This window comes from Neophocaena asiaeorientalis, unplaced genomic scaffold (genome assembly GCF_003031525.2).
Source record: "Neophocaena asiaeorientalis asiaeorientalis breed wild unplaced genomic scaffold, Neophocaena_asiaeorientalis_V1.1 scaffold59, whole genome shotgun sequence".
NCBI lineage: Eukaryota > Metazoa > Chordata > Mammalia > Artiodactyla > Phocoenidae > Neophocaena > Neophocaena asiaeorientalis.
Genome location: NW_020174268.1, coordinates 12,065,250 through 12,209,308, shown reverse-complemented (window position 1 = coordinate 12,209,308; position 144,059 = coordinate 12,065,250). Strand labels below are relative to the sequence as shown.

The 144,059-nt window shown below is 38.3% G+C and overlaps 2 protein-coding genes across 7 annotated transcripts; both read right to left on the bottom strand.

Moving 5' to 3' along the window:
* Positions 1 to 25,993: 25,993 nt before the first annotated feature.
* On the bottom strand, positions 25,994 to 84,362 carry CCDC169 (coiled-coil domain containing 169). 2 transcript variants are annotated; one of them, XM_024755620.1, is made up of 11 exons: positions 84,158 to 84,362; positions 82,926 to 83,005; positions 82,572 to 82,651; positions 81,898 to 81,984; positions 71,346 to 71,386; positions 57,196 to 57,294; positions 56,924 to 56,977; positions 50,900 to 50,928; positions 50,532 to 50,579; positions 47,197 to 47,306; positions 25,994 to 26,052 (listed from the first exon to the last, which is right to left on the bottom strand). In XM_024755620.1, exons 4-10 carry the CDS (start codon positions 81,917 to 81,919, stop codon positions 47,207 to 47,209), a joined length of 393 nt encoding a protein of 130 aa, XP_024611388.1. In that variant the 5' UTR covers positions 81,920 to 81,984; positions 82,572 to 82,651; positions 82,926 to 83,005; positions 84,158 to 84,362; the 3' UTR covers positions 25,994 to 26,052; positions 47,197 to 47,206. The 2 variants fall into 2 exon arrangements, 1 of the variants encoding a protein (XP_024611388.1); XR_003004603.1 differs by lacking the exons at positions 25,994 to 26,052; positions 47,197 to 47,306; positions 50,532 to 50,579; ... (2 more) ...; positions 57,196 to 57,294; positions 71,346 to 71,386 and adding an exon at positions 80,630 to 80,964.
* A 3,031-nt stretch (positions 84,363 to 87,393) lies between these two features.
* SPART (spartin) lies at positions 87,394 to 123,773 on the bottom strand. Of its 5 annotated transcripts, none has more exons than XM_024755572.1 (9): positions 123,620 to 123,773; positions 112,302 to 113,113; positions 108,412 to 108,609; positions 106,040 to 106,195; positions 103,442 to 103,565; positions 98,838 to 99,032; positions 97,648 to 97,806; positions 97,480 to 97,570; positions 87,394 to 89,039 (listed from the first exon to the last, which is right to left on the bottom strand). In XM_024755572.1, exons 2-9 carry the CDS (start codon positions 113,109 to 113,111, stop codon positions 88,769 to 88,771), a joined length of 2,004 nt encoding a protein of 667 aa, XP_024611340.1. In that variant the 5' UTR covers positions 113,112 to 113,113; positions 123,620 to 123,773; the 3' UTR covers positions 87,394 to 88,768. The 5 variants fall into 5 exon arrangements, with proteins under 5 accessions (XP_024611340.1, XP_024611339.1, XP_024611343.1 ...); XM_024755571.1 differs by lacking the exon at positions 123,620 to 123,773 and adding an exon at positions 123,257 to 123,405; XM_024755575.1 differs by lacking the exon at positions 123,620 to 123,773 and adding an exon at positions 123,272 to 123,326.
* Between the last annotated feature and the right edge of the window lie 20,286 nt (positions 123,774 to 144,059).

Sequence of the window (144,059 nt, the reverse complement as noted above, 5' to 3'; positions counted from 1 at the left end):
AAAAAAAAAAGAAAAAAAAAAAGAAAAAAAAAAAAAAAAAAAAAAAAAATCCCTGTCCTTGTGGAGTTGATATTCTAGTGGCAGAAGACAGGCAATAAAAAAGTAGGCAAGAAAAGAATATTAGAAGGAGAGCAGTGCTGTGAAGACAAATACAGCAGAGGGAGTGGATAAGGAGTCCCACGTATTACGTGATGCTGGGAAGGAGCGTGCGGTTTTAATTGGGTGGTTGAGAAAGACTCACTGAGAAGGTGACAACTGAGCAAAGACACAAAGGAGGTAAATCAATTAATAATGGTAAATGCTCAGTACAGGCAGACCTTGTTTTATTGCACTTCGCAGACACTCTGTTTTTTTTACAAATTGAAGGTGTGTGGCAACCCTACCTCAAGTGAGTCTATTGGTGCCGTTTTCCCAACAGCATTTGCTCCCTTTATGTCTCTGTGTCACATGTTGCTAATTCCCACAGTATCTTAAACCTTTTCATTACTAGCATATTTGTTACAGTGATCTGTGGTCAGTGATTTTTTTTTTTTTTGATTTCAGGTTGTAAGGGAATCGCTTTATTATTTCGGTTGTTTCAGGATTTTCAAAGGTATGCTTCAACCTTCCTAGGTGTGATGTGAATCCATGTTCCTTACTAAAAATATGTTTAATATTTTTATACAGGCATATCTCACTTTACTGTGCTTTGCTTTATTGTACTTCCATTGTGTTTTGAAGAGTTGTTTTTTTTTTTTTTTAAAACAAATTGAAGGTTTGTGGCAACCTTGCATTGTCAGATGATGTTAGAATTTTTTTTTTAATCTTTATTGGAGTATAATTGCTTTACAATGGTGTGTTAGTCTCTGCTTTATAACAAAGTGAATCAGCCACACATATACACATGTTCCCATATCTCTTCCCTCTTGCGTCTCCCTCCTTCCCACCCTCCCCATCCCACCACTCCAGGCGGTCACAAAGCACCAGCTGGTGATCAATGATCTTTGATGTTACAACTACCACTTGCTGGAGGCTCAGACGATGGCTAGCATTTTAAAGCAATGACATATTTTAAAATTAAGGCATGTACAGTAATATTTGAGACATATGTATTACATACTTAATAGACTACGATAGTGTGTAAACATAACTTTTATATGCACTGAGAAACCAAAACACGTGTGACCCTATTGCGATATTCGCTTTATTGCAGTGGTCTGGAACAGGACTCATGGTATTTCTGAGGTCTGCCTGCACACTGTTAGCACTGAATTAATATGAATACTTCCCTCCCTTTAGATTCTATTCAGTAATACACATAGTCATCAGTGTGCTCATCATCTATCATTAAGATGAGATTTCTGGTAATGAGAGTCAATTTTCAGCCCACTTTCTGGGGTAACATTATTTAAATGCCAATGGCCAGCCGTGTCTTTCAAGCAGACAGCACCGAAGGACTCAGGGTGTAATCTTCCAGCTACGCTCCATCCCCTGGTTACGGCAGTGCCTGCACAGAAGGCCCAGGGTGAGCAGGACACACACGTGCGCCCATGCACACTACGGCCGCACAGGGCGGTGGGCGGAGCTCACCTCTCACAGCTTCATCCAAGGGAGCCTCGGAGGCAGGAACAGAGTACACGTTCAAGCGCTTATTAGCCAGGAATCTGATCCCTCTCACAGGTGAATAAGTGCTTGTCAACACACTGTTTTCTCTTAAAAAAACAAAACATTCTTTAGGCATTTCTCAAGGAAGATGATATGAACATTGCTGAGTTGAACTGCTCTTCTTACATTCAATTTCTAAAAAGCACAGACAGAGCCTATGCTCTGGATTAAATATAAGAACAAACTGTAGAAGAGGACTCGATGGTTCTTTAGGATACGGAGGAATGGTTTACTTCTCCTTTAGAGTTTTTCTTGGTGTACACATTCTAATCAATTTAAACAAGGAAGCGTTCATCTGGCACGTCACCTGTTATACTAGAAATGTCTTTAAGGACTCCCACCTGAAAATGGGGCTGGACTGCCCTGGTGACAGAGGAATGCTAGAATCTATCGCATCCTGACTGCATTGTCAATCACCACAGGCACTACTCGTAAAGCCCCATTTTAAGAAACAACAAAAGAAGAAAGAGTCAAATGATAAAAGCATCGTGGGCCTGAGAATATTACATATTTTATCACTGTAATTAAATGATACACATCAGCAATGGGAAAAGTTTACTGATTCTTTTTTTTTAATAGACCTTTATTGGAGCATAATCGCTTCACAATACCGTGTTAGTTTCTGTTGCACAACAAAGCGAATCAGCCATGTGCAAACACATGTCCCCATATCCCCTCCCTCTTGAGCCTCCCTCCCACCCTCCCTATCCCACCCCTCTAGGTCATCACAAAGCACCGAGCTGATCTCCCTGTGCTATGCGGCTGCTTCCCACCAGCCAACTATTTTACATTCGGTAGTGCATATAAGTTGATGCTACTCTCACTTGGCCCCAGCTTCACCCTCCCAGCCCACGTCATCAAGTCCATTCTCTATGTCTACCTCTTTATTCCTGCCCTGCAGCTAGGTTCATCAGTACCATTTAGTTCTCATTACGGGTGGGTTCAGTGCCTGTCTCATTTCCAGCATTAGTACCAGAGGAAAATAACAAGGCGACCTCAGATTCACAAGATTCAGATGATCATACCTTGGTGCCATAATCGTGCCTGGGGTGGAGAGCTGGATGGGCATTCGTTGTTTCTTACAAAACCTCCTATTGATCTGAAGTACTTCTGTAATCTAAGAAATGAAGAGAGAAAGAGATTGAGATCTACTTAGATAGCTATAGCTATAGATTTTTTTCATACACACACACACACACACACACACACACATTTCTAACTATAAAAAATAAAAGAAATAAAACTGTAGCATTAAAGCACTGTCTGCGGGAATAAAATTCAAGGGCTTAGAGTTGACTACCTGGCCCAAGATGGCTGGAGGGATTTTCTCCCGGACATACTTCATGTAGTCAACTGTTGCCTCGAGAATCGAAGCTGCATCATTCTTTCTCTCCTTCACATACGGCAACAGGGTACGCAGCTGCTCACAGCAATACTTGATTCGCTCTCTGAGCAGAGAAATGTAATAAATAAGGAATAATTAGCCTGTTTTCTTCCTTGTGCACAAGGACGACCGATCCCTCCTCTGGGTTTGTTTATAAAGGAACCGGCCCCTGCCTTTCTAGTCTCTGTTTTAGAGGAGGGCCATGTCCCCACAAGCCAGAAGTCTCCACAGCCCCTGGAATCACAGCTTTCTGGAGCACGGCTCACACTGCTGCCAAGTACAGTGTCTGTGCTGATGGCAGCCCAGCTCACTCTTCCCCGTGAGTGTGCAGGATGCCCAGACACTGAGGACACCAGAGAACACCCCTGCTGCCTATGGAAACCTACAGGCACGCATCCCTCAGAGGAGAGGATCACACACCATACACATAAATCCTTTTGTGATTCACACTAGAAGCCTGGAAGGCAAAGAAAGAGTCCTCAGGATATTCATGTCACTCTGACCTGGACCACATTTCCAACAATACGCAATTAGCAACTTAGAATACATGGGCTTCACCTGTGTTCTGAGCCAAAGGAAAATCAGAAGCCTGCTTCCTTTACATGAGGTAGGTAGATGGACAGAACAAATAAACCAATATGCAAATCAGAACGTCATCCAGGCTCATATCAGAAAGAAACTAACCTAAGTCTTTCACAGTTCTGAAGGGAAATACATAGGAAATGTAACTCTAAATTGATCTCAGGCTTTGTGACCTTCAGTTATCCGTGTGTTCAGTTAATAAGCATTCTTAAGCACGTTTTGCACTGAATACTGCCTTGACATGTACGGGATCAAAGGGTGGCTCTGCCCATTACTAGCTGGGACCTCTGGCAACTTACTAAACCTCTCTGAACCTTAGAATGACAAAAATAAATGGATTTTTAAAAATCCACTTTGTCATATAGCCAGTGAATAACTCAAATATTTCAGATCAGTGGGTGGTATTTTAATTGGGCTTTGAGGAGCTCTGGGGGTTCTGTGGAGATGTCTCAGGCATCACTCTGTAAAAGGGATGGAAAAGTCAACAATTTGACATGTGTATGATGGGCTCTGAAACTTCATATACCCTTCCACATGGTACTTTCACTTACAAGGATCTCAAACACAGAACAAACTTCCTGTAAAATGACATCCATTAGTCTATCAGTAAAACAGGAAAAACAATTTAAACACACAAAATGAGTGGATGCTTAAGTAAGCTCAGTAGAATATTATCTGGCAGTGGAAATATGTTATAAAGCTTACTGGGGGGGCTCCCCTGGTGGCGCAGTGGTTGGGGGTCTGCCTGCCGATGCAGGGGACACGGGTTCATGCCCCGGTCGGGGAAGATCCCATATGCCGCGGAGCGGCTGGGCCCGTGAGCCATTGCCGCTGAGCCTGCATGTCTGGAGCCTGTGCTCCACAGCGGAGACACCACAACAGTGAGAGGCCCGCGTACAGAAAAAAAAAAGAAAAAAAAAAGCTTACTGGGGAAAAAATAGTATATTTCTATAGGAGACAAGTATAAGATACAGGACAGCATATAACATATGATCATAGCCATTAAGGAAAAAATATGGCAAAAAAAAAGACAAAGCAAAAGCATCAAGTAATCATTATTTCTGGATAGTTGGGCTATAGAAAATATTATTTCTTCCTTTAATTTTCTACGTTTTCCAAATATCTTTGTGGGGCATATATCACTTTTATAATGAAAGATCGTATTAAACATTTTTCCAACATTCATTAGGAAAATGTTCAAACATACAGGAAGATCGACAGAATTAAGATTTCTTAATTCTTAAAAGTTGAAAGAATTAAGAATTTGTACAGGGAACACTTATATACCCACTACCTAGAGTCTATGGTGAACACTTACTGTCTATGCTTTGTCATATATGAATCATCCCACTGGCCATACACATCAACCTATTTCATTGCACTGAAGCATTTCAAAGTAAGTTGTAGACTTCAGTACACTAAACCCCTAAACGTATAGCTACAGTTCGAATTATTTTATTTTCGGGTAAAAGTTACATAAAATAAAATGCACCAATCTTAAGGGTACTATTCTATGAGTTTTGACAAACGTACAAAACTATGTGACACAAACTACCTAATCAACATTCTCATAACCCCAGAAAGTTCCTTATGTTCCTTCTTGGTCAGTCTCATCCCCCATAAGAGGCAACCACATTTCTGATATTTTTCTATCTCACATTACTTTTGTCTCTCCTTAAACTACGTATAAATCAAATCTCACAGCACGCGTCCTTTTATGTAAGGTTTCTTTCACCTGCATAATGTTTTTGAGATTTATCCATGGGGCTGCTTTGTTCCTTTTTATTGAGGAACAGTATTCCGTAGTATAAATACGCCACAGCTTATTTATCCATTCTTTTATTGATCAGCACTTTGGCTGTTTCTTATTTTTATCATTATGAATAAAACTGCAAGATCTTCTGTACATCTTTTTGTGAACGTATGTTTTTATTTCTCTTAGGTAAATGTCTAGGAATTGAATTGAAGGGTTATTTTACAAATTTAGAAGAAACTAGCAGAACTTTCCCCCAAACAGTACCAATTTACCCTCCCACCATCCATGTATGAGAATTCCTGTTGTTCCACATCTTGGATAGCATTTAATACTGTCAGTTTTAATTTTTAAATATTGGCCTTTCAGAGGTATGTGTGGTAGTATCTCATGCTTTAATTTGCATTTCCATGACAACAAAGTACGTTAAGCATTTTTTCTGCTGCTTATTGGGCTTGTGTATTACCTTCCTTTGTGAAGTATCTGTCTGAATACTTTACCTCCATTTTAATTGGACTGTAGGTCTATTATTGAACTTTAAGAGTTCTTTGTATATCCTAATATCAGTATTTTGTCAATATATTTGTTTTGCAAATATTTTCTCCCAGTCTGTAGTTTGCCTATTTATTTTCTTAGTGGTGTCTTATGAAAGAAAAAGCTGTAAATTTTGATGAGCCTAATTCATCTACTCTTTCTGTTATAGTTATTGCTTTCTGTGTCATAAGGAACAGCCGCCTACCCTCAGCTAGCGAAAACATTCTCCTATGCTTTTTTCTAGAACTGTAGTGTTCAGTACAGTAGCCATAAGCCACATGAGTCTATTTAAATATGAATTAAAAATTAAACAAAAATTTGAATTCATTTCCTAAGTCACAATACCCACATTTCAAATAATAATATGACTAGCAGCTACCTTACTGGAAGCAGATATAGGCCATTTCTAACACTGCAGAAAGTTCTACTGAACAGTCCTATTCTAGAAGCTTTATAGTTTTAGCTTTATATGATAGCCCTCTCTATACTTCATGTTGAATTAATTTTTATATGGTATGAGGAAGGGGTCAAGTTTCATTGTTTTTTTCATATGGATATCCTGTTGTTCCAGCACCATTTATAGAAAAGACTTTTGTTTCCCAAGTTGTTTGTCCTGGTGATTTGTTGAAAATCAAGTGACCATAATGTGTGGGCTATTGTGTTTCATTATCTACTGGTCAACCTTCATGTTAGTAAAATGCTGATTAATGTAGCTGTATGCTAAGTCTTGAAGTCAGATAGCTTAAGTGCTCCAACTTTGTTGTACTTTTTCAGGATTACTTTATTCTAAGTCCTTTCATATTCACAGTCCTTTCCACACAGTTTTTGAATTAGACTGTTGATTTTTACCCAAAAAAGTCTATTTGAATTATTGTTTAGATTTAAATAAAGTTATATTTCAATTTAGCGAGAGCTGACATCTTTTTTCTTTTTTTTCAGTAAATTTATTTATTTTTTGGCTGCATTGGGCCTTTGCTGCACACAGGCTTTCTCTAGTTTCGGCAAGCGGGGGCTACTCTTTGTTGCCATGCACGTGCTTCCCATTGTGGTGGCTTCTCTCGTTGTGGAGCATGGGCTCTAGGCGTGCGGGCTCAGTAGTTGTGGCTCGCGGGCTCTACAGCACAGGCTCAGTAGTTGTGGTACACGGGCTTAGTTGCTCCAAGGCATGCAGGATCTCCCCGGACCGGGGATCAAACCTGTCCCATGCATTGGCAGGCAGATTCTTAACCACTGCGCCACCAGGGAATTCCCAAGAACTGACATCTTAACAATATAAGTCTTTTAATTCATAATTATGTATAATGCATGATTTAGTTTTTCTTTAGTTTATCACTGCAATATTTTGAGTGACCACTGTACAGATATTATGTCTTTTATGTATTTTTGTTCCTAAGTATTCTAAGGCTTTTTAACCCTATTTTCCATATAATTATTTCATTTTCCAATTATTCACTGCTAATATAGAAAAATACAATTGATTTTTGTACACTGACCTTATATCCTATGACCTTGCTATATTCATCTTTTGGTTCTAGTAGTTATTTTGTAGGATCTTAGGACTTTATACATAAACAATCATGCCATCTATAAATGAGAGAGTTTTGTTTCTTTCTTTCTAAGAATAGGCAACCTTACTTCGTTCCAGATCTTTTTAAGGAACAAATGGTCAAAATCTCATCGTTAAGTACAATGTTAGCTATAGGTTTTTCATAGATGCCCTTTAACAGATTCAGGAAATTCTCTTCCATATCTATTTTGCTGGAAGCTTGGTTTTTTGTCTTTTAATCTTATGTTGTCAAATAAGTTTTCAGAATCTGTTAATCTATTGTTTTCTCCTTCATTGTGTTTAATGTGGTGAATTATATCGATTGATTTTTGAATGTTACATCAGCCTTGCTTTTCTAGGATAAACCCAGTGTGGTCACAATACATTATATCTTTATCTATTACTTCATTCAATTTGTTAAAATTATGTCAAGTATTTTTATGTCTCTGTTCATGAGAGATACTGGTCTGTAATTTTCTTTTTTTATAATATCTTTATCAGGTTTAGGGTTATGTTGGCATCAGGAAATGGGTTAGGAACTGTTCTCCCTCCATTTTCTGTAAAATCTAAGACTGGTTATTACCTCTTCTTTAGATTTTTAACAGAATTCATCAGTAAAACCATCTGAGTTTGGCGTTTTCTCTTTGGTACTTTTTTTGTTTTCTAGTAAGTTCAATTTCTTTAATATAGAGGGCTATTCAGATCTTCTGCTTCATCTAGTATCAGTTTTGGTAAATTGTGTTTTTCAAAAATTTGCCCATTTCACCTAAGTTGTTGAAGTTATTGGCATAAAATTATTTAAAATATACCCTTTTATATGTTTATTGGATATGTAGAGGTAATTCCTCTTTCATTCATGATATTGGTAAAATGTTTTGTCTCTCTCCTCACCTGCCCGCCTCCCTCCCCTTTCTGTTTACTTTGGATTTACTTCATTTTACTTTTTCTAGCCCCTTAAAATGGACCCTTAGGTCACTGATTTTTAGATCTTTTGCCTTTTCTAATATAAGCATTTAAAGCCCTAGTGTTGGGACTTCCCTGGCAATCCAGTGGTTAATACTTCGACTTCCAAAGCAGGGGGTGCGGGTTTAATCCCTGCTCGGGGAACTAAGACCCCACATGCCTTGCAGCCGAAAAACCAAACATAGGACAGAAGCAATATTGTAACAAAATCAATAAAGACTTTAAAAAAATAAAGGCATAATGTTTGCCGTAAGCTTTGCTTTAACTGAATCTCACAAATTTTGAAATATTCTATTATCATAATCATTCAATTTGCAATATTTTCCGATTTTTCTTGTGATTATTTTCTTTTACCCATGGATTATTTAGGAGTGTGTTCTTAAATTTCCAGATATTTGAGGTTTTTCTTCATATCAAATTCTTATTGGCTTCTAATTTAACTTAATTGTAGTCAAGGAAGATACACCTTGTGAATTCAACTTTTCTAAATGTACGGAAATGTACTATACCCCCCAGCATGGTTTATCTAAGTGAATGTACCATACGCCTTTGAAAAGAATGGGTATTCCGCTGCTGTGCTGGGTATGGTGTTTTACATACATCTACCAGATCAAGCTGGTCAACAGGGCTCACACCTTCTATATCTGACTGATTTTTGGTGTCCAGCTGTTGTATCAATTGCTGAGAGAGGGATGTGAAATCTCCAACAATGCTTGTCAATATGTCCCTTTAATTTTGTGAATTTTTGCTTCAAATACATAAACACTTGCTACTTGTGATTATTACATCATTCTGATAAGTTGAACATTTTAAATACCGAAAGTATGCATTTATCTGACAGACCTGGAATGATTATGTCTGCTGCTAAGGTTTTCACTACAGGTGCAAAAGCAAAGTGTTCTTGTACTTTCTGTCTGATTGTGGCAGTCAAGATGAATGAAAGAGTACAGGAGAAAAACATGGTAATACAGAGAAAAACATAGAGAATTTTTGCAACTCATAAATAACTTTGTAAACAGTGAAGAGCCTGTTTTACTCCCCCCCCAAAAAAAACACCTAAAATTTGAGTTAAAACAACCAACAGTTACAGATATTTTAATCTGATATTGTCATATAATTTTAGACTAAAAGAAGACACAGTTTGTTAATCCCAAACTCCTAAGTTATCTCTCCCCCTCTCCACTATCCCCTTTGGTAACCATAAGTTTGTTTCCTAAGCCTGTGAGTCTATTTCTGATTTGTAAGTAAGTTCATTTGTATCATTATCTTAGAGTCCACATATAAGTAATATCGTATCTGTCTTTAGCTGATTTACTTCACTTAATATGATAATCTCTAGGACCATCCATGTTGCTGCAAATGGCATTATTTCACTTTTTATAGCTGAGTAATATTCCACCATACACACACACACACACACACACACACACACACCACACCTTCTTTATCCATTCACCTGTTGATGGACATTTAGGTTGCTTGCATGTCTTGGCTATTGTATATGGTGCTGCTATGAACACTGGGGTGCATGTATATTTTCAAAGTAGAGTTTTCTCCAGATATATGCCCAGGAATGGGATTGCTGGAACCTCCACACTGTTCTCCATAGTGGCTGCACCAACTTACATTCCCACCAACAGTGTAAGAGGGTTTCTTTTCTCTCCACGCCCTCCCCAGCATTTATTGTTTGTAAACTTTTTAATGATGGCCACTCTGACTGGTGTGAGGTGATACCTCATTGTAGTTTTGATCTGCATTTCTCTAATGATTAGGGATGTTGAGCATCTTTTCATGTGCCCGCTGGCCATCTGTTATGTCTTCTTTGGAGAAATGTCTATTTAGATCTTCTGTCCATTTTTTGATTGGGTTGTTTGTTTTTTTGATATTAAGCTGTATGAGCTGTTTGTATATTTTGGAAACTAACCCCTTGTCGGTAACATCATTTGCAAATATTTTCTCTCAGTCCATAAGTGGTCTATTCATTTTGTGTATGGTTTCCTTTGCTGTGCAAAAGCTTTTAAGTTTAATTAGGTCCCATTTGTTTATTTCTGTTTTTATTTCCATTACTCTAGGAGACGGATCCCAAAAACGAATACTGTGATTTATGCCAAAGAGTGTTCTGCCTATGTTCTCCTCTAGGAGTTTTGTAGTATCCAGTCTTACATTTAGGCCTTTAAACCATTTTGAGTTTATTTTTGTATATGGTGTTAAAGAACCTTTGTGAAGGATGTTAATGTTGGCTCAAAAAAGTAGGATACCCAGCTCAGGGGCCCCATAGGGTCCTGCTGTTTTCTTTTTCCTTTGTGTTTGGAAGCAGTAATAGGCAACAACAGGCAAAAACGTGTTTTGTTTTTGTCATCCAGCACAGAAGCCAGCTTGGTTATGACCCAGTCCAAGTAAGTCAGGGAAAGAACCAGCTAAAAGAGATTCTAAGAGGCTGAATGGCATTTAGAGCCAAAGGTCTTGGTCCAAACTACGTCCTTGGTCTCTCCTCTGTACAAATGTGTCTCAGGCAATCAAGAACTCACAGAGAGAGGTCTCTTGGCCACATATGACTTAAGACCCTCTGAGAACTTCCTATTCTACCTTCCTTAAATTTCTAAGACTTGAAAAGTCTTTCCAGCCCTGGAAAAGTCTTCATTTGTGAGAAACTACAGCAAAACTTACTTTCACTTCAAGTGAGTGACATCCTGAAAATGATTAAACCGCCACCATTTTGGACTCACAGATACACAAACAAAATGAAGGTATCGCACTGCAAAGTATACACCTTACCAAGATAAAGACATATTTATATATTTAAAACATGCGTAATGAAAGGGATTTCATCAAGAATATTAGAATTAGCCAATTTTTATTAATCTGTTCTAATAAAAAACAACAGAGATGGTAGAGTTGTTTAAAAAAGAAATTCCCAAAGGCAAGTATTCAAAACCATCAGCTGGGATCATTATTTCCTCAACATTAGCAAATATCATGTTACCTATGCTGCTTAAAAACAAAAAAGAGCAAAACAAAGCAAAAAAAATAAAACCATAAGTAAAGCAGCTGATTGGGAGGAGGAGGAGAAAAAGGAAGAGAAATAGACTGGAAGCATCTATTTTAAGATTCACAGGCATAATCAGAAGGGTTAAGAAGAGGAAATGGCATAAAGTAATTAGGGACGGATTGTTACTTTCTGGTATCTCCCAAGCAAATCTCTAAGCAGAGGGGTCAGTTCCTGGTTACAGCTTTTCTTTCTGGGAAACAAAGATTTCTAGCCCTTTAAATAATGCAACAGGGGCAGACACCCCCAAAGCATCTTTGTAGTCCTCTAGACTAGTGGTTCTCAGATTTTAGTTTTCATCAACGACTAAAATTAAAAAAGAAAAACAACACAGAACTTTGGGGGACCAATAAAGGATTGCCAACATTCGATTCAGACATGAAAAATAATGAAAGCAAGGTACCATCTCCCAATAACATTTTGTTGTAAACCATTTACTAATATCACCATGATTTCAACATCAAATAAAGTATGGAAAACATAATCTTAGAATATGTTATATAAAATAAAGCTTTAAAAATACTCATTGCACTGTATTTTTCTCATTTCACTGCAGATTAGTGAACTCTATAGGATAGCCTGGCCAGCAGGCCCTAAAGTCTCCTCTTGGCTAAAGCAGCAGACATATGAGTGAAGGCCTTTTGAACCAGACTAGCCCATCTACCAGCCCATCTCATCAAGCCCAAAACCACACCATTTTCCCACTAATCTTCAGCAGACGATGGAGCACATTCGGCAGAAATGATCAACTTCCTCCTCCTTTCTGGCCCCATCAAAAGACTCATCTTTTCCCTCTTGCGTCATATATGTATAAGTGTAGCTGATTCACTTTGTTATACAGCAGAAACTAACACACCATTGTAAAGCAATTATACTCCAATAAAGATGTTAAAAAAAAAAAGAAGAACGTCCAGGCCAGGCACCAGCTGGGAGAACACAAACACTCCAGAAGGGGATGGCTGGGGAAGGCAGAGAACACAGGGCACGAAACAAACAAACAAACAAAAAGACTCATCTTTATCCACACTTAGCTTTAACTCCTTCTCTCCATTTTCAGTGGAAGAGGTGTTCTTCCACCTGGTTCTAGATTCCAAAGCCTTCTGCCTCTTCAGGGATGTAAATCCATTGCCAGTGCCCCTCACTGCCTGAAGGGAACTGAAGTTCTTTGACATTCCTCCCATTGAGAGGTGGGGTCTATATACCCTTCCCTTAGGCCTGGGTAGGCTCTGTGACTGCTCTGACCGAGAGCACATGGTAGAAGTGGCACTGGGCCAGTTTCTGGCCCCACGCCATGTGAGAGCGCAGCTTCCTCTTCCTGCCCCCTGGAACACCCTCTCCAGGAGCCCTGGGCTGCCACGGAAGAAGTCTGACAACCCTGAGACTAGCAGGCTGCGGAGCCCCGGCTGCGTTCAGCCTTCCAGCCATCCCTGCAAAGGCCCCAGACCCTCCTGACTGGACCATCCTCCAGCTGAAGGCTACCAAGGAACCCCAGTTAATGTCACACAGGCAGAAGAATTGCCTAGCTGAGTCCTGCTCAAACTGCTAACCCATAAAACCACATCTCAAGCCAATGAACTTCAGTTTCATTTTTTAAGCAGCCACAGATAACCAAAACATGAGTATCTTTAAGACCTTTGTCTCTCTTGCAGCTGTCTTCTTTTGGAAGATAAATACGAACATACTCAAGTCTGGCCCGGCCTTATCAAAATTTCTCATTTTCCCCTAAATTCCCTTTTACAGACCACACAGCTTCCTCTTCTCCTTCCTTTCATCTGCATTCTCACCTTTCATTCTCCATCTTTCTGCAACGGCACTTCTTCCCTAACCATGCCAAGGGAATTATTTTTGCCAAGGTCAGTGACATTTAGGTTTTGCTAAACACAGTCAACTGTCAGCTCTTCCCTTACTTAATCTCTGTGCCATGCGATACTGCTCAACACACTCCTTTAGGAAACCCTCTCCTCCCCTGTTCTCCTCAGTACCACTCCCTCCCAGTCTTCTTCTTATCTTCCTAGAAACTCTTTTTCCCCTGATCTCTTCTCAGCTGCCTGGACCTTAAATATTGAGGTTTTCCCCAAGGGCCTCTTCCCCACTTGTCTCTTCCCTACATGCTTTTCAAAGTCATTATATCCATCCTGCATCCACCGCTTCAAACAGATGCTGTATCCTGATAGCTCTCAAATCCCTGTTTCTAGCCTGGATCTTCTCTAGAACCTAAGGGCCAATTCCTTACTGGGAAGCTCCATATAAACGCAGCAAGAGCAAAACTCACCTCCCACTCCCAGCCTGCATTCCACGGTACTTCCCAGTCAGTCGATGGCTCCACCATCAACTTGGAAGTTACACCTGACTTCTCCTTCAGCCACATTCACGCTGATTCTACCTATTTCATATACTTAGAACTGGCTTACTTCTCACTATCCCATTTCTAACACCATAGTTCAGGATTTCATCACTTCTTATTACAGACTCCCCTGGCCTCCAGATTCAATTCACTCCCTAACATCCCGCTCAAGCGTTCATTCTAAGGTACAGATCTTATCATATCACACCTTTGCTAAAATCCTTTAGTGCAGGATGAACAGGTCAGGATGAATTCAAATTCCTTAACAGGACATACCCAGCCCTTACCTACTACCTCTCATCTCTTGCCCCTTCCCACTCGCACCCTTATGGCCAACTCTATGAAAATACCTGCAGTTCCACAAACTCACCGTACTTTCTTACACTGCTGGCCTCTGTACCTGCTACTCCTGCCATTTGAAACATCCTTCACTGATTTCTAAACCAAACTAAACCAATTTTTGTTTAAAGCTCAAGAAGCTATCGTCTTCTCAAGAAAGCCTTCCTGCCTCCTCATTCTGTCTTAGGTAACTTTCCTAGTGTCCTACTGTGTGTTCTTTTCTATCATGATATTTATTAAAACATAATTTCCTATTTAAGAGCCTATTTAGGAGTCTGTCTAAGCGCTAGACTAAGACCTCCTTGAAGGCAACAATTTATTTTTTACCTCAGTTCTCGAATCATATTCTGGCATATTAGACACTTACAGCTACTTGCTGAATGACTAAATGAATGAATGAGTGAGTAGCACGTATTGCAGGGACCAGTTCCAGATCTTCCCCAGCTGCCAGATTTACTAGTTTCGTACCGACTTTTGACAATATTATAAAGTTACAAAATTCATGGAAGCAATTTTTTCCTACAAAGGAACAATGCTAAAAAGGGGGCTGTAACAAAATTCACCTTCTCAGCTTTTCCTTGCTTGAGTGAAGAAGAGAAATCTTTTTGTTTTTCTCGAAATTTGACAACGGATCCTTTAATTCAAACCCAATGTCATTTCTTAGAGATTCAGAGCTAGAAACAAGAGAAAATCATACCATATAAAGAGGAAAATTGTCAGGCAATAGTAAACAATAAGCACCAATACACTAATCAAAGAATGCTTCTCTAAGTCCCTAGCTTTATACAAAGGTGCAGTAAATATCAAACCATTTTACCCTATGTATTTGGTACAGAATAGTTTACTTCAAAATTTCAAAAGAGTTTATTGTCAAGGTCATCATAAATTCAATGACTGATCAAGATTCTAAAATATACTGATAGGGCTTCCCTGGTGGCGCAGTGGTTGAGAGTCTGCCTGCCGATGCAGGGGACCCGGGTTCGTGCCCCGGTCCGGGAAGATCCCACATGCCCCGGAGCGGCTGGGCCCGTGAGCCACGGCCGCCGAGCCTGCGCGTCCGGAGCCTGTGCTCCACAATGGGAGAGGCCACAACAGTGAGAGGCCTGCGTACCGCAAAAATAAATAAATAAAAAATAAAATAAAATATACTGATAAAGAATAAGATACAAGCAGGACTAAAATATTCTAACCTCACTGAGTATGAGTATTCCAAATTACATGACTGTATCTAAAGGTACATTACAGGAAAAGCACGAAGGATTAGAGGGCCAAGATACACTACTGCAGCTTGATCAGCAACCGGCAGGTTACCTCCATGTAAAAAATTTGTCATTTAATCGACATTTTCTGGCTCGACCATTTTTCTAGAACTGCTCCAGGCATTTTCATTGATTTGATTTAAAAAAAAATTTCCCTAAAAAACTTACAAACTAATATTATCTCCTTTATCACAAGGGATATAACTTGATTTGAAAATTGACTTTTATTTAGAGTAGTAGGATTCTGAGGAAGAGCAAAGATACAAGATGAGTAGGGCTCAAAAATAAGTTGTAAGTAATACAAGAAAATCACAAGGCCTTCCAAAACCCTTCCCAACCCCACATCCCAGAAAAAGTTTAATACGGTAAATTTCTTTGAGGTTGAAATGCTAAATAAGATAAAGAAAGCTGTTGCTATCTCTGTGCTACTTAAGTAAGTGCATCTTTGGTTTAACCATGCTTATTGGTTGCCAAGTCTCTTCCCTGTTCAAAATAGTTGACGGTCACATTCTACAAATTCTGGAAGTGACTAACTCAAAATTCTCACCATCATCATCCATGTTCTCAACACTTGTGTCCATTCTTTATAGCCCTATGCTCTATTTAAAATCTCCTTGGAAATCAGCTTCAAGTGAAACAAAGAAATTCACTAAAATAGAATTTTTATAAGCATACAGTGTTAGAATTGAAGGGGTTTGAATGACCCCCGGTTCAATGCAGGTTTAAATGCTAGTTCTAATATCTCAAAGAGACAGAGACAAAGAGACCATCTTTAAGGGTTATTTTCAGTAATTGGTGGGGTAGGTTCACGAGTTCAGAAAAGACATTAGGGAGAAGCTTATTGGCAGACGGATAACAGCTTAGGATTCCATTGTTTTAAAAGTCTGAAACATCACTGCTTTTATTTAACCCAGTCTCTACTTTAACGTGCCCAGTGATGGGTCACTTACTACCTTACGATTCAACCTGCTCCCCTGTGGTCATGAAGTGCTTCCTTGTATTTACCTGGATACTCCTGTCATGTGTCCCCACAGTGCCAGCTCAGGATTCTGAAATATAGTACAGGTTGCATCCCTCTTCCACAAAACAGCTACTTTCTTTTGCATCACCCCCAGCACTTGAGCTGCTGTTGCACAATCAGTAAGTCCTCCAGAAATGTTTTTTAATGAAATGTACACAGTAAAAATTGCTACTACGAAAAAGTGAAAAAAACTAACCGAGCAAATAGATCAGTAGAAAAATATCTCAGGTGTTCACTGCAGGACTTCTGCAGGGGCAGTTCAGGTTCTTCAGGCTTCACAGAAATTTCATTCTTAACTGCAAGTTTTAAAAGAGGAACCATTTCAATTATTAAATCACTGGTGGGGATGATGTTAATCACACATATAAACCCTAATCAAAAATAGCTGTCATGTTTCACTCAATACATTTTACAAAGCAGCATTTTTTAAATAAAAAGCAATTTTTATAGATTTCAATCTGTGAAGCACGGAACTACCCAGGTGAGAAAGCAAAATTAAAACACTACATACAAGTTACTCCACAGCATCCTCTTTCAACCAGATTCTACTAACTTTGTGATAGGTGTGCTTACAAATGCATTCAACTGAGTTTGCTTATTATTTACAGGTAAATGTCAGAGACAGAAAATGCGTATGAGTCTTCAGTAAGTAGCTGCATTGTCAAAGCATCTGATGGTTGTGTTGTTTTTTGGTGTGGGGTTTTTTCGGGTTTTTTTGCTTTTTGTTGTTGCTGTTGTTTTTGTTTGTTTGTTTTGCAGCTGCTCATCCTAAGAGCAGAGCTGAGATGACTGGATGAGACATGGTTAGGACCAATAAGAAGGGTGCTAGACAGGTGGTGAGGAGCAGCTGCTCTATTTCCACTGAGAACCAAAATGAGAAGAGGCTGCAAAAGAACTCTGGTACCAGACAGTTACACATTTCATTTCCAGGAAGAACTCTGACACCTGCAGGGGATGGGAGGCCATTGGGATGTTACAAAACAGACTCACTCATCTTGCCTACATACTGAAGAAGGACATTAAAAAAAAAAGGAGGGGTGCACTGATCTTGTATCTTCTGGAGTATGAGCTTATCCATGATAATCCTGAAAGTGTCTTTCAGGTCCATTTTAAGAAAAATACCTCAATTTTACAAGATTTCCTACTAGTAACCTGGGTCTAGAAAAATCATAAGTAGTCATTGACAAACAATGATTCCAGTAGAATTTAATTTCAGAAATTGGAGTCTGTCCTTTTACAAGACAAATTAAAGCAATTTAATTGTCTTAAGTGTTTAGATGCTGGCAATACACATAATACAATACAGGTGAAGAGTTTAGAAATGTGAGGTCTCATTGAAGCACTGACACTAATTATCTGTGTCTAAAAATCTAAAATAGAAAGGATAACCACTCTGTTAACTTAAAGAAGTGAAATAATTTATATGCAAGTGTTTTGCAAAGCACAAAGACTCAAGGTTAATGGCTCTGGCTTTTAGACAATCATACAGCACAAAGCATGAATAATTCCATTCAAATGACTAAGAAGTTAGGCTACCAAAAAAAAAAACCACCCCAAAACCAAAAAAGACCTGTGCTTAACCACAACACTGCATTTGTCCCTTGTGCACATTTTAAACCTTTGAGGACAAGCTTTTTCTTCACAGGTATAGAACGCATGTTTCCCTTTATTTTATTCACACTTGTTTTCTTCATACTATGTTTAACAAGGATTACATGTTCATTCCTTATGGTATATAGCATACAGTTAATCCTTAACAAATAAAAGGCATAAGTGGAAAACCAACATAAAAATGTATAAATACAATTTTTGTAGAATCTTAGTTAGAATTTTTCTAACCCTTGGAAACCTGCTTTTCACTCACCAGTATTTGAGAAATATGTTTTCCAGTATTTTATCACAACACTCATTTTTTCCATTGTCAGTGGTTCAGTTAAAGTAATATCAGCTCCGTGACCTGAAAGACAACCTAAGAATCTTTGTATTAAATATTGACCTCATGATTTCTATTTGGGGAAAAAGCAGATAATATATCCAACAGGCACATACCTTTAAAGTTCTCAGGGACTATAAAAACAAAGAGCAAATGTATGTTTTTTTTCTTGCCAGATCTGAAAGGGAAAAAAAAAGTTTAAAATGAAGCAAAATCATCGTTCAAAAAATTGGGATTCAAACATTTAGCTCATTAGGAACGAACTACACTACAGTGACTTTCTTTATTTCATCAGAATTTAAAATGGTGGCATTAATATGGAAGTTTAGTGACAGTACCATCTCAAATCAGTGAGGGAAAAGATGGACTTTTTTTTTTTTTTTTTTTTTACAGTTCATAAAAGAAGAGATTGTGTTTTTATTTCTTGCAGTTGCACGAAGAGGCTTCTGAAGTGTGTGGCTGGGGTGGACAGTACAATTACAGATTATTTGAAAAATACGAGGGAGGGGAACATTCTCCCGAAACTGACGCTTGCTCTGTTTGAAGCTTTATTTATAATAGATGCTTTAGATTCTCTATTTCCTTTTAATGGGTAAGATAATCCAAAATTTGAGTCTTCAGTCAAACATACCCCTGGCTTCTCTGAGCAGGAGTGCAGTCTGTTAATAAGAACAGTTTTTTTATGGTTCATTTCTATGGCAACCACAAATGCCTGGCTCTCCACAACTGGGGAAGGGGTAAGTGAGAGAATAAGTGACTTTTTAAAAATAAACTTTAATTTTAGAATAATTTTGTATCTACAGGAAAAATATGAACATAGTAGAGTTCCCATGTATCCCAAACACAATTTCCCATACTGCTAACATCTTACATTAGTTTGGAATACTTCCAAATATTCCAAGTTAATGAGCCAATATTGATACATTATTATTAAGTTCATTCTTTATTCTGATTTCCTTAGTTTTTCTTAATGTACTTTATTTTTCTATGCCAGGATCCAATCCAGGATCCTACATTACATTCAGTCATTATATCTCCCTGAGGCTACTCTACATTGTGACACTTTTGCTGACTTTGTTTCTGATGATCTTGACAGTTTTGAGAATACTGCTCAGGTATTAGGTAGAATGTAAGACGGACCACTTTTGTTCTTGGCTTTAAATGATCCAAAATCTTATCCAGATTCTTGATCTAACCACCAGTTTCAAGAAATTTAAGGAAAAGAGGAATTTTTTTTTTAAATGCTATGGGGATGAAATCAGAATGTGTTAAGTTTTCTAAAACAAATGACCAGGGCTTCCCTGGTGGCACAGTGGTTAAGAATCCACCTGCCAATGAAGGGGACATGGGTTCGAGCCCTGGTCTGGGAAGATCCCACATGCCACGGCACAACCAAGCCCGTGCGCCACAACTACTGAGCCTGTGCTCTAGAGCCCGCGAGCCACAACTACTGAGCCCATGTGCCACAACTACTGAAGCCCTCACGCCTAGAGCCCGTGCTCTGCAGCATGAGAAGCCACTGCAATGAGAAGCCCACGCACTGCAACGAAGAGTAGCCCCCGCTCGCCGCAACTAGAGGAAGCCCGTGTGCAGCAACAAAGACCCAATACAGACATAAATAAATAAATAAAGTTATTTAAAATATATATATAACTCAGAATATTTACTAAGTTAATTATGTCAAACAAGTATCAATAGGATATTACTAAAATGGGACAAATCACCCAACTGAGCTCTATTCAGGCTTGTGTTCTATGAATTCTGAAAGAGAATTTGGGCTAAAAGAGAAGAGAGGAAAGAACACAGTTTCTATGAGGAAATGAGAAGCTCAGGCAGAAGTACTGCCGTCAAAATAGGCACAAGTAGGAGGGAGGATGGGATCCGACAGGCAGACTCAAGTGGCAGTAAGGAAGGCCCCTTAGCACACAGTGGGGTGTGGACCGTGGAAGTGCATAGGAGAGAATGACGCCTGTGTGTCACAGTGTCCACGGTGTGAACCTTTCCCATTTATTTTGTAAGGGATGAAAAAGCGTGGGGTATAACAGGGGTATGAATAATGGGATGAGGTGGGAAGGACAAACAGACTCAATAGATAGAAACATATTGGGTAGTTCAGTCCAGCTTTTGAAATAAAAAATACTTTGTGGACTCACAAAAACAACAAGTTATCGTAAGTTAAAATATTCTAGAATTTTTTAAAAAACAGATTCTTTGCTTTTGGAAATAATCCTGTGTCTATTTTTTTTTTAAATTGATATTACTGACAGGGAAATAGGTTAGATTTGGATATATGGATTTTTATACCCCGATGACTTTCAAATGTCAAGCTTCACATCAGACAGAGTTGGAATTCCTGGACTTTTGTCATTAGCACAGAATCGATTACCAACCCAAACACTTCCTCTGTCAGTGAAGCCCTAATTGTGCAGGAACCCCAGCAATCAATAGAGTTCCCAGAATCCAACACTCTGGTCCAGAGCTCAGCTTCTCATCCATATTCTGTACAAATTAATAAGCTAACAGAGTGTGCAGTTTCCAGGATCACCAAAAAAGGTCCTCTTTCCAATGAATGAATGTTCCTTAAAACTAAGCAACACCAAAACACAACAAAAATCTCCTTTCTCCACCCCAACTAACACCACTTCTTTCATATACCAAAACTAAGTTGCAGGTTCTGAGGCCTTAGAAGCACCTTCTCAATTGAGGTCTCCAGAGTTTTAAAAATCTGCAGTTTGCTGGGGGGCAATTTATTTATTCTCCTGTTTCACGGCATACACTGTTTAAATGACATGATGGATCCTGAGACTACGCTCCACATACGAGATTGGATATTGATGTTCTAGTGTCCACTCCTAGCCTATGCCCAGTACTCTCTGGAACTGGAGGCCGCCATAAGCTCAAACTGCAGCAGTGGCCCTTCCCAGCCTTGTCCCCACCCCTAAGTCTGGTAGCTGGGAAAAAAAATCATATAAAGGTGTTTTGAACTGAATTGTACACTCTGATGATCAAAGAACCTCAGGAAAGATCTGGCTGGCCGCTGAAATCTGTCATCTAATAGGAGGACCAAAATGTTCTTATAAGTCCCTATGAAGCCGGGGGAAACCTCTAAAGGCACTTCCTTTATAGGCACAGGGACGTCAAAGGACAAAAGCCAGTGTCATTTTTGGGTTGCATCCTTCTTGAGTACGGTTATCCATTATGCAACCTGTGGGCCCAAAGCAGCCAAATTAACTTGGTGTGGTCTATTTGGGACTTGTAACAAATAATATCCTTTATTAATTACTTAATGAATTAAAACAACCATTTTGAGTAAGAAAATTAAGAGTTTTACTGTAAATATGAAAACACTGAGTTCACTTGCTACTAACAGGGCACCTGTGATAAAATGCAGTGAAGTTCTGAGTTGATTCTGGTCAATAGTGAAGGTTGGTGTGCCCCATCCCCACTATGCTTTTTGTCAGGAGACTTTCTGCTGTGACCCTTCTAAGTCAGGTTCACCACATGACATGATGCTAGAAACAATAAACATCTAGAATGTCCCTCAGTTCCTATTTATAGAATAATGTTTTTAGTAAAACTACTTAGATGTTTTGTTGTTATAGTGTTTATGTCAAGTATTCAGGCAATGCAAACTGGCTGATCAGACTTCCTGAGTAGCACTGCCAAGTCAAGGATGTTCTGGAATTGGGGACACAGCAGGACAACTTGTTAGACCCTTGTGGCTCACAAGATTGGGTTTTCTTGGTGACGTAATAAGTTAGCTGATCAGACAAGCGAATCGACGTGGGAAAAAATAAAATCAGATTCAAACGTGATTTGCCGACTGAGCAGACGGAACCACATTCTGCGTTCCTTTCCTGTCGCTGCACTGCTCTGAGCTCACGAGAATTACAGGGTTTGAGGAACTGCAGACACAGTTCATGGACCAGAAAAATCACAATGGCAAACAGGATCCATGCACTGTGGATGAGTTTGAAACATACTCTAATGTTCTGTACTGGCCTTTGTAAGGTAGTGCCAGGATGCATCTGAATTACCAAGTATCTACGCTTGGAATGTGGTTCAGTTTTGAGAACTGACCTGAAAGAAGGGTCAAATACTCCTGAAATTCTGGAACCAAGCACATGAATCCTGAGACGATCTTAAAATATTTTACCACTGGGTGGTGTCTGAGTTCATCTGGCTCAATAAAAATGTGTTCATGAAATGAAATCAAATCAGGGAGTACTACCAGCAATGTCAACCTATAATTGAGATGTGCCATAATTCTTGAGGATGCCAGGCTATAAGGTACCATTATTTTTACAAATGATTAAAACTGATTAATGATTAGCTCCAAGCTAAAACCACAGTTCTTCTATAAGAATAAATTTAAAAATCTTTTTAAGGAGCCTGCTTGCATTTTATCCTATAAGAAGCTTAGTATGATAGCTGACACACTATACTTCGTTCTTAGTTTCAATAAAAATCCGTATGTCTTACAGATATACATAGATTTGTGATCATGTGCTCTGATACTGAAAATCAACGTGGACCACTTTTATACTACAGTGAGTTCTTCACTCACTGGCAGGGCATAAAAAGGGACCAGACAGGAGTAAGGTAAATACTTGTATATTTTCCTGAACCTATCCAGATTTTGAGATATAACAAAACAACAACAAAGCTCTAAGGGGGAAAAAAATCTAAAATACAGCCTTAAAAAGCTAAGCCAAAACTCTTCATATTGGCTTAGTCATTAAATATTAGCCCAAACTCAAAAGATAGAGTGCTGTAGGAAAGATAAAGGTTTAAATGCCTTATAAATAGGGCAAGATGTTCATGAGACTCATCATCCTAAGAAAAACTATAGCCTCAAAATATAAATATGCTCCGTAAGGGTTTAAATAAGTCATAAGTCATCAACTCATAACAATTCTGAGGGCAAGAAAGGGAATTTCAGAGACATTTCTAGCCTCTAAGTCCAGTATCAGGAAAGGCAAAGCTTCCACAGAGAAAGCTCTGTCCCTTTTTCAGAGAGGAACGCAAAAGCTAGAACTCATGGTCTGCCCTAGAACAGCATGGTCGCCCACCCACACCTAGAGCAAAGTACTGAATACCTGCTATTAGTCAAGACGTATACCAGATATTGGGACTAGCATAATGAGACCAAAAAAGAAAACCAGGTGTATTCCATGAATTATTCTCTTTTTCTTTTCAAAGAAATGCTTTTACAGCAAAACAACAGAATTACCATATGCCTGTCTGTACATTTATTTCCTTCATCTATCTTTTTCTCTCTGCTAACACATCTTAAGCTATGTTATTCAGACAAAGAAAGCAGCTGTGGGGAGAATCCACAGAGGGGAGTGTCAGACAGAGGTTCTCTCCTCTACCCTCCCAACTGCTAACAACTGTGACTAGACATAAAGCTTGTTCTTAAACAGAACTTTAATCTTATCCTGTTCAAAATGTAGCCTCGATCATGAGCGAACACAAAGCCTTTACCACATTTGGGGAGGCACGGCTGGACTCCTGCTGCTGGAATGGAGAGAGGTCAGCCACAGCAGCTTGTCCACTGCTCCTCCAAAATGATACGCTTAGGTTAAAGTAAGTCTGGCATCTATGGCATGTCCGAATTGTAAAAGGGGCTTCAATACAGAAGCCAAACGATTACAGACTTTTAGAAAGAACATGAAGGGAAGAGTGAAGAGTTCTAGTCTGAGTTTTGTGAAAACAAGCCATGTGGTCTCAGGCAAGTCACTTCAGCCTCAGGTTTCTAATCTGCCAAGTAGGAATGATGAAGCCCGGCCTCACCTCCCTCATAAAGGTGTTGTAAATTTTTTTTAAATATTAATACTATACAAATGAGATATTACTATAAGCCTCCAATCAGAGGTACTCTATCAATAGATTTTTTTGAAAAGGTATATTAATAAAATAGGCATATCTTCAGAAGGAAGATCGTTCACAACAACATGTTTTGGAAGTGAAATCCTCTTTGAGGTAATTTGCCTGGTTTGTCTAGAGTTCATATTCCCAGTAGAAGGCCAAAGAAATGCAGAAGACCAACCGTTCTAAGAAACCCCAGGAGCAGTGTCTTTCCGTCTGTCTTTAACAAGTAGCCCAGTGTCTCTGGCTTCTTCCCAGTCCCACCTGTCTGTTCCCCTAACATAATATGCTTGGTCCTTTTTATTCTGGAATCACAATATTTCTCTGAACTTTCTCCTTTGGTCTAGAAAGTCCTCTCCTCTATTTATGAGAAGTCCTTATATATTCCAATAGTATCTACAATTACACTTCATCAAGTATCACAGAAGGGAAACACATTCAATCTCACCTAACCCTGTTTAAAAACATCTTAAGTGGCTCAAAATCCTATGTAAACAGGCATGGAAGAACCAAAATCTTTCACCTCTAGACTCCAGATCTCCAGAGTTGAGTGGGTCAAACAGCAGCATAACTTCTATGGAACTACCGGGTGAAACAAGAATAATGCATGTGGGCTTCCCTGGTGGTGCAGCGGTTAAGAATCCACCTGCCAATGCAGGGGACATGGGTTCGAGCCCTAGTCCGGGAAGATCCCACATGCCACAGAGCAACTAAGCCCGTGTGCCACAACTACTGAGCCTGCGTGCTACAGCCCGTGAGCCACAACTGCTGAGCCCGTGAGCCACAACCACTGAAGCCCATGCGCCTAGAGCCTGTGCTCTGCAACAAGAGAAGCCCCTGCTCACTGCAATTACAGAAAGCCTGTGCATAGCAACAAAGACCCAATGCAGCCAAAAATAAATAAAATTAAATTTAAAGAAAAGAAAAGAATAATGGACATGGTATTGACCTGGACTCAGCAGATCCAGAGAGCTTCATGGCTCTTTCACATTAGGACATCTCTTGAAAGAGACACCTTCAGCCCAGAGCTATCATGACCCAGAGATACAAGTACTCACCTGCTTTAGTGTCTACTATAAGAATTAATGAACTCTGAAACAATATGCCATGTTAATGACATAGTTATTAAAAAGGAATACCTACTGAATTATGGGAAGCATTATATTCCAAATAAATTTCTATGACCAATTAATTCTTATATCCTCACCCACACCTATTACTTTTAAGTTAAAATGTTAATTCTTATAATAGTAGGTCAAACTGGCAGGAAGAACAAAAACATATATAGAGATTCTGCCCTTGAAAATATCCATCATCTTAAAAATTAAAGTAGAATTGTATCATCTTTTAAGAATTTTTATAGAAGCAGGTTTTAATAAAAACTATTCTAGGGACTTCCCTAGCGGTCCAGCGGTTAAGACTTCGCCTTCCAATGCAGAAGGTGCAGGTTCAATCCCTGGTTGGGGAGCTAAGGTCCCCCATGCCTCATGGCCAAAAAACCAAAACATAAAACAGAAACAATATTGTAACAAAGACTTAAAAATGATCCACATCAAAAAAAAATCTTTAAAAATAAAAACTATTCTAAAGATAATAGAGTCAAGATTTTGGAGTTTACCTAATTAATCTGACAGCTTCCAGCTCCTCGGCAGTTGGTAAAGAAGTCAACTTCAGAAAAACCATGTTGAACGTGCAATCATCCACAAGTGCTGCTGCCATCTTCACATCACTAATGATGACGGTGACTTTTGCTAAATCTGAAAAGAATTTCTGTACAATATCAGCCAGGTACTGAACAGTGACATCGCCAATTAATAAGAGGTCTATTTTTGCCTGAAAGAGAAGGAAAAAAGCAGAAGCATCACACAATTAATGTCTGGGCATAGAGAACATGCCGTCATGTATGAGAAGATAAATAAAGGTTACAAATAGCCAATGACTGACTACTCAGCTATACTGAAGGGTCAACTATAAGCATACCTCAAGGGCAGGAACTATTCATTTCATGTCCTTAGAACCTAGGGTAGTGAATGGATCTGAAAGTCATGCTATTTTTTAAAGTTCTGCCTACAAATACTATTCTACTGTGGTTTTCCTACAAGTTTCCATGTGGTTCCCTCCTTGTTATTTTTCAGTTTGGTTCTTAGATATTTTCCCGCAATGTCTCTTCCCACAGAATTTTATCAACGGCTTGTCAGGTTCCATAAGGAACCCTGTTAAAATTCTGATGACAGTTGCATTTATTTTAAAGATTAATTAGGGAATATAATTATGTATTACATCTCCCTATTTAGGAACTATGACTCAGAGAAATCAGATCTTATCTCCTTCAGTTTTATAGTTACTTGCACATAGATTTTGCAAGTGTCTTCACACATTGATTCCTAGATTTTTCAAGATTTCAGAGTCATTGTGAAGGGGATATAGTTCCTCACTATATTTTCTGATTGATTATAGCTGACATAGAGATGTACTGATTTCTGTATAAGGAATTTGTTCAAAGTACTTTTTGGTACTCTCCATTTAGTTCCAGTACTTTTTAGTTGATTCTTCTGAGTTTCCTAGATAGGTAATCATATGGTTTTCAAAAATGACATTTTTGTCCCCGTCTCCAGAATTTATTTATGCCTTTTACTTATTAACCTTAAAGCACTGGCTAGGACATTCAAAACAACGGTAAATTGCAGGAGTGAAGTGGGTATTCTTGCCTTGTTCCTGACTTTAGTGGGAATATTTCAAATGTTTTTACTACTACATGATACTGAAAGTCAATACCCTTTATCAAGTTAAAGAAGTTTCTTTCTATTTGGAAGCTAAGAATTTTAAATCTGAAATGGGTGTTAAAATTTACCAAATGCTTTTTCTGTATCAACATGATCACATTTTTTTTTCTCCTTTCATAGGTTAGGTAGTGAATTACATTCATAGATTTCCTAATGTCAAGCCATCATTGCATTACTGGGATAAACCCATACTTATTGCAAATAGATTCAGTTCATTCATATTATTTTAGATTTTTGCATCTATATTCATAAGTAAAACTGGATAAAATTTTGTTTTATTGTACTGACTTATCTGGTTTGGGTGTCAAGGTTACGCCAGCCTTGAAGCAACAGAAAGCTTCAAAATTATTCTACGGTCTTGAATATTTTATAAAACATATGAATTATTGGCTTCTTGAAGTTTAGGTAAAACTTGTCTGTGAAATCTGAGCCTGAAGTCATTTATAAAGGTAGGTTTTAGACTAACTTTTACAGTTCCTTAATGCTTACTAGTAAAATAAGTGTTCTACCTTTAAGTGTGGCTTATTCATATATTTTTAAAAATCCATTTCATTTCTTTTCAAATGTATTAATTTTTAAATTTATACAACATTTATTACTTGCATTGAGTTCATCTTGCTTGCTTTCCAACTACAGATTAAATTTATTTATTTTATTTATTTATTTTTGGCTACGTTGGGTCTTTGTTGCTGCGTGCAGGCTTTCTCTAGTTGCGGTGAGCGGGGTCTACTCTTTGTTGCCGTTCACGCGCTTCTCATTGTGGTGGCTTCTCTTGTTGCGGAGCACAGGCTCTAGGCACGTGGGCTTCAGTAGTTGTGGCCTGCAGGCTCTAGAGCGCAGGCTCAGTAGTTGTGGCGCACAGGCTTAGTTGCTCCGCGGCATGTGGGATCTTCCTGGACCAGGGCTCGAACCCATGTCCCCTGCATTGGCAGGCAGATTCTTAACCACTGTGCCACCAGGGAAGCCCCAACTAGAGATTAATATATAATTAAATTTTTTTCTATCTTCTTTTTCTGGTAATGCTTTATTAGAGACTGTAGAACTATGTGGTCCAATATGTGGTGATTTAAATTTATATTCATTACAATTAAAGTCTGAAATCAGTTCAGTCTCACCAGCCACATTTCAAGTGCTCAGTATCCACATATGGCAAGTGACTACCATTTCTGCATAATTATAGAAGAGTTTCATCATTGCAGAAAGTTCTATTGAATGATGCTGTCATCCAATTGGCACTTTGTTGTACCCTATAAATTCTGATATATTGTGGTCATGTTCATTCATTGCTAGTTTATATAATTTCAGTTTATATTCCCATATTAACCTAAGAGTTATATTAAACTCCTATATAAAGATGTTAATTTTCAAGTGGATAGTGTTTTGGTTTTTAAAATTTTTTTGGGCTATTGACTCATTTCTTATTTCAGTGCGTTGTCAACAGTGGATGCACACTATATGACTTCTACTTTTTAGAACTGGTTGATATTTTCTCTGTGACTTAATACACAATTTTTAATGTTCCATGGATACTTGAAAACAATGTGTACTTTCTGTTAGGCATACAGCCTCTACGTAGCTTTCAGACTGAACTTGCTCGTTGCTTTCTTATTTTAGGTCTACTTGATCTTTCATTTTAAGAGGTAGATATATAAAACCTGCCCTCTCTAATTACGCTTTGTCAATTTATCAATTTCTCTAACTATAGACTCTATAAATAAACTATGGATTAGGTACATAAAGGTTCATAACAATTTTATATATTCATATAAATATATAATAATACTTAATTTATACTATATAATGATCTACAATGTTTATGTGGTATGTATTAACATATAAATATCATATAATTATAGAGAAAAACTATATATAAAATATATCTTTGTCCTTTTTAATGCTTTTCACCTGAAATTTTATTTTTTTCTGATATACAGCACTTAGTTTTTTATACCTTTATTTTGAGGCTTTCTGTATCATTTTGATTTTGTATGAATTTTTAAAATAAAATATATTTGAATTTTTTAGGTTTCTTCCAATCTGAGATTTCAGTTTTTAATATAAGTAATTAATAAGTTTTTAATAAGTTATTACTTACATTAATGACATTAGCTAATGAACATTAAGTTAATCAATGTAATGTAATTAATTGTGAAACATTCATAACTTAACATGAAATGGTCTTATTCCCTTCGTTATTTCAAGTTTCCCATTTACCGTAATTCAGTTTCTTCTTTCCCACGCTTCCTGTTAGGCTGATCAAATTGTCCTTTTTCCCTCCTGCTGCTCCTACAATACTTTGGGAGTTAAACTCCTTATTTATGTTCTTTAAGTGGCATTAGGGCTCACAATTCAGTGCTAGCTTTATAGTCAAAATACTCCTACAAGTCAAAATCTGTTTGTCTCTGACCTTTGAAGATACTGGGCCATTTTCTTCTCACAACCAGAGCTGGTGATGAAAAGAAAAAGCTGCCTTATTTTTCTTTTAGTGCTTTTCTCTTATGCTGTAGATTCTGATCATTTCCTAGGATGTGTCTGGGGATGGACCTTACTCAGCCCACTTGGCATTCAGTGGATCTTTGGCTCTGGAAATTTCCTTCTATTATTTCTTTGATTATTTCCTCCTCTGTTGCCTTTGTCTATCCTTGGAAAGGATATCTTTAGGATGCGGGACATCCTAAATTAATCCTTCAAGTCTCAACTTCTGCAAGACTTTCTTAAGTTTATTGTTCATATCACCAGCTCAGCCTTTAGTCCTTCTAAAGACTTTTACAATTTCAGTTAATTTAACATGAATTGCTCATTTCTAAGACTTTTTTCTCTCTTTTGATAATTTATCATAACTGCTATTTTTAGGACATGATATCCCCTGTGAACATACAAATTAGAAATTTTAAGTTTTTTCTATCCCCTTTATAATCTGCCTCTGGAATAGTTGTCTGGTGATCCTTGGTTATCCGAACATAAATATGACTCAAGGACTCAGCTGACATGTATGAGCAGTTGCCCCTGCAGTTGGGGTGGTCTGCTTCCCCAGTCACTGTTTCTTCTAAACTGTGGGTTTGGTGTGAATGGTAGGGATGATGGAAGAAAGGCTGGAGAGCAAAGTGGCTGGGATCAGCTATTTGTCAAAATATAGGCAGGCTTTACGCTGAAAACCAGTCACTTTGGTTTATTTCCCTCCTGGGCAGAGCTGCCTTTCCTTTCACCCTTGTCAGTTGTAGAGGTCCGGAAACTACCAATACCAGGAGCCCGTGTCCCACGTAGAGTTCATTTTCTTTAGAAAGAGCAGTGCCTGGGTTTGATTCTCTGGTTAAAAGTCCCATCGCTCTGGCTGTAGTAGGAGTGAAGGGGGAGAGCCCAGGGGTGAAGAAATCCAGGGCCCCAGCTGGCCCAGGGGTTCTGCCCACAGCTAATTCTTTACTAGGGAAGCACCCTCAGGCCCATTTCATCTTTGCTTCTGCTAACATTCTGCCTGCACTATCACTAGAATTGTTTTACTGGGGCATTTCTTCTCTATGTCTTTTATGCTGTGTTGTTTTTCTTTTTTTTTCCCCACTTTTGTTTTGGTAGCAATTTGATCCCATCTGCTTTCTAAATTTCAAGCTTTCCTGTGGATTTTTTTTTTTAATGTTCAGAGAGAGCTACTTTGTTCAAACCAAGATCCCATTAAGGACTATGAGTGGCACATGATTGCTATGTCTCCTGGGACTTTTAATTTAGAATGCCCCTCACTTGTTTTTTCTTTTCAATGATATTTACTTGCTGAAGGTACGGGCACACTGTTAAGTATCTCCTGCCAGGGAGACTGGGGTGGCTGGAACGTTGACAGGTGTGCTTAATTCATCATTGCCAGCCAATCCTTCTCACCCACCCAACCCTATTTTAAACAGAACAAAAATTCAAACTCCTTAGCATGGCCTTTCATAGCCTAACATCAACCCATGTCACCAGCCTCCTGTCCTTCTACATTCTAAGAAGACAGCATAACACCTTCAAATGACCTTTGAAATTTGGAATTTCTGCAGTAGAGAGTATCAGGAACCTTCTAGAGTGTTTCCTTTTCATTTTATAAACTTTCCTCATTCCCAGTGGTACTTGGAGCAAGGCGGGACTCTAAACCGCTGTGACGCTTTTGAGTGAAGAGTGTTTGTGAATCTCTGCTACGGCACAGGATTTCTTCTAGACAATTACAACTGCCTTTGAAGCAAATGCCAAGCATTGAAACAGTCATTAACGAGTGGTCATAAAAGGAGTGATTATCTTTTTGTTTGTTTGTTTTGTTTTTTTGCGGTATGCGGCCCTCACTGTTCCGGCCTCTCCCGTTGTGGAGCACAGGCTCGGGACGCGCAGGCTCAGTGGCCATGGCTCATGGGCCCAGCCACGCCGCCACATGTGGGATCTTCCCGGACCGGGGCACGAACCCGTGTCCCCTGCATCGGCAGGCGGACTCTCAACCACTGTGCCACCAGGGAAGCCCCATCTTTTTGTTTTTTAATTAACCAGGTTAACTGAAGCAACCTATGAATGTCAAAAATAACCTCCTTCTACAGATGGGGTGACCATTTAATTTACCTTACAAACTGAGACATTTGAGAAAGGAGGTGCTATTAATAATTACACTAAAAAAAAAACCCATATAAACCAGGATATCCCGGGCTGTGAATCACTTGTAAACCTTTCTATTAGAAAAGTTTATTTTTTTTCCTTTAGAACCTCCTGCCACTTTTATGCATCTGCATAAATACGTGTGATGTCTATGTAGTCTTGCCATAGATATTTATTAAGCCCCTACAACAGGGCAGATGCTGTGCTGGGAATTCAAGGTGAACAGACAAGCTCTCTGCCCTCATGGGGCTTACATTCCAGGAGTCTTTTTTTTTTTTTTTTTTTTTCCTGCGGATAAGAAAGTATGGCTTTCAGTCCTTGGAACACAGGGAAAACAGTGGATGAGCCCCAGTTCTACCAAAGCTATTACTGATCCTCTTTTTAACAGTTTGATGCAGTGGGAAGAGGGCAAAGGCTTTCGACGTATGCAGAACGGCGTCTGCTACCTGTTCAGAGACTAACCAGCAGCTGAGTAAGATACTTATGTGATCCTCATCGGGGCGGGGTGGGGGGGGCAATAATACTTACATCATAAGACTGTTATAAGGAGTAATGTTTGTACAATGCCCTGTAGGTGGTAGTTATTGCCATGTGTTCTCAGGTAATACCAAACCCGAGTACAAAACCCATCAAATCAACCTGATGGGGAAGGGGAGATGGAGAGATAGAAATAAAAGGAAAATGTATCTATGTCAGGCAGTGAAAACAGCCCTAAAAATCAAACTGCTCTCTGCCTTACCTGAGCCACAGGGCTCGGGACACAGGGCCACCTGAGAAGCAAAGGTAAGTTTTGAACAACAGGCATCAGCTGCTAACTTGAGCCCTTTCCTGGATAGCACCTAGTGCTCCTGACCACATTCCCCTCAGAAGCCCAGTTCCCAAATTCTCCAGAATCGCTCAGCTAGTCTTGTGGAGAAAAGTCTAGAGCAAGCTTTGAAGGGCAGAACCCGGGTACTGGGGAGAAACTGAGGAGAGAGGGAAAGAGATCCGGAAAGGGATGAGAAAGCCAAGTATCACTCACCGGTCCTTCTGTGCTGGAATCAAAGGTTTTGCAATGCCTGGCAGCAGGACACAGAGGGGCAGGAAATAAAGCAGCTCTGCAAAGAACTGATTTGCTCTCCTGCCCAAGGCTTCCTCCCCTGACCCACAAAATCATCACACTAGGAATGTTCCTAATCAGACATATCAGAACACTGCCCTAGTCCACTATCCCCAAGTAATTCAAATTAACTGAATAGCTTCTAATCAACTTCAATTTGAATATTTATATAGTTAAAAATATCTTGTTGATGGTGTAATATGAGCACAGGTGATGAGAAGGATCCACAGATAAGAATAAAAGGAAGATGAATAAAAGGTTCTAGTACATTAGTCTCTGGAAAACTGCTTTTAGTACCTCTAAGATTTTCACCTGTGAGACCACGATTTGAACCAATGCTGGGCCTCCTTTGGTGGAAATTTTTTCCTATATGAATTGCTTACTGCACTCTTTTAACAAAAGCAATACATATTCATTGTGGAAGGTTGGAAAATTCAAAACAGTCTAAAGAGAAAATAAAAAGCATCGAAGTCCAGCACTCAGGGATAAACACTACTACACCTTGCTGCAGATCTGTGAAGTGTGGGCAGTTTTTACCAGACGACATCACCGTCACCAGTGCTCTTCATCCACTCTGATTTCTGAGATCGGGGGAAGAGGCAGGGCACTCCAGTCTCTGCCATTTTTAAAACACTGGATTTCCATTTGCAATCTGTGGCAGGCTAAACCCTTAATTAGTAACAGCAGGTGCTGAAGTGCTTAAAGCAAATCACTCCTACATTTTAGTGAGCTGTTATTTATGTCACTCTTATCACTGGGAGCAGCACTGACAACTAGCAGCAGCTGCAGGGCTGATGCCCTCACGGGGCAATTGTTGGCCTCCAGTTTCCCCAGGAGTCAAGGGATTTAAGCAGCTCTATCTGGAGAAACTGAGTGAGCTTCTCTCCCAGTGCAAACAAAAGGTTCAGTTGGGGCTTCAGACTCTTAAGGGTGGGAAGCCACAGTTATTTATGTACTACTCGATAATATTTTATTCATTGTTCCATTTTGTGCAGCTTTGCCTAATCCTGCACCCCCAAAATACTCTGAGTTTAAATAGGTGCCTCCATTTTTAAATAATTAAGAAAAACCTCTTAAACTCGGTCCACTCCAAGTGGTAGTGATTCGGTTCAGAACGCTTGTTCTTAAGGAGTGAGGAGATTTAAGTATGCAGAACATTCTCAGGGGTAACAAAACTTAAGCAGCGCAAAAGGTTTCCCTCTCACATTTATCGAGACGTGAAATACTCAGAAGAAAGCCAACACCAGGTCACCTTGCTTTCTGGGGTCGGTGGGGTTTTGTTTACGCTTCCTTCCTAGTGGGCTGCTTTCATTTTTATCGAAAACAGTCACCAATAAGGTGCGTCCAAAAGAGGCCAGGGGGCCTTTTGACTTCCGGGGAGGGTGGGCGGATGTGTGAAGAGGGCAGACGTGTTTTCCCGCCAACAGCACCGTCTCTACACACGTCTGCCTGTTTGAGGGTCAGCGCGGAGAGGGCAGTACAAGGACACGCTGGACGCCACGGCAGTGAGCACAGCGAAAAAAGGCACCTAGAGCTGTGCAGACAAGAGAGCTGAAGATCAACTTTTCCATATTCAATATGTTGAATAAACTTTCCTACACTCAAACTGAAAAGTGTGAAATCAACTTTCCTATATTCAGGCTGAAACCAAAGTTGTCACTCCCGTTTTTATCCGGCCACCAGTCCGAATATCTACCCTACGACGTCTTGCTCCCGCGCCGCCCCACCAACGGTCTGGGACCGGAAGATGGGTTTGGGTTGGCGAGAGTCAAGAGCTCGAGGGAGTGACTCTGTGACACAGTCCAGTTTTTTTTTCCTGCCCGCAGCTGGGGGGCGCCCGCCCCCGGCCCGCCCTTAAAGTGGCCCTGCAGCCAGCCGCTGCTTCGAGGGTCCCGGCTTCCGGGGGTGGGCATACCCGGGGGGATGGGGATGGACGGCCCCAAGGTGCCCTGCAAGTCCTAAGGAGACCCCGTCACTGGTGCACTGCCCACCCACAGTTCCATTCCACGTGACCCCGGGACATCACACAGCTCAGGCCCCGGGTGGAACTGCCACTCCCCGCCTTGGGGCGGGTGGCGGGGCGCAAGGGCTTGTCTAAAAGTCTTCAGAGTGTCTTATGGGAACGCTTTCAAGTTTAAATATTAGGAATTAGCAAACTGGATTTTTTTTCTTTTTCCAAGACAAACATATGAGAGGACAGGGAAGGTTGAGGACTGTTATGGTGCTTTCTTTCCAAACTACTAAGAAGCTAAAAATTTTAGAAGCATTTCATGTTGTCCTGTGAGTCAACAAATATTGTCCTCATTTTCTCAAGTGAGAAATCTCCAAGTGGCGGCTGCTATGTAATCCGCTTTGTTCGGCCTTGCTAGACATTATTCTTGAGATCCACGAAGTGCCAGGACCTGTAGGGGATCCTTCCTCTTGTCTTTACTACTGGTCCCATTGCTAAAAGTCGGTGGGGGTGAGGGGGTGACGGTATCTTACGGTGTTTGTCACTCTGGATTTGCCTAGACTCTTGACCTTACTTGAACATGTAATATGCACATGCTCTACTTGAACCACCATCTCTGATCTCTGGGCAAGCCTCCTGTTTCCTGAGCAGGCAGCGGTGTGTTCTGATTTAGATCATGACAGCATGCAAAAATATAGTGGTTGTCTACGATTTTCATGGGAAGAAAAGCGCAGATAAATTTCTGATGGGATCATTCTGCACTATTTTTGGAAGTAAATGTACACATTTTAATAGATACGAATTTTGGTTCTTGATTGCTTTTCCACCTAATCAGGAACTGAGAGTGTCTAGCTAAACATCTGTGAAGCAGTTAGTTTGCCCAACAATATCAGCAGAGGTGAAATCATGCCCAGGCATTGGGGTAGGGGTGAATTGAGGCAGCTTTGAGCACTTCCCCCAGTCTGGTAATCAGTTTTGCCTTGACCTAAAGGTCTAGATTAGCAAGTCTGATGCTAAAAGTGACAAAGACATTGTGGAAACTGACACAGACACATTGCTTTTAAATTTGGGTGGATGATGCCCCTAAGCTTATGTGAGAGGAAGTAATCATTCCTGTGTTGGAGGAAGCAAAAAGATAATAGAGCTCTTCAGTATCAAGAATATAAGATCCATGCTCCATAAGAACCAGATTAGATATTTAAATAGTTTTCAATCTCTTAAAAGAAAGAAAAAGAAGCTTACTTTGTAAATGAGCAGGCATCTACTCTCATTGGGGGCGATTTTTGTCTCCCAAGGGACATTTTTTCATTGTCACAACAGGCATCTAGTGGGTAGAGGCCAAGGATGCTGCTAAACATCACACAATGCACAGGACAGCCTCCCAGAACAGAGAATTAATTATCTGGCCCCAAATGTCATTAGCACTGAGGTTGAGAGGCTCTACTATAAACCTTCTGAATTACAGCATAGAATTATAAACCATTTAATTTCTTTATCACATTTAACATTCTTGAATCATACTCATTTTTATTATTGGAGACAAATGGGTGGATGGACTCTTTCTGTGTAGCATAGAGTAACAATATGCTACTTATATTCTTGATGGAAAACTGAATACCAAGAATCATAAAATATAACAAGAATAATTCTACATAGAGAAATATATTTAAAAATTTGCATTCAAAATTAACAATTCAAACTGCCTCTTAGAAAATGGTTTTCCAATCACTTAAAACTATTAGCATTCATAGCATACGCATTACATTATTTCCCCAAAAAACTAAATTATAATTGTATATTTTTCACAATATGCAAATTACAATTAGATTTGTAAGTAATACAGTACACATAGTCTCTTCAGATGAACTCATGAAGAACCTATGCTTAAAATGTTTGGAAATTTTCCATCCGGCTATTTTATAGGAACTGTTCTATATAAGCTATGTTCAGTATTGTTGTTTACCTGGCTTGTTCTCAGAATCACAGAAATTTAGAACTCAATAAGAACCTAGAGATTACCTAATTGTCCTTTCCTTTCAAAGATGCTGAGGCCCAAATAATGTTCTCATAAGTAGGTAGGACTGTAACTACGGATGTTGAAAGCCAGAGAATTAACTAATTTCAATCATTTTTACTAATAATTTCTTACATTTACTAATGTACTGAACTCACTTTTAAAATGCATATACTTTCAAACACTATGCTTGCAATATTTTTGGAGTATTAAATCCAAGAGTCTACCATAACTTGACTAACCATTAAGTTCCATTATACAATTATTAACAGAGATATTTTCATAATGTTAACTGAGGAAGGTGATTTTTGCTTCCACTTTTGCCATCGTCCCCCATCTCCTTTCAGGCAGTTCATCATAGAATAACCAGAATAATCTTTTAAAATATGTCAGAATATTAACTCCCTTTCTCAAAACCCTCCTGTCAGAAAAAAATCTAAATTCTTTTCTATGTCTAACAAGGCTTTATACCATCTGACTTCACCAACTTTACCTCTCGCCATTGTTATGACCTCTCATCACACTGCCTTCTTCTTCCTAAAATACCAGGTAAGTACAAAGCTAGAATACTTTGTGCTTGTTCTCCCTTCTGCTTGGAATGCTCTTCCCCAGATTTCTCCATTTCACGTATATTTGTTATGTCACTTCCTTGGATACTCCTATCAGAATCTAACCCCTCACTCTCTTTTTCTTTACATCATTTTTCTAATGTCATACAGCATATGTATTTGTTTTTATTTGTCTTTCTCCCCTCTCTAGAAGAGAAAATTTGTCTGTATTATCCACTACTACCACCTTGGCCTAGAAAAGTGCCTGGCTTCGTAGCAGGCACTAAAATATTTGAATGAATGAATGAAAGTCATTTCAGTAGCTGATTGGTGTATGCAGATTTGGGATTCTGGTCTTTCTGCCTCCAAGTCTACATTCTGTCCTTTATTTCATAATGCCACTCATTTCATCATGGAAAGAAAAAGAGAAGGTCTGGAGGAAAGGAAAAAATATTGCAGGCTCCAAAATGACAAGCTTGGTATCTCAGAGTTGGAATAGTGTCCATTATGTTGAGGGGGGGCACGGGAAAGATGGAAAGGTCGGTTTTAATCTCATCCCTTCCCCATTTAACGTGTGCAAGGCTCCTCTGCTTATCAAATTAAGTTCTCATTCCTCAGTGTGGCAGTAGGGCCCACATTATCTTGCCCTTATCTGGCTTTCTAGGTTCAGCTTTTAATCAAGTCAACTAGATTGAACTAGATCAAGTCAACAAGATTCCCGGATAGTGTCCTGGCATTCTCCCCAGTGTAAGATCCCCCCAAACAGACAGAGTAACCTCTTTCTTGAGACTATAGTGCTGAAGGGATGAATCACCTGAAGCCTGGAGAAGCCCTGAACTACCTTCAAAGGATAAGACAGCATTGGCCAGCTACCCCCTGTGAGCACAGTTCACTAATTTGGGAACTGCCCCAGATATTTCCTCTGATCCTCCCCAGCTGCTAACTCATTTATCCCTTGGTCTTCTTTGGTTCCGATTTCAACCTAAAAACGTTCCCTGTTATCCCTGTATCAAAGAGGCTAGGACCCCTCCTGTTCGCATGCCTCCTTTCTGACTCTGGGTCAGTTCTCCTAAGCTGAACGTTCAGCTCTGGTGACTGCATGGTGTAAGGTTTAGCACACTCACCCCTGAACATTCTCCTTCATCCTGGCTTGGGGTCTCTCCCACACTACCCTCCGACACGCACTTTCCTTTTGTGGTTAATTTGAGAAGACAACAGGAAAATTCCCAAGGCATTCCCAACTCCGTCTCACATCTCTGCTTCAACAATTAGAATTCATTTTAAGTAGCGTGATAAGGCAGGGATTATTTTACTACACGTTGTATCCTAGTAGCCAGGACATAGAGGGTGATCAGTAAATATATGTTTTCCCAGTGAGTTAGGAACCATTGCCCTTAGGCAGTGATGAAGGTCAAAGAATAGTACCAACTTCTAATGATGCCCTGCAGCCGATTACACTAAGATGCGACAGTTTTCTCATCATCCAATATACCAATTCACTTTCAACAGGGTTTAGTTCTACTGAATTAAGATGAGGCAGATCTGCCTCATTTTAACCAAAAGTCTTTACTAGGAAATGTGGAGCTAAACCAAAGTGACTTTATAACTATGGATGAGGGAGGCTGTGTCACTCAAGGTCCAGAGCGAGGCTAGACACTGCCACGTTGATTAATTTTCTAGGCATCCTCCCAGGTAACCACACAACAGAACCATTAGAAGCAGCTCCCATGAAGTCATTGGTTACTACTGCTCTATTGCCTGAGGAGATCAGTAGTTACAAAGTCACTCATTCTCCTTTAGCCACAAAGACTGCTGACTTGAAGTCCTGTGGAATTTCTACATCATAAACAAGCCAGACAATCTTAAAGGAGAGAAGTCTGTGGTATGTGAAGGTGGGGATGAGGTGAAGGAAAAAAATGATGTTCACACTTTCCTTGTAAATGCTTACATGTATACTAACATGATTTAAAGTCAGCTGGAGGAATTTTTTTTTTTATTATGAAAGATTTCATACATACCCAAGAGTACATATATGAAAGATGTACAATATAAGGTATGAGTGTATATGTACCTATCACCCAGCCTAAGACACTATCAATAATTTTGAAATATTTTCCACTCCCATTCCCAGTCTCCTTTCTCTTTCAAGGTATAAAGATTATTTATCCTTTTCTTTTAACTGCTGAACCTGAATGGATTGTATTGTGAGAGAGAATAAACCTCTGTGTGAAGCCTCTGAGGTCTGTTGTTTCTTATAGTTGTTTCTTATAGTCATAATGCAGATATTGATAACTTGAATTTAGGTGCTACATTAACAAAATACTAAAACAAGTGGCATGGTGTTAACTTAGCAGGTCTGCAGTGGGAGGCAGAGACACAATGTGACAGTGGAAACCTGGAAGTCCCTATTATGTCACAGCAGAACAAGTGCTTAATAATAATAATGATGATGATGAAGATGATGTGTGCTTGATGTTACTGGCTGCCTTTGACAAGGCAGAAGAAAAAAATGAGCTTGGGATATAATCAGCCACTTTGTAAGGAAAAGGGAATATAGAGAGTCTCAGGGAGAATCTAGAAATTTGGGGCATCAAAGGGCATAAGGGGCTGGAAAGGCCAAAAACTCTGAGAGCCAAAAAGCAAGAGATAAGACCGAAAAGGGTTTTGAGCAACAAGAGGCCACTAAGACAGCCTGTGGCAAAGATCAGATTATGGGTGTTAACTTTATATCCTAACCTATTATTTCAAATAGCTGCCATTAGGTAGAGAGAGAGGCCAAAGAAACAAATCATGCTCTAAAATTATCATTATTATACATGGAATTGACTACTATTTTGATGGAGCTATATTATCCAAGAAACCATAAACTTAGACTGAAAAGCTTTTGACTACTTGAACTATGATGCCACCACCCATGGGAATCCAAGTTTGTTCTAACAGAAAATGAGCTCTAAAAGCTGTGCATCTCTAAATGAGGGTCTAACCTCCACTGCCTACTTCAAATATGAACCAGAAGACTGAAATGAAAGAAACTCCCAAGGAGTAGAGTTAGAGGTCATTAAGAAAAATGGAGAACATTCCTACCAGGAAGCAGAATCAGAGCCTGATCAAGGAACCCACCCAACTCCCAGGGAAGAGGGCTTTCACCATATCTGCCCAACAGGATTCCATAAATGCTATGGATCAGTGATGCTGTGCATTCTTCCTTTTCTGAGTGAAAGTGATTAAGGGTATCTTCCCCTCAGACGTGGGTTGGTACATTACACGGTTGTTTGGGCCCAGCCTCTATTTGGCTTAGACTGTGCAGCATTTGTACAAGGCTTTAAAGAGCAGTATCCTAGAAACAAATTGATGAAAGAGCAAGAGATTCTGTTTAGTAAAAAAAAAAAAAAAAAAAAAAATTATTCTGGTTATGTTCAGCAGACTGGAAAATACACTGAGTTAGAGTCACTTTAAAAATATCAATTGAAATTCTAGATTCTGACTGAATGGTGCAGGCAGGCCAGGGGCCATCACTATCAACGAATGGCTGAATTTATCTCTATGTAGTTGCAAAGAAAGATACCATTATCTACTGAAAACAATATCCAAAGACTTGTAAGTCTTACTAAAAATATTGTTTGATACTATATTAGTGAGCATAGGCTGCTTCAACAAGTAAAATCCAGATCTCAGTAACTTAACACACACACACACACACACACTCACTCACTCACAAAAAGGATTTACTTTTCACATACACCACAATCAAATGAGGGCTAGCCAGGTAAGAGAAATGGATTTGCTATATGTGATTTTAGTACTTATTTTGTATCACATTGAGATATCAGAATTGAAAACAAACTTATGGCTACCAGGGGGTAAGGGCAGAGAGGGATAAACTGGGAGTAGATTAGGATTGACATATACACACTACTATATATAAAATAGATAACTAAAAAGGACCTACTGCATAGCACAGGGAACTCTACTCAATACTCTGTAATGACCTATGTGGGAAAAGAATCTAAAAAAGAGTGTATATATGTGTATGTATAACTGATTCACTTTGCTGTACACCTGAAACTAACACAACATTGTAAATCAACTGTACTTCAACAAAAATTTAAAAAAAATAAAGCAAATAAACGTTTTTTTTTAAAAAAAAAGATATCAGAATTGTTTCAAATAAAAGGGTTTTCCAGCCCCCTCCCCTTCCCTATCACATACACATAAAGGTACCTTTGAAATCAATTAGTTCTATCTTCATTCTACAAGTAGAAACTTAAGACAGGAAAGTTAAGTAAACACCCCTAAGTTAATTAGCTTGTTAAAACATGTTCCCTTCTAGTACTCCACAAGTTTCCTCTCTCCCTCTCCACCTATCTCTGAATCACCACTTGGAGCCTACCTCATCTTCCCCTGTAGAGCTGGACAGGAAATTTGTGTAACAGAACGCATTTTTGGCACTATCAGTAGACTGAAGCCCTCTTTTTGTAGCCTCTCCTATATTTTAAAATTGTTAAAATCATATTTTATGTGTGACATTGTACATTGTGTCAACATTCTAACATTAAGTCCTCCCACGATCCTATAAACTCTTGCAAACATCCATTTAAGTTAAACAAAATGTATTAAGTGCCTGTCCTACGCTAGGTACTAAACTAGCTGGTGACAAATGATGAATAAGAGTGTTCATTACATTAAACTGCTGGAGATAAATTACACTGAAGTACTTCAGAACACAAGAAATACATGAGAAGAAAGAATTTTAGTATAAGATGGCAAATGCTAACTGCTGCATAATATTTAACCATGTGGATGAATCACAGTCTGCTTAAGCATCTCCCTATAATTGTGCATCGAGAGAGTATCCATTTTGGAGTATTATAAATAATACTGATAAAGTGATTGTCCTTGTATGTTTTCTATATGCAGGATTTTTCATTAGAATAGATTACTAGAAGTACAAATATTAAGTCAACATATTAACATTAAGGCTATTCAAGAATATAATAAAATTGTCTTCCAAAAGAATTATATGAATTTGTACTCCCACCTGCAGTATATTAGAACTTCTTAACTTCAGATCTATTAGCACTGAAAATTATCTTTTTGAAAACCACTGTTTATTTTATAGGTGAAAAATGGTATCTAATTTCAGTTTACATTTAACAAATGGACATTGATACTATTACACCTGATTTTGTTAGTTTTGGCTAGTGGTAAACAGCCCAGTTTTGAAAGTTCATATTTACAGCCTATACATACACAGCTTATATGATGCAACCAACATATATTTTAGGGAGTTATTTTTTGGCTCTAGTTTCCCTATCGGATAAATGGGCAGGGAATCACAGTATCTTAGCATCAGAAGGGATATTGGCAGTCATTGAATCCAACTTCCACCCACTGCAGGGGTCCTTTCTATAACATCCCTGACAAAGGGACACCTAGCCTCTGCTTGAACAGCTCCCATGATGATAATCTCACTGTTGGGTAGTTCTCTGGATGATAATACTCTCTCTGTAACTGAGATAGAAATATGAAATTGCTTTATAAAGTTAAAAGGATGCTCTATAAATTCAAGATTTTTCTAATTCATAGGTCAGATTAATCTGATGTTAACTTGTTTTGAAAATAGTGCCCTACTGTCAAAATCATATGATCTTGGGCTTCCCTGGTGGCGCAGTGGTTGAGAGTCCGCCTGCCGATGCAGGGGACACGGGTTCGTGCCCCAGTCCAGGAGGATCCCACATGTGGTGCAGCGGCTGGGCCCGTGAGCCATGGCTGCTGAGCCTGCGCGTCCGGAGCCTGTGCTCCGCAACGGGAGAGGCCACAACAGTGAGAGGGCCACGTACCGCCAAAAAAAAAGATATGATTTTGCATTTAAATAGTGCTTTATTATTTTAAAGATACTTTCATACCTCAATCACATTTAGTGATTTTAATAGCAGTTTTTAGGATTCTGGTATGCTTACCTCTCTTCAAATGCCAAAACTCCTAGCATCACTGTTGTCATAATTCTGTTTTTCTGGTATTAAAAAAATAAAAAATCTAAATTATTTACATCTTGAAATAACTATAATTCAATTACTCAATTTACTTAAAAAATCACATATAATATGTGGTCTAAACAGGCTCCCACTTGGGCACACAGCAAAAACAAACCAATTATTGCAAGAAATAATTCTTAGTCCAAAATAAAGTTTCTGGTCCAGTAGAATATGACTTTCAAAGTACTAAAATTGATATAAGTAACTCTGCACTGTAATCTCCAGATATACATGATAAAACTAATGAAGATGATGAAAACTAGAAAAATTTTTTGAAACAAAAACTATATAGCTCTCTATAAATTAGAAAAAAAACCTAGTCCTAGTCAAAAGTCAAAAGGTGTTTTATAAATATCTCTACAAGGTTATTAAACAAGAGATGGGATTATTCAAAAGAAGTCAAGGAAATACTGGGAAGTAGCATATAAGCTTCATTGTTCTTTTGACTAGCGTAGTATCTGAAACAGCTTCTTAGGTGGAAAATTATGCTGATAATATACTCTTGACTCAACAATGGCACTAACGACAATGCATTTTGATGTTTAAGATCATATTTTCTAAAATCAAATAATATTCCATTAAAATTTATCTGCGGGCTTCCCTGGTGGCACAGTGGTTGAGAGTCCGCCTGCCGATGCAGGGGACGTGGGTTTCTGCCCCGGTCCAGGAGGATCCCACGTGCCACAGAGCGGCTGGGCCCGTGGGCCATGGCCGCTGGGCCTGCGTGTCTGAAGCCTGTGCTCCACGATGGGAGAGGCCACAGCGGTGAGAGGCCCACGTACCACCAAAAAAAAAAAAAAAAAATTTATCTGCTAGTTTATATTAAAAGGTTAACATATGTTTAACATTTTTTTATAACAGCTTTATTGAGGTATAAATCATATAACATGCAATTAACCCATGTAAGGTGCTTTCCATGCTTTTTGGTTCATTCATGAAGTTGTACAACTATCACCATGATTAATTTTAGAACATTTTCATCACCCCCCCAAGAAACCCTATACACATTAGCAGTCATTCTCCATCACCCACCCTTCCCTCAGCCCTGCCAGCCTTCAGCTGCTACTATTAACCTATTTTCTGTCCATATGGATTTGTCTATTCTCGACATTTCATATAAATGGAATCATACAACATGTGATCTCTTGTGACTGGCTTCTTACACTCAGGATAATGATTTCAAGGTCCATCCATGTTGTAGCATATGTCAGTCCTTCATTCCTTTTTACTGCTGAATAATATTCCACTGTTTGGATATACCACAATTTGTTTACCCATTCATCAGTTGATGGACATTTGGGTTGTTTCCACTTTTTAGCTATTATGAATAATGTTGCTCTAAACATTTGTGCACACATTTTTATGTGCACATAGGTTTTCATTTCTTAGGGCTGTACACAGAGGAGTGGAATTGCTGGGTCACATGGTAACTCTATGTTTAACCTTTTGAGGAACCAACAGACTGTTTTCAGAGTGATGGTGCTATTTTACAGCCCCACCAGCAGTGTAAGAGGGTTCCAATTTCTCCACATCATCATTATTATTCATTAATATCTGTCTTTTTTATTATCACAACATCTGTTTTTATAAATGGTACTTTTTAATATTTTGTAATATATTTAGACATTAAAATTGTTTTAATATATTAAATATTGTTTACTGATATTTTGCTTTATGAATTCTGAACTCTTCAAATACTGATATTAATACATATTTCAGTATTAAACAAAACAGAGACCCCAAACTATCATTTTTGCACTGATTATTTCAATAAATAATTGCAAGTCCTCATAAAGCTTTACATGACAAATTACCTTCAGAGCTTAGTATTAGGTACAGCTTTTTCTCCACTTGTATATTTCCTTATACAAAAAAATGAGAGCTGTGTAACTCACTCTTTCTTTGTGCTGATTACTAGAAAGCTTAAAGATAGAGCTTTTTCTTAGTTGGGAATCTTGCAAAACTTTAACTTTTATTTTTACCTTTTATCTTATGAGTCTTGTTTTTATATCTCTATATTTAGTAAAAGGTAACACAATCCTTTGTAGAGAGAAAATAGGGTATAAAAAAGTAAACAAATACATATGCAGTATCTAGCAATTATTTAATAAAATGAGTCATGGTACCTGATATCTATAGTTAGCTTAAGAATGGGGGAGAGGGGGCTTCCCCAGTGGCGCAGTGGTTGAGAGTCCGCCTGCCGATGCAGGGGACACGGGTTCGTGTCCCGGTCCGGGAAGATCCCACATGCCGCGGAGTGGCTGGGCCCGTGAGCCATGGTTGCTAAGCCTGCGTGTCCGGAGCCTGTGCTCTGCAATGGGAGAGGCCACAACAGTGAGTGGCCCGCATACTGCAAAAAAAAAAAAAAGAATGGGGGAGAGGGACTTCCCTGGTGGTGCAGTGGGTAAGACTCCACGCCCCCAATGCAGGGGGCCTGGGTTCGATCCCTGGTTGGGGAACTAGATCCCGCATGCATGCTGCAACCAGGAAGTCCACATGCTGCAACTAAAGATCCCGCACACCGCAATGAAGGTCCTGCATGCTGCAACTAAGACCTGGCGCAGCCAAAATAAATAAATAAGTAAATATTTTAAATATATATATATATAGAAAGTTACTTTATATTTCTCTGCATTACTTTTTAAAGTCACATAAAAGAATTATTTGTCTATATGAAATGCATGCATTCTTCCTTAAAGAAGAAAAGTGAGTATCTATAAGTAGTTATAGAAATACATTTGGCATTCATTACTGGTGATACTGAATAGAATTTAGGTTTTTGGTGCCAGAAACTATACTTACTTCTGAGTGATTTCTGTAAAGTTAAAAGTCCAATAATTTCACTTATTAAGTTAGGGGAAAAAATCATATGTATCTTCCAGACCTAGGTGACAGTAACAAAACAATCTAAACACAAATAGGAGAATTGAATAAAAGTTTTAACACCTTAAAAGAACACTTCTTGGGCTTCCTTGGTGGCGCAGTGGTTGAGAGTCTGCCTGCCGATGCAGGGGACACTGGTTCGTGCCCCGGTCCGGGAAGATCCCACATGTCGTGGAGCGGCTGGGCCCGTGAGCCATGGCCGCTGAGCCTGCGCATCCGGAGCCTGTGCTCCGCAATGGGAGAGGCCACAACAGTGAGAGGCCCACGTACCGCAAAAAAAAAAAAAAAAGAACACTTCTTGTACCCTCATTCTATTTCCACTCTATACTTGAGTATCATGAACGCTTGGCAAAGTTTGGTCCAAAGGGCCATCACTATAAATTAATAAACATCATAAAATGACTTAAATTACCATGTGCTAAGTGGCAGGACCTTGCAGTTGAGTAAGTATTAATTTTCTAGAATAGTAGGAACCTTAGCAATTGTATAGTTTGCCTCAGTCATTTTACAGATGTGGGAAATGAAGATGAGGTGAAAGAACTTGCCCCAAATGTCCTAAGTTCACAGCAGGGTGGGAACTATACCCAAGCTGATTCCTGTTTCCACAATACCATGATAGTTCAAATCAAAGTTTAAAATGCATCTGCTTTGCAGCTTTGTTTAAACCTTGAGTTTTAAAGAGCTGAACATGATATAGCGTAAAATAGCAAAAAGTTTTGATGAACACACATTTTTAGCTAACAGCCAACTAGAATCCAAATAAAATAGCAATGTTACTATCAGAGCAGATCATGGGTATATTATTAAAAGCAAGTGTAATGATGTCAACCTTAAGGCTTTCTAGGATATTTTTAAAATCGTAAGAATGCTATTAGATGGTATAGGGTCACTTGAGAAAATTACTTTCATACAGGCAAAGGAACAAACTTCTGGAAGAAGAGCTAAAGGGAAGTTCAATAGCTCTTTCTTATCTATTCCAATCCCTGAAAAGTGTGTGGAACATTAACTTCACAAGTTGAAGATTACAGATGAAAAAAGGGAAGAAATAGTAAATCATACAGTTCTGGAATCACAGATTGAGTTTTGGAAGATGGTTTGATCTTGAAATCTTTTTTACTGGTCCTCTCATGGCATTCATTGTCTTCTGATTAACTGAATTACATCTTCCCCTGAAATAAAATAAGTGTTAATCGTGACTTTTCCGTTGCTGTTGTGTACAACAAAAACATTGTATGTCACGTGGGAAGGACTGTATATTTCACCTAGTTGACCCAGCTCACAGTCCTTCATAAAGAAATTTCCCTATGCAGATTTTCTGCTTACTGTATAATCCTAAACAGCCATATGTTACACCATATCATCTCGTCAAGCTAGAGAGGCAACTAGCTCAAGAGCAGATAATCCAAAGGCTTGGAAGCAGCCCATGAGGCGGCCTAATGTGGAGAGCTTTGTCCCAAGAGGGATGAGATGGACCATTCTGATACTTGCCTCTGGAAACGTAAATTAAAGCTAGGAAAATACATAGAGAGAGGCCATGAAGTAGAGCAGGGACAAGGTGGAAATAAGGATCCATGAGTAAACCAAAGATATGTGACCTAAAATTACAATAAAATTGAAACTATGATATATACCAAGGTCTATGATATAAAAGTGATATAGAAACTGAAGATAGCAGTTGGTAATGAGAAGAAAAATGAAGTGGAGAATAAACTAGGGGTCTATTATACTACAAATAGTAATAACACCATTTTTATAGCATATAATCTGTGTCAGGGACTGTTCTAAATTTTATTTATTTATTTTTTGTTTGTTTATTTACTCCTATCAACTTCACAAAATCCCTATGGTGTAGACACTATCATTAGCCCTGTTAGATAGAAGAAAGAAACAAAGTTATATAGTTAGTAAGTAGATCTGTAATTTGAATTCAGGAAGTCAGAGTTCAAAGCCTGTGCCTTTAATTTCCATTCTATATGGCAAATCACTAAGGTGATGATCCATGAACATCTGCTAAGGTCTTTAAAGCTTCCCTGAATTCTAATTCTAATATCTGTGGGCCCAGTTATATTGGAATTCCTGTTCTTAGATTTCCATGGGATCATCTTTCCCTTACTGACTTATATATCTTTATAAAGCCAACTTCCCCGTATGCTCACTTGATGTAGTAAGAGCCAGCTTCAATTCCCTGCAAGGTGCTTTAAAAATTATTTTTCTCAGGGAGTGATGTCAGCAAAAATGACGGAATAGAGACCTCCAAAAATTATTTCCTCCATAAAAGCAATGAGAAAATCGGCAAAAATGGTCAGAAGCAACTTTTTCTGAAGTCTAAAAATTAACCAAAGGCTTGCAGCAATCCTGGAGAACTTAATAAACACACACACACACACACACACACACACACACACACACAACTGAAACTCTGCAAGAACATTGAGCATTGTAATATTTTAACTTGCCCTACCCTGCTTTCCTCAGCTCTGTGGTATTGCTGTGAAGAAATTGACAAACTAATCCTAAAATTCATATGGAAAAAGGGACTCCGAACAACCAAAACAATCTTGAAAAAGAAGAATAAATTTGAAGGACTCAGACTCACTGATTTCAAAACTTTCTGAAAAGCTAGAGTCATCAAGACAGCATGGTACTGGCATAAGGACAGACTTATAGATCAGTGGAATAGAACTGAGAGTCTAGAAATAAATATATGTTTATGGTTAATTTTTTAAAAGGGTGCCAAGGCAATTCAACTGAGGAAGAATAGTCTTTTCAGCAAATGGTGCTACGACAACTGAATAGACACATGCAAAAGACTGAAATTGGACCCTTATTTCATACCATATATAAAAATTAACTCAAAGTGGGTCAAAAAGGAGCTAAAACTATCAAACTCTTGGAAGGAAACCTGTATAAATCCTTATGTTCTTGAATTAGGTAATGATTTCTTAGATATGATACCTAAAGCACAAGCAACCACTAAAGTGATCCTACGAAGCCAATATCAATTGGACTTCATCATCAACAAAACTTTCAGTCTTCAAAGAACATCATCAAAAAAGAAAAAAAAACCCAAAATTGGAGAAATTTTTTGCCAATCATATATCTGATAAGGTCTAGTAACCAGAATATATAAAGAACTCTTACAACACAACAAAATTAAGACAAACAACTTATCAGTAATTGAAAAATGGGCAAAGGACTTGAACAGATATTTCTCCAAAGATAATATACAAATGGCCAGCAAATGCATGGGCACTAAGTGTCTAACGAGGGTCCCTGGAATACAAAACTTTACATGTTGTCACAACTCATTGCTGGAGGAACTAAGTCTGTTCCTATATGACTCCACTGGGGGACTTTTAGACACTTGTGCCTGGTTTCCTCCAAACTTCACCTCATACACCCTTTTCCTTTGATGATTTTGCTTTGTATCCTTTTGCTGTAATAAATCTTAGCTGTGTGGGCACATAGATGCTGAGTCCTGTGAGTTGTTCTAGTGAATCATGCACGGGAGTGGTCTTGGGGCCCTCCCAACACAGAAGTATAGTAGTTTCCAGAGGGAAGTCCTTTTCCAGAATTTACTTTAATGTTTTAACTATACTGTATTTCCACTGATGAAAATGTACAAAGATAATGAATTATAATTTAAAGTATTTATGACTACTCAAGGAAGAATACTTATTAGTCTAGCCAAATATTGAACAAATTGTTGCTTTCCCATGAATTTTCACCAAAGAAACTTGCTATATTGCATGCACCTTGAATGCCTGTATTTGAAAAGGATTCTGATCTATAGCTAATTTATATCTTCATTTACAATTTTTTATATTGTTAAGTTATATATGCATATCTTCCCTATGTTAGGTAAGATTATAAAAGAGAAGGATTGCCTGAGTAATTCTTCTGTACTTAGTACAGGACCAGGAAAAATCATGTGTAGATATAACCTCCTAAACTCATAAAATATTCCTCTGTTCTTTATTCATTCTTAATTGTTTTTGTTCACATAGGGAAAGACAGTTTAAACTGCACTGGCATCTACATTTATTTCAGCGTCCATATTTCCTCACTAAAAAGGTTAAGGCTGATAATTTAATTGGATTATATCGTTGGTAATGGTGTAGTTGTATGCTCTACTTGGGAACAGTATTATTCTAGCTTGGAAAACAAGATCTTATCATGTTTGAGGATGAAAAGCATTCCTGGAACCTACAAAATATATATAAATAGTGAATGGAGAGAACAAACTTCTTTAAGTTCTCTTATCATCTGCTTTTTTACATTGTTGCTATAAAATCTGGACATTCAACTTCCAAAATACAATGGACAACTGTTTTGTGAGTACCACTCACACGTGAATATAATTAATTAGAAAGGAAAGATATAGTTAGACTTAAGTTTTCACTAGATTCTCTTTCATTCTAGGCAGTTGATCCATCTGTTGCCTTTTATTTATTTATTTTTTTAAAGGGATTAAAAAGAATTTAATTGAAGTATAGTCTACAAACACAAAAGTACACATATAATAAATGTACAGCTTGTTAAATTTTCATAAACTCAACACTTCCATGTAAGTAGCATCCAGATTAAGAAGTAGTACATTATCAATACCCCAGGAACGCCTTATTGTGTTTTTTTTTTAACATCTTTATTGGAGTATAATTGCTTTACAATGGTGTGTTAGTTTCTGCTGTATAACAAAGTGAATCAGCTATACATATACATCTATCCCCATATTGCCTCCCTCTTGCGTCTCATCTGTTGCCTTTTAGAAACTTGGTAGGAGCCAGAGACCTGAAATACAAATAGTTGAGCATTTATCCTCTTATTTCATGATTGCTTTCAGAGAGAAGAGGAACTGACAATTCCCAATTAACTCTTTCCTAGCCAGGTCCTTTTGTAGCATGACTAAGACAAGTTGAAGAATAATGGGAAATTCTGGCCTTCTCCAGTATTATCAGGCTTCTAAAGATTCTGGAAACCCCTCTATCTCAACCCCATAGTCCATGCAATTTTTAAAATAAATATAGAGTAAATTATGAAAATCATATCATCCATTTGGTAAAGACCATTAAAAGTTTTTACAGACACTAAATATAAATAATATATGTACTCTGCCATTAGGGTTGATAAGACAATAGGAGCTGTAGGTATCTTGAAATGGAAAGACAAGATCATATTTTCATTTATTGTCTATTTTTAAATTCTTCCAGGATACAAAAGTGGACACACCTTGTGAGTGATGTAAATATAATCTGCAATTCAGGAGAAACTGAGGCTGATGACCTTAGAGATGGTAACTGAAGCCATGAGTAAATGAGATCGTTTGTTAAGAGCACACAGAGAGGTAAGAGAGTTGGTGATATACACTTGGAAAAGCAATTTTTAAGGGATAGGAGAATCACTAAAGATAGGGCCATCATTTAAACAACAGGAAAACCCAGGAAAATATACTGGCATGGAAGTCAAGGGCGGTGGTGATAGTTTTAAAAAGTGAGCACAGTGAGCAGTATGAAATGCCGCAGACATGTCTGCTACCAGGAGGCTTGAAAAGGAGTCATTGTATTGTATTTGGCTATTGAGAGATAAACTGTGTCAGAACCCAGTGGTGGGGGCAGAAGGCAGCTGAAAGAGGTCGAGGAGTGAATAGCAAAGGCAGTGAGTGTATCCACTCTTTCATGAAGTTTAGCTGAGAACAAGAAAGCTAAGGTAGTAGTTTTATGAGGATAGGGCAAATAGAAGTTTGTTTTTGCTGTATTTTGTGGAAGAGATGAGCATGCTGCAGACAAAGGACACACCACAGTCAGTGGAAGAGAGACTGGAAATATGAGAAAATAATTATGAAAGGAGTCCTAGAGGCAGCAGATAGACTTGGGAAGAAGTATGGGATCCTTTTTCTTTAAGGCAGAAGGAGGAACGGGAAAGATGGATAAAGATGTGAATACATTTGAAGGCAAAAGGGAAGGCTGTTGGATTTCACACCTGAGGAACTCTTTGCTTTGTGAAGCAAAATGTTAACTAATTTTCTAAAAGTGACAACTTTGGACCAGAAGATAGAATTCATTCATTTATTCACTCAGCAGATGTTATTGAGCATCTTCTATGTGCCACGACTACATTAGGCACTGGGGTACAAGGACAAATTGTGGTTCTTACAATCTATTGGGGAAACAGCAAAATAAATAGATTGTACAATTAGCTGCCTTAGCAGAGGTTTGCATAGGTGCTTTGTAAGCATACAACAGATGCAACTAATTCTGGCTTTAGGGGGATCCACATGGAATAGTAGCCAATTAAGAACTAGGGAAAGGACATTCCAGACAGAGGGAGCAGCACAGGCATCAAGGTATAAAGCAGATGATAGACACAGGAATCACATATATCATTGGTCTGGCTGCAGTACAGGGCGTAAGTAAGGACATAGCTGGAGAGGCAGGCACTGCATGTCAGACAGGACCTTGTAAAACACACTGAGCAGCTTTGCTGAGATCCTTTGGACAATGCAAAGTCACTGAAATTTTATACACTGAAATGTTCTTCACCTGTATTTCAGAATGATTGCTCAGAGAGCAGAGAAGAAAAATGAGTATGGTGAGGACAAGACTAACAGCTATGCTGTTGAGATTATATCTCAAGTCTACATTTAAACCTGGGAGCTCTATTTTCAAATGAACAATAACAAGATAGAGTTGTCGAAAAAGGCAATGAAACAGCTGGATAGTCTAGAACCTATGTCATGAGGAATGGCTAATGTAACTTAATATTTTAGCTTAGGGGGTAAAAAAAGCCATGAGAAGACGGAGAGCTGTTTTCAAATCTTTGAAAAGCTGTCGTATAGAAAGAGTGTAGACTTCCTCTTCAGAGGATGGAACTAAAAGCAATGGGTTTTAAGGCAGTCTCAAAGAAAAAGAAGAAGGAACAGAAGTTTCAAGGAAGAAAAATAAGGAGTTGATGCTTTAACAAGCCTAAAAATTAGAATTGCCTTACAATCAAACAGAGCTGCCTCAGGTGCCTTATCTGGAAACCAAAGCATTATATTCAACAACTGTCAGATGCATCGCTAGAATTCTCTGTTTGTGGGAATAGAAGTTAAGTTTATTGTGTGTCTCAACAAGCTCTAGTCAGTCTTTCCGCCTGACCGTGAAGTATACAGAGCACTGTACAGGCATACCTTGCTTTACTGCACCTTGCTTTACTGCACTTTGCAAATAAATCTGTAGAAATTTTTCTACAAATTCGAGGTTTTGTGGCAACCCAACACTGAGCAAGTCTATCTGCACCATTTTTCCAATAGCACTTGCTCACTTCATGTCTCTGTGTCACATTTTGGTAATTCTTGAAAAATGTTTCAAACTTTTTCATTATTATTATTATATAATCTGAGAAAAGATTCCTTTCAAAATATTACTGCTCATTGACAATGCACCTGGTCACCTCAGAGCTCCGATGGAGATAGACAACAACTGGTTTTCATGTCTACTAACACAACCCCCATTCTGCAGCCTATGGATCAAGGAGTTATTTTGACTTTCAACTCTTACTACTTAAGAAATGCATTTCGTAAGGCTATGGGCTGCCATAGTGATTCCTTTCATGGATTTCAGCAAAGTAAATGGAAAACCTTCCGGAAAGGATTCACCATTTAGATACCATTAAGAACATTCATGATTCATGGGAAGAGGTCAAAATATCAACATTAAGAGGAGTTTGGAAGAAGCTAATTCCAATCCTCATGCATGACTTTGACAGGTTCAAGACTTCAGTAAAGGAAGTAACTTCCATCTGATGGAAGTAATGAGAAAACTAGAATTAGAAGTGGAGCCTGAACATGTGACTGAATTGCTACAATCTCATGATAAAACTTTCACGGATAAGGAGTTGCTTCATGTAGATGAGCAAAGAGAAGTGGTTTCTTGAGATAGCATCTACACCTGGTGAAGACTGCTGAAATGACAACAAAGGATTTAGAATAGTACATAGATTTAGTTGATAACAGTGTCAGGGACTGAGAGGATTGAGTCCAATTTTGAAAGAGGTTTTACTGTGGGTAAAATGCTATCAAACACCATTGCATTCCACAGAGAAATCATTCGTGAAAGGCAGCGTCAATCCCTGTGGCAAACTTCACTGTGGCCGTATTTCAAGAAACTGTCACAGCCGCCCCACCTTCAGCACCCACCACCCTGATCGGTCAGCAGCCATCAACGTCGAGACAAGACCCTCCACCAGCAAAACGATTCTGACCTGCTGGAGGCTCAGATGATGGTTAGCATTTTTTTAGCAATAAAGTATTTTAAAATCAAGGTACGGATATTGTTTTTTAGACATAATGCTCTTGCACTACAGGATAGTGTAAACATAAATTTAATATGCACTGGAAACCAAAAAATGCCCGTGACTTGCTTTACTGTAATATTTGTTTTATAGTGGCGGTCTGGAATCAAACCTGCAATATCTCTGAGGTATGCCTGTATATCCTTTTTTTAATCTTTCATTTTTAAAAACTGAAATAAAATTGATGTATAATATTCTGTAAGTTACAGGCATATACTATAGAGATTGACAATTTTTAAAGGTTATACTCCGTTTATAGTTATTAAAAAATATTGGCTATATTGCTTGTATATTCTTAAAAAGCAATGTCTTATACACGGTGTAACTTAGAAGAATCCTGATATGTGGAAACTCAGTTTCAGTCAAAACAGTGAAGCCAGCAGAAATATAAACAGCAGGCTCAGCAAAAAGCTCTAGTTATCTACTAAAGAATCAATTATTTATGTATTCAGTATGGGAAGAACTGCAAATCATTCATTGACCTTTCCAGTCACCATAGTATCCACATGGTCAGAACCATTTTGACTATAAAGATTAACAATTCACTCTAGAGTGAAAATCCTTATTAACATTTATACAGGGAAACAGGATTAACATCTTCCTGGGAAGCTGTTAAAATAGGCTTTGATTGTATGTTCAGTGATCCTGTATAATCAAACTAGGAACTATTCCACCCAAATGATTTTTTCAGATAAACAAAGCTAAAGGAGGATGGCTAAGGCGAGTCCCTGTTGCAGAGAGGGGCTAGGGAGATTGGGAAAGAAACACAGGAAAATAATATTCACCGTTTACTGGAATTTAGAACCAATTATGTGCCAAGCATTTCACTCAGCACTTTACTTACATTATATCTCTAAACCCTCACAAATCCCCTGCAAGATAACTACAGTACCACTGCTTCCCTTCTACAGAGGAAGAAAGAAATTGAGGCCCCAAAAGATTGAACGACAGTTAGGCACAAATGTGGTATTCAAATCCAAATTTGCAGTGACTCCAGAGTCTGTGGTCTTTCATCGTATCACGGCTTCATAAGGGAGGTGGGTGGCATTTTGCTACACCTTGAAGGAGGCAGAACTGGAGTGTAAGAGAAACAATGTACTCCAAGTAGAGAACATGGTCTGAGGAAAGGAATGTGGGTGTCAGTGCTGCAGGGCTTCCAGCCAAGCACCCAGAACCATAAAGTTTGAAGTGACTGTCCATTTCCTGGATAAGAGACTACCGTGAGCGATGCTATTTTGTCTCAATTTCCTGCTTACCTTCATTGGCACTAGAAGTCCAAGCCTCCCTTTATCCCCTATTGCCCTGACTCTCATTCTCAAGTTGTTCTATGCATCCCCTTGTCGGCTCCAATCCCCAGTGCTAGCTCCCTTCCTCTCAGTCCTTTCATTGAACCTCTGGAGACTCCAGATCAGTGATTAGCCGATTACCTTTATGGCAAAACCAGCCCTCAAGGTCCTCTACCTCCTCACCTCATGTAGCTATGTCCTGACGACTCCGGCCCTCTTTCTGGCTCTTCTTCCCTTGACTATTGCTGTTGAAACTCTTCAGAGCTATATCTTAGACTATCTCTTCTTTTCACCCTGTGTATTCTCCCTGTTGCATTTCATTCATTCACATGGTGGCATTTACCATCTCTGTGCTAGTAAGTTCTAAATCCATATCTTCAATCCTGATCTTTTTTTTTTTTTCTGAGATTCATATATCCAATTGCTCTTTGGACACTTCCATTTGGATAATGCACACTGAAAATTGAATTTATATCCTAAACTTAAAACATATACCAAAATAAAGTTAGTGAACATTAGATATTTAAATGTCAAATATTAAGCCATGTAAGTACTAAAGAGATGTGATGAATGTTATGAAACACTGAGGTGAAGACAGTCTTTTAAACTATGACATAAGAAGCCATAAATAAAAGATAGGTCTGACAACATCAAAACAAACTCTATATACCAACATCATAAATAAAATGAAAAACCAAATGAAAAACTGGAAAATATGTGCAATGTCTTTCATAATTCACTGATCACTTTCCTGTCCTGTCATTTATAAGTATACACTTTCTAGCAATAGCAATGCTGGGTCTATCTTAGACTTTACCATGCATAACTATGAGGTAAAATGCCTTAAGTTTCATGACAGCAGAGGGATAACCACTTATTTGTCTGAATTCTAGCAATTACAAATCAAACTAAAAGAACAATTAAGGAAGCAAATATGCAAAATATACTCTTAATATGGGAAACTTATATCTCATTTTTACCTTTTTATTAAAGTTATATGTTTTCCTTTTCACCCTCCATATACAGAAACTTGGTACCTTTGTTACCCATAATTCCAACAGCTGTTTCCCTACCAAGCCAAACCAATCAAAAACCTAGAAAAGTGAATAACATAATTTACAGTAAGAGGAAACTCTTAGAACTTGGAAGTAAAAAAAAACAAAAGTTACCTGAGACCTTTCGGCAAGGTATGTACAGCGCTCACGGCTGGTCTTGTGGTAATCCTAGGTGAAAGATACAGAAGTAGAATCCAACATCAGAGAAGATTTACAATACTAGCGAAACTACTGCTAAGTTAAGTTTATATCACTATGCTTTTTTACAGTAATGTACAAAATAGTTTTGTAAGTATATTGTGAGAATTATATAGTAGGTTTGTAGATAACATACTAAAACTCACGGCCATTCCAAAGGGACGTCTTAGTATAGAATAAAAACAAACCTTTGACTCTTGTTCCAGTCTCAGTGCAGAGTATTTTACTTGATTTTCAAGACTCCTTTTTTCTTTCTCTAGTTGTTTAAGCAATGTATTTAAGGCTTCCTGAAAGTATAAACAGTAAATTTTTACATGTGATCACATTCTAAATAACAATAAATATGACCACCAATTTCTTCATTGACAAATTCCCTCTCCTCTGTATCAGTCTGTGATTTCAGAAGTCTTTAATATGTACCTTTTCAGTAATAGTAATAGTAATAATTACAATATTCATTGAACCCTAGCAATATGCCATGTGTTAAGTGCTTTCCATAGATTATTTCATTTAATTCTTATTATAGCCATGGAGATGGCTAATATATTTATTTCCATTTTATTGTTGAGAAAACTGCTAGAGGTTAAATAACTTGCCCAAAGGCACAGAGCTAATAAATGGTAGAGCTGGAATTAGAATCCAGGTAATCTGACTCCGAAGACAACACACACTAACAATTATTGTATGTGTATTCATAAGATTGTTACCAGGGTAACAAAAGCAGAGTGTTAGAACAGGCGATAAGGTTGATAATGAGGGGAATTGTGAAAATATTGTAGAGTAGGACAGTTCTGGAATCTAAGACATCAATCCATGACAAATACCCCTCATCACAAATAGCTGAAGCCAAGTAGAGAGGGTTAGCCAAGTGCCAGAGCAATAATGCACTACACTGATTTGGTTTAAAATTTTAATTCCTAAACTAATAACTGATCTTTTCCAGTAATTCCAATTACTTCCCATATTCTTACATATTAGATTTTAAAATCACCAAGTCAAATTCTACACAACTCTTGTTGGTCATGATCTAGGTCACCGAATTTATTAAAAGACACATTCAAATAAAAATGGAAGCTGCCGATTTAAATCTCCACAGAGCAAACTGCAAGCTGTTTTAGAGCGCATACCCTTCTGAAACACAGCTCATTTTTGAAAAAATTTGCTTATTCTCTCTTAGATACTTGTTAATAACTATTAGAAGTGTAAAAATTGTATTAATAGGAATAATTAGGTCAGCTGAAACAGGACAATTTCTAGTTTCTAAAAATAACAGCAGTGATAAAACAATAATCCTTTGGAAGTGACAATTCTCCACTATGCATATGTGCATCCCTGTTAAAACATGATCAGTGATGTTTCTCGGGCAGGCATTATTTGTCTTCAAAAATTATGCACTGGCGTCCTGAATGGTTTTCAATCCCCCTCCCCCAAATACAAACTTGCTCCAGAAGAAAATCAATGAAAGCCCTGTAAATACAAGAGGATAAGCCGACTGAGTTCGCTATAAAAATCAAACCCTTATAAAATACACCAATGCTCAAGGATGACAGTTTTTGAAGGGACAATCAGGGAATGATGGATATAGTTCAAAATTTTGCTGCATAGACCCTTTCTCCAAGGATTCCAAGCTTAGCCTTCCATAGTAATATGCTTCACTTACATCATTTGTTAAATACATTTTTAGAGATGTAAAATAGGATCTCATCATTTTTAATATTGAGTCAATGGGAAAATGCACTCCAAATTCTAAAAGGAATTAATTTACAAATAAACAACTGGAATAAAATTATTTTTATATTAATGAGATATGGTCCAAAACTGAATGAGATATGGTCCAAAACTCTAGAAGCTCATACAAGAAATGTAGATAGGAAAGACATAAATTCAAGAACTGAAGCAAAGTATTTGAGCAATAAATAAGAGGCAAGGTAAGATCACTAGGGAAGGCCTTGGTTAGCAAAGGCTTGGTGTATGCCAGTTTCGGGAGTCTACACACTGGGAGCTATTGAAAGTTATTAAAGAAGTGACATGATGAAAGCAGGGGTTTAGGAATATTAATCGAGTGGCAGTTTCTATGACAAAAGGATGATTTCTGTTACTTGTTGGTGTGGATTTGCAGTTTTAACCTTTGAGGTTTAAGCATTTTTAATATGCTTTCTCTGTGTTAGAATATATCTTGCTGCTATTCTCATGCAGACTGGATTCCTTGTCTTGTCTCCTAATTTTACAATTCATTTATTTATTAAAAAATTTTCATCAAGCCCCTCCTGTGTGTCAGGCATTGTTGTAGGGATACCACAGTGAGAATTACAAACCTAGGTCCTATCCGCATGAAGCTCAGAGTCTAATAGGGTGCCTATTAAACCACCAACGTGGTTTACATTGGTGAATGTTACACGTAAGCTTGAGAAGAATCTGTATTCTGCTGTTGTTGGATGGAATATTCTATAACTGTCAATAGACTGAGTTGATTGATAGTGACGTTCAGCTCAGCTATATCTTCATTGATTTTTCTGCCTTCTTGATTTATCAGTTGCTGACAGGAGGTGTTACGTCTCCAACTTTAATAATGGATTTGCCTGTTCTTCCTCCAGTAATTCATCACATTTACCATATAAGTGTTCCTATCAGTTTGTGTTTGCAGCAGCTTCTGGTCCAGGTTAAGCAGATCTCGGTGACTGTCTGGATTTGTCTATTCATACAGATTTTGGGGTGGGAACTTTTCCTGCAAATTCAGATTTCTAAGGAGTCAAGAAGAGTCATTGATTTTCAGGTTATCCACCTTTTTTTATTATGACATGATTGACGACGCCCAAGCACTATACATATTGGAGCTGAAACCAGAAGTCACAAACTTCTTGAACCTCTTTTCTAATTGGAATGGAAAGAGTGCATTCTCCAAATCAGTGGCTGCATACCCTTATGTTGAAGACTTGTTAGTCTGCTCTAGCAGTGATACCACATCTGGCAAAACAGTTGGTGCTACTAATTGGTTAAGTCTGCAGTAGCCTACAGTCTTTCTCCAAGATACACCTAGTTTATACAGGGGTCAGACTGGCAAATTAAACAGAGCTATGTTAGGCCCTCTTCCTTGGGATAACAAATTGTTCTTGTTTTACAATTTTGGCCCTGGGTGGGGAAGGCACCCCACCACATTTCCATTAGGTTTTCTGCACCATGATAGCTTTTACTTCAGAGATGAGGGCCCAATGGGGGGTTAACTTCAACTGCCAAGTATGTCTACTTCAATTACTTAGGGACTGGAAAAATTATCACTGTGGGAGTAGGGGAGTCCGTGGGCACATTGGGTCCAGTGTGATTTGAACTTCAAGCACAGATTGCCATTCTGGGGATCAATGTCAACTCAGACCTCGAAATGTCTGGTTATTTCCTTTCCCACAGTGTACAGTCACCTGTAAAAGTGGTCAGAGGTCTCTTCAGGGGAAGACTGGAGATATTGTCATGATATGTACTTGGACTGATGTTGTGGGGTCTTTCCTTTTAGGAACCCAGCCACTTCTTTGGTCTATGATTTCTGGATCTGAAAATTGGTTCAGGTCTGGGAAATGAGCAAACAACTATGTCTTCTATTGGGTTAACTGTCCTCAGCCTCTCCTCCTCCATTCTTAATTTTTTTTAATTATAGCTATTGAACAGCACCATCATGAATTGGCTTGGCAGCCAGGATTGGAGGTGGGGCAGCTCCTGAGGCGGGGGGGAACTGGTTGCCTTGCTGCAGAGAGGCATGTCGAGCAGCTTCCAGGACAGTGAGTGCTCTAGCCCTTACTAAAGCTAGAGGTGGGCCACCTCTGCCCATCCAGAGGGTCCAGGTGGAGTTGTAGAGCTGACATCATCACGAGCATCCATCCAGCTGTCCTGTCACAGTTTTAGGATCCCTGGTTATCCCCATCAGGGCCCTGCCCTTCACATAACAGGCCTGCTTGGACTGGGTATTCAAATGCCTCTGGAGCTCTGCAACCCTCACAATCGGGTCTTCAGCCTCGCTGTTCTATTGTGGCTGCACTTTCACTACTGGTATAGACGGCCTCTTTAGAAGCTACCACAAAGGCTCTCTGCTTTTCACTCTTAGATATTAAGTGCTTGCTAACTATTCTCAGCCTCTCATTATCCTTATGAAGGATGACAATACAATTTGGCAATAATCCCATATTTTCCAAATGCCTGCATCATGGCTTCTTCCACAGTATTTCCCTACATGAGAACATTTTCCAAGGTCACCATCAGTGAAATCTTTAGCAACTCAACAGCCACACTGAGCCAGGATCTACTGGTGCCACATCTACTAATCAGGACAGCCCCTACTGACTGCTACATAGTGAGCCAGTGCCAAATCCCATCTAACCTCCTGTTTTCCCATATCACTCCCAGTACCTCTAGTTGTAGATGTGGTCTTCTGAGAAGCAGATAACAAGATGGGGTTAAATGTGAAAAGATTCTATTATTAGAAATGTCTGTGTGAAAGGAAACAGGGAAGGAACAGGAGAGGGCTGGGAAAGTAGTCAACTGTAATGCAAGTCTGACCCCCAGTGAAGGGGAGAGGGAGAGAAGGTCCTGGAAGTGGAAGCATCCCAGGCTGGCATGCAGCCTAAGGAAAGTCTGGCAAAGCCAGCAGGGAATCCTTAAGCCAAAGTCACTGACAGTGGGGTCCCATGTTTCCTAGGAATAGGTCTGCCTTGGTATCCCCACTGCACCTGATCATGGGCCTGGAACAGCCTGTGGGAGGTGTGGTCTTGATGAAAAGCAGTGATGGATTTCGAGCCCAACACCAAGGGTCCCCAGTCAGTTAACCTTCCTGTCCTGTGAAGTCTGTGAGGTGCATTCTCTGAGTGGACAGACCGACTGCTTTTCTTAAGGGCATTTCAGTTTTTCAAATGAAGAATCCTCCAATCTCCTACTCTTTGAGGGTTAATCCTAGCTGCTGGTTTTCTGGGAGTAGGGCAAGGTGGGGAGAGCTGAGAGTTCCATTATCCAAATCACATATTTTCATTTAATTATATCATTTTAGACCTGTATCTCACTCTCACCCTCATCTGTGCCTGAAGGCCCAAAGTCCAAAGCTACTGCAGCTTAATTTTTTTTCCAGAAAATAGACAACTGACTGAAGGAGAGTATCCTGGCACATGGGGTGGCAGAGGGGTCCCAGTAACTAACTGCTCCATGTACGTATATATGTTCAATTAATCTCTCAGTTTCCAGCTCCATCCTCACCTCCACCTTCTTCAGCACCTGGTGCTGCCAAGTTCTAAGGCACTAAGTGGGTCTGAAGAGTGACTGCTCTAATTTCATTGATATTCCTCTCGGCAGGCACTTTGCTGTTTCTTCCTCAACTCTAAGTCAATGACTATTCCTCCAACTGAGGGTCTTCCAAAATTTGTTAATACATTTGTCCAAACGCACAGAATGTACAACATCAAAAGTAAACCCTAGGGTAAACTATGGACTTCGGGTGATTATGATGGGTCAATTTAGGTTCATTTTGATGAGTGATGTTGATAAGGGGAACAGCCATGCGTGTGTGGGGTAGAGGGTATACGGGAAATCTCCATACCTTCCTCTCAATTTTGTTGTGAACCCAAAACTGCTCTAAAAAATAAAGTGTTATGTAAGTAAATAATTTTAAAAATTGCCTAGAGAGAAAATGAGAACACATTTTGGATTTTGCAAAACTACATTAGTCATTAAGTACCTTGGACCATTAAAAGCAATACATTTGTGATTCCAATTATAAAATTATTATACACATCAGAAATCCTTTAAAAATTATAAAACCATACTATAATAACCTTAAGGTTCATTCTAGAGTTTGATTCTTTATTTTACTTACTTCAAAATAAACTAGTATTTAAAAACGATTTTATCATAGGCACATAGTCTCTCATCCCATCACTTCCAGTTCATTAGAAGACCCACAACTTAAAGTTCTTGGTCTTCCCAAGGAGCTGGTTTTATCTGATTATATAATCAGTCATCATGTACTAGAAAACTGCAGCCTAAAATGATATCCTAGAGCTACAGCTAAATTGAAGACACCACTAGAAACTACCCACCCCACCCCAAATCACGCACACACAAAATTAATTCTTACTATCATGGAAAAGCTGTTCTGTTTTGTTTTTGAAACTAAACAGATCTTAGCATTCCAAACAGTATCATACTTCACCTATATTCATGTCTTAATTTGCTTGTAAAAAGTCACCTTTCAACAGGAGATTGAAACAACAGGGAAAGAATAAGAAATTTCAGGATACTATTCACATACCTGAAATCAAATATACTTAGATTTTTTTTAAGTCCCTTTCATCTATACCAAGTGGAAAAGAAGCTCTATTAGCCACTTATTCTTTTTAAAACAATCGCAATTACTATACTGAGGAGCACATAAAAACTACAAGCTTAAAAAATCACTCTATTGAGTGCTTACAAGAGAAAAACCTGAGAATACAATTAATCACAACTCCTAGATATGCTGTACCTCTTAGTGAAAGCAATTGCAACAATGAATGAGCACGGCGTTCTGCATGCTTAAGTGACATGCGCCCCCTGGTGGACAACATTGTTATTAGATTTATAAATAAAATCTGTAACTTTTCTCTGATTTGAGGCTACACCTGTCTCCAAATTAACCATTCTGATCTTTGGGGAGAACACGAATCTGGTGATGCCTATAACATAATATCTCATATTGATTCTACAGACTTAGTTTTTAGCTAATTGAACCTTTCTTTAAATGCCTTAAGATATTTATAAGGACGTAGTAAGGATCTGAATTTCGGCAAATTGGCTTTCTAGCAATTGATTCTCTACAAATTGACCAAGAGTCCTGCAGAGAACATTTGAGGTGAGACTAAATATCTTCCCTCCCTTGTGCCTCCCCCAACCAGGCCGTCTTGTTGGCTTTAGGAGTGGGATCTCCTGTGCTCTAACCATCTGATTGACAGAGCATGTGTGCTGGTAAGAGGTTTCCTTGAAGGGTCCAAGTTGTCTGGATGTAGTGGAAAACAAAGGAGAGTACACTGATGGAAAAATTAGAAGCAGAGAGAAATAGGGGTGCTATGGTCTGAATGTTTGTGCCCCCCCCCCCAAATTCACATATTAAAATCCCAACGCCTGATGTGATGGTATCATGGGAGATGCTTAGATTATGAGGTTTGAGCCCTCATGAATGGGATTAATGTTCTTATAAAATAGATCCCCCAGAGCTCCCTTACCCTTTCCACCATGTGAAGACACAGCAAGAAGGCGTTGTCTATGAACCAGAAAGCGAGCCGTTACAAAGCACTGAATCTGCTGGTGTCTTAATCCCGGACTTCTCAGCCTCCAGAACTGTGACAAATAAATTTCTGTTGCTTATAAACCACCCAGTCTGTAGTATTTTTTTTAACAGCCCAAACAGACTGAGATAAGGTGTCATTGATTTTGATTCCAGATGAGTCAAGGACCAAGACTCCCGCTGTCACAGAGTTGACCACAGGGAAATGGTGGAAGTTGGTGATAAAGACTTTATAGTAACTCTTGTCGCAAGACATGCTGTCTTGCACATCTTTCTCTGAGGAATATAAATTCCTTAAATTGGTTTGTTTCTTTTTCCCAGATTGTGCTCTGTAATAGAACCTATTGAAATGCCTGCTAAAAAGACCAATGTTCAGGACTTACCCTAGACCTACGCAATGAGGACCTCTGGGAGTAATGCCCAGAATGTATACTTTCAATAAATTATCCATGTGATTCTTATAGAGTTTGAAAATTAAAGAACCACTACTCGAAAGACTGACCAGCAGCTAAGGATGCAGCATTGCTGGGCAGTAAAGGGAAGTTGGGAAGTAGAGGAGCCAACCCACTTTCCTGTTTGTGGCACAGTATCAGAGGTACTAAGCTTGACTTGGCCTGAACAAGCTAATCTAGGAAACAAGACATGCACTGCCAAATGTTAGTAGTGACAGTAAAGCACTGAAAGATTACTCAATTTCTTGCTGGGGAACCCTCTGCAGGGCTGCACGGTGCGAGCCATCAAGCTCTGATAAAGAGTGCAGTGCATCCTTAGCTCTGTAACCTAACTACCTAACTAGAGATTAATGAAGAGGCCTGGAGGGCCAGGTCAGAGGCTGAGAAATAGCTATTGCTCATCAGAGGTGAAACAGCCGGATTAGCCTTAACTTTTAGTTATTTGGTATGCTTAAAACAGATTCTAGCCTTCCAGAAAGGCCACAGATCTTTGCAGGACACACCTGGAAATTCCTGATACATTAGGGAGCCTCTACATTCTTTTTCTGGTGGACACAAACAGAAGGGGCTAGAAAATGTACACCCAGCTAGCCCAAGGGAAGTAAAGGTTCTGTGCCTTTTATTAGAAGCTTTAACTCCCTGCAGAAGCCCCTGCTTTCTGGGCAGGTACAAAGAACCACAAAATTCTGTGAGAGCTTTAAGAAGGTACCAGAAGATTCACAACTGTGTAACAGCAGAGCTAAATAAGTCAAACAGATTGCACATCTCTGGGCCTTACCCTTGCCCTTATTCCTTCCAAATAGATTAAGGTTAATCTCACAACAGACTTGTTTCAATGAAATTTTACTTCTCCTTTATCAAGGGAAGGAAGGAAGAGAACTAACACGCTGCTCACTCTGTCAGCCACTGTGCTTTTGGTTTGACATATCTCTAGTAGTCTGCATGACAACCTTGCAAGAGAGTTTAACTAACTCTATTTTACAGATGAGGAAATTAAGCCTCAGAGAGATGAACTAACTTCCTTAGTGTCCCATAGTTTGAATTTGAACCAGAACAGTTTAATTCCAGAAGCCATGTTTCCATGGCTTACACTCACTCCATTTTCTCACCCCTACTTTCCTCTGCACCACTTTTTTCCCCCAATATCCTCTCTTCTGGTTAGCACTTGCTTACATCCTTCGCCTCTGAATAATTTGCCCAAACTATGGCCCATGCGCTCTATCCTACCCTGCACCAGAAGTTTCCTGGAGAACATCCTCTGCTGATCATTCACAAGCCTTCTCCTCCCTCGGCTTCTGGGATGCCACTCTTGCCCACTTCTCCCCCTCATCCTTTTTCAATATTTTTCCTTCTCATTGATCTTCACTGAATTACCTTAAATGTTAGTATTTCCCAGCGTTCAATCCTCAATCCTATTTGTCAGACTATATATTTTTGCCTGAGCAATCTTTAAACTTTCATGACTTCAAGTGACACCGATGACTCCATGGTCTCTATTTCCAGAGAGACAACGTTCTGCAGTCTAAAACTATTTCCAGTTGCTGACTGACCACTGGTATCTGTGTAATACACACAAACCTAAGTCATTTCCTATTATCCCCACTAGTTCTGATTTCTAGAGCCCTGCTCATTTTAACCCAAAGTTATTCAAGCTTAACCATCCTCAAATCCTCTCCCACTCTCACCCGAGTATCTAGATACTTATAAAATCCACATTCCTCAACATCTCTTCAATCTGTCACCTCTGCTCCATCCCCATATACTACTGTCCAAGCTGAAAAACACCTTCCCTTACTTAGATTATTACAAGAGCATCCTAACTGGTTTTCCTGCTTCAAGTCTCACCCATCCCTGGGGGATCCTGGGGGGTGGGGTAGGAGATGACTTTAAAACTGTATGCAAAATACTTCAGTAGCTTCCCATCACATATAAAAAGTTCACACTCCCTAACATGGATACAAAGTCCTTTATTATGTAGTCCTTGCATGTATTTCCAAGCTCATCTCCCATCACCTCTCTTATTTACTCCTGACATACTGAGCTAACTGTAGACCTGGGGTGTCTTTAGATAGATCGATCCAGAGTGACGTTATCTTTATTTGAAAATTTGAATATGTGCATATCTCATGATCTAAAAACTCCGCTATAAGTGTGCTAGAGCAGCGGTTCTCAAACTTTGGTGTGTATTCGAGTTAGCCGGAGAACTAATAAAGACTGCAGAGGTAGCAAGCTGGATAAAGAATGGGGTTGAACTTTATATTTTTATGAAGTTCTCCAGGTGATTCTGTTACTATGGAAGTTTGAGGACCACTGCCCTAAAGCAAGAGCCAGCAAATTACAGCCTGGACACCAAATCTGGCTGCGGCCTGTTTTTGTAAAGGAAGATGTGTTAGTACACAGCAGTGAAAATGTGTAGTTGCAAGGGAGATGGGGTGACCTATAAAGCTGAAAATATTTTCTCTCTAGCCTTTGCAGAAAAGTTAGCAAAGTCCAGAGGAACACTCCGTACTCAGAGACGTTTATAAGGATGTTCACCTTGGCAATGTTTGTCATAGTGAGATTTTGAAAAGTCTTCAATGTAGTGAAATAGAGGAATACATAAATTAGGATATATACATCTAATGGAATACTATACAGCAGATAAAATTTACTAGATCTTTATGTATTAACATGGATAGAATAAAAAAAAAGAATGCCACATACAGCATGATTTTTTTACACGAATGTTTAGACACAATATATGTAGAAAGGTATTTTATTATTTGTGTGTGTGTGTGGTATGCGGGCCTCTCACTGTTGTGGCCTCTCCCGTTGTGGAGCACAGGCTCCAGACGCGCAGGCTCAGCGGCCATGGCTCACAGGCCCAGCCGCTCCGCGGCATGTGGGATCTTCCCGGACCAGGGCACGAACCTGCGTCCCCTGCATTGGCAGGTGGACTCTCAACCACTGCGCCACCAGGGAAGCCCTAGAAAGGTATTTTAAAATAAACTGGAATGGCATATACTAAATCCAAGATCATCTTGCCTCGACTCTATAAAGTATTTTCATTAAAAAAGCTGAGGTCAAAAAGTGACAAAGATCCAAAGATTTGCAAATACTACAATATATTTTTTGCCATATTGTCCTCTGTGGGTTTTGTTGTATTTGAAATTGAAACCAGAAATACCCTAAACTATTGAACTATAGGGGAAAGTAATTGAACATTAATAATCCAATGCAATGGAATATAATGTAGCCCTTAAAAATGTACATGAAGAAAACGTAAGAAATAATTGATTTAATTGTCCATGGTGAACATACCAATAGAATACAAAATTGTCCATGAAGTAAGGTTACAATTACATATTTTTTAAAAAGTGCAGTCCTTTTTTTAATTCCTTTTTTCCCCTTTTGGTTGTCTTATCTATTGAGTTGTTCCTTTTAATCAATATATATACATACCAAAAATTACTAAGAAGACAACAGTAGATGTGTTTAACTTAATATTTTTCTTCTCTTTTATTTTCCAAATAATATTAAATAAACACATATTACCTTAAAATGAAATGTGGTGATAGAGCTTGTGCGTGGCAGATGGAACTGACTGCACATCCAATGTCCATCTTCCCCTTCGTCCTACTATGCTCAGTTAAAACACTACAAATCTCAGCCTTCCTTGCAAACATGGGTGGCCAGGTGATAAAGTTCTAACCAATGAGATGTACAGGGAAACTGCTGGGTGCAGCTCGTTAAGAGGAAGCTGACTTGACTAGCTTTCACCTTTCCCTTTTCCCTTCTCCTACTTCTTTCCTTGAATGAGACTGTGAAGCAAGTGAGAAGCCATCTTGTGAGCATGGGGACAAAGCCACTCATTAAAGGACAGCAGAGTGGAAAGTCAGGAGGAGTCTGGACTCCTGAAGGCATTATAGAGCCACTGCACCAACCCTGGACTGCATACCTTCCACCTTTCCTATTACATGAGGAAAAGCTCCAAAATACCTTACTTGTTTAAGCCTTTCTCCTATATGCAGCCAAACATAACCCTTAACTGAGACATCTTGCTAAAATTAAAGTTTAACAAATTATACCACTGTAAGGCACTTTAAAGTTTATCTAAGCATACTGCCTTCAGATGAGAAAAGCAATCTTCAGAAAGGTTGAAGGCTTGAAGCCCATCTGTATCCAAACAAGGACTAGAACCCCACTCTCACTTAAGTAAATACTTTTTCTAAAATATTAAAATCAAGTCCACTTTAGTGGTCCAGGTTGAAAATAATTTATTGGATGTTTCATATTTCTTTTTCTAATGATAACATTTAAAGAAATTAGACATGCACAGGTCAAAAACCAGTGCTCATAAGCAAAGCTGCACTTTGAAGTTACTCAAAATCAGTATTCAAACTAACTGACATCAGTTTCTTAAGTATGTGGGTTCAGGTTTCTCCTAAAGACTAAGCAATCTACAACAAGGATAGAGAGTCAGTAAATTTACAAATGGTGTTTGAAGTCATACTCTGTCCCACAAAACAACTAATTTAGGCCCTTTTCTCTGATTATCAACCTAACAGAAAACCAAAAATATTTGTATTACACAAAGGGTACATGTCTGAATCTCACAAATATTGTTTCTGATATAAAGAATAAGACTCTTTTGTCCTCAGAAAAGAGAGATTTCTTTCCTATACTGGATATAGGATTTTTGGATCCCTAATGCTTTTTGCTCAGTAGTTGGCTACTTCCATCACCAACTCCCTGGTTAGATTCCTAATCCCTGCTCTTCAGACAAACGCCCTCTGGATTCCACTGTGTAAGAAAACCCAGGTACTCAGGGCATCTGCCCAGAGAATAGAGAGGACCAGCTCCTTAAGAGCCTGAACTTTCATTCTCTCTCCTTTCTGCTTAGTATGTGGCCCCACTCTTGGTTCTTCTAACATTTCTTTTGTTCTTTACCGAAGAGAAATATAATTCTCTGCCTTCAGATCTAAACCTCTTAGAGAAAGACATTTTCTTCAAGAATAAGACAAATTCATCAAGGGAAATAAGTATTTTTATGAACATGAATAAATTACAGAGTCTGAGGCAGCAATGAGAGAACTGATTAAATGCTTTTTAGATATACTACAGAGTCTTCTCCCATGTCACACCAGCACTTGTTGCTACCCTCCAGGAGGCTAGATACCCCGTTTCTTGAGCTATGACTGGGGGTAGGCTGTCAAGAAGCAGGAAGCCAGAATATATTATATTCTGTAGGTAGAACTTGATATTTTATATTCTGTAGGTAGTAATAAAATTCTACCTACAGTTAAGAAACACTAAGCTTAAAAGAGCCCTTGCAGCAATTTCTAACTACCACAAGATGGAGCTATGACTCCATGGCAGAGGAAAAAACTTCACCACTTTTCCAACAACAAAAAAACGTTATTTTCCTGACTTTCCAACACACAGACATAAGGGTATTTCTGGGTTGTAAATAACAGAGAGGTCTGCAAAAAAGTTAATTTCTCCCTCAATTCATTAACAAACATACAAGATTTTTCTATGTCTTTCACTAAAGGTTTGCAGTTATTCAAAGAGCGCTCTCCATAAATGCCCAGGGCTTCTGTGAATACAGCAGGCAGCTTAGTGCTCTACCTACAGCTACTGAGAAACACATTATTTCTGATCAGCAGTATCAAAGGGCTGCTGGTATAGCAGAGTTAAATGGCAGAGGTTTAAGAGGGAGAGACTCTGACTCCACATTTCCAGACTGTGTGAAACTGAGTAAATCATTCAATCTCTTTAAGCTTAGAATCACATGTATTAAAATAACAATATAAAATTGTATGTCATGGGGTTTGTTGCAAGACTGAAATAATGTATATAAGTTAATTTGCATATTACATATGTTAATTTAGGACAAGTTATTATAATTATTAGTGTAATATTAAGTCCTGCCAATTTGGCTGAGTATTGTATTTTCATTTTCATGCAAAGTACCCTTGGTTTATTTACGAGATTTCCATGTTTTTCTGAGTATTCTTGAAATAAAAATTCAGCAAGAGTTCAACATAAGTCATGCTTTGGGCCTCCTCTACATTAAAAAAAATATTAACAAATATTTGAATGAATGAAAAACAAACGAATACTCTTTGTAAAGTAGAAAACATAAATTCATTTATCGGAGATTTAAATTACCTCTCAAAAGAAGAAAGATGTCACTAGGGCAACCAAAAGAAAAGGTAGGTGAAGCAGCCCAGTGCGGTTACAGGGTAATTTATGGGTTCTAGGAACTAGAATGGAACTGTTCTAGATGGGTATGAGAGAGGTATTTCTGAGTTAAACAGGCTCTTTCAGGTTGTAAGGAATACACTCAGGTTTCCCCCCAGCCTGACCACTGAGATCCTTTCACTTCCATTTTGTTTGTACCTGCAACAGAATCCCTGCCCAGCTTTTTACAGGAGAGACCAAGCTGAAGGCCTTGTTTATAGGATTCTTTACATCACAGGAAAGCTCCACTGAATAAGATATTTTATTTGGACCTTGTCACAGTCTTTAAACTTTTGTTTGAAATCTGTCTGGGGAAAAGTACACATAATTTCCTTCAATTATTCCTTTTGTTTCAACATCTTTTACTCACCACTGGCATCCATTCATAGACACGAATAGGAGACAGTCTGTCTACAATAAAGCAAATATGAGCAACTGATGTTTTATCAATTTTAACTCCACTTATAAAACATATATATAGGCGCTTCTGTACCTGAAGGATTTCCACAGATTTTTTCCATTTTCTCTTTGAGAGAAACAATCTGCTTTTCTAGTTGGTCATTCAATTCAAGTTGTGTCTCATAACGGGTTTTCCATTCACCACCTGAGTGAAGAGGTGGGGACGGTCAAGCTCACCTCACCACCTCTCATTTATTCATTAAAACAACATTAATTAGCTCCATTACTATACTGGACTTTATTAGTAACACAGGTGTACTGGAGGGAACTCATGTCTAAGCGTGCGTTCTCCGTTACACAGGATCTGTGCAGACACCAGACTTACCTATTCCCACCCAGCCGGCCTCACTGTCACTATTGTGATCCCTGGTCTTCTTACTCGCCATTCCCTTTTCTCTTTAGTTCCTTGTGTATCTTTATAAGGAATTCTATTAGAGGAAATATCAGGAACATGTTTCTTTCCTTGGAACTTGAAATATCCATATATTACAGCCTAAGGAGCACTAGCTTCCCATACAATGTCATATTCATTTTTTTCCTTTGCAAAAGAATTCTGAAGTCCGTTCAACAACTACCAATTATGTGTTTGCTGTGTTAAAAGCACACAATACCTTACATATATAAACTAATTTAATCCTCATTTACAAAAACTTACCCATTTTACAGATGAGGAAAACAAGGTTCAGAGATGTCAAATAACAGTATTAAGATGACAAAGTAATAAATGGGGAACTGGGGTTTCAACCAGTTTGTTCTGACTTGAAAGTGTGTCCTCTTATCTGCTGTGCTATGGTAACACTCTTTACCTTCGGCTACCTATTCAGGTATCTTCTCTTATCTGTAAGCAGTTTTCTTTCACTAAATCCCTTTGGCTACTGAGGCCAAAACATTTGTCTTCTTGCTCTGGGAGGACGAGGAGGATGCAGCCTAGAATTAAAACCTCCTTTTCGGCTCCAAGGTCCAAAGCTAATTTTTTTTTTTTTTTTGAGTCTTGAAAGTCACACTTTGTAGAGAGAAAAAATGGTGTTTCTAAACTTTAAATGCTCTTTGCATATATGGGGCAACTTCTACTACATAATGGCTGATGGAGGAGTCTAAGCAGAAAGACGTACTAGCTCACACCACTGCCAACCTCCGCAACCTTAACACAACCCTGCCCTCACTCTCATTTCTAATCAGATGTGGTCTACCAAAGAGGGGCAGGAACGCCCTTCCAAACCGAAGTCCAAAGTCATTAATCCAAATGCTTAACAAGTGGATGGAGACCCACAAAACTGGAGATTGATAAAATTTTTGCTTTCTTTTCACATACCAGCATTGCCCCCCACCCACAAATTTGGTCAGCTTCCTGCTGTCAACTGTTTTCTTTTTCTGAAAAAGGACCACACTGAGTTTGACTTCCCCTGCCACACTTTGTTCTGTGATAAGCCAGAAGTACTGATTTCATACTGAGGTTTGTAATTTTTACAAAATTTTTGAAAAATAGTTTTTCATCTGTCTTTAAAATGCAATAATGTTTAAATTATGCTTTCAACTGGGAATAAGATTAGCAATTCAAAATAGCAAGTTTCTGGAATAATCCTGACACTAAGGAATGTTCAGAGCCATCTAAAACCAGCCCAGGTAAGAGATGTGGTGCTCTCATTAGATGGTCACAATAAATGTGACCCTAAAAAAGATGATCCTTGACCTTGAGCACCACAGCAGCCAACCTATCAAGGCCTAAGATGTACTTAATTATCAAAATACAGATTGTGAGGATAAAAATTTAGCAGAAACATTTGTGTCTCTTGGGAGAAAAAATACTCTGAGCAGTAACTCCATGAAACCACTGCTTTTGCAGTAATTCTAAAAACAAACAAAAAACAAGCACTGTACCTTTGAAGGGAAAAATTAAATTGCTCTGCAGTCTCAAAGAGGGATCTTGGCTAGAATCACTACAATGAAAAACAAAATCAAACCAAAAATTGAAAAATTCTAGAAATATGCTTCATGGTCAAAATTGACCTTAAAAGAGGAAGTTCATAAAGCGAGAGAATATTAGGTGGAGGCTTATCTTTCAGATATGGACATTTTTTTTCCCAAAGAGAGATAGCACGTTAACAAAAACAAAACAAACAAAGCCCAACCAAACAACGCCAAATAATAATTTTTAAATTGTTAAGAAGAACACAGTTGAACTGATTGAAACTTGACCCTGCATGGACATTCATGTTTGTGTTGTTCACTATATTTATGATTACAGTGATGGAGTTATATTAACTTGAAAAGACTTTGTAAAATAAGAAAATGTTAACAAGGAAAGGAAAGGGCCTACTATGTGGCACTGTACGAGGCACTAGGGATTCAAAAATAAAATAGACACAATCCCTGCCGTCAATCAGCAGTAGGAGAAGTTGGGAGGGGCAGAGAGTACAGAAACATAGCCAGAACATTTAAGAAATTTTTGTTTAATTGGTTGTAATGGTACACAAAGAAAGATATCCAATCTGGAAGGTGGCAGAAGGGAATCAGAAATGGGGAGGTCAAGATTGAAGAGGGACAGAAAATGCTTCTTGGGGGGAATGACACCTGTTCTAAGTCAGAGAGGGTAAAAAAGAATATTCAAACAGCAAGAACTGCATGAACAAAAATGCCAACATGTACAAAAAGGGGGCATGGTGCAAAGACTATCTCTTTGAGTAAAGTTGCCCCCCAGCAAATTTTCAGAAGACTCCATGAGGAAAAACATCCCCAAAGTAGGACTAGTGGGTTTAAGCCATGTCTCCACCAGTTTATTTCTGTGATCCTGAGCAAGTTACATTTCCTGTGCCTCAATTTCTCAACTGTAAAATAAGGATAATTAAAGTTCCTACACTATAGGATATTGACAGGATTAATTAAAACATGTGAAGGCTTAAAGCAGTGCAGGGCACACAGAAATTGCTATAAAACTTAGTTGTTTTTGTTATTATCATTTTTATCATCATAAGAAATTTACTGCAAAATTTTTTCCCCAAAGGGTAGTACTACACTGCTATCAGTAATGTATAAAGTTCCTATTTCACTTATAAAAAAAATCTCTACTTCTTTTATAGGCAACAAATTTCTTTGACTTAAAAACAAGTTGGATATTTTCCCATATTCACGAGTTGTCTCTGTGTCCTACTCATATTTATCTACTGGGAACTTAGTGTTTTCTAACTGAATTGCAGAGGACATAGATGTGGTGAAAATATAGACCTTTTGTCCATCATTTTGGCTACCAATGTCTTTCCCAGATTACTGTTTGACTTCTCATATTGGTCTTTTTTCCTTTAAATCAAGGGAAGCTATTTTCACAAGGGAAGTCAAACCTAAACATGTTTTCCTCAGTGATTTATTGCTCTTTAAGAAAGGCCTTCTTTATCCATAAACAAATATACATTCATCTATATTTTCTTGGTTCATTTTAAAATATTTAAATCTTTAAATTTTAAATATTTAATAATTTTAAATATTAAATCCATCTGGAAGGTTTTATTTTATTTTAGAGTAATTTTTATTTATTTGGCTGCCCCGGGTCATAGTTGCGGCATGCGAACTCTTAGCTGTGGCATGTGGGCTCTGGTTCCCTGACCAGGGATGGAACCCGGGCCCCCTGCATTAGGAGCACAGAGTCTTAGCCACTGGACCACCAGGGAAGTCCCCTCAGAAATTTTGAGAATTAAGTATAGAGTGAAGATCTAAAGGGATTATTTTTCTAAATACTATACCAATTTTCCAAATGGAATTTATTGAATAATTCACCACTTTAAAAGAAGCTCATGTTTCTTTCTTTTTTTTTGGCAGTGCCATGCAGCATGCGGAATCCTAGTTCCCTGACCAGGGATCAAACTCATGTCCCCTGCATTGGAAGCAAGCAGTCTCAACCACTGGATGGCTAGGGAAGTCCCTCTTTTAGCTCTTTTAAAGCTCTGTGTGGTGACACAGATTCCCATAAAACATTACTGGTAATTGGCTCTTTGGTTCCAGTTCTCTGCCCAGAAGCCCTTTCCCAAACTTGGGCAGGCAGGCTAAAGTTGTTCTTTCTTGATGGTGGGAAGGGGAAGACAGTAATTAGAAAGTGATAGCTTCATGATTTTTATGGAATGTTTGTGTCCCTCTAAAATTCATATGTTGAAGCCTTAACCCCATGTGACTTTAGTTGGAGGTGGGGTCTGTGAGAAAGTGATAAAAGTTAAATGAGATCATAAGGGTGGGGCCATAATCCAATAGGGCTGCTGCCCTTATAAAAAAAGGAAGAGGCACCATAGCTTGTTCTGCCTGCCATGTGAAAATACAATGAGAAGGTGGTCATCTGCAAGGCAGGAAGTGGGTCCGCACTAGAGACCAAATCGGCTGGCACCTTGATCTTGGACTTCCAGTATCTAGAACTATAAGAAAATAAATTTCTGTTGTTTAAGCCACACAGTCTTATGGTACTTTGTTATGACAGCCCGAGCAGACTAAAACAATGATCATTTGGTACTTTCCTATTTCAATGTCTGGCGCAGTTTTTGTAATAATCTATTTCCCACAAGTCTCATAAATGAAAATGGTTTTCTCCTTTTTTTCATAGATAACTGAAAACAATTTTTTAATTAACTTAGTAACCTGGCCCTGAATTTCACACTAGTACAACGTTTTAATAAATTAGAATCTCTTTCTGTTATGGGCTGAACTGTGTCTGCTTCCTCCCCCCAAATTCATATGTTGAAGTCCTACGCTCCCAGTACTCAGATGTGACTGTACTTAGAGATAGGACATTTAAAAAGCTCATTAAGGTTAAATGAGGTCATATGGTTAGCCCTAATCCAACATGACTGATTTCATTATAAGAAGAAGAGATTAGGACACAAACAGGTACAGAGGGAAGATCATGTAAAGACACAGAAACAAAGCCCTCAGAAGAAACCAACCCTGTGAACATCACACTCTTGGACTTGTAGTCTCCAGAACTGTGAGAAAATAAGTTTCTGTGGTTCAACTCAGCCTGTCTGTGGTACATTGTTATGGAAGCTCTAGCAAACTAATCTACTACCTATTTTGTTTTATTGATTTGTTTTCAGGTTTAATGACTTTAGCTTTATTATATATTGTAGGAGTCCCGTCAACCGCCCAAAATTTCTTATCAGTTATCCCTGTCTATTATTCATCTCATTAACTTTAGAGTCAGTTATTGAAGAAAAAATAGCTCTATGTTTTAATAAGAATTACATAACAATAAATTAATTTGAAAAGAATGAGCACATTTATAACATCCAATTCTCCTATATAGGAAAAGTCTATGTCCCCCTTATAAAACCTTAATAATAAATTTCCCAATTTCATTTCACTTTAGGGTTTCTCTACAGTATGAAATCCCTTACGTTGAACAAGGTGAGAATTCCGTTTTTTTTAAAACATCTTTATTGGAGTATAATTGCTTTCAGTGGTGTGTTAGTTTCTGTTTTATAACAAAGTGAATCACTTATACATACACATATATCCCCATATCTCTTCCTCCTTGTGTCTCCCTCCCTCCCACCCTCCCTATCCCACCCCTCTAGGTGGTCACAAAGCACTGAGCTGATCTCCCTGTGCTATGTGGCTGCTTCCCACTAGCTATTTTACATTTGGTAGTGTATACATGTCCATCCAACTCTCTCATTTTGTCCCAGCTTACCCTTCCCCTTCCCCGTGTCCTCAAGTACATTCTCTTGTAGGTCTGCGTCTTTATTCCCATCTTGCTCCTAGGTTATTCATGATCATTTTTATTTTTATTTTTTTAGATTCCATATGTATGTTAGCATATGGTATTTGTTCTTCTCCTTCTGATTTACTTCACTCTGTATGACAGACTCTAGGTCCATCCACCTCACTACAAATAATTCAATTTCATACTATTTCCTTTCCCATATTAGGGAAGTTTTCAACTATAATCTCTTCAAATATTTTCTCAGTCTCTTTTTCTCTTCTTCTTCTGGAACCCCTATAATTCGAACGTTGGCACGTTTAATGTTGTCCCAGAGGACTGAGATTGTCCTCAATTCTTTTTTTTTAAAAGTTTTTAAAATAAAAAATAATTATTAAAAATATATAAAATTAAAAAAAGAGCAGCCAAACCAAAAAACAAATCCACCAATGATAACAAGTGCTAAAAACTATACTCAAAAAACAAACCAAAAAAACGGATAGACCAAACGCTAGGACAAATGGTAAAAGCAAAGCTATACAGACATAATCACACACAGAAGTATACACATACACACTCACCAAAAGAGAAAAAGGGGAAAAAATATATATATATTGTTGCTCCCAAAGTCCACGTCCTCAATTTGGGATGATTCATTGTCTATTCAGCTATCCCACAGATGCAGAGTACATCAAGTTGATTGCGGACAAGGATGAGAATTCTTGCTGAATGGTTATTATTCCATTATAGTCATAGTCTTCTGCTATCTCTTCATATAAGTCCTGAATATTTCTTATCAAGGGTATTGTCAGACATTTTATGATTCAGGCTGGAATTGTTGTGCAATCATTTAAAAAAATCCTATTTTATAACTGGTTATTGCTAGTGTTTTGGGTTTTTTTTAATAAAAATTTCTTCCACTTCTGTATCCAACCATTTTCTAATTTTTTAGTATATTATACATATAATATATATATAAACTAATATATAATATATTATTTATATCTATATATATAAACTAATATAGTAGTTTTTTAGTTGATCCTCTGGAAAGTTCTGGATATCAAATTATAAAAGTTAAAAATTATAATAAATTTATCTCTTCCTAATAGCTATAATGCTTACTTCTGTTTCATATTTTATTGATTGACTGGAACCTTCAAAACAATATTAATTTTTAATGGTGGCTGGAGGCATCTTTGCTTTTTTCCAGGAATGGTAATGCCTCTAATGTTTCATAATTAAGTGTTATGCCAGTTCAAGATAAATAGAAATATATTTTTTTAATAAGACAAATTGAATTTTATCAAAACATTCTTTTTAGCATTTACTGAGACGAGTTTTAAAAAACTATTTGATCTACTAATACATTACTTAATAGCCAAAGAGTTTTAAACTAGAAACCAGCCTATAAATGAAGACTCAAAGGGAGCTTAAAGGAAAGGTCTGGGATGGAGATGTAAATCTGTATGTTATCAGTATACAGATGGCATTTCATACCATATGACCAGAGGGGATCTCCTAAGTAGTGGGTGCATGTATCAAAGACAAGTCAGAGGACTGAGCCCTGAGGCACTCCAAGTTTTTAGAACTCATGAAGATGAAGAGAAGTGAGCAGTGGTCAGTAGATATGAAGAAAACCAAGACAGCGTGGAGTCCCAGAAGCCAAGTGAGCAACGGGTTTCAATGATGAAGGTGATCAGTTCTGGCAGTGCTGCTAATGTCAAGATGAGTACTGAGACATGACGCTGGATTTTGCAAATTGAAAGTCACTGGTGACCTTGATAAGAGCAGTTTCAGTTGATCAGAGGCAAAACTTCTGATTGGAGTGAGTCCAAGAGAGAATAAGACAATCATGCTTGTGCTGGGCAAATCCAGCCCATTTCTATGCCTAGATGAGCAATGTCCCAGAGCCTCAGTAAATCAAGGCTCTCTTCTCCAGATGAAAAAACGTTAGAAGCAAACTTAAGAAACTTAAGTGGAAAGAAATAGAGGCTGAGTTTGGGATCTGATGGCAAAATGCCTGGATCCCAATTCCAGATCTATCCTTCCCCACCTCTATAGCCTTGAGAAAGACATTCAGAATCCCTGAATCTCAGTTTTTCATCTATAAAATGAGGTGATACTGTTTTCAAGGGGTAGCGGTGAGGTTTCAATTTTTTGAAATGCACTTAAACCTCTACACCAATACTGACTCTTCTCACTTTTTTAGGTATCCTGGACATTTTCTTTCCTGTTCTTTGTCTTGTGGCCAAGCTTTAAGATGGTGAAATTCAGATTTACTTAAAACATAAACCACTCTTTTTGAATATAGCTTCCTATGAATCCTAAAGGGCTTCAAAAAGCCCCTATGCGAATGTGAAGCCCTTTGAAGTTTGTTCTGCTTGCTGCTTTGCCTAAAAATTAATCCTGTTACAAAACAGGTAGATTAAATATGAATAAACAGGTAAGAGTGAAAATTAAAAAAATGATTCTATTGAAATATTTTGCTGTACACAGAGCAGTGAAAGGTGAAAGGGGATAATGGTAGAAGGGGAAACATGGGGCCAAAGAAGGGTTGCTATCTGTTTTTTAGATAAAATAAACTCGGCATGTTTGTGTGCTGTTGGAGATGATTCAGTGGAGCAGGGAAAACAGTGCAGCAAAGAGAGAGGACAATCTATTGCTGGAGTGATATCCTGGAGGAGGTGAGAGTAATGATGGCATCTGTTGTACAAGTGGAGGGATTGACATTAAATAAGAGTAACAGAATATGCAGAGGAACAAGAGGGAAGTAAGAGGATGTGCAAAGATGCATGTATGTAGGTGGGTAGCTTTCTTGGTAGAAACATGTGGAAATCCTCTTCTGATTGCTTCTTGGTTCTCCTTGAAAGAGGAAGGTAAGCTCATTCACTGAGAGTGAGAATGGAGAGAGGGGTGGCGAGATTTGAGTAGAGAGTGGAAAGTGTGAAAGAATTACCTAAACAGATGTATCCATGGTTATCACCTGTGCATTTATTTCTTTTATAATGTTAAACAATAATAAATTTATTTTAAAAACTCCTTTAATATTACCCCATTGCCTTCAGGATAAATACAAATTCATCAGAATCATATTAAAGACTATTCTTCGTCTTCTTCATAAACTTTTATCTCATCTCCTGTCACATTCTCGTTACAATCTATGTTCCACCCTTATCAGTAACTTAAGAGTTCTCCTCAAGAGGCATTATGTTTAATACTCCCTGTGGCAGACTATTTGCCAAAGATGACTGCAAGAATCCATCCCATTCCACATGTTCTTCTGCAATGTGACCTTGACAAGTAGATTTTCTCCATTCCCTGAAATCTGTGACTGTTTGTTTGTTTGTTTTTTGCGGTATGCGGGCCTCTCACTGTTGTGGCCTCTCCCGTTGTGGAGCACAGGCTCCGGACACACAGGGCCAGTGGCCATGGCTCACGGGCCCAGCTGCTCCACGGCACGTGGGATCTTCCTGGACTGGGGCACAAACCCATGTCCCCTGCATCGGCAGGCGGACACTCAACCACTGTGCCACCAGGGAAGCCCATCTGTGACTGTTTTGACCAATAGAATATAATGGGAATGACACTGTCATTTCTGGGAGTAGCCCTTAACTGGACTGGCAGTTTCTGTCACCTTTTGGAATGCTTGCTCTTGGGATACAGCCTCTTGGAACCCAGGCACCATGCTGTGAGAAGCAAAAGCTACAAAGCCATGTGTAGGTATTTCTGATGGGTGGTCCCAGCTGGGCTCCCAGCCAATACCCGGGATGAGTTACCAGCCATGTGGGTGGGTCATCTTGAAATGTCCAGCCCAGTTGAACCTTCAGATGACTGAGTGCCAGACTACATCTGACTGCAATCACATGAGAGACCCCAGTTAAGAACTTCCCAGATGAACCCAGTCAATCCACAGACTTGTGAGAGACAAATGTTTTTTAGAACCCTAAACGATAGGCTGGTTGGCTGTGCAGCAGTAGATAACCACAACTACTGAGTGCCCATGTGGGGAGACAGCAGTTGTCATGGTAGTAGTGGTGGTGGGAGACAGGTGATTTAGGCTAAAATCATGGCTCTGCCACCCCCTGGCTCTGTGATCTTAGCAAGTTACTTAAATTCCTGAACTTCATTTTTCCATAAATGGGAATAATAATAACCACCTCACCTGACACAGTTCCTGGAGTTAGTTGATTCTGAAGAAGGGATAAAGGTTTCCGCCCTTCACCTTAGGTTTTAGCTTGGCCCACTGAGGAAAAACTTTCTCGCCTGCCATTTTACCTTATCTCTTTATATCCATATTCCAGCTCCTCCCCATGAGAAGAGCTGTTGATAATACGACTTGCTGGGCTTACATTTTACTTGTGGGCATAGTTACTGCATTGTGTGTGTATCTGAGCATGACGTGTTTCGTCTGTAGTTAGATGGATGAGGAAATTCCAGCCAGCCTTGCCAGTGCAACTACTTGGTAAGTGTACTCACAGTCTGCCTCCACAGAGCCAGTTTATTAAGGATACAGACATGGAGACGTAGGAAGCTACTTCACCCTTGGGACAAAGCAGTGTTCTCTAAGCAAGCTTTCATAGCATTGGGTATTATGAAAAGTAGCATTATATTTGTCATATGGCTACTAGTCCATTTTGTTCATGGCTTCCCCAATAGAAGAAAAGTATGAATGGGTTTAAGAAGCAAAGCCCACTCCCATAACCCTAATAAACTCCTACTGTTCTTTAGTAGTCAGTTCAACACTGCCTCCTCTGCCCTCATGCAAGGTGTGTTGGGGTCCCCTTACCTGAGTTGCCATTTCTCCTCATGCAGAACTTATATTACTTCTGCTCATATTTTAGTTTGACACTTCCTCCCAATAGTCAGTGAAACTCTTTAGAAAAGGGAAAAGAAAGGTCTTTCATTCAAAGTGTTGACATATGGCAGGATCTCAATCAATATTTGTGTAATAAATTAACATCTTACAGACATTATAAATTTTAAGGATATATGGGTATGTTCCTGTGTGTAGGTGTGTGTGATAAGTGTGTGTGTGCAACACTCACCTGCCCCTCCCCCATTCTTTCAACACAAATAGCCAAAACCTAGATAAGGATTTTAAGGTTATATCCCAAATCTAGCAGTTAAGATATAAAGGTTACTACTTGAGTTATATAGAAAATGTGTGACATTTTACTACTAAGGAAATAATGTATTTATCTCATGTAACAAAGGTTTTGCTAATTGAAGAATGAACATTCTGAACTCGTAAGTAGACAAATAATTATAAAGTAACAGGTTTGACATTCTGAAATACGTTTTTAAAGCCCTCTATATTAAATTATTATTAATCCTGCCAAAAAGCAATACGGAAATCTTGACACTATTATTCCAAATATGTAATTTAATGTACTAAAGGTATCTTGGTAAAATGAACAATAGCTATACAGGAGTCATAAATAAAAATATTTACTTATATACCTTCATCGTCAGTATTGAGTTTGGCTTCCAGTTCCGCTATCTTGTGTCTTATTTCAAGCACTGAGAGTTGCACTATATCCCTATTATTAAACACATTTTGTTAATTATGATTCAATTAAAAATAACATGAGAAAAGTAATACACAGTAACCTACCACTACTTCAGGAACAACCTATTATGAAACATCACTTATTGAAGGCCTGGTTGAGAATTAGTAATCAGGCGAACGCAGGCTTCCGATTACCCGGGTCCAGGAGGACACTAAAATGCACTAAAGCTCAAAGCTCCCCATGTAACCACTTAAAACCCTTTATTCTTAAAGTTGGCCTCAAGAAGTCTGACAATTTTGGTTACCTGGTTTCTCAAAGCCCAGCAAAGGAGCTGCAAATTACTATAGACAGGAACAGCTAGGGCAACAGGTAACAACTGACAACCTGAAATAAAAAGGAAAAAAAAAAGAAACACTAATAAAAAAAAAACACACACACACACACATAGCATTCCAGAGATTATCTATTTAGGACATCAGCAAGTGGCATAGTAGTTATCAAAATACGATGACAGAATCATTTATATTTCTGAATGCCTATTATGTTAAAGGCATTGTGCTAAGTGCTGAAGATACTACCGTAAGTGAACAGAATAGCAATTGCAGCAGCTAACTTCCACTGAATGTTTATTACAAGCCAACGCTAAGTGCTTTACCTACATTTCAGTCCTGGTACCAACCACGTGATGTGTGAGATACCGATTTCCACGCCAGTCTTAGACTTGAGAAAACTGAGGCTTCAGAGATTCATTAACTTGCGCAAGATCATGTACTTGCTGAGTAAGTGATAAGAGCTGGGATTTGAACTTGTGCAGGATTCCTCTAAAGGACTGGCTCCTACACGCTACTGCTTCAGGAAATACAGAACCTGTCCTCAGAGTGCTTACAGCTTAGTACCAGACCAAGAAATAACTGAGCAATTTAAAAAGTGTGGTTGGAGCTACGACAGAGGAAAGCACAGGAAGCTACAGGGTGACCCAAGAGAGCCTAGCCCTCCTGTGGCCTGCGGGTCGGGGTGGGGGTAGGGTATCTAAAAAGATACTTAAAATGTTCCAAAGACTTAGTAAGAAGTACTGATATTGAGTACTTTAAGAAGTATATATAGTAGGGGCTTCATTTTTACCAAGTATCACCAATTCTTAAGCTCTTCTAAAGGGATGAAAGAGAAGCATAACTAAACGAAACCTTTAGAATTTGAAACAGAAACCCTGAACTTAGTGGAACATCACAAGCAAACACATGTTTCAGAATTATAGTCTGTGCACACCGTACACTCCACCGGACTCGCTCCTGAAGGCAGAACCTCAAAACCCGCCTATTTATAATACCAAACGCAAGGGCTAAATGAATCTCTCCTATAAAACACTGTTTTGAGATGTCACCAGTTCTGCCCGGGGATTAATGACACTGCAGGTGTCACCTCGGCCTCAGGGGCTTCGGCCTTGAGCCGCGGGGCTCACACAGGCGCAGGCCCTCGGCTTGGCGGCGCCAACGTGAACCCCACACCCGGCGGGGCGCGCGCCGCCCTCCGACTCACTTCAGGTGCCTTTCTTCCAGTAACTCCAGTTTAAGGCGGTCGGTGTTCATACCGTCGAAGGTGTCGCCTCTTCCTTCCTCCACCGTGTCAGATCAGAGGCCACCCACGCCCTTCCCTCACACGGCTTAGAACAGACGGGACCCCCTGCAGCCGGCAGTGGTCAGGTTCTGTCAGCCGTAGTGGGGGCGAACTGCCTCACGGTCGCTGCCTGGCGCCGTCCGGTGACGTCACAGGGCGGCGCCCGGGGGCGGGGCCAGGCTGGGACGCCCAGGGCCGCTCACACAGAAAGAGGGCTCTGTGCTGGGAAGTTTGGAATTGAATTAACTAGAAAGTAATGTAGTATCACGTTAGACCGACAGGCTAATGTCCAAAAGAACCACCCAAATTTGTGGGCAAGAGATGATGTGAAGCATTTTGAGGAGTAAGTTCAATTAATAGCAATCGAGGGTTTATTTTATACAGAGTGGTGTGTAAGAGATGCTAAGTACGTTCACTGCTTTCAGAGAACCTACGGTTTAACTGAAAAGTGAAGATCTCTTGTCAGTGTGTCAGTCACGTGGTGTGGCAAATCTTGTACTCCCAACTTTTGTGCCCAGCCTGAGGCAAACTGTGGGGAACAAGCTGCTGGTCACCTCTTAAACACTCACCGGTGTCTATTCTGTCTTGGTGGCTCCCTTCCTTCGTCCTCAGCCAGGGTTCCTAATTCTCTGATTGACTGGGGAGGTGGGGATGAGAGGGACCTGCATGGCAGAGAGATAGTCATGCATTTTATAGTCTCCCAAATCTTTCTGGTTCACACCTAAACCATAGCTTTTGAAATATCAAAAGCTAAGAACTGATGGTTTTGTTCTCTAGTTTCTCTGTAGAACCCCTGCTCCTTTAGGTCAGGAGGGTCAGGAATCCTCTCCACCTCTAATGCTGCTTCCAGGATCTCTACTCTTCCGTCCTCCTGTAAAAACTCACTCCTTATTTCATCTGGGTGTGACACCATCTACTTCTCCTTGCTTCACCCAGAGACTTAATGGTCACAACCTGTCTACTGACTTGGACAAAAAAAGTAGTTTTTCCACCATAGGTCTTGTCTACAACCTCACCCTTCAATATGCAACTCTCATCACTTTATCTCCACTCCACATCCACAGCTATATGCTGAACCCTGTCATCAGTGTGGCTTTAGTTCAAAAGCCTTAAATTTAAAAACTGCTGTATACCAAAGCCCCTTTTTCTGCTCCCAGCTCAGTTACTCCCTAAATAGCAACGTTTTAACTAGAGACATTATCTGTGGGGCTTCTTGAACATGCAAATGCTGGGATCCTATCCCTTATCTCAGTAATCTTGCTTCTTGGTAGCACTCTAGCAAGTTGCTTTTCAGCTGGCTAACTAAATTTGAACAGAACAGATTGGGTGGGATGCCGGGGGAGAGAGAACACTTTCCCCCACTAGTCGTTTTTTCCTCCGATGAATAGCCTCCAGGTTGATCAAACTGTTTCTTCACATATGACGACTTTTTGCATAGAATACATTTAAAGACATTATTTCGGCTTTCTATCTTTCATCTGACCTGTGTTCTTAAAAAAATTTTTTTTATTCACCTTTCTGGATCTTTAAAATATACTGTAAATAGAAAAAATGTCTTTGAAGAAAAGCTATTCAGAAATCAACAAAATACTATCTTTTAAGCAATTCTGTTGCTAAAGTAAACATAAAATAGCAAAATCCATTAGGAAGTCTGTTTAAAAATACCTAGTCTTAATTCTGGCAAGAACAGACCAGAGAACTAATTTATTTGAGCACAGCATTATAGACTTAACTGATATGTCTGGCTTTTCTTAGCTTACCCTAGAACACCTATGAAGACAGAGAAAAAGACTCACACTATCAGGTAGGTAGTGATGATCTATTTTGCTAATCTAGGGCTGATGATCTATTTTGCTAATATCTCAAGAAATTTTCTACCAACTATTAAGCCAATAGAATTGTAACAAAAAATTAATTTGATAAGCAGCTGGAATCAGAGGAAATAAGACCATTTGTCTTTCCCCATCTACCCCTGTTTAAGAAAGACAAGATGCCCGGCCTAACAGGCCCTCCTTTTTGAAGCATGTGTGTGACCTCTTCTTTCATACTGTTCCCTTACATCTTGGGAAGGTTACTTCACCTCTCTATACCTCAGTGTCCTATTCTGTAAAATGAAGACTGTAATGGTATAACCTCATAAGAATATTGTGAGGTTAAAATGAGTTAGTCTGTGTAACAGCACTTAGAACATTTTAACACTACCTAAACATTAGCTATCATTATTTTTATAGCCAGTAGGTTCCTAGAGGCAATGCCAGAAAACTACCCAGTACAGCATGGGGGAATGACAGTCTGTAGAGGCAAAGTGAGGAAAAACCCTGGTAGCAGTAGATACTGAGAACTGTTTGTCAGACACTAGATCTGTTGCATCTCAAAAAGCCAAGAAAACCTAGGAGAAAGACCTCTAGAAAATAAAAACCGGGCTAAGAAGCTGTGATGGTTAATTTTATTGTCAGCTTAACTGGGCAACGGGGTGTCCAGACATTTGGCCAAATATCATTCGGGGTGTGTCTGTGAGGGTGTTTCTGGGTGAGATTAACATTTCAATCGGTAGACTGGGTAAAGCAGATTGCCCTCCTTAAAAAGATGGGTGGACATCACCCAATCAGCTGAAGACCTGAATAGAACAAAAGGGCTGAATAAGAGGGAACTCTTCCTGTTTGATTGCTTTCATTGGTATCTTGGTCTTTTCTGGCCTTCAGACTCAGACTGAAACATAAGCACTTTGGGGTCTCAGGCCTGCCTACCAGCTTTCAGACTGGAATATACATCATTGGTGCTCCTGATTCTCAGGCTTTCAGACCTGGACTGATACAGCACATCAACTCTCCTGGGTACCCAGCTCACTGACTGCAGATCTGGGGCTTCTCAGCCTCCATAGTTGAACGAGCCAATTCCTTATAAAACATATTGGTTCTGTTTCTCTGGAGAACTGGAATATAGAAGCTATACTTACCAAAATTGTGTCTAGCTGTTGATCTGAAAAAGCAACCCACAAACAAGTGAACAGAGTAGAATGAAGTGAAATGGACAACTAGGTTCCCGTTGACAAGTCCAACTTTGCTGACCTCTGCTCTAAGGTAATTTTTTAAACTTTAGGCTCCACTATGTGTCATTCCATTTCTTAAACTTAAATAAGGCAGAGACTGACTGGAAGCTATTTACCAATTCAATTTTATTTCCATTTTAACTAGTACATTATCCTTGGCCGTAGGGAAAGGCTCCACCAATTCTGTGTCCCTGAAATACAAACCCATGAATACATTTGAGGCCAAGTAAATCAGACAGTTTATTCACAAAGTGCATTCTTTATATAGTTTCAAATAAAGCCTAATAAACTAAATAGCAATTGGAGTTTCAGAAATATTAAAATGGACTATACTAAGAAAACCAATACCAATCTTTTAAAATCATTAAATAAAAATAAAATGCCATTAGCTATTTTACTTACATATTTGTAGCTTATAGGTCTGTGAATATCCTCTCTTCTGCCAAAGTGGACACTGTTATGCCTAGCCACCATGGATTAAAGCCTAAAGTCTTCACATTCTTTACCTTAATTATGAGTAAAACCTTTCTAATAATTTAATTTATTGGCTTTTTAATATATAAAATTCCAATGACTAAATCCCAAAATAAAAATTATTTATCATACATAAACTCAACTGTTTATATTTTAGTTTTTACTAAATTTCAGCCTTTTGGCAAAACTTACAGAAGTAGACACAGTAAAGTGATTAGATTTTTGTCCAATTAAGCTGATAATAATCACTTTGAATTTTGATACAATACCAACCATACCCCCAAATTTCCTAGGCTCCTAACAGATCAATAACAGGCTAAATCTAGAAGACTTAAAAATCTATTTGTATTCATTTAAAATCAAAAAGACCATTCCATTTCCTAACAAAGAGATAAGCTACCAAATGATTTTATAGAACCTCATTTTATTTTCCATGATTAGTCTACTCCTTGTTTTGAAAAAGTCTTTTAAATGTTATACAAGAATTCTTTTCATTTAGGGTTAAAGTTTTTGTTTAGCTTACACACTGAAAATTCTCACAAGCACCTAAAAAAAAAATCCACAATTAGTGCAAAAAGAAGAAACAATGTTTAAAGCATTCATTCCCAGTACAAACATAACTAAGGTTACTAAATGCCAAATTTTAGGTAAATATATAATTTCCTACTTTGCTTTCTGAAAGACAGCAAATACAAAATAGTTTAACGTTAGGTTTAATGAGATTTATAGCACATTATTAGTCTTATTTTAACTGCAAAAATATTTTAGCCACATTTAGAAAAAAATCAACTCACAGAGAATGTAACTGTATTTCTAAAGGCCAGATGCAAGAATACTGATTCTTTTCCTTAGAAGTAGAATACATGACATAAAGCTTATGAAATAGTCACTTTGTAGGAATGAATACATTTTAAAAATCCTGGTTAATCTGTAGGGAATTCCACATTTGCCATTTAACAAAATTGCATCCATCTGTAAGGCTTTGGTATAGACAATTCATAGCACTTCCATCATTTATCTTTCTTCTTTGCCCCATCCTTCTCTAGTGCCTCTCTCTGTTCATCTTTCTCCTCTTTCATGTTTACACTTGCTCCTCCTCGATTTCCCCCCTTAGAATTATCAACAATTTTATAGTCCTCAAGCAGCGTGTGTCCCGTTTGTTTTGCAGTTTTCTTCACCATTGCTTTGATGCCAACGTTGTCAATATTATAGGCAGTTACACCAACATTGATGGCAGAATCTACTGCATTGTGTGTAGCTTCTCCTGCGGTATGCCCGTATCTTTAAAAGAAAGATTAGAGAAAATACAATGAAATTACAAATATAAATTAAGATCTTCTGAATTAGTATTAAATAGGTCACATGATTAGCATGTTATCCGAAAGCAAAATCAGAAGTTAGGTTTCAATTTAATTAATAACTTAAAACACAGTAAAGAATAAAATCACACTGTGCCAAGGCTGTTATTTTCTCCTTTAGCAAAAACACTGTGAAAATAAACTGAGGCTGAGATTAATGTAATAAAGACTGTTTATGCTGAAGAATAAAATGTTAATTATAATAAAGGTTGTTAGTCAATATTTCCTTTTTTATCTTCTTCTGGAAATATAATAGAATTCTAACTGAAACAACTATAGGTCACTATAAATGGTTTTGAGTTTTACCTTAACTAGACTTTTGTTAAGTCTTTCAAACTACTGGAATCTGAGTTTGCCTCTAAGCAGAGATTCTACAACACTCTTCCTCACTCCACTCCACCCCACTGCAGACTCACTGGCCTTCTTGCTGTTCTTTGAACCCACCAAGCACACATGCGCTGCCCTATGACTTTCGTACTGGCTGGTATCTGCCTAGACTACTCTCACCCCAGGTATGCATGTGGCTAACTGCCTCACCTTCTTCAAGTCAGCTATTATCCTCTCAGTATTTAACCTATTTTAATTGCCTTATCTCACATGTCCTACCCCACTGCCAATCAATCCCCCCCTTAAACTTCTCTTTCTTTTATAACTTAGTCTGCTACATACTATAGAACTTTTTTACATCCATTGTTTTTGTTTTGCTTATTGTTCGTCTCACTAGAATATTTTTTGTTGGGCTTATTGTTTGTCTCACTAGAATATAAATCCCATTAGAGAAAGATCTCTTTACTTTGTTCATTAATGTATCTTAAGTACTTAGAACAGTGCCTGACATCTAATATTGGTTGAATGAATTAAATGAAGTCCTGCCCTATCCATCTAAGAGTTTCTTGAGTTCATATGTATAGCAAAGGGCTTGGGAAATTACAAAGCATTACACAAAAGTAGCTATTCCTGACCATAATCAATACCGCTGATGGTGTTTAATACCACTTCCATAAGAAAATAATACAACTTGAGGTCTTAAGCAAGGACACTAAAACTTATCCTACTTCTTGTTTTGCTCTTTACCTTTTTTTAAAGTACCAGGCTTTTAAAGCTTTTCTTGTCCATACACTTCCCCAAGTAGAGGATTGCTTTAACAACATACAAGAACAAAGAGGCAAAATTTTACAATTTTCTCCAGGACACACTGAAGTTTCCTAGATGCATTGAGACCCAATATCTGGACATTTTTTCTAACACCGGATCTGTCCTCTGAATTAACAAGTACTCTATTACTATTAGCCTGGCCTAAAACAGTGGCTTGTGGGCCTATTGGCTTATTCATGCTTGTCTGTTTTTTCAACTTCAGTGTAGAAATATGAAATAATCTTATTATGCTTCTGAATGATATCTCATTCTGTCATTTGCCTAATGTTAATCAGAGCCAGGGCACAGCAGAGCCTACAATCTGTCAAACCTTATGTCTATACCACTCTTGATTGGGGCTATTTCAACGGTCACCCAACAGAAAAGCTTCTGACTGCTTTCTGCCTGTCCCGGTTGCTTTGCAACCCCTCAGCACTCCATAGGATTGCTGATGTTGCAGAAGACACTGGGCCTTCTCAAGTCAACCAAGTCAACCAAGCCCCAGTCCCAAAAGCTACTGTCAGGTGGAATGCTCAGGCTCAAGGAGGAGAAAGGGGCAGCAGCAGTTTCAGCAATGGAAGTGTGCCCGTAACTCCTGGTTGAGCAGGTTTCTCTCGGGGCTTCTCTCTCCAGGCCTGTGTTAGCTACAATGAAGCGACAATGATAACTTAAGAAGGTGGCCGTATTAGTGTTTTTGAGCACAGGAAATCCTCCAGACTCATAAACTTCCACTTCTGAGTATTTCGCATGTTCCCTATTCTACTGATGCAGTTTGATACCTCAAATTGCACTTATGATATTTCTATATGCACTACAATTCTAAAGACTACATTTAAAAAAAAATAATATACTGAAAAAGAAGTCTGTGTTGGTCCCCTGATGATTTTTCTTGTTCTTCCATTCTGTCTCCACTTTAGCAGCAACTCCTGTTAATCTGGAGAGAAGTACCAAACTGGGAGCCAGAAAACTAGATTCTAATACCAACCATGCCAACAACCAGCTGCGTGACCCTGGTGAAGTCTCAGCCTCTTTGCATCTCATCAATTTCCTCTCCTTTATCTTATAAAATGAGATGTATATGTTAAAGCACTTTGAAAATTCCATAGTACTAAACATACAGTTATCTTCAAAGACCCTATACAATAGTTTTTCAGCAGTTGTGTTTATTTTTTAAGTATATCCTCACTTATTACCTCTGCTTCCCAATATGCCCTAAAACCAGGATTCCTGGCAGGCACCTACTCTCTTTTCTTGCTTGAAAAATAACTGTTCAGTTCTTTTCTTTATTCAGATTCAAACTACACAGTTAAAGACTCCTAGAAAGCCTATCTCTAGCAAACATTAAAAAAAATAAAGCTTAATTTTTATTCTTACTTTTTAAAAAGTTAACTATAATTAGAGCTTATTAAATTACATTTTATATACTGAGTAACACTACCAATTTAAGAATAAAAATGAATATAAAGAATGCTCTAAATAAGTCAATGGGATTCAATTTTCAATTTGAATAAGACTTTTCTGAAATTTCTCCAGTGCATTCAGTAATGTATAGCAAAACAGCATACTGGCAGTGATTCCAGATTTCACTAATTATAGCAAAATTTCAGTCACAACTTTCTAATAAATCTGCCTAAAATTCAATTTACATGCAACCTTCAAAACTACTCTTAGAAATATTAACCTTAAATATTTAAAATACACATAGCTTCTTATTAGTCTATCCATCAAAGGCAGATGGGTTATGAAGGACCTTGTAGGCGAAGCTAAGGAGTTTAAACTTTATCTTGAAATCAATGGGAATGGCATGACCAAATTTATGTTTTAGAAAGGTCTAATACAGGTTGCACTGTGAACTGTAAGGGTTTAAGACTGAGGAACAAGTTAGGAAACAAGTTGTGAGCTGGATGAAAAATGAAGAAAATCTATTCTAAGGTAGTGCTAATGAGGCTGAAGCAAAAGGGATGAATATATAAAACAACAAGACTCAGGGACTGAATGGCTGTAGTGGTATGTAGTTGGGATGTATGAGCCTGAAGATTAAAAGTTAAGAGGAAACATAGATTTGAGAGTTGCTGAAATACAGGTGGTAATTGTAGCCACAGATATAGATGATATCCACAAAGAGCAGAAAAGGGAGTATAGAGTAAATCCTTAGACAGAACCAATATTTAATGAATGGGTGTGGAAGACAACCACGCTAAGAAGTATCTAATAAGACAAAACTGAAAGATGAGAAATGACAATACTGTTAGGAGATTTGTAGACAGCTGACCCACCAATCTCACTAAGCATTAGATCTTGGAGAAAGATCAGTCAGGAGGAAAGGCTACAGTAAGCATGTGAATAGATTTTATCCACAAAAAATTGTGGAAAATATCTAAGATGTAAAGAAGACATGTCTTTCAAATCTACAGGTAACACAAAACGGAAGGCTAATATGACATACATCAAAATCTGAAGCGAAAATTATAGATTTAATGATGGGTCAAAATCAACAAAGTGCAATTAAGCAAGAATAAATGTAAACTTTTTATTTAGGTACAAATATCAATTGTCCAAAAATAAGACAAAGGTCCAGATTTTAAATAAAAGGCTCATTTTAAAAAAACCCAAGTTTGGACAGAGGTCCTGAACCAATATGGCAGAGTAGAAGGACATGCTCTCACTCCCTCTTGTGAGAACACCAGAATTACAACTAGCTGCTGGACAATCATCAACAGGAAGACACTGGAACTCATCAGAAAAGATAGTTCACATCCAAAGACAAAGGAGAAGCCACAATGAGACAGTAGGAGAGGTGCAATCACAGTAAAATCAAATTCCATAACTGCTGGGTGGGTGACTCACAGACTGGAGAACACCTATACCACAGAAGTCCACCCACTGCAGTGAAGGTTCTGAGCCCCACGTCAGGCTTCCCAACCTGGAGGTCCAGCAACGGGAGGAGAAACTTCTAGAGAATCAGACTTCGAAGGCTAGTGGGATTTGATTGCAGGACTTCGACCGGACTGGGGGAAACAGAGACTCCACCCTTGGAGGGCACACACAAAGTAGTGTGCGTGTCGGGACACAGGGGAAGGAGCAGTGACCTCAGGGGAGACTGAACCAGACCTACCTGCTAGTGTTGGAGGGTCTCCTGCAGAGGCAGGGGCTGGCTCTGTTTCACTGTGGGGACAAGGACACTGGCAGCAGAAGTTATAGGAAGTACTCCTTGGCGTGAGCCCTCCCAGAGTACGCCATTAGCCTCACCAAAGAGCCCAGGTATGTTCCAGTGCTGGGTTGCCTCAGGTCAAACAACCAACAGGCAGGGAATCCAGCCCCACACATCAGCAGTCAAGTGGATTAAAGTTTTACTGAGCTCTGCCCACCAGAAAAACAGTCAGCTCTACCCACCACCAGTCCCTCCCATCAGGAAACTTGCACAAGCCCCTTAGATAGCCTCATCCACCAGAGGGCAGACAGGAGAAACCAGAAGAACTACAATCCTGCAGCCTGTGGAACAAAAACCACATTCACAGAAAGACAGACAAGATGAAAAGGCAGAGGGCTATGTACCAGATGAAGGAACAAGATAAAACCCCAGAAAAAAACCCAAATTAAGTGGAGATAGGCAACCTTCCAAAAAAAGAATTCAGAACATTGATAGCGTTGAAGTAAGTCAGAAAGAGAAAAACAAATATCGTATATTAACGCATATATGTGGAACCTAGAAAAATGGTACAGATGAACCGGTTTGCAGGGCAGAAATTGAGACACAGATGTAGAGAACAAACGTATGGACACCAAGGGGGGAAAGCCACAGGGGGGTGGTGGTGGTGGGGGTGGTGTGATGAATTGGGCGATTGGGATTGACATGTATACACTAATATGTATAAAATGGATAACTAATAAGAACCTGCTGTATAAAAATAAATAAAAGTGAAAAAAAAACCCATGTTTGATATGGGCCAATAAAGTAACAGCTACTATAAAGATATACTCTTTGTTTTCTGTGCCACATTTAACACATGCTAAATATGACCAAAACAAGAGAGGCAACCCTACTGTATTTAATCTGGTCACAAGACCTTTGGAATATTAGATTCAATTCTGGGTTCCATATTTTGAGAACAACACTGATGGAGGAAGGATCTGGAATTCAAACTATATATGGAATTGTTAAACTGGGAGTATTTAGTAAAGAAAAAATAAGTTAAGATATAATAATTGTGTTTAAATATTTGTATAGTTACCATATTGAAAAGAGAAGACTGATCCTATATAACTCCTGAGTAGATGTTATATAGAATTCATTTTGGGTAACATGACATCTGCCAAAGGAGATACCCTCAAATGGATTTGAATTTGCCCCTTCACCCAGTGCAAATTTAAGGGGAATTTTAATTAAAATTCATTAAATAAACCAATAAAATACTATACCTTATAAGAGTAAATTCTTATAGGAAAATATTTTTACTAAGCTTATTCTTCACAAATGTGTTCTAAGATAAAATATTACTGAGGGGAAACGAAAAATGCATCTAACTTACTGAAGTTATATTATTTTCCTCTAAACAATTTAAAGTGGAAAAAAAGGAGCTTAAAGGTGAACTTTAGAAGCTATGTAGAAGAGTGATGAATTATTTAATAGATACTATACTGCAATTAAATATAGCAGGTTTAAAGTTACTTAATTGCTTTTCATTGTTCCTGTAGGTCTTCATGTTCCTAAATCTAAAATAGGACAAAACTATTAATGTAACCAACAAAATAAAGTCTTAATAAATATTTCGTATACATCTACCTTAAAAATTTAGGAGAGTAATTAATTATATAGATCTTTAGGTAAATCATTCATAATCAATGAACACAGTCCTGAATCATAATCAAAACCATAAAAGGCATGGAGAATATACTTCTCTAATACAAACTGCCTTTAAATAGCTTAGATTAAAAAAATAATCCTCTGCATTGGCTTATACTACCAGAAATCAGATAAAGAAGTTTATATAATACTGGGTGGGCCAAAAAGTTCGTTTGAGTTTTTTCATAAAATGTTACATGACTACTTGAGGAAATAATTTCTCACAGACAATAAGAATACACATGTTCCAAAAATAGTAAGTTTTCTTTACTATACAAGCATCAGTTGGATGAGAGCAGAAAAACACAAATGCTCACTCTATCAGATAATTTTCACAGTGTAAATAAATGTAAACTCATAAATGTAAATTTATGTAAATTATTGAGAACTAAATTAAATGAAAGAACAACTAGCTTTTCCAATTCTTGAGTGATAAATATCACTGAGTTATTACTGGTTTAATACTTGCAGTTTCTTCCCCTAAAAAGCAATTTCTACTTCTGAGCCAGATTATTCATAAGTGAGAAAACAGTATTACTTGGACAAAACCTGTTATTCCCCACTGTCCCTCCCATCTTTCCAAGTTTTCTAATTAAGTTACTGCTAAGACTAAAGTACCCTTATAACTGGAAATACAAACCTACTGAACTACATTCTCACCTGCTTTTTTTCACTCCATGAATCTCTGGAGGAAAGGATAAAACTAGCAATGTACACCATAACAGAAATAAATTAGCTCAGAACCACTGTTAAAATACCCTATTTATCATATTAAGTTCTCCTCACTAAGGACAAGAAATACAAAATCTACACCAAAACCTGTACTTCCTCATTATGTGAATCTCAAACCTTTTAACAGGGCTCCACTTAACTGTACTTAGGTAAGCATTTTTTTTTTCATTAAAGTAGGAAATGGGCAAACCCAATAAAGCACTTCCTACTTAATCATATGACTGCCTATTTATCTGTGCTAACATATGATAATCTGAAAATAACCCACTTTTGGTCTAAAAGACACTCTGACTTTCTCCTACTCTTGCAACGAAAGAAGAAACCATTTTCCTAATTATGACTCATCCATCAAAGTAACCTGAAAGGCATAACAAAAAGAGTGTTAGCGGTCAATGCCACAAGTAGCAGGAAGTGAGCTGGGAGACTTGAGTTTTACATCTCCACCAAAATTTCAGATCTACTCTACATTTTCTTTTCCAAATTCTTTGGTAAAATCGGCACTCCAAGATGATATGGCTGTGTTGCTTTGATTCTAAGGTATGCCTGCCCCAGACTGAGCAGATAAAATCAACTCAGGCTGGAAATTGTTAGTATTTCCTAAACCAAAGGTAATTTATTGTGGTGGGAGGGAGTCTAAACACATGCTAGGTAGTGTTAGAAAATAACTCTAGATACTAAACTTGCACAGATACCCCAGTATCTGTATTCTCTGATACTGCATGACAGGGGGACCTGGCTTACATCCCAGCTCTACCACTTACTAGGGGGGGTACAATTCTTAACAAGTATTTAAGGCTCAAAAGCATTTGGTTTCTTCATCTGTAAAATGGAGATAATAGTGTTAAAGATTAAATAAATACACATGGAAAGCACTGAACACAATGTTTGATATATAATTATTAACTCAAATGCTGTCAGTGAGTAAATAATTAACACAAATAACCAAGAGTTGAGAACACCATTATTTTTTTTCTTCAAAATAAAATTAAATATTAAGATCTAAACTAATTCAAAGCTAAGAAGGCAACTCAGGTCCTCCATACTAAATTTAAGTTTAGCCCTCTAGTACTTATAAAGACAGAATAAAGAGCTAAAATCAGAAAATCCTGTTCTTCAGTCTTATCTTTAATACCACTTATCGGATAAGCTTGAATAAATCATTCATTTCTGTTTGTCTATTTCTTAATGGTAGGTCTTCTCATACCATCTGTCTATTCCAATAGAGATGCACAGTGGTAGATTCATAAGGTGTGAAAATTTAACATTCTTTGTATATAGAAGGGGCTAGTATTAACAAAGTACAACAGTTTAATTACAATTCAAGTTTTCCCCGTCAAAACAATAGGCAAACATCACCCATCAAGAACATGCAGTTAATAAGGCATACAGAAATTCCAGGCATTAAAAAAAAAACTTAAACCTATTCTTTCCATTAATGATGAACAAGTATTTATAACAGTAATATAAAGGCAAAGTCACAGTAATACTATTAATTTGCTAAAACTTTATTTTTCTCCCTACTTAAAAATAGCAAGTGAAAAAAACTGTTTTATCAGATACTTAATAAAAATAACTACACAATCATTTTAACTGTCCTAGAGTTTTACAAATGCTACAAGAGATTTCATCATTAAAATGATAAAATTCAACTTACTTGTATCTGACAGTTTGTACAGTTTCTACTGAAACATTATTAACAATGCATTTAGCTGCACATTCCAATCCTTGCCAGACAGTTGAAAATCCTGCAAATACATTTAAAAGTAAGTCAAACCAGCCCTCAGCAAAAAGATCTTCCTAAAGTTTTAGACCTTTATGTTACCTTGAACACTGCTTGCTGCTACAACCATAGCACCATCCAGGGGAGACTTCCCATTTTTGTCTTTTTTAAGAGATTCTGGAACAAGTTTGCTTCCATGCTTCTTGACATGTGGAGCTAATTCCTTTCCAACACAATTTGCTACAGTACAAACTCCGTCAACTAATATAACCATAAAAAAACAAAAACAAAAAAACTTAGCAAAAAATGTATTCTTCCCTTGATTTTACCACTCTCACTTAGCAAAAGTCTTCCATGAGCATCTAAAGTTGTTTTACTGTATAATGTTACCATTCCTATTTAAAAAAGAATGAAAACAGGGCTGGTTACTTTTTAAACAAAGGCTATTGCTTAGTTTAAGGATGTGTTTGCAGAGATTATTGACTCTTAAATATAATGTTCTTTTTGGCAATTTGCTTAGAAGAGAACCATCCACCTTTTCTATCTGCAATGCAAGACTGGTAGGTCCAACTTTCATGTTTTCCAGCTAAGCGTATTCATACTTTTTCTCCCTATCAGCAAATACTCACTGAAATAGTAATAAAGTATTTAAGTCTATGTAAAAATAAACAAACCAAAAATATGACTCCAAAGAATACCAAATACCAAAAAGATAATCTAGCTAAATTTTATGACAATCCTCTAAGGAGCTATCTGACCATCTTAAAATACCAAACTTTAGAGCTGTGATCCTCAAAGGAGAGGGGTTTAGAGGCATATTACTAGGGAAGGCTGACACCAGAATCACTAGGTCAGCTTTATTCAAGGCAATACATCCCTCACTCTTGACTCTCAACTGCTTATGCAGTGAGTTGTCCTTAAAAGAATGTGTCATATTCAAGGATAGCAAATACATTCCTTTTCAAATGCACAGACACTCCCCTCTCCAACACAACAAAACCACCCCTAACCAGTGTTTCTCAGACTTTAATATGCAAATAAGAATCACCTAGAGATCTTATAAAAATGGAGGTATTGAATCAGTAGGTGTGTCAAGTGCCTGAAATACTTCTAAGGCTCTCAGGTTGATGTTGCTGGATTACTGATTCTACCCTGAGTAGAAAGGCAAAACTGCTTTGTCCTAATTCTTTACTCTTAAATTTAAAACATCTAAATGAGATTTAGATTAACCTGGACTAAGAGATTATTTTTATTTAACTGAAAAAAAGTAAAGGAATCTAAAGTTACTTTACCCAGGAACTGACTGACTTTCGCTGCTCCTCCGGTAGCCTGTTTTGCTATATAAAGTCCCTTGGTCACAGTTGGACTAACTTCCACTGGTTTTTCTTCTGGTTGAATCCGTTCTCGGAGTTTAGAAGCACCTTTCTGGATGGCTTTGCCAGTAAACTCAGCACCTTTGACCAAACCCCAACTCACCCAGGAAGCACCTTTTTAAAGGAGAAATTTTTGAATTGCACAAAATTAGGACTGATTATACCTTTAAGCCCTTTAACAAATAACTGATCAACAGGAAAAAAAAAACCAAGGAGTTCAATATTCAAATCCCAAACATGCCATAAATTTTCAAGCCAACTTTGTACTTGTAGTGTTCTGCCTGTGATATATACCTTTTCTAAGTAAATCTGTGTTTCAATACTTAGGTCATAGATCACTCAACAACAGTTCTGTATTACTCTATGCTGTCACTACAACTTGTAGGCATCTCTATATATTACTTACCACAGTATACTACTGTTAGGGACTAATTTGGGGTTTTGGTGCCATTACGATGGTATTTGGCTAGAAGACCCAGTATCCTTGTTCTTTTTGCCTTAGTCCAGGCACCACTTTTCCCCCACAAAGCCTTGAAGCTGACAGATACACCAACAACCTGTATCTCAAACACCAAGGCAGAACTTTTGCTTGTTTGCTTTGGGCTAAAGACATAAGGCAGGGGGTTCTGCTCCTTCCTCAACCCCAAATCCCTTGATCTCAGCACCTTTTAATTTGCACTTTAAAGCGAACGACAAAGACATGAGAACTCCCAAAAAATTCAGGAGAAGAAAAACTCTAAAAGAAAAGAAGATTGAGCTATTTCGAGCTATTTCTCATGAGACGAGGCCCTAGCCTTTTGCTTTGCTCATGCTTCTTGCAGCAAGAATGAAAGAAGCAGAGATTGTCAGAGAGAAAGCAGGGTGACAGAGACTTCTCTAGTGAAAAGAAAAGGCCTTGAGCTAGACAGCATGTGGGAAGAGGAGAAGTGGGAAGGAGATGGGAGAAGCAAGAAAACAAACACAAGGGGAACAGTTTTCCCTAAGAGGGGGGAGGAAAGTGTTACCCTCCCCTGGAGAGAGTTACAATTTTAAATAACTCCTTTTTGGCTATATCCTGAAACAATGAGCTTTTAAAAATACTTAAGTATGTTTTCCAAGATCTGTGCCGTGGTTTTTACGTAATTACTTCAGCCCATTAGTAAGCATGCATCCAATGATGTGAAAATCATACCCATTTAAAAATGTGAATGAAAAGTACCAAGTAGTAACTGATTGGAAAAATTGATGTGTTTCTCTTCCTGTTTCAGACAACATGTCCACCTCTGGCTCCAACCCTATCCCCACTGTCCTACCCTTGGCGGAGGATCAGGGCACAAACCCAGGCAAACAGGTTCCAGCCAGGAGTTCACATAACAATAAAGGGACTGAAGATGTCTAGTCAAGAAAAAAATTATGTGTTTTTAGAGTTAACTGATAGATTGAAAAGTGTTAGGTGAAAAACAGCTGAACTTGAAGTTAAGGAAAACTAATAAATCATAAAATAAATGACAATGAACAAAGGAGAGCTCAAGTAGACTATAATCCTACAAAGAAACTATATCAAACAAGGGGGACGGAGTCCATCGATGACTTTCAGAAAAATAAGTGGAAGTGAGATAAATGAAAAGTCACAGGACTAATAAAGAGAAAAACTAGATGTTAATTATAAACAAGATATCACCATGGAAGAGATAATTAAAACTGTAAAGGCTGCAATAGAAGATACGGAAATACAGTATTTCATTGGTAGCTATTAAGATCTTTCAAACGGCATGTGTAATGCCAGATATAGATTTATTCTATCCATGTCTGCGTCCTACACACCCAGTTAATGCTGAGAGATAGCAGGCAATGAATGAATGCTGAATGAGAGGTTGGCAGATGACATAAAATGACCTAATTCAAACCTAACCCAATGGGGGCTCTATTCAGTCTACTGCCACCAATCTTCTACCTCCTCCCAAATTAGCTTATTAGACGCTACTCCATCTAAAATGTTTGGCAGCTGCCTTCTTAAAGTGTAATGTAAGTCTAAGCTTCTCACACCAATTTCCTACATGTGTAAATTTTAAGCATTGTTTTTTCACCTCTTACATTCATAACGTACAAGACTATAGCTTTCACTGATCTTTACTCATCATTGGCTAAGGTGAATGAGCTCAGTTTAGATCCCTGGTTACTCATCTTTGTACAGAACCTACATGAGTCAGGTAGAAATAGTCTCTTGACAGATCAGATAATTTTTTCTGGAGTAAATTTTGGATATTTCTTACACCTTTCTCTGTAACTCGTACCTTAAGTATTCAGTGAGCTAGTTGTTTTTCATGCTACCTATTAAAAAGTATAACTAAGGAGACAGGTATTCTGATTGGCAGTTAAATAGTTTTAATGTCATTATTAGGGCTATTGCTAAAACTCTAGCCCTGAGGATACAGGATGAAAAGGAAGAGAGTAACAAGCCTGAAGACACTAAAGTCCCAAGTAGTAAAGAAGGTCTCTAAGTGTTACTAGAAGGTAGTTTTGGCTCATTTTCAAATGATGCACTGCTAACAGTTCTTTTGAAATCTATGAAGAGATCTCTCCTCAGCATCAGCTGGCTCTCAGGATGATCTACTTCTTCGAAGAGAACCAGTGTGTGGAATCTGTATGGTATCTAGGAGTCCTAAGATTTTGTGGCCCATGGTATTTTCCAAAGACGGTCAAAAACAGTATCTCCTGTTCCACATGTTCTTTCAACATGACCTTGACATTCTTCCCATTGAGAAATGGGGTCTATGTCACATTTCCTTGAATCTGGGCAGGCTTGTTACTTGCTTATAACTAATGATGCTGGAAATTTCCAAGAGTATGTCAGAGATGGTAATGCAGCTTCTGCCTATTTGGTGGACCATTCACACTTGAACCCTGAGCTACTACGCAGATGCCAGATGAGCTTAAGGCTGCCCTGCTGTAAGGAAGTCAAGAGGCATGGAGAGGTCATGTGTAGGCAGTCCTAGATCTTGAGCTCTCCTAACCCAGATGCCAACTTCAGTGTGACTGAAGGAGCCTTCAAATGATTCCAGCCCCCAGCTACTGAGTCACTAGTCGGCCTTTGACTCTTCCTAGCTGAGGCCCTGACATCATGAAGCAGATACAAGCCATCCCTGATATGACCTTTTGGAATACCTGGCCCACAGAATTCCTAAGCGTAAACAAATTGTTGTTTCACATCATTAAGTTTGGGATGGTTTGTTACACATGGATACTATACAGTCTTATAGCAGTATAAACTCAAAAACTTAATTACCTTTGAATTTAGTTACCTACATATGTGTGGATAAGGGCTAATTTTCTGAACACTGAGCTAATTAACAACTTAGCAACCTGTAAAGTTAGGGTGCAAGGTAGTAAGAGTGAAGGTTTCTCTTTACAACTTTTGTTTTTTTGATGTGCACCATTTTTAAAGTCTTTATTGAATTTGTTACAATATTGCTTCTGTTTTACATTTTGCTTTTTTTTGGCCGGGAGCCATGTGGGATCTTTGCTCTCCAACCAGGGATTGAACTTGCACCCCCTGCATTGGAAGGCAAAGTCTTAACCACTGGACCACCAGGGAAGTCCCTTTACAACTTCTTTAAAAATCTCTTTCAAGGATAAATTTTAACTGTTACACATATATTTGAAAATTTGGCTTTATCTTTTCTACTTGTCTCAAGCAGCTCTTTGACATTGGGCAAAATATTTTGTTTGCTCCTAGCTACTTAATCATTTTTCACTTATTTTAGTTTGTTGGTTTTTCATGTTAAAGATTTCCTCTGCTTTAGACACCTCCATTATTCTAATGAGTTTAAACCTATAAACCAGAGATCGAAACCTATATTGATAGTCTATTAAATAACTAGTCAAGATCCCCTTACTGGGTCATGAATTTGACTTACTGAATAATAATGACTGGCAATGTTTTTTAAAAAACAAAATATAAGGTCTCAATCTGAGACTGCAGTTAAATTGTTAACCAATTAAAGTATAAATACATGTGTCAGTAATGATTATTTTGTTTTTAAAATAAATGATCTGAAGCCCTTTCTAACCGTAATTAAATAGTAGGGTCTACTTCCCAAACAGCTTGGCTTTAATTCTCAGGTCTCCTCATGCCTGTATTGCCATAAAGTTAGGCAAGTGCTACTTTGCTTCCAAAGACGGATGAATGTCATTTTTTTGGTGGAGGAGGAGGAAGGAGAGGGGAGAAAAAAAGATTAAGGGGGAATTTCAAAGGGGAAAGGAAAATAACTAATTTTATGTTCAGAGCTATTCTGAAAGTTTGGAGATTCTTGAAGCTTTCCACTACCAATTTTCCCAAGAGTAAAACAGAGAATAATAGAGCAAGAAGAACTTACACCAATATGACAATATGTGACATTCAAAGAGACTAGTTCCTTCTATTTTTAAATATTTATAAACTGATCATTTAAAACCAAAACATAAAATAGTATCTTTCCAAGTATTCTCTAATGGGATTCAAAGGTTTCACATTATGCAGGCAAAAGTTAACATTACTATAATACCTGACAAAATGTTCTGAGCCACTTTCTCACTCCATTCAGGTAATTCCTTTGCTTGTTCTTCTGAAACTGGCTCGTAAGGTACAATGTGACTCAGATTAACTTCTTCACTTGAAGTACCTTTGGTCTAAACAGTAAAAATATTTCAAAATGTGAAATAAATACTAAGAGGAGGAAAAATCATAAGCATTTTGTAATAAAATATTAAGCCAACAAATACTAATTAATGAAAATATTTCCAGGCAACCTAGTTATAAGTACATTTTATTACATAAAGCGCAATACCATAACCACCGTGAAGGTGAAAACTGTTCTGGTCTTATGTTAGGTACCATTGGTAAGTAAGATTTAAATACCAACATACCTCCAATATAGCATTTATCAAATTATAGTTAAATTGATTAATTTTTTTCTTTCTTTGACCACTCTGAGTTCCTTCATAGAGCTATCACCCCCTAGATATTGGTATGTATGCATACAGTACTCAGTAAGGTTAAAAGATTTCTGTTAAATGACTCAGTCAGTAAGGAAGAATGTATCCAAATAAACTGGTTTTGACAGAAATCAAGTAGAAGTAAATAAAAGTATATAAACACAGAATCTACCATTCCATTTGAATGGAAATGGGAAACAGAAATACTTGTACTTTGCTAATTTAACAGCTAGGGCCAACATTCAAAATCTCAAAGCTAAATTTGTTTTCATTCTAAAAACTTAGGAGTAGGCTAACTCAGACCTCATTATAATTTGCAACTTCTATCTTTGACAATGTGCCAATGTCCCTAACATATAAAGAGCTCCTAGAAATTGTGAAGAAAAGGACTAACAACCCAGTAATAAAAATGGACAAAGGACATAACTAGACATCACACAGAAAACAAAATTCAAGTTACCCTTATGCATTTGCTCAACTCACTCATAATAAAATTGATGCAAATTCATATATTCCAATATATTTCTCTCATCATCGGATTGCCAAAAAATAGACCACCACTCTGTTGAGCAGGCTGTGGGGAGACAGGTATGCTCCAACAGCTACTGGTGCAGTGCTGAATAGTATACTCCTTAGGGAGGGCAATGTAGCAAAATCTATCAGAATTACAAATGCATTTACCTGTTGACACAGTAACCCCATCTCTAAGAATTTATTTGATGAATTACCTGCAGATGTATGAATCAATGGCTCTACAAAGTCATTCATTGAAGCACTGTTTGTAATACCAAACAACCACACCAAACACCCCTCAATAAGAGACTGATTAAAGAAACTATGATATATTCATACAATGAAATATAAGGTAAAAAAGACTGAGGAAGTTCTCTATTTACCCCAGACTTTATTATCAAAAAAAAATATATATATATATAGGACACTCTATATGATGTTCCCTTATGTATAAGAAAGGGAGAGAAATAATTACAGATTTTGTTTGCTTTTATCTGCCTCAAAAAATCCAGGAAAGAAACACAAGATCCTAATAAAAGTAATTACCGACAGTGGCAGAAGGAATGGTGTAGACAGGGACAAAGGTGGGAGTAAAGGTTTCCAAAAGTATATATATTTTAAGATAATTGGATTTTTTTTTTAACCAAGGAATTAAATTTTTAAAAATGAAGTTCTAACTTCCATTTTGAACTCCCAATGTCCTCATAAAGCTGGTCTAAGATGCTCAACATAACCTACAGTGACAGTTGGCAAGTAAAAGTAGAATATTCATGTGATATTCATTAATTCCAAAGACAATTACTGAGCACTTATAATATGGAATACAACAAAGAACAGTACGAAACTGTTTACAATTCAATACTCACACAGTGTTACTTTCTTTCACCATAGGTTTGCTTATTTCACCTTCGGGACTCATCTTAGCCATAGTGCCTTCCAGGAGGAGCCTCCTTAACTGCTTCCCACACCACTCATCTAAGTGGAAGGTATAACCTAGCGTTCTAGACAACTTATGTACTTTCATCTAATGATCACATTGGGTAGAAATTATCTCTTTGCTAATCTGTCCTCCCCACTAGATGGGAAATATTTTGAGATGAGAAATTAAAATTTTTTCCCACTATGCTCATCTTTCTAGCACTCAATAAATATTTCTAAACTCTAATCCAAATTTACCATTTGGAACATATCACAAAATCTAAGAAATGAAAGAAGAAACTACTAAGTGTATTTTTTTAAAAGCCCATTTTCTCTGTTTTGTTGACTATTAATGAAGAAGTAAGGAACTGAATAAAAATGGTAGTGTAAGGAAAAGCATACCTAGCCCCAAGATCTTGGTGTATATAGGAAGGTGGAGAATAACACAAAACAAAAAGCATACACATCATTAACGTAATTATAAAAATCTTTCAAATAGTTGCAAAAAACTATCCCCCCAAACATAGATTACCTTTTAAAACAGTTTAAATAACAAATACTTGGAAAGGGAAATACTAAAGCTGATTATAATTATTTTACCAGTGATAACTTTGTGAATCTGCAAGTTGCTCTGCTTCAGTAAATGGGGATCTTATAAATAATTTAAACTGGTGAAAGGTACCATTAGAATAGAACACACACTCATACCTTGTTGATCTTTCACTTACTCTACTAACCTTCTTCCCCCGTTTTCCCTTATGACGCACATCCTTACTGCCTGGGTCCAACTGTCTCACATCAGTGCCACTGGCTTCCTTCAATTGGTTAGAGGGGCATCTTGATCTTCCAGGGATTTGGAATTCATTTTCTCCTTCTGCCCGGTCCCAGTTGGCCTAGGGAGTAAAGGCCTAAGTTTAGCTCAAATTCAAATTTCCTCTAAGCTACAGTACACCATGCTCCAATAATATACCTATTCAAATGACAGTGTTTTACAACTACTTTTACTAGTTTTTCTCTATACTTTTATCTCACCACCAAACCTCAAACGTTTGAGTTCTTTGGCTCACAGGATATGGCCTAAAGCAAATTTCAAAAAAACGAAGTACAAGAGATAAACTTATAGCAGTAGTTGGTACAAGTGATCGTTAAATCAGATGCAGCTACATTTGAATTTAGTTAAACAATAAATTGTAAGTTTTAGAAAACACATACAAGACTAAATGAGTTTAAAGGCAATTAACAATTGGGAGATTGGGATTGACATATATATACTAATATGTATAAAATGGATAACTAATAAGAAACTAATGTATAAAAAAATAAATTAAATTCAAAATTTCATAAATAAAGGCAATTAACAAACCTCATGTCCAGTTTAACTACTCTGCATTGTTGGAAGGCTGATTTTGTTTTTCCATTTTTGCACTCAACACTAAAGATAATCTGCTTGCGTACACTTTGCTGAATGAATGCTTAAGAGTAAAGGCAAATCAAAAGTATAGCTAGTAACTAGCTTTTGTTTACTGTTGGAGTTCTAGGACAATATAGAAAACTAAAAATAACATTCAACCAAAAAAATAAAACTGAACAGAGGAAATAAATATATAACCTAAAGGTCAGTTTAATTTCTTTCCTAGAGTCCAGTAATACAGGCCAAATGAATGTAGGGGTAAAGGGAGAAACAGCTCCATAAAAGGTCTGGAATACTTAAGGAATGTCACTTCATTCAGCTAGTAAACAGCAAAGCTTATTAGACTTAAACCCATATCCATTTGACCATGTTGCTGCTTTTGTAAACTCCTCTCCTAAGCACATCGAGGCTACACAGACTTCTGTATGGGGGCCATGGGTTTTGTTAACGCAGCTTAAATATCTAGTATTTAAGAACATGTTGATCACCAGGTCATTCTCATATATAGTTCTTACAACGTAATGCTGAGATGACTCTCCGACCTTTCACTTAGCTGGTGATCTGCTCCCACCACCTCTGATCTTAAATTTTTAATACAGGTATGGATTAAAAGTGTATTCTATTTCCTCAGAAAAAAGGAACCAATCTTTCATGACTGAACTCAAAGGAAACTATTTTGTGAAATCCTCCCAGACCTCCTTTCACTTTTATTTCCATCACCTCTCATACTGTACTGTGGTTATTCAACAGACTGTAAGGTGCTCAAGAATAAGAGCTGTTATATATGTATCTTTATAGCCTCCTCTGTTCTTTCTTCCCACCTCATCATTTAACATAGAACCAGGTTAAATAATGAATTCTAAGTATCTGCTGACTGAAAGAGAAAATAAAAGATTACACTACCATGCTGTCAATCTCCTTCAACCTCAGATAACTGTCAGTATTCACAATCAAACATATTTTCCCCCTCTTGTCCTACATTAGGATGGGCAAGAACACTTAAAGAAAACATCTCCATTATACTCTATTTCAACTCCCTATAACAGATCAGCATGTGGGCAGAGGAAATGGGCTAAATAAGGCAAGTTCACAGGATGACCAACCGTATTTTAAATCACATTTTATTTTGCCTTCGTTCATCATGAGAACAAAGACAATTCCCTCAAACGAAACCTGTTCCTCAAGTCATACCCCTAAAATGTCCAATATTACCCAGATGCTAATGCTGAAATTACCGTCACTTCACCATTTAGTCCCATTGGCCCACTTTCCCAACTGAGAAGTAAGACAGTGGTCATAACAAAAGCAAATATTCACAGAACATTACTACTTGCTAGCACTGATGTATGTGCCTTAATGTATTAACTTTTAATCTTCATCAGAGCCCAATGAAGTGGATGTTACCATTATCCTGACTTTATGATAAAGAAACTAAACTATAGAGAAGATCAACAGCTTGAGTTAAACAGCTATTAAGCGGAAGAGTTCAAATTCAAACAGAGGCAATCTGACTCCAGAGACCACAATCTTAATCACTATTTACAGCCAATTCCCAACTTGTATTTGTGAATACGCTAGCAAATTATATACTCTCAGTTTCCTAACTCTGATCACATTAGAGCTTATTACAGTTTCTTTAAAAGCAGAAGTGCTTATGTTACAGTAGGTTTACATCCTGAAGGTGATCGCACAAGTTACCTGGAGCCGAAGGTCAGACATTTGTCTTAATAGATCCTCAAAGAGTTCTCTATCATCTTCTGGTAATTCAGAAGACAAGACGACCCCCACAAAGCATCCTGATGCTTGTAACATTGTATCAGGAAACATGTAGGCTCCTATAGTACATTTAAGAACTGGAGATCTATCAGGAACTAGAGGATACAACCAGTCACAAACCTGAAAAGGTTAATTTAAAACAAATCAATTAATAGAACTAGGTTTTCACCGAGGTTTTAAATATTGTTATACTAGCAAACGCACATTTTAAAGTTTGAAATGCATTTTACAAGGCTTTCTAGAACCATTAGCATCAACAAACCCCCAATAAAAATCAGCCATTTGCTAGTCTGATCTCCCTGCAAAACACTCACAGGAACTGTGCTAAAAATGTTATTGCTCCAATAATTATATAGTCTTAAAACTGGTGCCCTTAAACAGCCCACTGTTAACCAATAATGAGTCTAGCTTTAAATAAATGGTCAAAGTAAATAAGGTTTTCTTTATTATTCAAATTAGACATCCCTTTGTGGAAAAAAATAAAATCAAACTGTTTCCAAGTACTCCAAATGTATTCACTGATTTAATCCTCTTGGTTAGTGTTGTCATTTTAACTACAAGAAAACTGAGGCACACAGAGGTTAAGTTGCTCAGAGTCAACAACCAAAAAGTGGGGCTAGGGTTTAAGCACATGCTATCTGCCACGGGAGAAACTAAACAATTATTTTAATTAGAAACCCAGCATTCAAAATGTTGAATTTTCTTTTAACTAAACCCAACCTGATCTGACAGAGCAAGAAGATTAAGTTACATTTATGGGTTCACTATCTATTGGGAAGTTAAATCAAAATGGCACAAAGCTGCCCTGCAACGTCATCTGGCAACCTCAGATTATCACAATAAGACTTAATTAAGCTCACCTCCTAGAGCTCTAAATTCAGAAGAAACTAAGTTTAAATCAGAATACCCAAATTATTCATTTCCATTATTCTTTGAGTGACCAGAATATAACTTCACCCCTCACCCAGGACACGTTCTTCCTAATATTAAGAAACTTGGGAGAATAGATTATCAAAATACTGTGCAATAAACATGAGTCAATGGGATTAAATATTTCATATAAACGATGGAAAATCCTGGTATATTATCATCATCTCTGACCAACAGAATACGAATGTGCAGGGATCAAGCACTCAAGTCTGACTCTTTCCTAGAAAGTGCTTAACAAACATTTTCAAATTCTTTTTTTAAATGGATTCTCTTCTTTTAGTCATCTCAAAAGCCACTCTCCAACTTTTATAAAAGTCAAACTTCAGACAAGTTACAATAAAACTGATTACTGTATTTTCCAAAGTATGATATATAACCATCTGTGGTATACGAAATTACTTCAAGTAATATACAAACTAAAGTTGAGTAGCAACATATTTTAAAATGTATTAGGGAAAAATATGGTATCTTTCCCTCAATTTCACAGTTGCTATTGTTTAGGAAAAAATTAACAAATGAGACATTTAAATAAAAATATGAATAACAAGTGTTGGATTTAACAAAAAAAAATCATAATGGTTATACTTAAATGACTAAAGATTGGGAAAGGTTTCTTTTAATATGCCATGATTTCTCTAAGATTAACTACAATTCTGGTCATCTTGACTGAAATGGAGTATCCTCAAATCTTCTCAAATAAAACTTTATAGACCTTTCTCAGGGTAGATTATTACAGATTGGTGAGCTCATCCACCACAGGCTGACTTCTCCCAGTTTCACTTTCAGAGGGCAATCTCATGTCCAAGTTGCCTATGAACTGACTATAAATTTAACAGGTTTAAAAAGTATATTAGAACTAAAGTCAAGAGAAAAATAGTTGTTAGAAGCCACAGAATTCTAGTCTGCCTATTTAAAACCAAATTAATTTCTAATTTCCTAAATAAAGCAATAGTGATTTTTTTGCAGCGTAAAAAATTACATCTAGGGCTTCCCTGGTGGCGCAGTGGTTGAGAGTCCGCCTGCCGATGCAGGGCACACAGGTTCGTGCCCCGGTCTGGGAAGATCCCACATGCTGCGGAGCAGCTGGGCCCGTGAGCCACGGCCGCTGAGCCTGCGCGTCCGGAGCCTGTGCTCCGCAATGGGAGAGGCCACAACAGTGAAAGGCCCGCGTACCGCAAACAAAAACAAAAACAAAAAACAACAACAACAACAAAAATTACATCTAACTTTTAATACTTAGCTGTTTCAATGTTTGATTTTTAGAACAAAAAAATTCAGTAAACACCTGGTTACTCTCTTTAAGGACACTGCTACAAATATCCGAATACATGTAAATGAGAGCCCCTTAAAAAGACTCAAACTCTGGGTACAATTTTACATTTTATTTAGGACTCAAAATAGGAGATGTTGGAAAGGTTAAAAACAAAATTAAAAGAACTAAGACAGAACAAATTTTTACTAGAGAACAAGTCATTTTAATGGTTGAGCTCATGAGCTCATTCTGCATGTAGTAGAATGTTTCTGATGTTCATTCCCCGCACCTCCAGTAGCCCAGGCCCCAAAGGTTTTTTAAATTCCACTTTTACTCTATTACCAGATCAGCAGAAAGCATTATATCTTTTATCAGCCCCCTCCCAATGCCAGTCAAAAAGCCTACTCTTTTTAACCTCAAGGCTTCTTTTTTAAAATAACTTATGGGATTCACACTATTCTTCCTGTCCATTAATGAAGTTTTCCTGTCAACAATGCCCCAAAATATCTCCTTCATACATCCCTAGTAAGTCTCCAACTATCTTTAAACAACCTTCAAGTTGACTCCATGTACAAGCTGCATAAGAACTGAAAATAGAATATACCAAGAGAGAAAATAAATCTGGATAACTAGTACTGTAACTAAATCACATCATCTGGACTCCGGATAAAAGCACCTGCCTTGCTCCAATAGTCATCTCCCTTACATGCAAACCCTTTTGTTATACCCAATGTATACTGAATCCTTACTTCTAGAACCCCATCTCCCTGTACCAATGTCCACTCTTTTAAAAACAGATTGATATTGGACCATCACCTTCAGAATACCTTACAAATTCCACAAGTTTCTTAACAACAACTTTTATTTAGCACCAGTCTTTGTTCTTGGACCAAGGGCATCCTGGTAAATTTAAGTGCTTGGAAAGTTAGAACTGCATCTTAGATGATCGTCACAGTCTCGACTTGTAGACCAGGGTTTCTCAACCTTGGCATGACTGAAATTTTCAGTTAAATTTTTTATTAATGAGAGTGATCCTGTTTAGATGTTTAGCAGTACACCTGGCCTCTATCCACCATATATGCCAGTAGCAATAGCACACTCCCCAGTCCCAGTTGTGACGACCAAAAATGTCCCCAACTACTGCCAAAATATCTCACGATGGGGAGACTAGGGGTGGCGGGTATTCCTACTAGTTGAGAACCACGATTCCAGACACTGGATCTAGCCCAGTTCAGCCCCTCAGCTGGGGCTTGACATGTATAGAAATTTACAGTTATACATTCACACATGAGTTACATAAATCCCTTTTGAAATCAAAGTTATTATGTTTCTTCTTCAGATAAAAAATTACAAGTTAAGGATGAATATTCTGATTTCCCTCAGGTGCTGTATTCACAAATTCAGTACTAAAACAAGAGTTTACATCTAAAGAAAAGGAAAAAGAAAGGCTATCAAACACAAACATAGATTGCTCAAGGCTCATAAATTTCATGAAATATATTTAAAAAGGAACTAGAATTTATAATAATCTTTTTGCACTTACTGTCTTGGGTACATTATAAATATTGACAAATAAAAAAATTTATTCTACACATATTTCAAATTATGTTTACATTTTTCTTTGGCTTACCTGAAGAAACCCAGGAGGACGGTTTAGAACTGTATCAAGAGAATTATCCAAGAACCTCACGATTCGAAGGTACCCAGGATATGAAGGTGCACTAACCTCCCCTGCAGGATTTACAAAAAAAATCTGTACTCCATTTGGTATCAAAATCAACTCATCTGCATCTAGCCCTAAGGTCTCAAGAGGAGGTGGCTGAGAATGATTCCTATAAAAGTTTTCCCCAACTGATGAGAACTCCCCAGATTCTGTTCCATAGGATACAGTGTAGTGACCCTCAGCAGCCTGAGGAGTATAAGCAGGAGGTGCTTCTGATGGATGACTTTGAGATGGTAAGGAAAAAGTACTAGGTGTAGAAACTGGTTCTGTACTTGTAGTTGAAGTGTTTCCATTTACTTCATTGTGCTGAGGAAGTGAATTAAAGGAATGAGGCTCCAGTGACTTTTCGGACATATCTTTAGGCGGAAATTCTGGATATAACTTGGGCACCTCCTGAAGATCATTCCGTAGAGAAGTGGCAAGACCCTTCTCTAGAATTTCCAACCTGGTACGTACATTCTGTAGTGTTTCTTTCATTTTCTGTTGCATCTGTCTAGCAGATTCCCACCCAGGACCTATGTGTTCGGGATCTGCTGATGAAATGCTGATTCCTCTGAGCAAGTGCCCTATTCCTTGCTTATAGTAGTTCTTTGCTTCTTCTTTCTGACCTAATTCATCTGTATTCAGTCCTTTATTAACAAATAAAAAGGCCTTCTTGTATGCTTCCTTGATGATCTTAATTTCAGCAGGTTCTCCATCTTGTGGCTCTTGTTCCATTTCTGCAAAACAGGAAATACATCTTTAATTACCTTATTTAGCTCTTTGTTTACTTATTATCAGTTTCTCCTACCCAAATATATTTCAGAGGATTGGAGCCTTGCTTGTCTGTCCTGTTCACTGATGTATTCCCTAAGCCTATTATTAGATCTGACAATAGAGAAAGCACTCAATATGTATTTGTTGAATGGATAAATAAATAATACTCTTGGTCCTAAATATCTTTTTTTAACATCTTTATTGGAGTATAATTGTTTTACAATGGTGTGTTAGTTTCTGATAAATATCTTTTTAATTAAAAAACATAAGAGAATAAGCCAGAACACATCTGTTGAATAATTTTCTTGTTCTAGTTTCTTACAAGAAATAAAAGTTCCCTGTACCTTTAAGGTCGGAACAAAAAAGTCTTACTCTAAAATTCATTATAATTCCACATTATAGTAGCAAATTAAAAATGAGGTTGAATCGTACATTGGAGAGGACAGAAATGAGAAAAAAAAATGATCTGAGTGAAGCTTTAAAGTACCCAACTTCCACTTAAAGGCGGCAGGTTACTCACATGCAGTTAGCCCTGTTCCCTCCCAAAACTCCATTAAAATGACTTACAAGGTTATGAAAAAAGCATAACCATTCTTTTCAATGAGAAAAAGGCATGAACAGGTACTTCACAAAAGAGGATATTTAAATGACATGTGAAAAGGTGTTCAACACATGATTCCCTCAGGGAAATGAAACTAAAATCCATAATATGACTACAGCTGACCCTTGAACAGTAGGGGATCCACTTATACAAGGATTTTTTTCAGTAAATACAGTACTGTATTTTCATTTTACAGCTCTTTAAATTAACTAAGTATGGGGGAAAGTGTGTTTGATTAGAGATCACGTTACATGGAATCAAAAGAACTGGGGTCTGCATCCTGCTTCTATCCAAACTGTTTCAGCTTCCTGCCCTTGGATGAGTCATGTATCGATTCCTTTGTGTTTGAGGCAGAGACAGCAGCAGAGGGACTTCTGATCGTGTGGGGACTGGCGCCCCTTATCCCCTGTTGTTCAAGGGTCAGCTATATATACTTATCAGGAAGCTGAAACTGAAGACTGACGAGCGTTGGAGAAGATGGCAACTGGAACTCTCATATACTTTGCTGGTGGAAGTGAAAAATGCTACAGCCACTATGGAAATTTGGCATTTCTACCAAAGCTACATTCACCCACTCTATGACCCAGCAATTCCGTTTAGAGGTATATAACCAAGAGAAATGAATGACTATGTGTGACAAAAACATGTACAATCATATTCACAGCAGCTTTATTCACAAAAGCCAAAAAATCGAAACAACCCAAATGCCCACCCACAGAAGGGATAAATAGTGGCATATTTATATTATGCAGTAATACGTAGGAATTTTTTTTTAAATTGATGCCTGTAACACTGATGAATCTCACCAACTGCACAAAAGAAGCCACATACAAAAGACTTCATATTGAGACTACTATACTATACTATACTATATGATTTTACAGGTAAAGTTGAGGAACAAGCAAAACTAGTCTATTAAGATAGAAACAAAAATAATGATTACAGGTGTTGGTATAGACTTGGAAGGGACACGAGGGGACCTTACAGCATATGAAAATGCTCTCTATCTTGATCTGAGTGATTACATGGGTGTATACATACATAAAAAATCTGTAACTCTAAGATGAGTGCACTATATTGCACCTTATTATACCCTTTTATAAAACGAAGAACAAAGCCGTAACTCACAAAGAGGGAGGATGAAGAGTCAACAGGGCTTTGTTTCTGAAAAAGGAGGAAGACGAGCAGTAACTCACAAAACAGATTTGAGAAAGCTGAAGCCTACACTGTCAATCGGGAAACCAGAGAAACAGCCCCATTTATATCTCATCACAGAACCTCCGAAAGGCACAGGAACTGATGGGATTCAATCTTCCTCTGGAAGAGGGAGTAGAGGTGGAGCTGAAAAAAGGACTGATTCAAAGCTAATTTACAAAGTACACCTTTAGATCTCTCCTATACCAAGCACCCCAAAACACTATTTCTCTTCAGCCCTGAAAGAAGACTGGATATTTTAATTCAAAAGAGCATAAAATAAAATGTCTCAGGACAGGAACTATCAGACATGATTAAGGGTAAATATCAAAAGCAGGACGATGAAAAATTAGATACTGAATACTGAGACCTTCAACCTTTTCTCCCCAACTTGGGTCTTAGAGTTCAGGCAGATAGGTACCACTCCAGAAAAAAGATTATAGTGTCTTCTCTGAGAAATCTGACCACTACCAAGAGGAAAAACCTAAAGAAGTGACACTGAGAGTTCCCCCAGGAACTGTCCAAGCAACTAACTCTTCAGAGAAGCCACGGTTGATAGGTTCTACCCCAGTCTCCAATTAACATTTTAGTGCCCCAATCTTATACATAAGCAGAGAGCTAAGAATCAGAAAACTGGTGAGGAAAACATCTAATATGAAAGAAAAGAAAAATAAGAACAATGCAATTTGGTTGAAATGGATAATATGCAGGGAGAAGAACACTTCCAAAAACCTTTGTATCAACATAAAGAAAAAGAAAATACTGCATCCATGAAATAAAAACAGGATATACACATACAAAAAAGGACAAAGAACTAAAGGAGCTTTTAAAAATTGTATACAAAATAGCTGGAAAGAAAAACTCAGTAGAGGGATGAGAATATAAGTTTAAAAAATTATAGAAAATTTCTGCAAAGCAGAGCAAAAAGACAAAGAAATGAAAAATAGGAAAGAACAGACAAGAAAATTAGAGAGAACTCAGTCTAGAAGGTCTGACATCTGAATAACAAAATTTCCAGAAATAGAGAATAGATAAAAAAAAAAATATATCAGGGATAGAAGAGCTGAAGAAACAATTCAAAGAATTTCCCAGAACTGGAAAGCACAAAATCCCAGAATAAAAAGACCCATGAACAAAGGATGAAAAAACCCCCACAACCATGAAATTTCAGAACATTAGGCTCAAAGGGACCATCTTAAAAGGGCTTATCCATAAAAATAAATAAATAGAGAAATAAGATTGCTAAGGAACTTCTTAAACCCAACAGAAGTTAGAAGAAAATAGTATAATTAATTCATGACTCTGAGTGAAAATAACTTCCAAACCTAGCCAAGTGACTGCTCAGATATTACGCCTTCTATTTCTTGGATTCTCTGTTTGATCAAAGGAATCACAAGGCTGATGACAGCAGTTCACAGATGACAATTACGCAACCAGTTCTTACTGGAGTAAAAGACAGAGCTCCAGAGATGTCTTCAAGCAACTAAAATTGACAGAATACCTAATGTGTTCTTAAGTTTTGAGAAGAGATCTATTAGGTTGGCCAAAAAAATGCCTCTGGTTTTTAAGTAAAAATAAAACACACATTTTTCATTTTCACCAAGAAATTTATTGAACAACATATTCACCCTTTTGTTCCACTACCTTCTGCCATTTTTCAGGCAACTTCATAATTACATCTTCCCAAAACTTCTTATCCTTTTGAGCAAAGAACTGTTCCAGGTGTCTTTTACAGTCTTCCAGGGAACTGAAGTTTTTTTTTCCATTAAGAGATAAAGACAGAAATGAATGGAAATCCGAAGGTGCAACGTCTGGTGAATATGGTAGATGAATCAGAACTTCCCAGCCAAGCTGTGATAGTTTTTGCCTGGTCATCAAAGAAACATGCGGTCTTGTGTTATCCTGATAGAAGATTATGTGTTTTCTGTTGACTAATTCTGGACACTTTTCTTCGAGTGCTGCTTTCAGTTGGTCTAATTAGGAGCAGTACTTGTTGGAATTAATCATTTGGTTTTCCAGAAGGAGCTCATAATAGAGGGCTCCCTTCCAATCCCACCATATACACAACATCACCTTCTTTGGATGAAGACCAGCCTTTGGTGTGGGTGGTGGTGGTTCGTTTTGTCTGCCCCATGATCTCTTCCTTTCCACATTATTGTACAGTATCCGCTTTTCATCACCTGTCACAATTTGTTTTTAAAAAGGAATGTTTTCATTACGTTTAAGTAGAGAATCTCATGTGGAAATACAATCAAGAAGGTTTTTTTCGCTTAACTTATGTGGAACCCAAACATCAAAACGATGAACGTAACCAAGCTGGTGCAAATGATTTTCAATGCTTGATTTGGATATTTTGAGTATGTCAGCTATCTCCTGCGTGGTATAACGCTGATTGTTCTCCATTAATGTCTCGATTTGATCGTTATGAACTTCAACTGGTCTACCCGACTGTGGAGCGTTGTCCAGTGAGAAATCTCCAGCATGAAACTTGGCAAACCACTTTTGACACGTTCGATCAGTCACATCACCTTCTCCATACACTGCACAAATCTTTTTGTGTGTTTCCATTGCGTTTTTACCTTTCTTAAAATAATAACCATAATATGCCAAAAATGTTGCTTTTTTTGTCCCATCTTCAATATTAAAATTCACCAATTTTGATGTCTTTTTTAAAATGCACGCTGATATGACAGCTGTCACATACAATCTAACAAAATTGTTTTGAATGAAGTTAAAGACAACTAAGTGCTACTAGAGCCATCTTACTGAAAAAACCAAACTAACCTTTTGGCCAACCCAATAAATAACTGTGGGAGGACTCAGGGTTTAATCAGTGATAAGTACATGGTAAACTAAGGAAATAAAAATCAAGACAATTATTAACTCCAGGGAAAACAAGATACTGAGCTAGAAAGAAAAGTAATCATGTACAGCATGTTTCAGTTTTGATTAATGTCATAATAATGTAAATAATGAATCTTGATACAAGCAAAATTATAATACAACCATATTGAGAAGATGGGAAGATGGATGGATAGAAAGTTTCTCTTCCTGTGGTACAGGATGCAAGACCTGAAATTTCATCTTTCCTACTAGGAAATTAATGGACAATGCCTAAAACTGAAAAATAAAATAAAGTAGCAATATAAGCATCCTGTTCACAGATTTAGACAGAAAGACCAAAAAATTGGTAAGAAAATTGAAACATGCTGCCTTTGGGAGTAAGGGATGAGGCTGGGAGGGTGGGACCTCTGATTTTCACTGCAAGTCTTGTAAAAATATCTAATTCTTAATAATATATACAGGATAAAAAATTAATTACTAATTTTTAAAAAGTAAACTGAAGCTTTAGAGCAGACTGTCTAACAGAATTATAATGTTAACTGCATATGTAATTTAAAATATTCTAATAGCCACATTTAAAAAGTAAAAAGAAATCTCAGTGATGCTATTTATTTATCCAAATACAGCCAAAATATTATTCCAACATATACCCAATATGCAAATTATTAATGAGATAGTTTACCTTATTTTTTGGCATTAAGTCTTTGAGACTTAGTGTGTATTTTATGCTTGAAGCAGATCTCAATTCCAAGTACCTTCATCTCAAGGATACTGCAGTTTTAGAGACTGTCTTCCTGTAATCTCATTAAAAATTATAATAACAGAATAAGGCTGTTTTTGCAACAATTTACATTATAAAGGCATCACCAAAACTGGCCTAACCATACTTTCTAACCTGAAAAAGAAACAAACCATTGGTTAGCTTTATCATGCAGTGGCTTCATAGTAGTCGAGAGAATATATATATTCAGTCTCCAATTTAGAAAACATCATATACAATTGACCATAATCAGACCTCACTTGCCCTACCTTGAATCCCCTATCAAAATCAAATTTCCTTTCCCTGGAATTCCGTCTTTAGAATAGAATGTCAGTAGATCTTCCCTTAGAAACCAGGGGACAGGAATTCTGCACTCCACGTCCCTTAGGGTACAAGGAGGCTCAGAGTTCAGAAAGCAAGACAGCAGAGGTTAAACAGGCTTTTGTGAGCTGATCTGGGAATTTAACCAGCATTTTTAAGTTTGTCAAATTGACTTGAATAGGGTCTTGAACAACACTGTGACCTGGCACCCACTTTTTTGCTATTTGCTACAGGATACCACTACCACCAATGCACAATTTACAGAGCGTTTAATGTGTGCTGGAGACTATGCTAGATGTTTATCTCATTTAATCCTTACAAACAACTCCTGAGGCATTGTTACTACCACTAGTACTTTGCAGAGGGAAAAAAATTGAGGTTTGAAGGCAGTAACTGCCTTAGATCACATGTTCCTGAAAGACCTTGGAGCTAATAATTATATTCACATTTTTAAAGGGTTATAAAAACAAGGATATGCAACAGAGATCATATGTGTCCCACAAGCCTAAAATATTTTACTATCTACTGTCTGGCACTTTACAAAAAAAGTTTACTAACCCACTGCCCTAGGTTATAAATAGTCTGATTCCAAAACTAATCCTCTAAACCAGGGCTTCTCAACCTCGGTTTGATTGACATTTTGGGCTGGAAAATTCTTTGTTATGGGAGGCTGTCCTGATCACTGTAGGATGTTTAATCACACTCTGATCTCTATCTACTAGCTGCCAGAAGCAGCACACCCTCCACCCGCCATGTGACAGATCAAAAATGTGTCCAGACATTGCCAAATGCACCCTGGCAGCAAAATCATCCCCCGTTGATAACCACTGCTCAAATGGTCTTTAAATTAGGGAATGTGTACCCCTAGGGCACGTGAAGATTTGTCAAGGAACATGTTGCAACAACATATATAATCCTAAGAAAAAGGTTTCCAGATCCCTGTACTTCCATTTAGTACTCCTCACTAAAACTGACCTCCCTGGGAATATGCCTGCAGTTCAGCTATCAATACTGTTGTCTTTCCTCTTCCAAGCTCCTTTCAATCTTCCCACTTTACAAAACTTTACCAAAAATACCTCTCACTCATTCCTATTTTTACTATGGTGTATTCCCCAGAATGGAAAGGCATGGTACTATGAAACAGCCCAAAAAAGTCAGAGGTGTCAATTTCAACTGAGGCACCGCTCCAACTATCAATCGTGTTAAGATATAAATTTCCACTAAACTTCCATTTTTCATATTTATTCTTTGTCAAAATCCATCAGGTATTACACTGTTCTGACCAACTATTACTACTTGTAATAATTCAATCCAGAAGAAAAATAACTCCTAGAGTTACAGTTAAAGGAAATTTTTAAAACAGTTTCAACTTACACAAATATTTTTATTAAAGACATGTATGACAGAATAAAAAGCTGTCAGGCATAAATAAATTACATTAAGATAATATCCAGTGGGGGTGGGTAAAAATCAAAGTATAATTTCAAGAAAAAGGAACTGTGTAAAATACCACGTATTGGGCTTCCCTGGTGGCGCAGTGGTTGAGAGTCCGCCTGCCGATGCAGGGGACACGGGTTTGTGCCCCGGTCTGGGAAGATCCCACATGCCGCGGAGCGGCTGGGCCCATGAGCCATGGCCGCTGAGCCTGCGCGCGCGGAGCCTGTGCTCCGCAGCGGGAGAGGCCACAGCAGTGAGAGGCCCGCGCACTGGAAAAAAAAAAAAAAAAACAAAACATGTATTTTTAAAACTGATGGCGATGGCTATAAAAGTGCAATATGATACTCCTTGAGATACAGCTGAGTGATGTACCAATTTTATATTAAAATGTCAGTATCTATACCACGTGGGAAACTGCATCCTTTCCAACTACCTTAAAGTATGATGTAAAACATTATAAAACAACCTATCGTGTGCAAGGGGGATAGTTTTACAAAAATTATTTTGGGGGTTCGCAAGCAAATTAAAAACACTGTTCTAAAGCCACTCACTATTATATTGCAAACACAAAATACACATGGTCTGTGGCGCTTAGAAGCACCATAATTCACTACCTCTTATTAAGCTCTTTGGATGTGCTTGGCACTGTTCTACGCTCCATTTACTCCTCACATCCTTGGAGGTTTGACCTGATTTAGAAAATCTTTTACAAATATTGAGCAGCTTGCTCAAGAACTAGTAAATGAACTAGTAAATGGAAGAGACAGATTCAAAGAGATAGGCTCAACAGATATTTGTCAAGAAAATGAAATGAAATGTCTGATTCCAAAGCTAAACCTCCTGCTATGCTTACAAGTTAGCAGAGTGAGGGAGGTGTGAAAGGTACTTGGAGTGTTTCATGGTAGACTTAGGTCTTAAGCCTTAAAAAAACAGATAACATTTAAAGGCAGAAAGAAGGCACAATAAAGGAACCCTAGGTAGAAGCAATATGACCTTGCATATATTTTTATTTCAAAGCTTATTTCACATAGTGCGCTGAAAGATTTCCTAAATAATGTGTCACTGAAGGAAATGGGAGAGCTATTCAAAGGGAAGGCAGGCATGTGTGTGCACACACGTGTGTGCATGGGGGTGGGGGTGTGTGATTCCATGGGTCAGCTGCTGCTGAACAGCCTTCCTTGCTGGGCATCTCTACTCTGAAGAGAAAAAAATTTAGCAGGGAGAAGAGCCTGTGTATCTTTCCCGTGAAATGCAGTTGGGAATCTCAACACAGAAAGAAAAAAGGTTTTACTAAAATATTATATTTTTATTTTGTCGTTGTTCTGGGATTTGCTTTATTATCAGTAGCCTCTGAGAAAATGCATTTCACAGGAATAGGACTATACGATGGTGACTTTAGAAAAAAACAATGTCTATCATATCCTTAACCATAGTTAAGTGTTTATCAAGTGTCTTGAAAAGATAAAAGCTATTATTACATGATTTGACGCTTGAATTTTTAAAGTTGGGGACAGAAAAAGTCTTTGAAATGTCAATCTGAAGTATTAAATAAAACAGTACCTACACCTCTATAACCATCTTCAATCACAACCAAAAGCTGTCTCCAGATACCAATGGCACATTTATTTTTTTAAACGTTCTAATAAAAGAAGTAAAATATATTTGTTTCAAATATAACCGTGTGCGCGCGCGCTTTAAAAAAAATACTGAGGAGCAAAGGTTAAATTCTGAACCAAACCCTTGGACTTAGTTCAATCCCATAAACACTGAAAGTAGTAACAATCATGTTAACCGTCAACATCACTAGTAGTCTTTAACAATACAGCTACTCATCTCTCTAGAAGGAGCATCAGAAGTTGCTCTAATGCCCGCCCATCTGGCCCTTTACAAAACAAAACAAAAAAAAAGGAGCGGGAATTTCTTCCAAAGACCTGTCTGTAACTGCCTCCTGTAGCATCCCACCCTACTCTGGCTTGCTAGAGGAACTACACACAATGACGTTTCAGAAAGCCCCACAGGTTAAGAGACGACACACATAAAAGCTTCCTATTTCAAACACATTTCATAGAAAGTCACCAAATGAGGTCCTTTAATGTGAACGAGAACGAATAAAAAAATAGTTCCATTTATAATGGGGGGGCTTTCTTATATTACCTTTTTTTGACTTGCTTTTGGAAATTTCAAAGAAAACTGCTGAATCCCTATATATTTAAGGCAACGTAATTTCACAGGCAACAACAATCTTGAAGGCAAATCCGTTAAATTACAATACACTAAGGCAAATCTCGAGCATTCTCAAGAGTCAGAGTAAAGCAATTCATTACAATTAGAGAGTGCAGAACTGTGCCAGCCCTACGGGAACGCAATAATGCCGTGTCACGAACCTGCGCATTCCAAGAGAAACTTCTTCCAGACACAGAAATGAAGTCGGAGGGACCTGCTGCAGTGCTCAATCCCTAATAAACACGAACAATCGTATTCGAAGGAGTAAAATCGCGAGCTATCCGTTCCTAATGTTGACCTTTGTGGAAAGAAAGACTATCGAACTTTCAGGAAGCTGTAAGCGCTGGGTGAGGGTGAATAATCGATTCTCAGAGCCAACGTAAACACCGGGGGTGGGGGAGCACAAACTGATCAATAGAGATGCGTCGGGAGGACTGCGACCGAAGCGAGAAAGGCGGCGCTCTGCGACAAAACAGTAAATAGAGGAGAGGAAGTAGGGAGCGCGAAGGTTCCGTAAACCTATGCGATGGGGGTTAACTTCTCAGACTATTCTCTTCCAAAATTGCTCCCTTCCAGGAAAGTTTCATCTCCCAGACTTGGATTGGGGGCCGCGGCCTTCTCGGCCCTTCTCGCCCGGCCAGCCCGCGGGCTCGGGACGCTCGCACAAACCCGCCCGCCTTGGGGGCCCGCGCAGGGGCGACTCCCTCCCGCCGGCCGCAGCCCCACCTGTGCCTTCCAGACCTCGGGCGCTTCGGCACTGGCCGAAGAGCTCCCCGCCCGGAGGCCGCAGCCCAGCGCCCGCTCCCTCAGACGCGGCGCAGCCGCCGCCGAGCGCTCAGCCGGGACCAGCCCGCCGTTCCGCGGTTCCCTGCGCCCCGCACGCTCGCGCCCGCACGCCGGAACTGACAAAGCCTCCGGAGCCGCGCGCCACGTCACGCTGCCGCGCTGCCCGGCCCACCAGCCCGGCTCCCGCGTGACCCGAGCGCGAGCGCGCAGCCCGCGCAACTCGGCTTTCACGGGAGGCCCACTCGGGCTTTTGCCCGGGGGACTCGTCCCCGCCTGCCCAGCCTAAATTCTGTCCACTCTGACCTTCTCAATGGTCTCTGGGAAGACGTCAGTCCACTTCGAACCACAGAGTCCCGTAAAACTCTAGGGCGAGAAAAGGATGGAGGGCGGAAGGCCCGGAGACAACCACTTGAGCCAGCGGCTCAGCGCGGACCCCCAACCATGGTCTCCCGGCCACGTCGACGGCCCCGCGCTTGCGCAGTCTCTTGCTCTCCGCGGACCCCAGGCGGCTGGGGGGAGTGGGCGAGAGCGGTGGGCCGTGAGCGCTCTGACGGCTAGGGGGAGCCGTGTGCGCCAGAAGTCTGTAGCAGCACGGCAAAAAATGTTAAATTCCTGATTCCTAAGGTTAAATAGCAAGTGTGCCGATACCATTTATGATTATGGAAAGCTAACAGGGGAAAATCAGAGTAAACGTACTCTACTTTTCTTCAGAAGTTCTTTAAAATTAGTAAGATAGCATAGCTGTGTGGACAGGGAATGCTACCTGCTTTTCCGGTCCTACAAGGATCAAGCCAAAGCAACAGCCCCTGTCCCCGGCCATAAGCCCTGAGGGGAGTTTAGGATGGAGAAAAATCGAAAGCGGTCTATGCTTTGGATACTGGCCCTAGGTAGTAAAGATGCATATCTATGGAATAATGAGCCCAGACTCTTGCATCTTCCCATATAGAGAAAAGCACTAAGATCATGAACTTTAGACGTCTGTTCTTTGTGATTAGCGGTAATCTTTTGATGTTCTACCACATTTTTAAAGCAAAAAAAAAAAAAAAACCAAAACGAAAACCAGAAAGCCCCACAGAACTCCTACATATCCTGGTTCCTCCCTTATCTCTTCAGAGCAGTTCCTCAGAGTTATTTGAGAGGCTGTGTCCCAGGCAACTGTCCTTAGTAAGAGCCCTGAATAAAACTTAATCTTGAAACTTTTAGGTTGTATGTTTTTCTTCAGTCAAAAGATGTCAGATTTTATACTCTTGAATAGACCTGCCTTAAAAAACTATATACATATGTATACATACATATATATGATGTGCCCTGAGCTCTTAAGACTAAGTGACTTTTTTAAGGATGGCAGAGACTTAATTCCAGATGAATTGTTACTCCTCTCAATCAAAATTAATTAATGATGGGGAATATTGGATGACTACTGGGGGAGAGGCTTTTAAATTTAAAATCTGGTAGTTCCACTTGGTAGTTCTCTGGAGTCTCAGAAAGATAACAGCCAGCCATCCCAAAGAGAAAAACCTCTTAGGGTTGTATACATTAACACAGTGGTTTTAGATGATTTTGCTCTTATACACCTTAAAAAGAATTCTGAAAAACTGTGACTCTGTACCTTCTCCCTCATTTTTAGATGGAGCATCAAAATTTTTCATCTCACTTAGAGAGTTGCAAGGGATGCAAATTGTTTTATTGTAAATTGACATTCTAAAATGAAACAGTTACATAACTTAGAATTGTAGCCAGTGGAACCTAAATACCAGATAATTTTATATCCATCATCAGTTTTTAAAACTATATTAACAAGCTTTTCTTTAATAGGAGGAAATTTTACATCATTCCTTTTCTTCTTAAACTCATATCACTTGATGAAATTTTATCCCAATATTTATTTATTCTGGTTAGATATGACCCCCCAAAATATAATCAATAAAAGAAAAAAAAATGGTAAATTGTACATCATCAGAATTAAAACCATTTGCTCTTCAAAAGACACCATCAAGAAATTGAAAATACAACCTATAGACTATGAGAATATATTTTCAAATCATCATATTTTACATGTATTTCAAACATACAAAGAACTCTTATAACCTAATAATTAACAAGGTAAGTAATATAATTTTAAGTGGGCAAAAGATTTGAATAGGCAATTCTCTGAAGACATACAAATATCCAGAAAGCACATGAAAAGATTCTCAGTGTCATTAGTCTTTAGGGAAATGCAAATCAAAAACACAGTGAGATGTCATTACTTACCCACTAGAATGTTTGTAATAAACAAGATAGATACTAACTGGTGTTGTACAAAGATGTGGAGAAATTCAAACCCTCATGCATTACTGGTAGCAATGTAAAATGATGCAGTCACTTTTTGATAAACAATTTGTTTCTTGAAATGTTATACATAGACTTGCTATATGACCTAGCAACTCCTCTCGTAGGTGCAGTTGTGTAGACATATGTTTTCATTTCACTTGGTTCAAAACATCAAGTGATGATGCTGTTATAAAACTCTTTTCACTCCTGTTTATTTAGTTTGTTTAGGTGGATAGAGTTTCTCAGTTTTCACATCTATAAATATTAAAATTGAAATAGAATGGATGCTGAATTCTGTCTTGTTCTGGAAATAGAGTACATATAATACAAACAATAATACAAATACTTGTATACACAAAGCGCACAAGTGTACTTGATAGGGATGTTCATAGCAACATCATTTAAAACAGTCAAAAAGTGAAAATAATCCAAATATCAATCAACCAATGAAAGGATCTTTGAAAACGTGGTATGTCCATACAATGGAATATTGCTCTACCCCCAAATGAATGAAATAGTGATATATACCACAACGTGGATGAACCTCAAAAACACTATGCTCAGTGAAAGAAGCCAGACAAAGACATATATTTCTGTTTCAATGATTTTCTTTTTTTAAAGAGACAGAAAGTAGATCATTGGTTGCCTAGGTCTGGAGTTAGTAATGGAATCGACTGTAAATGGGCACAAGGTTTTCTTTTTAGGGTGATGAAAATGTTCTAAAATTAGATTGTGATGATGGTTGTACAGCTCTGTAAGTATAATAAAATTCATTGAATTACACACTTAAAATGAGTGAATTTTATAAATTATATTTTAAACAGTTTAAAAAATATCTCCTGCATTGACTATGATAATTATTTATATTATCTGTATTCTACATTTGGATAAATATTTATTGAAGAAAGAGCATATATTTATTGGAAATATATCTTGATGAGGTGAAAGCAACTCTTTTTCTCAATTAATTCATCTATTTGCAGATGATTATCATTTATTTCTAGAATGGGACAGAATTCAGCATCAATTCTATTCTACTTTTAATATTTAAAAATGTAAAGCCTGAGGAACTCTGTCCACATTAAAAAAAAACAGAATTAACAGAAGGAATTTTATAACTGCATTGTCACTCAATTCTTTATAATATATCATTCAAATTTGTTTTTTAATCCAATAGATCCTTCTTCCATTTTTTTTTAAATTAAAGAATTGGAAATCACTTGATTGCAAAAATATCTGTCACCAAGTGGGTATAGTAATTCACTTCCTCAGTTTCTGGGAAGAACACCAAAAAGACTTTACTAAGATTGACCATCTGGTACCACTGAGGCCCCAGCATCCTTAGTGGTGCCACACCCAAGGTAGTGACTGCATCCCGCTAGTGGTGGCTGGGCACAAGAAGGGAGCCTCCACCTCTCTGCCACACACCCAGAACTTAGCTTCAGCAATAGGTCGCTGGAGGCAGGAGGAGATATGCTGGTGCCCTGCCCCTCCCAGGCAAACAGCCCTCCCACTGCTAGCTGTGGCACAAGGGAGCCCTGTGCTCTGTGCTGTACCAGTCTGGAGAGGAGTTTCTGCCTCGCTGAGCTGGGAGGGTAGAGGGAGGTAATGGCTCTTGATAATACCACAGACTCTCACTGCTCTTACGGAGTTTTAGATCTTTTGAGGAGTGGTCTGCAGAGCGCGTCATGCTGTTATGCCAGAATTGGAATTCTCAATAAGCTGTTTTAATCGTCCTACTGAAAATGCACAAAAATCTAAAATCATATTGAAGTTTTCATCTCTGTGTTTTATCCTCTATAACTTGATTAATTTGGCACCCCCTGGAAAACATTACCCCTGTATTTTAAATGATCACCATAATGTGTGTTACTTCGTTAATTGTCAGGCTCCTTTACTTGCGTAGGCTCCTTCCAAGGCAGACCTTGAAATGTGCTCACTTATATGTTTCAGTAAAACTCACAGAAAGGAAAAAGATTTTATCAACAATCAGTTAAGACTGCTGACTCTTTACACTTGAATTCCCTTCCTGTCCTTGGTGTTGACATGGCTGTAGCACTTCTGGGATGTGGGTAAGGAGAAGTTGAGTTGGTTGTACATATAATTATGAGATATGTTTATAGTCAATTCTGTGTATGATTAAGTTATCGCTAGCCATCCTGTTGTAGTACTGACTTCCAGGAAAATTCCTGCTCTGCTGGCTTACCTGTTGCCCTAACATAAAGATGCCAGCTCAGGGTCATATTGCTCTGTGAATGTATCCTACAGCATACTGCATCAAAAGACAGGTGGAGGAGAAACAACGTTTGAAATACATGGGGCCAGAAGCTAATCTATTTAAAATTATTCCAGTCATCAGACTTGTAAACTATAAGCAAATAATTTCGGTCTCATCAATGACTAGTCAGAAACCTATATTAGTAGCTCTTATAAACTTGACAATTGTAAAAAATTATGACAGTATCAATATTGAATTGTGAAGATGAAATAAACTTTCCTTTACTATATTTTTAAAACTTATCCTAATAAACCATGTCCGAGGAAAAAAACGAATTCTCTATTTTTTTATGGAACGTATTACAAAATCATTTTCATATGAAGAAGTAATGAGTATAGAGCCAAGAAAAGAAAAAAAGAATCATGAGATATGTTAAATACTTAATAAAAGATTTATATTATTTTTCCGGATTTTGTGATGTCTGGACAATTTGTCAGCTTTTTCAAATTTGTAATTTTGGTGTAAAATTTGTAATTTTGGTGATTTATTTTTCATATTCTTAATAAATACTCACTTTTGTTCCTAATTTTGTTTTTTCTTACGGAAGTCCACCCAAATTATAAAAACAGCAAGCATCACATAACTGGATCTTCCCCTGCTCCTAAGGCTGAAGAGGTACTTGAGATTAGCAGAAAATAATTGTTTTTATTTTATTATATCTTGCTGAGATAAAAATAAAAAGGGTCAGAGAGTCAAAACAGACTGATGAGAATCAGAGCTTTTATCTAGTATTAAACTTTACTATTATAATAATTTAAAAGAATACAAGTGACTATGAGACACAAGCAAATAATGGAGATTTCCGAAACCACCAACCCAGTCCCCCGGGTTTTCCCATATCACCTAGGAACACACCCCAGGGCCCAGATCTACCCTTTGAGATCACCAAGTAAGGTATGCCAGGTATCACATAAAGGGAACTATTTCCGTTATGAACTATCTCCAGTTTATACTTAGATAATTATATGGCTGACACTGACATTGCCCAGTGGGCCATTCCATGGACAGCCATAAATTCCAGGTTTACTTACCTTAAACCATCTGCACGTACCATTTCATAGACGGGACTTTCCACTGTCTTTGCACCAGTGTATACCTTGGCCCAATTAGCATGTTTGCATGATTTGATTTGGTCATTTTCACCTGGGCATCCAAAGTTAGCAACAATTGGTTGTAGACCAGCTGCTAATACATAACTTCCAATTGATTTCCCCTGTCTTTTGTTCTCACCAGATTCTTCTCAAAAGTCATGCATTCTTGGGGGATTTCCCTGGTGGTGCAGTGGTTAAGACTCCGTGTTCCCGATGCAGGGGGCCTGGGTTGGATTCCTGGTCAGGGAACTAGATCCCACATGCACGCTGCAGCCGAGCGTTCTCATGCCGCAACTAAGAGTTTGCATGCCGCAACTAAGGAGCCCACCTGTCACAACTAAGACCCAGCACAACCAAAATAAATAAATAAATGTTAAAAAAAAAAAGTCATTCATTCTCTAACAATAGTGAAGAATTGGAAGAGGCAGGTGAGGTCTTTAAATGAAACTACCATTTTTTTCACACACTCTACACTATATCTGATTTAATAACATCCCCCCCGCCCCCGCCAAATACTCCTCCTTTTCTAAGGCCTTTACCTGAAATATGGATGTCTAAGACAGGGAAAGATGGGAAGCCCTAAGGTTGGTTTAGGATGGTTTAAAGGCGATTTCTCCTCAAATAGTATTTTGACTTGTCCTTTTATTTGGCATTCTTGCGATTTTTACACCCTGGGCAATGCGTCGGAATAAGATTTGGGGAGGTGAGAGCTGTGCGTTTTTTTATGCAAAGTGGGAGGAGTTTGTTTTGTTTTGTTGAGTTCTAATATGAAAGTTTGATATGAAAGTAGGAAAAGAGATGTTAGGAAATAACACATAAGAAATTAAAATCTGGAAATTGATTATCTGGAGACTCCTTTATCCTTGTAAAGTCTTTGTGTGCCTCGAGTGGTGTGCTGCCCCACTTTAAAGATGTTGATACATATCATATACTTGTAGCTGAGCGCCTAGGACCACTAATTCTGGAATCTGAGTGCCTGGGCTGGAAGCAACCTTCATGTCACAGTTGCTATTACTTAATCACTCTGAGCCTGTTTTCTCATCTGTAATATGGAGGTTTGATAATAGGACCTACCTCAGAGGGTAGTTATCTAAAGTAACTGAAATAACTTATTTATAGTTGGTGCCCAATAAATAAATATATATATATATTTTTTTTTTCTTTTTGCGTTACGCGGGCCTCTCACTGTCATGGCCTCTCCCGTTGTGGAGCACAGGCTCCGGACACACAGGCTCAGTGGCCATGGCTCACGGGCCTAGCTGCTCCGCGGCATGTGGGATCCTCCCGGACTGGGACACGAACCCGTGTCCCCTGTATCAGCAGGCGGACTCTCAACAACTGTGCCACCAGGGAAGCCCTGAATAAGTTTTTAAAATGTAATTTTATCTTCATTAAGAGTGAAGTTATTTTCTTTCAATCAAGAATTTGTTTCAGAGGGAAGGAAGGAAGGAAGGAAGGAAGACCTGGAGGGAAAGAGAGGCAGGGAAGGAAAAGAGGGAGAATAGGGATCGGGGAAGGTAGTGTTGGAAAGGGGGAAAGTTAAATAGAATTTTAGGAAAATCACTTAGGTATAAATTCTAAAAAAAAGGAAATGTGAATACTATTTTAACTCTGTCACAGTGCCACTAATAAAAACAATAATATTACATAGAATTATTTTGATAACACAAGTGTTCTCAGAAGGAAAATCTATCGATACTTGTTAGTGAATTTTAGGAATGATATATGCCTATTTAAGTATTTAGGCATGTCATAGCCACTATAATTACAATTCCTGGGTGATAATGTAAAAGACTTAAGTAGAAGCCAGCATTTTGGTTAGATGAATGTGCTGAAAGTTTTATAAATTACAATAGATTCAATTTCATCCAGGTTGTCCAGCTTGTTTTATCCACATGCTGAAAATATATTGTATTTTTCTCTTCATCTATTATATGATATTGTCAAGGGGGTTAGAAAACCCAAAGAGTGTATCACATAATTATGAATATCATTAAAAGGAAAAGTGTCCAAATTACTTTAGACATGAAGTGAGTTAGTTATTAGTGCATCCCTCTCATGAACTGATCTAGCTTATCACTGGTGATATAACCTAATTGGTCCAAGCTCATGTTGAAATCAATAGGATGACTCAGTATAAAATAAAACTCCTGGTAAGTGCATTATGTCGAGGACTAATGTGATAATATTCTAAAAGTTCTACATGAGGCTAGGTCTATGATATTATATTTTCCTTTGTTAAACTGTTCATCTATGAAAAGCATGCATTTGATGAAAGATCAATAACTGTGATGTTCTTAGTACAGTATAATTTTCCTCTTGCAGACCAAATAGTGGGTGATGGACAAATGCATCATTTTAAAAATTGAATAATAAGTAGATAAAAGTAATTTCTTACCCATAGAGTTAGAGATACATATGTAGTCTTTGTAAATTCCATATTTCCATATAAAGTATACAGTCTGTTCTTTAGCAAATACATAAATATCCTTTAAAAAAATCTATTAATTAAACTAGGGAAAACAATTCCTTTAACATTTCTTACTAACCTGATTTGGCTTAGTTCTGGTCAAACTGATACTTTTTTATTATAAAGAGGCTAATGAGTTGCTCAGTAAACTACCTTATTTCCTATACACTTGTATGCATATTAGGTGGAGTTTAACACCAGACACCAAAGTTCTTATTCTGCCTGGCTTCAGGAAACATAAGCCACTTATAGTCAAGGTGAGTCCCAGAGGACACAGGCAAATGAGACGATTAAATGAAAGAATACTCACAGCATTTTGTAATACTGTTACTGTATTAGAAATGAGCAAAGATTGGCAACAAGTGGAGTGAGGAATGAGAAGCAGTGCACACTGAGAAGAGAGGAGAAGACAGGCAACCTGGTAGATTGACAAAAAACTCAGAAGAAAAAAGTTGCCTCCTTTTGCATTTGAAGCTGTTTTTGCTATTGTGATGTACGAAGCCTAAATTTCCTGAATCCTTTAGTGCAGTTTGCCCAAAAATCCATTGTGTTTTGTTTTTGTTTAATTTTGGCTAGAAATTTTGGAAAGAGCCTCAGTATGTCTTGCTTACATGGTCCAGAAGAAGACAAATATGTGAATGACGCTGAACTGAACTAAATTAGGGAAAGCAAAGGCTCAGAAACAGGGTGTCCTTAAGACTGTAACCCCCTTGGGAATGTCTGGATATTTGGATGAGAGCATCAGATTTTCTACAAGAGGTGGAGATGGAGACTCAAAGTAAATGGCAATGCCCTTCAGTCAAAGACTAGCAAGAATACACCTGAAGTCTGAACTTCTGTTTCAACACTGCTTGACTTTTTGTAGGAGAAACCTGTAAGTGGAATGTGAAAGAACCCCTTGATAAAACAGCAAAGCAGTTTCATTTTCTGCATTATTAAAATGGTGATTATATTTACGTATCCCATGTATACTTGTAAAGGTTTTCCAAGTTCTGTGTAATTAGGGATTACAAGCATCAAGGGAAGAGGATATCTTTAGTGCTGGTTGGCTAGTTAGACGTGGCTCCCTTCTCCTTCTTGAGTATATCACCTATGGGGAAGCTAAGAAGAAAAATATGTGATGAATTGCTGGTAAAAACCACTGAACACCAGGAATTCATTGTTGGACATCCTCGATTGTCTTGGGGGGATTCCCCTTCCAGAACAGCTAATTCTTTTCTGGCATATTCAGGCAGTTTGGATAGAAAGATCTAGGTCCAGAAATTCCATTCTCAGCACTCTCAGTACTTGGGGCTGACGCATCCCAGCCTGATGGTCCCCAAAACTGATGTTACAGCAGATGACACAATACTTGACACAGATCTGAATGCATCAGTTCATAGAGAGTTCAGAAGCAGAGATGCTATTCATGGAAAAAAAAAGAAAAGTCTGCTATTTTATGAAACTTTGCAAAAATACACCAAGGGTTACATTTTACAGTTAAAATTTTCAAACAGTTCTCTCCAGAAATTCTTTCTTTGTTGTTCGGTCATATTTATTTCCTGAACAGTCTGTGTTTCTTAGTCTTTTTTGCACGTTTGGATTGCTAACTGATGATGTTGCTTTAAAAATAAAGTCTCTTTTCCTAAAGTAATACAAACTTTAAGCAATATTATTTTCCTAATAGAGCTGCAAATACTTGGTGCCATAACTAATATATGAAGATGAGAAATCTAATAAATTTGAATTTATTTTTTTCTAGAGTCCCAGTTTGTCTGGAACACTTAAGTATTGTTATTACCAACAAAAAAAGTTATTGGCTATTAAAAAATCACACTCAGGACAGAACTAGATCTTGAGAATGCCTATTTCTTTTAAAAGAGCCAGTTCTGCCATCCAAAAAATTTATTTATTTTAATTTACATATAGACAAGTCCCGTGGTGTCAGAACACAGCATAACTAAGCATCACTGAACTTTATTTAGTCGCAAGGCTTGATTGTAACAGTGGGGTGCTTCTTATGCAGTTCTGAAGTGACAGAAATTAAAATGCTAACAAAATCAAGTTTAAAACAGCCCACAGAAAACTGTGTATATATTAAGCCTACTCTCAGAGTCTCTAAATTACTCCATCAGAGTAAGTTAAGTAAGGACTTTTGGAATTTGTTTAATTCTTTTAGATAGAAACGGTTTGTATTAAATTTTTTGAAAAAATAAATTTGGGGCGATAGTAATAAATAGCATTTTTGTGAAGCCCAACTCTGTGGAAGGTCCTCTGCTGGCCATTTTATTTCAACCCCACCTCCCCAACAATGAATCAACGAGGAGGCAATTGTCAGATGAAGAAATGAAAGCTCAGAAGGTTTATGTAATGTATTCTAAACCACACAGCAAGTATCTGACAAAGCCAAGATTCCCAAAGATTTTCAGAATTATTTTGTTGAAATTAACATTTTGTTGAATAACTATTACTGTATGTCCAGTATGAGTAGTTTCCATATAATATCTTTGAATTCCTCCAAAAACCATACGGAATGAGGTTTATTTACATTCAGTAACATGATCAAAATCTCATGGCTAGTAAGTGGTAGAGCTATAATTTTTTTCTTTTTCTTTTTCTTTTTTTTTTTTTTGCGGTACGCGGGCCTCTCACTGTTGTGGCCTCTCCCGTTGCAGGGCACAGGCTCAGCGGCCATGGCTCACGGGTCCAGCCGCTCTGCGGCATGTGGGATCTTCCCGGACCGGGGCACGAACCCGCGTCCCCTGCATCGGCAGGTGGACTCTCAACCACTGCGCCACCAGGGAAGCCCTAGACCTATAATTTAAACTGGAATCTCTGACTTTAAAACGTCAGCATTTCCTACTATAACACAGCGTCCTGTTGGTTACCTAGTTCCCAAGAGGTGACATCCTTTGGAAGAATCTGAAACATCCTACTAAAGAAAATTTTCCCAAGACTAGAAATTTGGTGGTTTCTTCGATTTAGCTCCAAAAATAAACATATACTTGAATCATGAACTCTCAAATGGGCTCACGTTAGAATCCTTACCACTATTACCTACTACCTACATAAACTTGGGCAATTTACCCTCAAAGCTTCAGTTCTCACCTTTATATAATTGGGATAACAATAACTACTTTGGAGGACTGTGCTAGCCATTAAATAAGATAATGTATGCAACACTCTGTACCCTACAAAGAGGCAGCAGTTTGGAGTGGTTAAGAGCAGAGACCCTAAAACCAGCTGCCTGAGTTCAAGTTCTGAGTCTGTCATGTCGGCTCTGTGATCTTAGGCAAATTTACTTTACCCATCTGTATCACCATTTCTTCACTGGTAAAACGAGGTAATGATAATAACTGCTTCATGGGTTAGTATGTGTAAAGTGCTTAGGAAAAAATTGTTCCATTAAATTAAATGTGCCTGACATACTGAAAGCACTATTTAACACGCTGTTAAATTTTAAAAATACTTTGAACATAGTAGATGCTGAATATGTGGATGCAGAATAGCTACTTTGTAGTTACTTGGGTGATTTGAATATTATATACATATATAAAATATTATAATGGGACTTCCCTGGTGGTCCAGTGGTTAAGAATCTGCCTTCTAATGCAGGGGACTCGGGTTCGATCCCTGGTCGGGGAACTAAGATCCCACATGCTGCAGGGCAACTAAGCCCGTGTGCCACAACTACTGAGCATGTGAGCCACAACTAGAGAGCCTGAGCCACAGCTAGAGAGAGAAGCCCGCACACCGCAATGAAAGATCCCGCACGCCACAACAAAGGTCCCGCGTGCCGCAACTGAGACCCAATGCAGCCAAAAATAAATAAATAAATAAATATTAGAAAAAACAAATTTTAAAATGTTACAATATATAATACAGATTATAATATTACATATATTATATATTTAATATATATATATTAAACTGGAATTAACATTTTTGATCTTTGGAGAAGATTCCTTTATTGCTATTAAAGGAACATGTAAAACTAAACCAGCAGCCCCAGAATGATAGGAAGGGGTTAAGCATATTTTTCAGATTTGGGGGTTAAGCAACTGATTGTGCCTCTAAGTGCTATTTACTGAGATGGGAGACACTGGAGAAGGACTGCACACAAGAGAACGAACAACTGTTTAGTGTCTCCCAGGTACCGAGCATTGTGCTAGGCACTTTGTATACATATTGCATCATTTCACTCTCAGCATCACCCTATGGGTATTACTCTCTCCATTTTATAGATCTGTGAAAATCTTTGAAGAAGTGAGTTGTGCCATATAGGCAAGTGAATCAACTTGTCAAATAAAAGAGTTTTTTACGTGAAGTGGTAAGAATCCCCCACCCCACCCCCCGACCTCCTCCCCGGCCCTTAAGTTCTGAAATTTACATCTATATTTATTTTGTTGTGTTGGAATAGTCACTACTGAAACCCAAAGAGACCCTTTCCTATTATCCCTGTAGTCCTTTATTTAATACCTCCATAGACAAAGAAACTTTTGAGATGTGATGCAGGCTATAAAACTTCAGTAATTTGGAAATCTGTAGTTAGTTTACTCTGCCCAGAAATGTCATGGGAGTTGCTGTGTTTCTCTAACACTTGCTTTAGGCACAGACATACTAACATGGAGCTAAAATTCACCGTGTAATAATATTGCACATTCGCTTAGTAATGTTACCTGTATCAATTTCAACATTAATAGAATGCAATTGGTTGCAGCTGAAAGCAAATCAAAGTATATGTTTCTACTCCAGTCTTCTGAATAATGCATGCCATCTGCATTACCTCAAACATTTGGGAACAAAATGCATTAAAGTAAGCAGAACCTCAAATGGTCAAAAGAATTTGTCTTTCTAAGGGTGATACTTCTTAACTTTCTAAAAAAAACAACGTCCTGAATCAGAACCCTTGATGTTTTCAAACAAAAGCACCACTAGAGGAAATTGTCCTTCGTTTTAAAAATTTACTGTAGTGCAAATATTAGGTAGAACCACACGAAGCGCTGATACAAGCACTTTCATATGGTTCCACCTAATAGATCATAAAGAGTATAGTTCATAAATCTCAGGGAACATTAACTACCATAGTTATTTTTTAAATCCTTGCATCCTTCAAAAGTCCTCTTTCATTCTGATGGAAAACCAAAACTGAAAGCTTTCTAAACTTTACTAAGTATTTATTGCTACTATTTACTTTTTAAATTATATTACAATATTCTTATAATCAAGCTATACTGATTACAATAGATATATTTACAATCAATATATTTGTTCTTTGATTTTAAGATCAATTCTTGATATCATGAATATCAATAATAACTATATTTTATGCTGTGTGATGCTCCACGGGTGTCAGCATGCTTGGGCAGATATCACCTTGTGCGGTCCCTACGACCCTTCATTTTAGGTGGCTGTTATTATCACTCCAGCCCTCACAGCAGACGCGTGGCAAATACTACCCACATCTTATGGAAGAGGAAACAGGCTCAGTGAGGTGACCTGCCATGAAGGGGCTTGGCTAACCCAGATCTCAGGAGTCATAGCTCCTGAGTGCAATATGTTTGCTACTTCTCTGTTAAACAACCTGTCCAGCAGTGACTCAGTTATTGGGGGAAAAAAATGGATTCCAACACCACAGTCTGAAGGAGGCACTGCTGTCAGACAGGACACATCCCAGGATGTAGAATCCCTGACTCCTCTCTCCCCTCCGGGCTCTTTCTGTGCTCCAGCCCCCTTTGGGCAGCTTCCCCACCAAAGTGAAGAGGAAGCTCATGGCCATGGCCAGGGGGAAGCTGCAGGGGCCATAGGGTGAGCCCTTCCTCACCCACAGGGGTTGCCTGGTGCCTGACAAAGCTCCAGGGCCTGCTGCCTCTGAGCTGCTAACTGGAAATCAGCAGCAGGAAAGCAGACCATAATGTGGAAGAGGAAGACTTCTTTTGAAAATGTGATTTTGTTCCTGGGGAATTTAAAAATTAATTTTATTCCCACTGCTCTTTTTGTGTATGGGAGGTTATTTTCCCATGTGCTGGCACGAAGTGACCTCTTTGTTAATTTTCTGTTGATGATTATGAAGGTGGTAGAAGGGCAGGATTGGCTGGACCAGGGCTCTGCATTCTTCAATGTGCATACACGTCCTCTGAAAGCTTTAAAAAACAGATTCAGATTCCATAGGTCTGGGGTGGGGCCTGAGATTCTGCATTTCTGGCAAGCCCCCAGGGAATGCCAGTGGCTCTGGTCCACAGACCACATTTTGAGTAGCACGGCACTAAATCACTTCAAACGATCCTTATATCCTGAAGGATCTATGAGAATAGGCTACATCTAAAGATCATTAATGATTTTTATGTTTTCTGGAAGCAACAACAACCAAAAAGAAAAACTAGCTGATTTTACTTTTCCTTTGTTAATTTTTCTATGGAAGTGTCTGAATGCAACAGAATTCTTTTTCCTAGTGTCTGGGAATAAACCAGGTGTTGGGTCGAACAGGTGTTTCTCTCTTAGATACCCAGAGTCACAGAGAAATGCAGGGGCTACTTCCTCTTGTTTCACCCCCTCCTAGAATTTTCCCTTCTAGTCTTCCCTGCCTCTGCCTGATTCTTTTCTTTGTTCCTGTAAAGATTTAGGGTTGTTATTGGCTGGAGACCGACTGTAGCAGGAATGTCACAGTTGTTTTAGCTTGTGCAGTTGGTTGCATTCTTTTGAAATTAGCCTGAAATTAGATCGTTGCTCAAGAGAAGCATGAAATATCAGCACACGATATCTTACTCCAAGTTATCCAGCAACTTTGGATCAGCCCTGTCTAAATGGGCATGTCCAAGGCTATCCACAGTGATTCTGCTGCAGCCTCATTTTCAAAAAATAAAAAACTTTTTTATTTTGAAATAAAGACAAAGATGCAAAAATACTGGTTTGTGGACTCTTCACCCAGCTTTCCCCCAAAATAACATCTTACATAACCATAGTACTTTATCAAAAATGAAATTTATACCAGTACAGTACTATGAACCCAACTACAGACCTTACTTGGATTTCACCAGTTTTTACATGCACTCTTATGGGGGGAAGGGCAGTGTACAGTACTATGAAATTATATAGATTCATGTAACCACCATCACAATCTGACTCATTGTTAAATATTGGTATCCCCCAGCATTTTGTTCCGATCCCTTTCCAGTTTTCATTTTTCACATGCTCCCTGGACCTTCTCATCCGTAATTGTGACGTTAACTGTCTTTTGTATTTGGATAATTTTCAAATTGATAACCCCAACCTCTCTCTTGAGCTCTCTACCTAACCATTTCATGGCCTACTTCTGGACTCTCACTCAATATTTTATCTGCACTTTAAACTTCAACATATCCAAAACTGAACCAGTATTCCTTCATTTTAAAATGAAATAGTCCCTATACGGGCAGATAGCACCCTGTAGCCCAAGCCAGAATACCCAGGGATCAGGCTAGATGCATCCATCATCCATGTTCCACCTCCACATAATAAAAGCAGTCGACACTCCTATGGCAGGTACCAACCAAAACTGGTTAGCTTATTTCATCCTGAGAGCAATCCTAAGCCTTGTCGGAAATGGCTCCAAGCTTCCTGAGGCCTGAAACTTGTATGGTTTTAGGGGTCTTGTAAAGTAAAAGGACAAAAAAGTGTAAGCACCAAGAAACCCTGCAATATGGTACAACATGGATGAACCCTGAAGAAAGACATTATTATGCTAAGTGGAATGAGCCAGTCACAGAAGGACAAATACTGCATGATTCCACTGATATGAGATATCTGAGATAGTCAGACTCAGAGAATCAGAGAGCAGAATGACGGTTACAAGGGGCTGGCAGGAGGGGGAAATGGGGAGGTGCTAATCAACAGGTATAAAGTTTCAATTACGCAAGATGAGTAAATTCTAAAGATCTGCTGTAGAACATTGTGCCTATGGTTAACAGTACTGTATTGTACACTTAAAATTTTGTTAAGAGGATAGATCTCATGTTAAGTGCTCTTACCACAAGAAAATAAAATTTTAAAAAAAGAAGGAAAATTACAAATACCAAAATTAGTACTTACAAAGTAAATACTTGGACTGGTGCAAGTGAGGGGTCCTGAAAACTGACCTTCATTAGTTGTTTCATGATGAATCCCCCTTTGAGGCAGTGGCTATTACCATTTGCATTTTACAGACAAAAGCTGAGGCACAGAAAGGCTTCACACTTAACTTGACCAGGGTCCTCATGTCGTGGGAGGTCTCATCACCTCTTGGCCTCCTACGTGATCTCCCAGCCACTAACCAATCCCCTTCAGTGCATTTTCCATGCTGACCCTAAGTGGGCCTGTGCATGGTCCAGGTCTCTCTCCTGACTGGAAGCTGTACCTAGTTCCTATTACCTTTAGGCTTAGTGCTAAACTCTTCCGGGCTGTCTTTGCACTTGATGTTTTGTGATGATGAACTGATAGTGACTCGCTCCATAATCCAAGCTTCCAACTCCTTTCCACTTGCCCTTCCCTCTCCCATGCCCTCTACTATCTATCAATGCTCTTTATCATTTTTTCCAAAGTAGAAATAATAGCATTATTAGTTATTTTTAGCCTATAGGAGTAATACATAGTTAAAAAAAATTTAAATTATACAGTACAGGGACTTCCCTGGTGGCACAGTGGTTAAGAATCCTCCTGCCAATGCAGGGGACATGGGTTTGAGCCCTGGTCCGGGAAGATCCCACATGCCACAGAGCAACTAAGCCAGAGCGCCACAATTACTGAGCCTGCACTCTAGAGCCCGTGAGCCACAGCTACTGAGCCCTCGTGTCACCACTACTGAAGCCCACGCCTAGAGCCCGTGCTCCGAAACAAGAGAAGCCACTGCGATGAGAAGCCCGCTCACCATGACGAAGAGTGGCCCCCGCTCACCACAACTAGAGAAAGCCCGCGTGCAGCTACGATGATCCAACCCAGGCAAAAAATAATAATAATAATTTTTTTTAATTAAAAAAAATTTAACGAAATCTAAAAAAATAAATAAAATTATACAGTACAGAAAAAGCACAAGGAATTAAATAAAGGCCACCAGACCATAACCTCATTATCTGAGAAGAACCACTATAAACAAGTATAGTGTATACACTTTTCATATTTCCTACACGTTAGTGTGTGAGTGTGTGTGTGTGTGTGTGTGTACATGTGTGCACTAGTCTATAAAACTGGGATATGTGACTGTGGTATTATTATTCTTTTCTATTTTTATCAATCTGCCAGACTCTCCCCCCAAATGTTTTTGTTGTTGTTTTAATGGACATCTCATTGATCACTAAGAAAGCCAAGCATCTCTTCACGTGTTTCTTCTCCTGAGAATTGCCTGTTAATATCTACCTACTTTTTATCTCTGCAGCACCAGAATCTAGTACAATGCCTGCAATAGAATAGGTGGTTGATGAATATTTGTGGAATGAATGAGTGCACTAAAGACACATCACCTTGCTTTTGAGTGCCCACTGTGTTGGGGGTAAGGTCTCATCCTCTGATTTCCTTACTCCTTGCACAGAACCAACAGCCAAATCCTGTGAATTCTACCTTTGAAATGTCTTTAAACCTCCCACAACTGCTGCCCTAGTTCAGACTGTTGTCATTTCTTACCAGGATTTTTGCAATAGCCTCCTCTCTCCAGTCTCTCTAACTTAATTCTTTCTCTACCTATGACCAGAGTTTTCTAAAACGCAATTTGTTCATTTCACTCTCCTGCTTAAAACCTTTAATATTGCCTGGAGAATAAATCTAAACTCTTGACAAAGACACCCAAGACCTTCCATAAAATGTGGTCTGACTTTCCAACTCAGCCTCAGCCCTCTTCCGTCCCTCTTTTTACATCTGTGCTCCAGCCACACCACACTTTCAGCTGTTCTGGAACAGACTCTGCATTCCACAATCCTTTGCTTCTTAGATCTATTTCAAATGCCACAAGTACCATGGAAGCTCATCCTATCCCTTCAACAAATTTATCACACTACTATCACAGCCATCAGGACTACCACCACCACTAACACCCTTGTCTTATGCACCACCCTGGAAGCCTCTATACTTCTTCATTATTTCAAAGATAATTTTATATTTCTCTTCTCAATCCAACTTCCTGCCTGCATAGGAATTCTGGATCAGCAATTTTAAAGCATCAGTCAAATATCTGAGTATCTGTTACATGTAAAGTACTGACTCCATTTATGATATGCAACTCAGTTTCCAGCTGAAATTTCGAATGCAGCTGAGTTCTGAAAATATATTATTTATAAAAGGCTGAAAACTTACATGCACTTTTTTTGTTGTTTTAAAATAGTGTAATGTGAGTTCCTCTTAGATCATGGGATCTGAGAGCAAAGGGGGAGTTAGGTGTCAGTGTTTGCTCATCCTTGTTAGCTAAGCAGGCAAAGGAGAAGCTTCTGGTTCCCTGGTGACATCTTCTCACTCACAGTGTGATGGTACAGTCATCAGGTGTAGCGGTCTATTCCAATTAAATATATACTAAAGAATTTTTGGTCCAAACACAATAGACACAAATATAAAAATTATTTTAAGATTAACAAAAATACGTTCTCTGAATAAGGATGAATAATCACATGTCTCTGCAAATTTCCAGTGCATAATTTGTTAGTGCATTCCCTAGTCTTGCTGCAACATGGTTCAGGTTTAAACATCATAAACAAGAAAAAGATTCAATATGTTATACATATATTACTATTCATAAACCCTGACCACTAGTCAATGACTGTGGCTGTAAAACTTTAAGGCTTATTGCTTTTCTTTCAAGGAAATGACCAGTCAAGGATATTTTAAACATGTCAACAGAAAGTATTCTTTCTTTTATCCCTTTCTTTCTCCAACTTGCATTGTACTGACATGCATCAGGAACTGCTGAGGATACAGGAATAAACAACACAGACATATCCCCTGCCCTCACTGGGCTTATATGAGCTTCCAAATAAACAAAAACCAATCTGGAAATCAAAGAGGAAGAAGGGCCGTCAGAAAAAGGAACAGAGAGAATTTCAGCATTCAGATCATGTTTATCAATCCCTGCCTGAAACAGAATGCTACCAAGCAAGGGCTCGTGTGCCCACGGTGCAGAAAGCCAAACTCTGACAGTGCGTGTTTGCAGCAAAGTAAGGGCTTATTTGCAGGGTGCCAAGCAAGGAGAACAGGCAACTCATGTTCAAAAGACCCAAGCTCCCCTATGGCTTTCAGGCAAGGGTTTTTAAAGACAGTGAAAGGGGAGAGGGCTGTAGGATGTGTGACCAGCTCATGGACCCTCTTCTGATTGGTTGGTAACAGGGTCATGTTTCCGGAATCTCGATCATCAACCTTCTGGTTCCAACCAGTCTGGGGTCTACAGGCTTGTGATCAGCATATAGTCACCATCCTCCACCTGGATGGGGGTCTTAGTTTCTCCAGAACAACTCAAAGTATGCATCAGATTGTTATCTACATCCCTTTAGGACAAACTAGGACGTCTTGTGACTTTATTTTTCTAGTCATTAACGGTGTGAGTCTGCTCTTTGGAACTAGGGGAAGGCCTAGGAAACTAAAGCCTTTTTTCTACAAACAGGAAACCGGGGACATGGAGAAGCTTTTGTACTGGGAAAGCCCCAGAGGGTCCTGCTTGGTTTCAATCCCCCCTGCCCCCATCCTTTGATACTTCAGTCCTGAGGGGAACAAGGGCAGGACAAGAAAGAGAATACAGTTTTGGATTAAGAGGTTACTCATAAACTCAGTTTTAGGAGGACTCATAAACTCAGTTTTAGGAGGACTCAGTTTCAAGAAAATTACTTCAAGAAAATTACTTCCCCACAATCTCCATGATTCTCAGCCAAGATATTTTTATTTGTCCTTACTTTAAAAAATTTGCCCACAGGAAGTTATTTCTAATGTCATTTATATGGCTTTCCTAATAGATTTGCAAACCAAAGTGTTAGAACTTAAAACATCTTGTCAGGGGGCTTCCCTGGTGGCACAGTGGTTGAGAGTCCGCCTGCTGATGCAGGGGACGCGGGTTCGTGCCCCGGTCCGGGAGGATCCCACATGCCGCGGAGCAGCTGGGTCCGTAAGCCATGGCCGCAACATCTTGTCAAGATAATCAGTTGGTTACTATGTGTCACATGTAATATTTAGAGAAGTGCAAGCTATTAATATATTAAAGATATTTGTTTTACATTTTCTAATCAGTTATCACTGAAGCTAACATATAAAATCTTGATATATTGCACTGTAAGTGTTTTGAGCACAAGTATAATGATTAAAAAAAGAAATTGCTTAACTGATTCACTTTGTTATAAAGCAGAAACTAACACACCATTGTAAAGCAATTATACTCCAATAAAGATGTAAAAAAATATAAATAAATTGCAGATTTTTAAATTTAAATAGCTGTAATTTTTTCTAAATTAAATCAGCTATTGCTTTGCTTCCAAAGTCATTTGCCTCCCATCTTTTTTTCTCCCAACGATCAACATCTTGTCTACTTCACTATTTATTAAGACTTTAAATAGCAAGAGGCCCAGGCAGAATGAAAAAAAAATTATATTAATTCATTTAGTCACTTGAAAGCTATCATAGAAGTTGTAATAGGAA

What these genes read in the sequence shown, in the direction of transcription:
- SPART (XM_024755572.1), bottom strand. Translation starts at nt 113,111, where the DNA reads ATGGAACAAGAGCCACAAGATGGAGAACCTGCTGAAATTAAGATCATC. An exon ending in GGCTCAGAACATTTTGTCAG is followed by an intron (nt 99,033 to 103,441) that starts GTATTATAGTAA and finishes TCCTTTAAAAAG; the next exon opens with GTGCTTCCTGGGTGAGTTGG. An exon ending in GTACAAACTGTCAGATACAA is followed by an intron (nt 89,040 to 97,479) that starts GTAAGTTGAATT and finishes TTTCTTTTAAAG; the next exon opens with ATACGGGCATACCGCAGGAG.
- CCDC169 (XM_024755620.1), bottom strand. Translation starts at nt 81,919, where the DNA reads ATGAGGAGAAATGGCAACTCAG. An exon ending in GAGGAGAAATGGCAACTCAG is followed by an intron (nt 71,387 to 81,897) that starts GTAAGGGGACCC and finishes GCTTTATTGTAG; the next exon opens with ACAGACTGTCTCCTATTCGT. An exon ending in AAAGAGAATCTAGTGAAAAC is followed by an intron (nt 47,307 to 50,531) that starts TTAAGTCTAACT and finishes ATTTTATTTCAG; the next exon opens with GGGAAGATGTAATTCAGTTA.